A 144,179-nucleotide genomic window follows, 5' to 3' on the forward strand; every position below is an offset into this window, starting at 1 on the left:
AGAAACAGGTGGACTGATAAGGTAAGAAATGAAGACGTTCTCTGGAGAATCGACGAGGAAAGGAACATATGGAAAACTCTGACAAGAAGAAGGGACAGGACGATAGGTCATCTGCTATGACATCACAGAATAAGTGCCTTGGAATGAGATCGAGCTGCAGAAGGTAACAACTTTAGAGGAAGACAGACATTGGAATACATTCAGCAAATAATTGAGGACGTAGGTTGCAAGTGCTACTCTGTGAAGAGGAGGTTGGCACAGGAATTCGTGACGGGTTACATCAAACTAGTGAGAAGACTAATAACATTAAAAAAATTAAAAGTACTTTTCCTGTTGACATAAATACCACAAAACCTCAAGCTTTCGTTCCTTGTAAGCTCTCTGTATCCGATTCAACCTGAAAAAAAAAATCATCCTGTACTTGCATGAAAGAAAAATCTGCTGCATATTTACAGAAAACATTTTTGGTGAAATCATCACCAAATAATATTGTGCATAATTAGAATGTCATTCACATTTGGAGCACTGATTGTACTCCTTCTCTCCGAAACTACGAGTCATGCCTTACGAATACATTGTGTAAAGGCACTAGTAGCAACAAAGGCTAAAATCTGGAGTTCGAGCGTACAGAGCATTCGAAAGCAATGCTACTATAATTTACACTATGAGAACAACGTGTTTTGGTCTTAGCTGTTTATCTTGTCTGTCGTTATTTACAGTCTCTTCTTACGTTCAAAACATACACTCCTGGAAATTGAAATAAGAACACCGTGAATTCATTGTCCCAGGAAGGGGAAACTTTATTGACACATTCCTGGGGTCAGATACATCACATGATCACACTGACAGAACCACAGGCACATTGACACAGGCAACAGAGCACGCACAATGTCGGCACTAGTTCAGTGTATATCCACCTTTCTCAGCAATGCAGGCTGCTATTCTCCCGTGGAGACGATCGTAGAGATGCTGGATGTAGTCCTGTGGAACGGCTTGCCATGCCAATTCCACCTGGCGCCTCAGTTGGACCAGCGTTCGTGCTGGACGTGCAGACCGCGTGAGACGACGCTTCATCCAGTCCCAAACATGCTCAATGGGGGACAGATCCGGAGATCTTGCTGGCCAGGGTAGTTGACTTACACCTTCTAGAGCACGTTGGGTGGCACGGGATACATGCGGACGTGCATTGTCCTGTTGGAACAGCAAGTTCCCTTGCCGGTCTAGGAATGGTAGAACGATGGGTTCGAAGACGGTTTGGATGTACCGTGCACTATTCAGTGTCCCCTTGACGATCACCAGTGGCGTACGGCCAGTGTAGGAGATCGCTCCCCACACCATGATGCTGGGTGTTGGCCCTGTGTGCCTCGGTCGTATGCAGTCCTGATTGCGGCGCTCACCTGCATGGCGCCAAACACGCATACGACCATCATTGACACCAAGGCAGAAGCGACTCTCATCGCTGAAGACGACACGTCTCCATTCGTCCCTCCATTCACGCCTGTCGCGACACCACTGGAGGCGGGCTGCACGATGTTGGGGCGTGAGCGGAAGACGGCCTAACGGTGTGCGGGACCGTAGCCCAGCTTCATGGAGACGGTTGCGAATGGTCCTCGCCGATACCCCAGGAGCAACAGTGTCCCTAATTTGCTGGGAAGCGGCGGTGCGGTCCCCTACGGCACTGCGTAGGATCCTCCAGTCTTGGCGTGCATCCGTGCGTCGCTGCGGTCCGGTCCCAGGTCGACGGGCACGCGCACCTTCCGCTGACCACTGGCGACAACATCGATGTACTGTGGAGACCTCACGCCCCACGTGTTGAGCAATTCGGCGGTACGTCCACCCGGCCTCCCGCATGCCCACTATACGCCCTCGCTCGAAGTCCGTCGACTGCACATACGGTTCACGTCCACGCTGTCGCGGCATGCTATCAGTGTTAAAGACTGCGATGGAGCTCAGTATGCCACGGCAAACTGGCTGACACTGACGGCGGCGGTGCACAAATGTTGCGCAGCTAGCGCCATTCGACGGCCAACACCGCGGTTCCTGGTGTGTCCGCTGTGCCGTGCGTGTGATCATTGCTTGTACAGCCCTCTCGCAGTGTCCGGAGCAAGTATGGTGGGTCTGACACACCGGTGTCAATGTGTTCTTTTTTCCATTTCCAGGAGTGTATACTGACATTCTCAAATGTGTCATTCTCAGAAGCATATTTTCCTAATTTATCTCTTCATTAACGATGTAGTATCATTTTGTTCATTTAAGGAGAGAACCAGAAATCACTGTCAGATGACTGCTGTGAGAATTAAAACATCGAAGCTTGAGATTTTGTTTTACTCTGACATGGGAATTTAACCGAGAACTTTTTATCCAAAAATATCCATCCCTCCTGATGTAGTACCTCCTAGTACTTTTTTTCCCTTCCGCTGTGATTACATTTTCACGCAATTTGGGTGCATAGATATTGAGAAATCAGTGGCCAGAACAACCACCTCTGGCCGTAATTACGGCCTTGATACGCCAGGGAACTGAGTCAAAACAGAGCTTGGATGACGTGTACAGGTACAGCTGCCCATGCAGCTTCAACACGATACCACTGTTCATCAAGAGTAGTGACTGGCGTATTGTGACGAGCCAGTTGCTGGCCACCATTGACGAGACGTTTTCAATTGGTGAGAGATCTGGAGAATGTGCTGGCCAGGGCAGCAGTCGAACATTTTCTGTATCCAGAAAGGCCCGTACAGGACCTGCAACTTGCGGTCGTGCATTATCCTGCTGAAATGTAGGGCATCGCAGGGATCGAATGAAGGGTAGAGCCACGGGTCGTAACACATCTAAAATGTAACGTCCACTGTTCAAAGTGCCGTCAATGCGAACAAGAGGTGACCGAGACGTGTAACCAGTGGCATCCCATACCATCACGCCGGGTGATACGCCAGTATTGAGATGACGAATACACTCTTCCAATGTGTGTTCCCTGCGATGTCACCAAACACAGATGCGACCATCATGATGCTGTAAACTGAACCTGGATTCATCCGAGAAAATGACGTTTTGCCTTTCGTGCACCCAGGTTCGTCTTTGAGTACACCATCGCAGGCGCTCCTGTCTGTGATGAAGCGTCAAGGGTATCCAAACCCATGGCCTCCGAGCTGATGCACCATGCTGCTGCAAACGTCGTCAAACTGTTCGTGCAGACGGTTGTTGTCTTGCAAACGTCCCCATCTATTGATTCAGGAATCGAGACGTGGCTGCACGATCCGTTACAACCATGCGGATAAGATGCCTGTCATCTCGACGAGGCCGTTGGGATCCAGCACGGCGTTACATATTGCCCTCCTGAATCCACCGATTCCACATTCTGCTAAAAATCATTGTATCCCGACCAACGCGAGCAGCAATGTTGCGATACGATAAACCGCAATCGCGATAGGCTACAATCCGACCTTCATTAAAGTCGGATACGTGATGGTACGCACTTCTCCTCCTTACACGAGGCATCACAACAACGTTTCACCAGGCAACGGCTTTCAACAGCTGTTTGTGTATGAGAAATCGGTTCGAAACTGTCCTCATGTCTCCACGTTGTAGGTGTCGCCACCGGCGCGAACCTTGTGTGAACGCTCTGAAAAGCTAATCATTTCCATATCACATTATCTTCTTCCTCTCAGTTAAATTTCGCGTCTGTAGCAAGTCATCATCGTGGTTTAGCAATTTTAATGGCCAGTAGTGTATGTATCGAGTAGATTCCACAGTTCTTTCTTGCGGTCGTGACGTCACTAGTGCGCTTTCCACTACCGACTCCCGCGGTGAAGAACACCTGTATGAACAATGTGAATTTCGATTACTCACTTACTTTGTAGTGCGCGTGTGCCAGTATGCTGTTTCAAAGCAATGTGCAAATGAAAATTTATCACAAACATGCCACAGTTACCGTTCAGTATCAGTTAAAAACGCAGCAATGATATAAGGCTTGAAAAATATCACGATACCAAAGAAATCAGATAAAAGTCAAATGATCAAGCTGTAGCGTAATGGATATTGTCGTGGTATTACGGAGTGAAAGAATGTATGTTCCATTCAGCCACATGGTAATCCTTTTTTTCATTTCGGCATTGTTAACACTGCATGGGAGTTTATTATGAATGGAACACAAATATGTTCTGATTTAACATTTCCGTCTGTTTATAGAACGGAGGATGAAATAAATATCTGGGTGTTTATTTCCGAATATGTGATGATTTCAGAGTGTATGGTTCAAATGGTTCAAATGGCTCTGAGCACTATGGGACTTAACATCTGAGGTTATCAGTCCCCTAGAACTTAGAACTAATTAAACCTAACTAACCTGAGGACATCACACACATCCATGCCCGAGGCAGTATTCGAACATGCGACCATAGCAGCAGCGCGGTTCTTAAATGAAGCGTCTAGAAGCGCTTTTTTTGTTTTAATGTCATTGTGTTCGTTTGTTCGTTGCATCTGCTCGAGGCGGACGTCGCTAGACACTCGTTTCAGTTCGTCGTTGATCCATTAACTCAGTTCTTTCATTTTTTTTTATTTTTTTTTTACAGAGGGCAGCTAACCCTCTGACCGGTTGAGCTACTGAGCCGGCGTCGGCCACAGCGGCCGATAGTGTCTACAAAGGTAGCCACTCAAAGTTAATACCTCTCACAGTCAAGTGTAGCACTCACTGTAACAGTAATATTTTTAATACTTACTCCATCGCTCCAGATCAACTTCAGAACTAAGTACAATCTACTAGACAACAACTCTCAAAGATAACTCTCTGCTTCTCAGAAGAAGTTAATCCCAATTAATTTCAGAACAAGAGGCGTTATATATTCAGCATTGTACACTCCTGGAAATGGAAAAAAGAACACATTGACACCGGTGTGTCAAACCCACCATACTTGCTCCGGACACTGCGAGAGGGCTGTACAAGCAATGATCACACGCACGGCACAGCGGACACACCAGGAACCGCGGTGTTGGCCGTCGAATGGCGCTAGCTGCGCAGCATTTGTGCACCGCCGCCGTCAGTGTCAGCCAGTTTGCCGTGGCATACGGAGCTCCATCGCAGTCTTTAACACTGGTAGCATGCCGCGACAGCGTGGACGTGAACCGTATGTGCAGTTGACGGACTTTGAACGAGGGCGTATAGTGGGCATGCGGGAGGCCGGGTGGACGTACCGCCGAATTGCTCAACACGTGGGGCGTGAGGTCTCCACAGTACATCGATGTTGTCGCCAGTGGTCGACGGAAGGTGCGCGTGCCCGTCGACCTGGGACCGGACCGCAGCGACGCACGGATGCACGCCAAGACCGTAGGATCCTACGCAGTGCCGTAGGGGACCGCACCGCCACTTCCCAGCAAATTAGGGACACTGTTGCTCCTGGGGTATCGGCGAGGACCATTCGCAACCGTCTCCATGAAGCTGGGCTACGGTCCCGCACACCGTTAGGCCGTCTTCCGCTCACGCCCCAACATCGTGCAGCCCGCCTCCAGTGGTGTCGCGACAGGCGTGAATGGAGGGACGAATGGAGACGTGTCGTCTTCAGCGATGAGAGTCGCTTCTGCCTTGGTGTCAATGATGGTCGTATGCGTGTTTGGCGCCGTGCAGGTGAGTGCCACAATCAGGACTGCATACGACCGAGGCACACAGGGCCAACACCCGGCATCATGGTGTGGGGAGCGATCTCCTACACAGGCCGTACACCACTGGTGATCGTCGAGGGGACACCGAGTAGTGCACGGTACATCCAAACCGTCATCGAATCCATCGTTCTACCATTCCTAGACCGGCAAGGGAATTTGCTGTTCCAACAGGACAATGCACGTCCGCATGTATACCGTGCCACCCAACGTGCTCTAGAAGGTGTAAGTCAACTACCCCGGCCAGCAAGCTCTCCGGATCTGTCCCCCATTGAGCATGTTTGGGACTGGATGAAGCGTCGTCTCACGCGGTCTGCACGTCCAGCACGAACGCTGGTCCAACTGAGGCGCCAGGTGGAAATGGCATGGCAAGCCGTTCCACAGGACTACATCCAGCATCTCTACGATCGTCTCCATGGGAGAATAGCAGCCTGCATTGCTGCGAAAGGTGGATATACACTGTACTAGTGCCGACATTGTGCATGCTCTGTTGCCTGTGTCTATGTGCATGTGGTTCTGTCAGTGTGATCATGTGATGTATCTGACCCCAGGAATGTGTCAATAAAGTTTCCCCTTCCTGGGACAATGAATTCACGGTGTTCTTATTTCAATTTCCAGGAGTGTACATAAGAATACTACAAATGATTGAATGTCTCCTATTATCAAGATTGAAAGTTAAATTACAGGAGTTACTAAGTCAGAAAATGCAGTTAAAAATGGGGCAGAGTTCAGTTTTCACACTCTTTGCTGGTCACAATTTTGTGATTGTGTCAAATATCACTTACTTTGCGGTGTCTTCTCAGTGCTGTGTTCGGCGAGTCGACTTCTGCAGATAACGTACCTGCTCATTGTTTGTCGTCAGCTAGTTCAGAAACAAGTGGAACCATTTCATTCAACATCTCAATTGCGTTACAAAAGGACAAAAAATTGAAGTCTTACTCACATAGTAGGAAGACAATACTAATCAACCAGATTTTTGCATAATACAGTGGAACTATGAACCATGACTACTCAGACGGGAGTAGTTAAATGGACCCTCCTATCATTAATGTGTTTTGTAGTTATGACGGTTTTACAGATAGCTGCTGCTGTGGAAACCGCAGTCATCACTATACACGACAATAACATATGTCTGATCATCATTACCATAGATGATACATGTCTTAAATGATAGCATTTTGCCCTGCTGCATTGTGCTTGTTCCACCCTCACAGGTACTTTTTGTCTTTTGACACAGACGGCTTCTTCAGCATTAGTTCAACCAATTTGTCCACTGAGAAGCATCCAGACAGGTTGTTTTTCCTAACATAAATTAATCATATGTACGAGTCATGTTCTTACAAAAAATTAGTATTTTTAATTATTTATCTAATTTCATGATAGTCTTAACTGTCGATGTTCAACAATAGTTTAAATGTTTAATATGAATACTAAAGTATGTAATACTAACTCTGCCACCTAATGGCTTCAAGCACATCACTCTTTCTGTCTGTTAAGTTATAAAAAAGGGATGAAAAAATTAATATGCCATCATAGCAGAACTCTTACAATGTTTTCACTGCTATTTTCAATATCGTAAATGAGTTTCAAACAGTAACAGCGTTCTTAATATACTAACGGGAAAACATCGAAGCACCAAGGAGTTGTGTGACGGAAACAAAAGTTGACGGGCGTGTTTCTACAACTGAAAGATGATGTCTACTCAGATCTCATGCCAGTCGCCCCCTGTGAGGATGCAAATCAGATTTGCTTTAAATACACGCCGTAACGGTCGTGAGAATTAGTTATATAGTTATCCTTGAGATAATCTGAAATTTCACTACTCTACATTAATTATTTTTTTGTGTTCTGATTTTTTCCGCCAGTATACTATTCCTCAGTATTAGTTGCAGGAAATTTCCCTTGCCCTTTATTCTATCCGCCATATGACACAAATCACAGTATTATTTTTATGTTTGAGCTTTTCAAGTGTTTCACTGTCTCACAAAATATGCTATGCCACAGTTATAGTTTTAAGCGACTCTACAGCTGAATAACTACTCAGTTTTTACCTTCACTTTAAATCCTGAGGGAAACTGGACAAGTCTGCGAATAGATATGCACACAAGATAGACTGCAATGGCGGCAACCAGAAGCAGGAAGGCGACGACGTCCAGCAGCAGCCGCTGCCACCAGTGCAGGTCGAGGGCGCTACTGCGCAAGTGCGGGGCCCCCTTGTGACGTATCACGTACTCCAGCCACCACACGGCGCGCTCCACAGAGTCCACCTGGTGCTCACGGAATACCGACGACAAAGTTCTCATGCTCTCCCTGTACCTGAAAAAAAAGATACAGATCAGAATACAGCATTTCAGAATAAAGTGTATGAGTATATTCGTCTCCTGTAACTCTTCCATATTGTTAAAATTCTACATGGATTTAGAAATTATATTCAGCCTCAGAATAATTAACCGAATGTTCCACGAAACAGAAATAAATGGCGTTGTGATTGGCATTGTTTCAGTGATATATTGAATACCAATCATTGCATTTGTTCTCCTTTTACGATTGTACACTACTGGCCATTAAAATTGCTACACCACGAAGATGACGTGCTACAGACGTGATATTTAACCGAATGGAAAAAGATGCTCCGATATGCAAATGATTAGCTTTTCAGAGCATTCACACAAGGTTGGCGCAGACGGCGATATCTTCAACGTGCTGACATGAGGAAAGTTTCCAACCGATTTCTCATACACAAACAGCTGTTGACCGGCGTTGCCTGGTTAAACGTTGTTGTGATGCCTCGTGTGAGGAGGAGAAATGCGTACCATCACGTTTCCGACTTTGATGAAGATCGGATTATAGCCTCTCGCGATTGCGGTTTATCGTATCGCGACATTGGTGCTCGCGCTGGTCGAGATCCAATGACTCTTAACAGAATATGGAATCGGTGGGTTCAGGAGGGTAATACGGAACGCCGTGCTGGATCCCAGCTGTCTCGTATCACTAGCAGTCGAGATGACAGGTATCTTATCCGCATGGCTGTAACGGATCGTGCAGCCACATCTCGATCCCTGAGTCAACACATGGGGACGTTTGCAAGACAACAACCATCTGCACGAACAGTTCGACGACGTTTGCAGCAGCATGGACTACCAGCTCGGAGACCATGGCTGCGGTTACCCTTGACGCTGCATCATAGACAGGAGCGCCTGCGATGGTGTACTCAACGACGAACCTGGGTGCACGAATGGCAAAACGTCATTTTTTGCCGATGAATCCAGGTTCAGTTTACAGCATCATGATGGTCGCATCACGGTTTGGCGACAACGAGGTGAACGGACATTGGAAGCGTGCGCAATGCTGGGGTGTCACCCGGCGTGATGGTATGGGGTGCCATTGTTACACGTCTCGGTCACCTCTTGTTCGCATTGACGGCACATTGAACAGTGGACGTTACATTTCAGATGTGTTACTACCCTTCATTCGATTCCTGCGAAACCCTACATTTCATCAGGACAATGCACGACTGCATGTTGTAGGTCCTGTACGGGCCTTTCTAGATACAGAAAATGTTTGACTGCTGCCCTGGCCAGCACATTCTCCAGATCTCTCACCAATTGAAAACGTCTGGTCAATGGTGGCCAGCAACTGGCTCGTCACAATACGCCGGTCACTACTCTTGATGAACTGCGGTACCGTGTTGAAGCTGTATGGACAGCTGTACCTATACACGCCATCCAAGCTGTGTTTGACTCAATGCCCAGGCGTATCAAGGCCGTAATTACGGCCAGAGGTGGTTGTTCTGGGTACTGATTTCTCAGGATCTATGCACCCAAACTGCGTGAAAGTGTAATCACATGTCAGCTCTAGTATAATATATTTGTCAATGAATACCCGTTTATCGTCTGCATTTCTTCTTGATGCAGCAATTTTAATGACCAGTAGCGTATTTTTTTTTTTTTTTTTTTTTTTACGGAACTTAGTATGACTTCATTTCTGGCCATGCTCTACTTACGAGAAAAATTTCTAGTTACACAGGATATAGTGACTTTGTACAGAAGGATAGTTGTAAGTGGTGACATTCTTATCAAGTATAACTGACGATAACTTCTTGTCAAATCTATCTTTTTCCCAAATGTATAAGGCTGCAACACCCGTTGTTTGTCAGCTACGTCTGTTCTCTTTCATCACTTGACAGAAGTAGAGACTGATGGAAGCATTGCGCGAAATTTTCTATAGTGCCTCCATTAAAATTATTGTTAGTTCTTGTCCAGAAACTTAATCAGGTATCACAGGAGAGTGCGTTGACACAGACAGCTCAACTTCAACCGTAACAATGTGGTTCGATAGGTTCTCTGTCTGCACAATGTGTTGTTATAGTGCTAAGACCATATAGCTAAATGGCTATGTATGTATCCAAACAATGCAAATTTCTCTTTATTTCTAGAGTCTAAGGGCGAAGGACAGTGTGAAATTTACTGCTGTACTGAATGCATGTGATTCGCACGAAATTGCCAACATTTATACCTGTATCTACCAAGAAAGTCATGTTAAGGCTCGAAATTGTGTTCCATTCAGTGGAATAGTTATATCAACCACAGAGTATTCGTTGAGACTCTCAGAAACTAAGTCTGAAGTTCCAGCTTTTATAGCAGCGAGAGGAGTTTCGAAAACACTTTTGCGACAGACAGAATAAAAGAGCACATTTGTGTAAAACGTAATGTACTGTGTGTCTATGAATCCATACATCATAATTATGCTGTTTGGAAGATATAATACAGAATAACATAGAATGCCACATGCAGATTCTTCCGACTACATGGGCTCTCAAGAACCGGCAATGCCAGTTACTGTTGCTTCCTGTAACCGAAAACAACGTTTAGTTCAAGTACGTAGCTAAATTAACTGGCCATGATTGGCAAACGAATCTTCTCTTTCGCCTTATTTAACTTTAAGAACCTCTGGTTACAACTGTAATACATTAACTTTTACTGTGTCTTAGCTACAAAAGAGTCAATCTAAACCTGAGGTACATATTTGTGAATGTTCAGCATTTTCATCATGTGCAAGTGCTGCCAACTGCTGGTCATCACAATGAAAAATCAGCAAGTCAATGACGCAGTGCGCAGCAGCTCGTGGCCACCAGAATACTCGGATGTAGTTGGTACGCTATATTACACTGTATAACTGAATATTGTTATTTTGCATGTTAAGTATTGAGTGATAATTTTACTATTTGTTACAATAGAGAATATTTCGTAATTATTTATTTTAGTCCAAAAGCGAACCAAGTATTTTGAAAATGGGTCCATATTTTGGTATACATTTTGCATCTAAAATCATTAAAAAGTCTCCTAGCAGTGCCACATAAAGAAAAATATTCCTTCCACCATAAAAAATGCAGGTCTCAAAGGCTTAAGGTGACGCTGCTGCCTACTCTGTCTACTGCCATGTCAACTGAATTCATGACCCGATATTGGTTGTTGATAACGTAGATGATCTCCGACAGTTCATCAGCGTGGTAGCAGATTACAACCGTGATCTAGATCTGAATATTAAAATAAATAAGATGCAGTTTATTATTGTCACATAACAGCCCAACTCTTTTACAAATACATACAGTTAAGTAGCTCCTTAATACAGAGAGCGGACAAGTTTAAACACCTTAGTGCTACGTGAAGGCTAGACATCAGATATGGAGATAAAATGTCGCATAGAGATCTCCAGCAACGCTTTCATAGAAATTAAGAAAATTCTTACAAAGTACAGACCAGGACCTTAATGTCAGAGTTAGATTTCTAAAATACTACAGCTGACCTGTATTTCTATACAGTTTTGAAAGTTACATATAATAAGAAAAACTGCATTTCTGGATGTATCTCTCAGAAGACCAAATTCAGTCACGTGCAAATCCTGAGGACGAAATTAATGTTCCACATGTGCCACTGCCAAATAACATAGATAGATGAAGCTTTGACCTGTTACAGTATTGAACTATTACAACATTTTCCATAACGTAAATGAAAGAAATACGCAGTGAGTGTAAAGTAAATGACACGTTTATCCAAAGAAACTAGTTACACGGAAGTGGCCACGATTTATGATGATCCCCTTGTTGTTGTTGTTGTCGCCTTCAGTCCAGAGACTGGTTTGATGCAGCTCTCCATGCTACTCTATCCTGTGCAAGCTTCTTCATCTCTCAGTACCTACTGCAACCTACATCCTTCTATATCTACACTCCTGGAAATGGAAAAAAGAACACATTGACACCGGTGTGTCAGACCCACCATACTTGCTCCGGACACTGCGAGAGGGCTGTACAAGCAATGATCACACGCACGGCACAGCGGACACACCAGGAACCGCGGTGTTGGCCGTCGAATGGCGCTAGCTGCGCAGCATTTGTGCACCGCCGCTGTCAGTGTCAGCCAGTTTGCCGTGGCATACGGAGCTCCATCGCAGTCTTTAACACTGGTAGCATGCCGCGACAGCGTGGACGTGAACCGTATGTGCAGTTGACGGACTTTGAACGAGGGCGTATAGTGGGCATGCGGGAGGCCGGGTGGACGTACCGCCGAATTGCTCAACACGTGGGGCGTGAGGTCTCCACAGTACATCGATGTTGTCGCCAGTGATCGGCGGAAGGTGCACGTGCCCGTCGACCTGGGACCGGACCGCAGCGTCGCACGGATGCACGCCAAGACCGTAGGATCCTACGCAGTGCCGTAGGGGACCGCACCGCCACTTGCCAGCAAATTAGGGACACTGTTGCTCCTGGGGTATCGGCGAGGACCATTAGCAACCGTCTCCATGAAGCTGGGCTACGGTCCCGCACACCGTAGGCCGTCTTCCGCTCACGCCCCAACATCGTGCAGCCCGCCTCCAGTGGTGTCGCGACAGGCGTGAATGGAGGGACGAATGGAGACGTGTCGTCTTCAGCGATGAGAGTCGCTTCTGCCTTGGTGCCAATGATGGTCCTATGCGTGTTTGGCGCCGTGCAGGTGAGCTCCACAATCAGGACTGCATACGACCGAGGCACTCAGGGCCAACACCCGGCATCATGGTGTGGGGAGCGATCTCCTACACTGACCGTACACCACTGGTGATCGTCGAGGGGACACTGAATAGTGCACGGTACATCCAAACCGTCATCGAACCCATCGTTCTACCATTCCTAGACTGGCAAGGGAACTTGCTGTTCCAACACGACAATGCACGTCCTCATGTATCCCGTGCCACCCAACGTGCTCTAGAAGGTGTAAGTCAACTACCCTGGCCAGCAAGATCTCCGGATCTGTCCCCCATTGAGCATGTTTGGGACTGGATGAAGCGTCGTCTCACGCGGTCTGCACGTCCAGCACGAACGCTGGTCCAACTGAGGCGCCAGGTGGAAATGGCATGGCAAGCCGTTCCACAGGACTACATCCAGCATCTCTACGATCGTCTCCATGGGAGAATAGCAGCCTGCATTGCTGCGAAAGGTGGATATACACTGTACTAGTGCCGACATTGTGCATGCCCTGTTGCCTGTGTCTATGTGCCTGTAGTTCTGTCAGTGTGATCATGTGATGTATCTGGGCCCAGGAATGTGTCAATAAAGTTTCCCCTTCCTGGGACAATGAATTCACGGTGTTCTTATTTCAATTTCCAGGAGTGTATTTAGTGCAGGGGCGGGCAAACGTTGCACGCTGCTCATGAGCGCACAGCGCTGCACGTGTGCTGCTCGCATGCAGGCGTCGACCGGGGCTGTGGCGACAGCCGGCAGGTTGCGGCAGTGTAGTGCCGGGCTAAGCTGCGGACGTTGATGCGAAGCGAGCACTATGTAGTGAGCGTTGTATTTCAAGAAACGAAGAAGTGGAGATTTGCTATTTTTTAAATAGTAATGGGAGAGTCATTTTTTCTTTGTGCAAAAACGTGAAAATTCGAAATGTTTAATATGTGGCAGTATTCTCGCTGGTCAACAGAAGTTTAGTATTGAAGGCCATTATAATAAATTTCACAAGGACGAGTACAATTTATTGTCGGATTCTGAGCGGATGGGGAATTGACTGAGCTTAAGAAGAGCGATCTGACGATACCAGATGAATCTGTCGTAGTTGGCCGGCCGGAGTGGCCGAGCTGTTCTAGGGACTGCAGTCTGGAACCGCGCGACCGCTATGGTCGCAGGTTCGAACCCTGCCTCGGGCATGGATGTGTGTGGTGTCCTTAGGTTAGTTAGTTTTAAGTAGTTCTAAGTTCTAGGGGACTGATGACCACAGCAGTTTAAGTCCCATAGTGCTCAGAGCCATTTGAATTTGTCGTAGTTGCTGTTGTCACGAGAGATCTGCGACTTTCTCTCGTCATGTCTCTCATCTAACTGATTTAACATTTTATGGAGCACTGTTTTCAAGTTTTCAGGACGACAACAATAATAGCCCAGCGGTATGTGCAAGTTATAAGACTGCGCTTAATATAGCGAGAGCTGGAAAACCATTTGCTGAATTAATAAGTCTCGGTTAAGAGCAAACATCAGTGATGAAAATTTACGTAACTGTTTGCGTTTGTCTGTATGTAGAAATTTTGTTCCAAATATTAAACGTTTTGTAAACTCCACCTGTGATAATTAAATAAAACGTATCGTATGTAATAGGTACTCTTTCAAGCACTCCTACTAACCTTATTCATTCACTCAATAAAGCAAGCTAGGAAACAAAACGCATTACAGAGGAAGGAGCGGACAGAAGGTATGGTGGGGATGGGAGATAAGCGGGTGGCCAGCTGGCCCCTGAGTGCACGCGAAGCTCCTGTTAACTGCACGCATGCAAGTGCACCGCATATGTGCAGGATTCCTGCCCGCCCCTGGTTTAGTGTATTCATCTCTTGGTCTACCTCTACAATTTTTACCCTCCATGCTGCCCTCCAACACGAAATTGGTGATCCCTTGATGTCTCATAATATGTCCTACCAATCGATCCCATCTTGTGGTCAAGTCGTGCCACAAATTCTCTTCTCTCCAATTCTATTCAATACCTCCTCATTAGTTATGTGATCCACCCAACTAATCTTCAGCATTCTTCTGTAGCACCACATTTCGAAAGCTTCTATTCTCTTCTTGTCTAAAGTACTTATCGTCCACGTTTCACTTCCATAGATGACTAAACTCCATACAAATACTTTCAGAAAAGACTTCCTGACACTTAAATCCATACTCGATGTTAACAAATTTCTCTTCTTCAGAAACGCTTTCCTTGCCATTGCCAGTCTACATTTTACATCCTCTCTACTTCGACCATCATCTGTTGTTTTGCTCCCCAAACAGAAAAACTCATTTACTACTTTAAGCGACTCATTTCCTAATCTAATTCCCTCAGCATCACCCGATTAAATTCGACTACATCCCATTATCCTCGTTTTGCTTTTGTTGATGTTCATCTTCTATCCTCATTTCAAGACACTGTCCATTCTGTTCAGCTGCTCTTCCGGGTCCTTTGCTGTTTCTGACAGAATTACAATGTCATCGGCGATCCTCAAAGTTTTTATTTCTTCTCCATGGATTTTAATTCCTACCCGGCCCTTTACAGCTTGCTCAATATACAGATCGAATAACATCGGGGATAGGCTACAGCCCTGTCTCACTCCCTTCCCAACCACTGCTTCCTGAGGTCTAAAGTAATGTTCCACATGTGCCATTGCCAAATAACATAGATAGATGCCCCCCGACTCTTATAACTGCCATCTGGTTTCTATATAAATTGTAAATAGGCGCCGGCCTGGGTGGCCGAGCGGTTCTAGGCGCTTCAGTCCGGAACCGCGCGACCGCTACGGTCGCAGGTTCGAATCCTGCCTCGGGCATAGATGTGTGTGATGTCCTTAGGTTAGTTAGGTTTAAGTAGTTCTACGTTCTAGGGGACTGATGACCTCAGAAGTTAAGTCTCATAGTGCTCAGAGGCATTTGAACCACTTATTTTTGTAAATAGTCTTTTGCTCCATGTGTTTTACTCCTGCCACCTTCAGAATTTGAGAGAGAGTATTCCAATCAAACTTGTCAAAAGCTTTCTCTAAGTCTACAAATGCTAGAAACGTAGGTTTGCCTTTCCTTAATCTATTTTCTAAGATAAGTCGTAAGGCCAGTACTGCCTTACGTGTTCCAACGTTTCTACGGAATCCAAACTGATCTTCCACGAGGTCGGCTTCTAGCAGTTTTTCCATTCGTCTGTAAAGAATTCGTGTTAGTATTTTGCAGCCGTGGCTTATTAAACTGATAGTTCGGTAATTTTCACATCTGTCAACACCTGCTTTCTTTGGGATTGGAATTATTATATTCTTCTTGATGTCTGAGTGTATTTCTCCTGTCTCATACATGTTGCTCACTAGATGGTATAGTTTTTTTTCGGCCTGGCTCTCCCAATGCTGTCAGTAGTTCTAATGGAATGTTGTCTATCCCCGAGGCCATGTTTCGACTTAGGTCTTTCAGTGCTCTGTCAAACTCTTCAAGCAGTATCATGTCTCCTATTTCATCTTCATCTAAATTCTCTTCCATTTTTATAATATTGTCCTCAAGAACATCGCCTTTGTATAGACCCCCTAAGACCTCTCTGCTTTCCGTTCTTTGATTAGTACTTAACTTTACCAAATACAGAATATTGTTCTTAACAGGGGTGTAATCACTATGGGCAGCAATGCATGCTCTGCAACGTGCTCTCATGCTTGTCACGAGGTTGGAAAGTAGTTCTTGAGGTGGAGCGTTCCATTCCTCTACCAGCAAGGTTGACAACTGCTGGATGGTCGTTGGTGCCTGTAGACCTGCTGATATATGTCTCCCTACCGTATCCCACTGTGCGTGATGTGATTTAATTCAGGGGAATGTCCAGGTCGACCCATGCACCGAGTATCCTCTCATTCCAAGAGGTCCACCACTTGTGCTCTTCGAAGTTATTGCGCCTTGTCATCCATAAAAATAACGTCAGGGTTGAATGCTCCCCTGAAAAGACGCCCATATGGAAGGAGCACAGTGTCACGATAACGTTGATGAGTGAGTGTATTGCGTTCAAAGATATGGAGATCGGTACGCCCGTGCAAGATTTTGCCTGCCACCGCCATAACACCTGGACTACCAAATCTATCATGTTAGACAATGTTCCTATGTGCATCACCTCTCACCATAAGAGGATACAACCCCACTCACAAGTCAGGCTGAATGTTCTCTTGTCTGTGGAGATAAAGTGGCCCCACGTTTCGTTGGTCCAATCCTTGACCAGCGAGTGTATCGTGTTCAAAGATTTGGAGATCGACATGCCCATGCAAGATTTTGTCTCCCACCGCCATAACACCTGGACTACCAAATCTATCATGTTAGACAATGTTCCTGTGTGCATTACCTCTCACCATAAGAGGATATAACCACAACCACAGGTCAGACTGAATCTACTCTTGTCTGAAGAGATAAAGTTGGTCCAGTCCTCGACCAGTGACTGTATCGTGTTCAAAGATTTGGAGATCGGTACGTCCATGCAAGATTTAGCCTCCCACCGCCATAACCCCTGGACTACCATATCTATCATGTTAGGCAATGTTCCTGTTTGCATCACCTCTCACCATAAGAGGATATAACCACAATCACAAGTCAGACTGAATGTGCTCTTGTCTGAGGAGATAAAGTGACCCCACTTTTTGTTGGCCCTGTCCTTGACCAGCGAGTGTTTCGTGTTCAAAGATTTGGAGATTGGTACGCCCATGCAAGATTTTGCCTCCTACTGCCATAACCCCTGGTCTGCCAAATCTATCATGTTAGACAATGTTCATCTGTACATTACTTCTCACCATAAGAGGATACAACCACAATCCCAAGTCAGACTGAATGTGCTCTTGTCTGAGGAGATAAAGTGACCCCACTCTTCGTTTGTCCAGTCCTTGACCAGTGAGCGTATCGTTTTCAAAGAAACTGGGATATTTTGGATATCAGCCTTATGCAAACACAATTAGTTTATTTTCATATTTCCCCACACATGTTTCGACACCAGTGTGTCATATTCTGTGGGTTAAATTTTTATTTTCTGTAAAGTACAACATCGCATTTGTAATAATTTAACAACTGTCGTGTTTTTTTTTTTTTTGTTTTTTTTTGACAGCGTTTCATCTGCAAACTAGCCATCAAGAAAATTATTGCGTATTTGTGAAGAGCTGTTTCCAGGTTAGAGGTCATGTACGTTCCTGTACTTAACATTTTCCTTCCTATTTTGTGTCCCAGGTTGGTGTCTCAATCAGACGAACTGTGTCTGCGTAAGGCTGATTTCCAAAACAACCCAGTTTTTAAATCGAAAACACGGAAGAACGACAAGAGGCACTTCAAACTTAAGTAAAATGAGCATCTCAAAGCCAAGCCAAGCGTGTTCAAAGATTTGGAGATCGGTACGCCCATGCAAGATTTTGCGATCCACCGCCATTACACCTGGACTACCAAATCTATCATGTTAGACAACGTTCCTGTGTGCATCACCTCTCACCATAAAAGGATACAACCACAGTCACAAGTCAGACTGAATCTGTTTTTGTCTCTTCGTTGGTCCAGTCCCTATGCTCTTGGCACTATCGCAAACGGTGCCGTTAATATGCGGGTATTGAATGCCTATTCCTGGTCGGCGAGCAAAGATATCATCTCCATTCAGTCGCCTTGCCACTGTGGAGAGCGAGATTACGTGCCTTGCATTCTTATTAACTGCTGTTGCTGCCATAGCCACTACTTGACGTGGGTACCTTCTTGCCTTCACGACAATGTAGCTGTCAACTGCTGCTGCACTTCACCGTAGTCAGTCGCCTCTCTCCTTCGCCCTGCAGTCCTAATGGTTTGAAATGATCCCCGTGCACGTGAAACAATACTATGATCAGTACAAAATTCGTGATCTGATCTCGTTAACTTCATTCTTCCAGATTCCGGATGATTGTTCACCATGTGTATCACCCACATTGTTTTACCCACTGATGTCGACAGAGCGCCCTAATTGCTAGCTGATAGACGCACACTGTCTTTCCCAATTCCCTCAGCTGCATGTTGGGTGGCTGGCCCTACCTGGCCTTATAGTCAGACCGGCTTCACACCATGTGGCGTCGAACGTCCCGTGCACGACTAGGAGACCGCTGGAAACATGTTGCCAAACGTTCATTCACCCCAGCCAAGCTGTTAGTAGGTATTAGTAAGTTATGTTACTTTGTCTATCATGTCATTAAGTTTTTCAAAGCAGTGTATACAGGGTGGTCCATTGATAGTGACCGGGCCAAATATCTCACGAAATAAGCATCAAACAAAAAAACTACAAAGAGCGAAACTCGTCTAGCATGAAGGGGGAAACCAGATGGCGCTATGGTTGGCCCACTAGATGGTCAAAAGGATATCAACAGCATTTTTTTTAAATAAGAACCCCCATTTTTCATTACATATTCGTGTAATTCGTAAAGAAATATGAATGTTTTAGTTGGATCACTTTTTTTGCTTTGTGATAGATGGCGCTGTAATAGTCACAAACGTATAAGTACGTGTTATCACGTAACAGTCAGCCAGTGCGGACGGTATTTGGTTCGTGATACATTACCCGTGTTAAAATGGACCGTTTACCAATTGCTGAAGAGGTCGATATCGTGTTGATGTTGGCTATTGTGATCAAAATGCCCAACGGGCGTGTGCTATGTATGCCGCTCGGTATCCTGGACGACATCATCCAAGTGTCCGGACCGTTCGCCGGATAGTTACGTTATTTAAGGAAACAGGAAGTGTTCAGCCACATGTGAAACGTCATTCACGACCTGCAACAAATGATGATGCCCAAGTAGGTGTTTTAGCTGTTGTCACGGCTAATCCGCACATCAGTAGCAGACAAATTGCGCGAGAAACGTGAATCTGAAAAACGTCAATGTTGAGAATGCTACATCAACATCGACTGCACCCGTACCATATTTCTACGCACCAGGAATTGCATGGCAACGACTTTGAACGTCGTGTACAGTTCTGGCACTGGGTGCAAGAGAAATTACGGGACGATGACAGATATTTTGCATGCGTTCTATTTAGCGACGAAGCGTCATTCAGCAACAGCGGTAACGTAAACCGGCATAATATGCACTATTGGACAACGGAAAATCCACGATGGCTGCGACAACTGGAACATCAGTGACCTTTGCGGGTTAATATATGGTGTGGCATTATGGGAGGAAGGATAATTGGCCCCCATTTTATCGATGGCAGTCTAAATGGTGCAATGTATGCTGATTTCCTACGTAATGTCATACCGATGTTACTACAAGATGTTTCATTTCATGACAGAATGGCGATGTACCTCCAACATGATGGATGTCGGGCACATAGCTCGCGTACGGTTGAAGCGATATTGAATAGCATGTTTAAATGACAGGTGGATTGGTCGTCGAAGCACCATACCATGGCCGGCACGTTAACCGGATCTGACGTCCTCGGATTTCTTTCTGTGGGGAAAGTTGAAGGATATTTGCTATCGTGATCCACCGACAACGCCTGACAACATTCGTCAGCACATTGTCAATGCATGTGCGGACATTACGGAAGGCGTACTACTCGCTGTTGAGAGGAATGTCATTACACGTATTGCCAAATGCATTGAGGTTGACAGATATCATTTTGAGCATTTATTGCATTAATGTGGTATTTACAGGTAATCACGCTGTAAGAGCATTCGTTCTCAGAAATGATAAGTTCACAAAGGTACATGTATCACATTGGAACAACCGGAATAAAATGTTCAAATGTACCTACATTCTGTATTTTAATTTAAAAAACCTACCTGTTTCCAACAATTGTCTAAAATTGTGAGCCATATGTTTGTGACTATTACAGCGCCATCTATCACAAAGTGAAAAAAGTGATCCAACTAAAACATTCAACTACACGAATATGTAATAAAAGTGGAGGTTCCTATTTTAAAAAATGCAGTTGATATCCGTTTGACATGTGGCAGCGCCATCTAGCGGGCCAACCATAGAGCCGTCTGGTTTCCCCCTTCAAGGTAGATAGGTTTCGTTCTTTGTAGTTTTTTCGTTTGACGCTTATTTCGTGAGATATTTGGCCCGGTCACGATCAATGGACCACCCTCAATACCTCAACAGTTCATAACAGAGGAGGAGATTGAGGGTGAAAGTGAAAAGCGTGAAGAAGAACATCTTCGTTCAATATAAAGCAGTGGACAAGAGTACCAAGGACAGATCACCTACTGTATAGTACAGCTCGTAGAATAAAGACAAAGATACAGCGTGTGTTCGCAAACATCCATTAACGGATAGGCAGAAGAATATACAAACATACATTGCCGCCTACTTCAACGTTTCAACGCTAGCATCTCTGGAACGGTATACAGTGAAAAACGAGTTTCACAAGTATGTATTTCAGGTAGGGGCTCATGAAAGCAAACACTATGAGACGTTCTAAAATGTAACCAAATATTAGTTTCAACACAAACTTGGTTTTTTAAATGTATTATTTACCACGCAAACAGCAGCAGCGTTGTTTGCATCGCAGCACGTCAGTTACCCCCCAAGAAATTACAAAGTGAAATTGACGCTTCAATAAGCGCCGCTATTGTACATCCCGAGATGCAAGCGTGAACTCCACGTAGCTCGCAATCGCGATGTGATTGACGTACTACGATGCGACAAACCCTGTAGTTATTGCTATTTACACTGTTATTAAGTGGACTGGAAACAATACAGGCGTCCAGTCACACACAATGAAAATCAAGGAAAGGATTACTCGATAGTGCTTTATTTATCTTTACTACAGTACTGGAATAGACGTTGCAGTCAAGAAATTCCGAATACCACCGGCCAGGCTTAACATAATTAATGGGTAACCAAGGCTCTAACAGAGGAGTAAAGGCTAGTTGTACGTAGTTGAACATCAATCAGATAAAGGTAGTTGTCACAAATAGAAATGTCACTGAACATTTTTAATGATTACGTTAAAACTGAACTTTTGCACATACTGAAAAGGTTACACAACCTTTCACTAGTACTTACAAAACAAACATACGTCTTCTCAGAAACACACGAAATGTAAGACGATTTGTAGTCACATTCCTCAAAGCAGTAACGCTACAGCGTACTTTCAAAGAGATCACCATTTACATGACTACACCTCTATGCACGCTCAACACTGATCGGCTCACTGTTGTCAGTGTTTCTTGTTGTTATTGCAGCACATGCAGCGGAAATACAGGCTTTAATTTTGTCCACTGTTGCTGACACCTGCCGATACACCACATTTTTTCACGCGCCCCAAACAAAAATATGTGGTGAGTTATGCGAACGCGCTGGAAATCTCTGAACAGGACGGCCTCATCCTATCCATCGGTTTGGCAACTGTTGGTTTAGTGCATTTCGTTTCGCCATGGCACCATGCGTAAGGCATCCATCATGCTGACACCATATTTTTGACGTAAATGAAGAAGTAGATCTTCCATCAGTCCAGGTAAGCTGCATCTCGAGAATCACCCTTACAGTCAACCGTTAAGAATGTCATAAGTGAAATATGGGACAACGATGTGTTGTCCTCAATACCACACTGTGCATTCACATTCCAGTGACGTTGATGTTCTACCCGACGAAGTCAGTGTGGGTTTTCTGGTGACTAGTTGTGCATATTGTATAACTTCACGTTCTCATGGTTTGTAAACATGGCGTCATAGGTAAAAAGTGCCCTATGCATAAAGTTCCAGCTTCGACGCAGAACTCACCTCACCAATTCCAGGCGAATTTGAAAGTCTTTGCTATGAAGCCCTTGATGTAGTGACATGCGAACTGGCGGTATTTATGCCTATGAAGAACGTGCAGGACTCTTGTTCGGCCAGCCGCTGTGGCCTAGCAGTACTAGGCGCTTCAGTGGGGAACCGCGCTGCTGCTACTGTAGCAGGTTCGAATCCTGCCTCGGGCATGGATGTTTGTGATGTCCTTAGTTTAGTTAGGTTTAACTAGCTCTAAGTCTAGGGGACTGATGACCTCCGGTGTTAAGTCCTATGGTGCTTAGAGTCATTTGAACCATTTGAACGCTTGTTCGATGGATTCTCACCAGTCCATCGATTTACAGCGAATTTGCGTGAGGGTTCATTGAAGCGGCTGCCAGGACAGCTGCCTCTTCTGCTTCGTGTGTTACTCCTTTGTTCCGGATCCGCATTTGTGAGGATATGTGTCCTGTAGCGTGAAGGCATTAACACTTTTCGAGAATGATGGACGGGTCGGATCATGTCTATTGCGTAACGTTGGATATACAGTTGTGCTGCTCAATCCATTTTGGTGACATTCTCCATAAAGTAGTAACATGTCAGCTATTTACATGTCGAATGCCTCGAACGGATGGACAAATAAATTAACACCATGCTCACGACACTGATACCAACTACAGTGTACAGTACACTAGTGCAATTTACCTGTACGTACCTCCACACAGATCAGCCTGCTTCGAAGTAAGCTGTTCCTCCACACAGCCCCAACTACGGTCCGTTGCAGTACACAACTGCAGAGGCGAATGGTTTTACTGGGTAGTGTAACTGGTGAATCTACACTAACCGGTAGTTTCTCTGCCTCGTGATGACTGGGTGTTGTGTGATATCCTTAGAGTGTTAGGTTTAAGTAGTTCTAAGTTCTAGGGGACTGATGACCATGGATGTTAAGTCCCATAGTGCTCAGAGCCATTTGAACCATTTGAACTAACCGGTAGTGTTCTGCAGTGTCTACACAGATAAATAAAACATGAAAGAGGGAAACCACTATATACATATCAATGTTTGTGGCTGGAAACCCTGTTATTACGTTCAGTCCTCGTGATAACAGTGAAAGTAAGATTGAGTTACTCAGTCACATAACGATTAACAGCGACGAGGCTTCGCAGTTGCATCTCCGGATGTGCAATAGCAGCGCGTTTATTTTGTAATTTTCGGGATATAATTGACTTATTGACATGCAAACCCCATTATGTAATTTTTCATGTTACTGACTGCTTAACATATAATACAGCGTGTCCATTCAAAAGAAATTTACGCTGATCAGCCAGAAAACGATGACCGCCGACCTACTATCGATACAAAGCCATCTAGGCGACAGCAGCGTCAACTGGCGAGGAGTGACTGCTAGTCAGAGGCACGAAAAGTGCATGTAGTATCAGTCAGCGTGCTGTGCTTTTGTACACACATCAAAAAGTTTGGCATTACCTCGGATCCGAGAGTTCCGGAACCTGGACAGAAAATTGGAATAGAGAACAACATAAACACCATTTCCGCCCATTTTATTGCTCGTGAAAACCACACATTGCCTGTTGTACCACCATACAGCGACACCCTGAGAGGCGGTGGTCCAGACTGCTGTCCACATTAGTACCTCTGACACTCCGTAGCACGTCCTCTTGCATTGATGCACGCCTGTATTCGTCTTGGCACACTATCCACAAGTTCATCAAGGCACCGTTAATCCAGATTGTCCCACTCCTCAACGACGATGCGCCACCAACCACTCCCTTGGAGTGGTTGGTGGGTCACGTCGTCCATAAACAACCCTTTTCAGTCTATCCCTGGCATCTTCGATAGGGCTCATGTCTGGAGAACATGATGGTCACTCTAGTCGAGCGATGTCGTTATCCTGAAGAAAGTCATTCACAAGATGTGCACAATGGGGGCGCGAACTGACGTCCATGAAGACGAATGCCTCGCCAATATGCTGCAGATATGGTTGCACTATCGGTCGGAGGATGGCATTCATGTATTGTACAGCCGTTACGGCGCCTTCCATGACTACCAGCGACGTACGTCGGCAACATGAAATGCCACCCCAAAACAGCAGGGAACTTCCACCTCGCAGCACTCGCCTGACAATGTGTCTAAGGCGTTGAGCCTGGCCGGGTTGCCTTCAAACATGTCTCCGACGATTGTCTGGTTGAAGGCATATGCAACACTCATCGGTGAAGACAACGTGATGCCAATCCTGTTGTTGCTGAGCCCATTGTGTCGTGGTTGCAAAGATGGACCTTGCCATGGACGTCGGAGTAAAGCTGCGCATCATGCAACCTGTTGCACACTGTTTCAGTAGTAACACGATGTCCTGTGGCTGCACGAAAAGCATTATTCAACATGATGGTGTTTCTGTCAGGTTTCCTCCGAGCAATAATCCGTGGGTAGCGGTCATCCACTGCAGTAGTAGCCCTTGGGCGGCCTGAGCGAGGCATGTCATCGACCCTATCTCTCTGTATCTCCTCCATGACCGAACAACATCGCTTTGGTTCACTCCGAGACGCCTGGACAATTCCCTTGTTGAGAGCCCTTCTTGACACAAAGAAACAATTAAACAATGCGGACCCGATCGAACCGCGGTATTGACCGTCCAGGTATCATTGAACTAAAGACAACTCGAGCCGTGTACCTCCTTCCTGGTGGAATGACTGGAACTGGTCGGCTGTCGGTTCTCCTCCGTCTGGTAGGCGCTGCTCATGCATGGTTGTTTACATTTTTGGGTGGGTTTAGTGACACTTCTGAACAGTCAAAGGGACTGTGTCTGTGATACAATATCCACATTTAACGTTGTCTTCGGGAGTTCTGTTAACCGAGGCGATGCAAAACTTTTTTTGATGTGTATCTAATGAGGAAGGTGCACAGTCTATCTAAGTCTGACAGATGATAGATTGTAGAGACCCGGAGGCTAGGCACGAGCATTTCGGAAACTTAATAACTTGTGTGTACGAGGAGTTCTGTAGTGAGTATCTTCAACACGCGGCGAAACCACGATAAAATTACTGCCAGATGTCGTGGGTTGCATGGCTACCCCTAATTACAGATGTCAGATGTCGAAGAGTGGGCAGACTGGTAAACCAGGACAGGCGGCGAACTGTGACGAAGCTAACATCAGACTTTAATGCTTGGCACACTACAAGTCTGTCTGAATACACAGTGCACTCAACTCTCCTAACGACGAGCCTCTTATCGAACGGCCCATACATGTGGGAATGTTAATACCACTACATCGACAAATATAACTCTTCAAATGGCTCCAAGGGCTATTGCACTTAACATCTAAGGTCATCAGTCTCCTAGACTTAGAACTACTTAAACGTAACTAACCTAAGGACATCACACATATCCATGCCCGAGGCAGGATTCGAACCTACGACAGTAGCAGCCTGGTGGTTCCAGACTGAAGCACCTAGAACCGCTCGGCCGCAGCGGCCGGCACAATTATAACTGAAATGAGCAAGTGGCCCAAGGCGCAGGACGTTGGCGCAGTGACAGAGCGTTGCATGGTCTGATGAATCCAGGTACCTTCTTCATTATCCCGACGGGAGGGCGCGATTCCATCGTCTTCCTGTGTAACAGCTCGTTGACACGTGTACTGCGGGACGGTGACAAGTTCGTGGGACTCCATTATGTTCTGGTAAACATTTACTTGGGCATACATGGATCCAGCCGAACTCGTGCAAAGCACCATGACGGTTAAGGTGTGTCGTACACTAGTTGCAGATCACATACACTTCTTCGTGACGATCATATTTTCCTACGGCAGTAGCATTTTTCAGAAAGGTAACGGGCCATGTCACAAGGCCAGGACTGATGGATTGGTTTGAGGAACAAAGTGACGAGTTCCAATTGATATGCTGGCCCCCCAGTTCGGCAGCGCTGAAACCGACCGAACACATTTGATATGAGACTGAGCACGCTGTAATTGCCTGGGTAAGTCCTGTCGGAAGAATTCAGAACAGGGGTCTGCGAGTACTGTCGAACATCCTACTGACCTTTTTTTTATCAGTCTTTGATGCGGCCCGCCACGTATTCCTCCATCGTGCCAGTCTTTTCAACTCAGAGTAGCTCTTGTATCCTGCGTCCTCAGTTATTTACTGGACGTGTTCTTTGTCTTCCTCTACTGCTTTCTCTAGTACCATGGAAGCTACCCCCAGATGTCTTAAAGACATCGTATCACACTGTCCTTCCTTCTTTTCAGTGTTTTCAATATGTTCCTTTCCTCGGTGATTCTGAGGAGAGGGCTCCTCATTTACCACCTTCTCAATCAATCAAATTCTGAACATTTAGCATCACATCGCAAATTCTTGGATTCTCCCCTGTCCCGGTTTTTCCAGGGTCTGTGTGCTCCAAACGTACATTCTCAAAAATTCTTCCTCGAGTTAGGAGCTATGTTTCGTATTAGTAGATTTCTCTTGGCCAGGAACGCCCTTTTTGCCACTGCGTCTGCTTTTGATGTCCTCCTTACTCCGTCTGCATCGGTTATTTTGATGCCTAGGGAGCATAATTCCTTAACTTCGTCTGTTCCTTGATCCCCAACTCTGATGTTAAGTTTTTCGTTGGTCTCAGTTCTGATACTTCTCATTACTTTCGTCTTTCTTCGATTTACTTTCAATCCACATTCTGTACTCATTAGGCTGTTAATTCCATTCACAACATTCTGTAATTTTTCTTCACTTTCACTGAGGATATCACTGTCCTCAGCGAATCTTATCATTGACAGTCTTTCACCTTGTATCTTAATCCCACTCTTTCAATCATTTTTTATTTCTGTCATTGCTTCTTTCTTGTATAGACTGAAGACTAGGAGCGAAGGCTACATCCCCGTGTTACACCCTTTTTATTTCGGCTACTTCGTTAGTCGTATACCAGTCTTCCTTCTGGTTCTCAAATATGCTGTATACCACCCGTCTTTCGCAGTAGTTTACACTTATTTTACTCAGAATTTCGAACACCTTACACCAGTTTATATTGTCGAACACTCTCTCTAGGTCGACAATCCTATGAGCGTATCTCGACTTTTCTTCAGTCTTGCTTCCGTTATCAACTGCAACTTCAGAATTGCCACTGGTGCATTTTTCTTTCCTAAAGCCATAACGATCGCCATCTATCAGATCCTCGGTTTTCTTTTCCCTTTTTGCATATGTTATTTGTGTCAGCAATTTGAATTCTTGAGCTGTTAAGCTGATTATGTTTTAATTCTCGCACTTGTCGCCTATTGCTGTCTCCTAAAATGTGTGGACGATGTGTTTCCGAAAGTCTGACGATACATCACAATTGTCTTACGTTGTACACGCCACCGTGTATAGACGTTTTGTTGCCACTCCTCTTAGTATTTGACGCGATGTTATCTATCCCGCCTAATCTGACCTACAGTCATTCAAAGTTCTTTTGAAGCCTGACTCTAATACTATCCCTTACTCGTCCAGTCCTGTTTCTTCTTCTATCACATTTTGAGACATTTCATCCCGTCATGGAGGTGTGCAATATACTCTTTCCTCCTATCTGCTCTCTCCTTTGCATTTATTAATGAAATTTCCATCCCACTCTTAATGTTTCTACTCTTGCTTCTGATTTCAGCGAAGACTGTTTTGACCTTTCTGTATGCTGACTCAGTTCTTCTGACAGTAATATCTTTTTCGATGTCTTCTCGTTTCTTATGTAGCCATTTCGCCTTAGGTTGCTTGATCTTCCTATTAATTTAAGTTGTAAGTGAATTGTATTTCTGTATTCCTGCGTTTTCCTGAAAGCTTTTGTACTTCCTTCATTCCTCGATCAGCTGAAGTATTTCTACTTTTACGCACTGTTTCTTCGCAATTATCTTCCTTGTGCCTATATTTTTCTTTAACTTCGGCGACTGACCTTTTCAAAGATGTAAATTCCTCTTCAAAGAAATTCCTATTGAGGAATTCATTATCGTAGTATCTATAGCCTCAAAGAACTTCAAGCGTATCTCATCACTCCTTATTACTTCCGTATCCTACTTTTTGCGCGTTTATTCTTCCTGAGTAGTCTCTTAAACGTCATCCCTCTCTTCGTCATTACTAAATTGTGATCTAAGTTTATAACTCCTCATGGATACGCCGTACAATTCATTATCTAATTTCGGAATCGCTGCCTGACAATGACGCAATCTAACTGGAATTTTCCTGTATCTTTCGGCCTTTTCCAAGTGTACCTCCTCTTCTTGTGATTTGTTGAACACGGTATTCGCTATTAATAGATGAAATTTACTGCAGAACTTAATGCCTTTCCCCTCTCTCGTTTCTAATAACAAGTCTACATTCTCCCGTAACCCCTTCTCCTAGTCCTTCCCCCACAACCTCATTCCAATCCACCATGACTGTTACAGTTTTATCTCTCTGTACGTACTGAATTACCCTTTCAATATCCTCACAAATTTTCTGTCTCTCTCCACGTTCTGCTTGCGACGCTGGCATGTATACCATAGCTATTGCTGTCGGAGTTGGTTTGGTGCCGATTCTGATGAAAACAATCCTATCAACTAATTATTCACAATAACTCACTCTCTGCCCTACGCTCCTATTCATAAAGAATACTATTCCTATTACATCATTTTCTGCTGTTGTTAATACTACCGTGTTCTTGTCTGACCAAAAATGCTTTCCTTCCTTCCATTTTACTTCACCGACCTCCCCTATATCTAGACTGAGCCTTAGAGTTTCCCGTTTTAGATTTTCTAGCTCCACCATCAAAATTCTAACGTTCCACGCCCCGACTCGAAGAACGTCACCCTTTCATTGGTTATTCAATCTTTTTCCAGTGGTCACCTCCCCCATGGAAAGTCCCTCCCCGGAGATCAGAAAGGGGGACTAGTACAAAATCTTTTGCCAATGGTTGACACTTTTTCAATTACAACACACATGTCTTATGGATGCACGTTACGTGTCTTTAACGTAGAGGTTTCCAATGCCTCCTGCACCCTCATGCCGTTGATCATTGCTGATTCTTCCATCATCTAGGGCAGCTTCCATGCGTCCCATACGACCTCTCCTTGAGTCTGCAGCAGTTGCCTGGGGCAACACTGTCGACACCCGCATCGAACATCTGCAGCGAATTCAGAATAGGGCTCTGGAACTGGCTCTCCACCTTCGTAGGGATTGTCTACCGTGAGAACTGCATCTACTGACTGATGTATCATGACTGGAAAGCGATGTCGAGAAACTGCAAGGATGCTCTACCAGCATGCAGCTAGCTCTGCAAAAAATGTCAAAAACCTGGGTAGCAAACGCACAAACTGGCTCACTCGACGACGGCTACGTAATCTTCGGACCAACATGGTGCGGTATTTAAAAAAAAGTCGGTATAAAAGGAAAAGTAATAAAACTTCTACTGAGGTAGCAGCACTAAACGCCACTAAAAATACGGTTTAAATGGCTCTGAGCACTATGGGACTTAACATGTGAGATCATCAGTCCCCCAGAACTTAGAACTACTTAAACCTAACTAAAATAAGGACATCACACACATCCATGCCCGACGCAGAATTCGAACCTGCGACCGTAGCGGTCGCGCGGTTCCAGACTGAAGCGCCTAGAACAGCTCGGCCACACCGGACGGCCAAAACTCCACTAAATTAGCCTTAAGTAATGGCAGTCAGTCGTAAAGAACAGAAGTAAAACCATAGAAGAAAACTGAAAATAAAACACAAAGTATTAAAACTTCATCTTAAAGTAAAAGTTATGGATATCCTGTATTGAAGCTCCGGCTGTCAAATGACCATGAAAGACTAGGAGATGCCGAGTAGTCTTGTGAAACAGAGTTATCAGTCACTGACGGATTTTGGAAATGGCCCCTTTGTGGGCCCCCATTTGGGTAGGTGGTCGAATCATGCAGTACTCAGATTTTTGAATCATTCAGATCTTACAGTGCCCAGTGTTGGACTGCGTGGGAACGTGAGGACAGACGTACTAGGCAAGAAGATTCCGGTCTACCCCATTTTACGACAACAAGGGAAACTCACCGAAATACCCATCAAGTACATGGTAGCCCCCTCACATATGGATCTGCCATCCGACAACAAGTAACTGACTGTCTGCAACGTTTGCTGTCATCCCACACCATCGGTTGGAGACTAGCAGCGTCCGTTAAAACCACAAAATAAACGACTACGTTTGGAGTGGTGCTGCGTCCAGGAAGCATGGATTGCTGGTGCATGGTGTAACATTGTATCTAGTGGCTGCGCTACTCCGGATGACCACCGTAGGCGAGTAAGGCGCCAACTTGAGCAGTGGTTACATTCTTCCAATGTTTTGAAGAGCCACAGCAATGTTACTTCTGGCATCAATGTGTATGGAGCCATCGAGTATGACTTCAGGTCATCTCTGGTACTGACTGAGGTAATTGTAACAGTACGTCACGGACATACTACGTCCTCAAGTGCTACCTCTCCTGCTCCAGTATCGTGGTGCCATTTTTCAACAAGACAATGCTCGTTGACACTTGGCATGTGTCTCTATTAAGAAGTTGAGGTACTCCCGTGGCCAGGCAGATTCCCTGATTCCTACACTATAGAATATATTACTGTCATTTTAATGTATTTGTTTAAAGAAAAGGTTTTTTAAAAATACTGTCGATACTATTACAGCAGGAGACTTCTAATTAAACACTGTTAAACAATGAATAATAAAGCCTAATGTGAAAATTTTTTAATAAAATTTTGACAATTGAGTACACACTGCTTATTTAATATGCAGTATAAAACAAAAACGTAGTATGTGTTATTTGGATCATTAGTTCCGCTTTAATCACTTCCTTTGTTTCAAAATAAAGGATATGATGAATCTCTATTACTATGTGTTCCATAGACTTTTGATACTTGCCTGTAGCTCAAACAAATTCTTTTATTAGATACAACACATGCTGAGTGGAACAGTTACTTATATGTGATCAAATGCATTGCCTAATTCAAATATGAATTTGAATGAAGCAACACATTGATGGTCTGCTGAAACGTCTGAGTTCAGCTACGTATGCTATTAGGGTTATTGCAAATTTTGGTGATAAGAATCTCAGTAAATTAGCTTACTATGCCTACTTTCATTCACTGCTTTCGTATGGCATCATATTCTGGGCTAATTCAACGTTGAGTAGAAAAGTATTCATTGCTCAAAAACGTGTAATCAGAATAATTGCTGGAGCCACCCACGGTCATCCTGCAGACATCTATTTAAGGATGTAGGGATCCTCAGAGTAACCTCACAGTATATATATTCAATTATGAAATTTGTTGTTAATAATCCAACCCAGTTCAAAAGTAATAGCAGTGTGCATAGCTATAACACCAGGAGAAAGGATGATCTTCACTATGCAGGGTTAAATCTGACTTTGGCACAGAAAGGAGTAAATTATGCTGCCACAAAAGTCTTTGGTCGCCTACTAAACAGCATCAAAAGTCTGACAGATAGCAAACTAACATTTAAAAATAAATTAAAAGAATTTCTAGATGACAACTCCTTCTACTCATTGGCTGAATTTTTAGATATGAATTAAGGGGAAAAAAGACAACAACAACAACTTAAACGTTAGTGTCATGCAATATTTTGTGTAATGTAATATCTTGTACAGATATCTTTTATTAACCTGACACGTTCCACATCATTACGAAGTGTCGTATTCATGATCTATGGAACCAGTATTAATCTAATCTAATCTAATCTGAACTAGTATCGAGAGGTTTTATAAACATTCGTATCGACTACACCAGCAATAAAAATTTATCTATCCCCGCCCACACAAGTTCAACTTGACGAGTTTAAAATTACATCTCAATGTATTTCTGCTGCCGGCCGCGGTGGTCTAGCGGTTCAGGCGCTCAGTCCGGAACCGCGAGACTGCTGCGGTCGCAGGTTCGAATCCTGCCTCGGGCATGGATGTGTGTGATGTCCTTAGGTTAGTTAGGTTTAAGTAGTTCTAAGTTCTATGGGACTGATGACCACAGAAGTTAAGTCCCATAGTGCTCAGAGCCATTTTTGTATTTCTTCTTGTATTCCGCATAAGCAAGTCATCTTGGTACCCATCAAGGGTCAAACAACTAAACTGGTGTACGTAGTCGTCGGAGGTATTGAACAAATTTGAGTCTTGATGCCGGCCGGAGTGGCCGAGCGGTTCTAGGCGCTACAGTCTGGAGCCGAGCGACCGCTACGGTCGCAGGTTCGAATTCTGCCTCAGGCATGGATGCGTGTGATGTCCTTAGGTTAGTTAGGTTTAATTAGTTCTAAGTTCTAGGCGACTGATGACCTCAGAAGTTAAGTCGCATAGTGCTCAGAGCCATTTTTTGAGTCTTGATGACACCTTTCTCAGCCAAGACTGTCGGTTAAAATGATATGGTCGTAACTTATGTAAAAACGCATAACTTAGCTTACTTGGAGTCGTGAAGGGCGGTCCGTATGTTCCTCAGCAAGTCGTCCTTGGTGATGTCTCTGTACTCTAGCCGGACGCCAGCCCCACTCTGTTGTATCTTAGCGGCGTTGTGCGCCTGGTCGCAGAAGAACGGGATGACGAGCAGCGGCACGGCGTGGTACGTGGCTTCGTTCAGACTCTGCAGGCCACCTTGCGTGATGAAGAGTCGCACGTTTGGATGAGCTGTAACACAAACAACTAAAATGTTGCAGAAGTCTTCAAAATAGTTCTGTTGACGTTTCCTTATCGGATAACGCGATTCCCACCCTCATAGGACGACTTGTTAACTCTATGTATGCTCACTGTAATAATATTAGTCCCCCGCTTAAGAGAGCACACTAATCGATACGACCCTCCACTAATGACGTAAGTCGTGGCAGTGAAGCGACATGTACATACATGCTTCAGCTGGTTGTATGTGACTGATGTTGTCCAGTACTCACATCTTCATCAGATCACACACATCAGAAGAATTTAAAACTGAGGGCGTGTCTATAAGTACAACAATAAAAAAGATATGTCCGCGAGAGCTGGACCCTTCGATGAGACTGACCAGTGGTGTGTTTCACAAATGCGCCGCTGGATCGCAGCTGCCTCTGCTTCTAAGTAGAGATCCTGTATACAGAGAGAGTGGCCATAGGTGAAGTTGCCCGTGATTGGTTGATTAGCTTTGGCAGAAAAATGGCACCAAACGTCTCTCGCGCTTCCTATGTCCGCCGTGCTTTTGAGTTGAATTGAAGTTCAGAGGACTCTTAGAAACGATTAAAAGACATTTGAATTATTGAGAGATTTGTTATGCGTTGTGCATGCATGTTCGATTTAGTTGTATATCGTTTTTAGTACGTAATTAGCGTTTGCGATCTTAAACGAGTTCAATCAATGAAGCGTTTTGTGATGAAGTCGGTAGGCCTACACGTTTGAAGTAAAGACGTTAGTAATTGTACAGTATTGTTTTTGACATCTGTAATTCGTTCTGCAGATGTTCGTAAACTACGCCAGGTTGTGCTGCATTTGGTTGTTCCAATAGAGGCGAAAGTAGATTTCGCACGTTAGCATTTCCACGCAATGAAGAAAGACGAAAGCAGTGGGCAGTCGCAGTCAACAGGGCTGACATAAATCAAACAGGAGCCTTGTGGAAACCAACCAAGTACTCTTGTCTATACGAAGTAAGTCGTTTTTGCTTTTTACTACATATAAAACGACTTGCAGTATACATAGTTAAATTTGAAAACAGACCTGTGAATTGGCTCTGTGAAAATTATTATAACACATTATTCTTATAAACAAAGGCATTTAACGAATGACTACTCCACTACTGGCCATTCAAAAGTCCCGTCCGCAGTTTGGCAGAAAAATGGCCACCGTATCGTCCAGTTGGCCACTCTCTCCCTATACAGGCTCTCTACTTGTAAGGAAGCTCTTTCGTCAAGAAACGTAGTGTAGAAGTGTTGCAGTCATTTTCGTGTTAGTTGTGCAGAAAAATCAGATTCTCTGTTCTGGTAAACCGAAAAGTTTTATCGTGTAGTTGCATAATTGTAATATTACGGCTTAGTTTGTATAATATTGATGCAGTTTTTTTCCTGTGAGGCTGACAGATGTGTAGGTATGAAACTAACCTAAGATGGCCACAGAGTTGGCTGCCTACGGACAAAAATCGGGGTGGTTCTTCTTCCCCAGACAGTTGGGAGCGATGGACCAATGTTATTTGGGAGATATGGACCACTTGTTTTCATGCGAGTGAAGTTGTACACGATTACATTTAGCTCAAGGTATGCACAGTAATCCCACTGAAGATGGCCACGGTCCCAGACTATACTTATTTGTCGGAAGATATGTCTGTGGTAACAAATGCAAGACAGAATGTTGCACACAGGTCAGTCAACTACTTCAAAGCTCATCAAAAGAGCTACTGATTCCAAACACATCAAAATAGCAGAGTTATCTACGCAAGTTAAATTCCTTCACTGACACAGTTTCGGACTACACTTCTACTAAACCTAAAACTTCAAAGATTATCACCTAAAAACTGACTTCTCCTAAGCCAGCACAGACAAAAATTTTGGAAGAAATATCACCTGTTCCTTCCACTGATAAAACCATTAAATTTAAGAAGGAGGCAGCAACTGTATCCAAAGGGTTAAATTCTGTTGAAGATATTGAAACTGTAAAGGAAAAGAGGGATAATAAATGAAAGCAAACAGAAAAAAGGCAACAAATGATTACCAAATGGTGATAGCAGTGAAGAGAAAAACAGACTGAAGATGCTCTATACGATACTGCAAGTAGTTCACCTGCGCAGACATTGTAGAAGATCATGAAAATAACTTTCATGAATCAGATGAGGATGAATGTGTTTGATGTGGTGAACTCTACTAAGAAACTGATAAAAACTGCGATTGGATTCAGTATGCTCCTTGTTCAGGTCAACATTTGGTAATAAGTGTAGCTGCTGTGATGAGAAAGAGACAGGCTAATGCTTGAACAGAACCAACAACTCATTACAAAAGCCAATGTTAATAAAACATATTCAAAATAAGAATTTGAAATTTCTATTGACTCCCTTCTTCATGTAAAGCTTTTTTTACTTGCTCTTCTCTCCAAGACCACTGATCGATCTCACCCATATACTTATGGGTGAGATGGACCACGCATATATGTTTTCATTTTATCATATCTCTCTTTCTAAGGGGCAGTGCATCAGTGATATACTTAAGTTTGTATGGCACCTTACACGAACACACCGCCAGAGGTCAAAAATGTTGAATAACATACAAATTTTATGCTGAAGAAGAACTGTGGTTCACCTCTCCGGGGCTCGCACTAAGAAATTGAAGAGGGCAAAGTACTGCCCTAGGATGGCTTAGCTTCAATGTCAAACAAAAAGAATATGAACCTACGCATCAGCCCAATACTAGAGACATTCAGTAGTACTCACTTTCTCGCGGCTGCCGAATTTCGTGACGATCAAAATCAAGTTCTTCCGTTTTACATGTGATGTTATATTCTGGTAATATCCGACAAAGTTCTTTCAGTGTCTGACGCTAGTTACTTTTAACAACAACAACTTCCCAATATTCAGTACAAGACGTCGATGGCAGCTTCGTTCAACGCTCTGCGGCTCAGCAATAAAATCACTGAACAGTGGTAGAAACCATCAGTTTTCAGCTGTGACTTTATTTCATTTATAGCAGTCTCCGATGGCTGCGTATGTAATGACTAGAAAACGTTGTCAAATTTAATGAAGGAAGCGTTTGTATGGCAGAGTCCTGTTAGCGACAACTGAAACTCTCAAGCAGACGGGGAAAAGTGAAGCTGTAGTATAAAGCATGACTGGATGACGGTGAAAGTCGCTGCTCGCGTTTCCAGATGTGCGTAAGTAATACACACAGTTCAATTGCAGCAAACAACTGATAGGTAATGTGTGTATCATAACTAAAAGCGCAAAATGACCGTGTTGCAAGTATACAACAATAGAAACAAGAAAAGTCTAGTAAATTCCGTCCGGATACACTACTTGAAGAAAGTCATCTTTTTGAAACAATAAAAAAAAAATATTCCGAAGTCACTTCCTTGCACGAATGTACGCTCTTTTCTTAAGGAAATGTTTTATGTCATCTTTGAAAAATGTGATAAAACGCGAATGAACTGCGAATTCAGATCAACGGTATCAGAGAAATCAGCCTATAGTTGAAACGAATTTAAGGAATAATTTCAAATTTTTCGGAACAAAAGGTAATGGATGAGCGAAGCACCTCTAGACAAACTGTACTCTTTCATCACGTCTCCATCGAAGTAAGCCGGCGTATTTTATGTAAGTCTCTCTGTGATAGAATTTGTTTTGATTTATAATTAAATACGTTAAAATGGGAGTATATTTATGTTTCATTTAAAAGACAATGTGCTCCCCGCAATTATTAAGCGGTACATGATTCACGATTTTTGTAATAGTTTTATTTTAAAAACCAGCTGGATCCGTGAGCTCAGCAGATGATGGTAAAGTGACGCAATGTATAAAATGCAATTTGCATTCGGCCACTCATTTCATTCCGTTGTAAGCAAAACTCATCCATGAGACTATTTGCAGATCATTTAGAAGATCGGAAAGCAACGCATAATACTTTTGTCTCCCCTGGTATTGCAGTTGAAATGCTGGAATGTCGTTTTTTCTGTTTTCCGTCATTCCTTAGTTGCTCCAAAATTCATGCAGAATTGTTCCGTCTGCGCAACTAGCTGAAGGCAGTTTGTTTATTGCATACGCGTTTGGCTTATTTAATTTTTGAAGCAGCTTCAATGACTGAAATTTCAAGAGGATGTAGTGTGAAATTCGCGCTACAGAGGTGCTTTATTTATTTATTTAGATCTAGTGTGACAAGCCTGAGCTACGAAACACGAATGACACGCATGATATTGCCGTCAACTTGTGAAGAGCAGCGAAGTGTGCTCGATATTTGTGTGCCAAAGCAAATAAACCGAGTGAAATTCACAAGGACATGCGTGTCGTTTATGGGAACCGCTGTATGGATCGTAGCACTGTCTCCAGAGAGCTTATGAACCATAGAGATCCGCCACGCTCCGGCTGGCCAATAAAAGCTGCAACCACGGAGCAGTTTTGAACGACCGGTGTGTGCAGCTGCGAACCTTATCGTTTCCTATGGTGTAGTGTACACTATAGTTCACGGCATGTAAATTTAGTGCTCGCCCACATTTTGCTGTTCTTGCTCGTGAGAAAATCGCCAAATTTGGGTTCGAAGTGCTCCAGTATCCACCAGACTGTACGGACCTTGCATCGTTGGACTTTCATGTGTTTGGTCCCATGAAGAAATTCCTGGTCGGCCAACGCTTTGCGACGAATGCGAAGTGAAATCAACAGTCCGCAGATGGCTATATCCAAATCGAACGGACTTCTACGAAGAGGCATTCTGAAACTCGTGCCACGATGGGACCAATGTGTTGACAAAGTAGGTGACTACGTAGGAAAATAGGTAAGAGAAGTAAGTTCATTTGTGATTTTCTTGTTACCTATTAAACTTTTTGATAGTAAAATTGTTGTACCTTACTTTCCGATATTCCCTCGTACATATGATCTGACCATCATCTCAGAACTATGAATCTGCTGTTCTCGCTTCTGTAAGATACGGGATCCACAGAACTGATGGTGGTGTTAAATTAGTGCGGCTCGTGATTGGTAAAAACTTCAGGAGCCAATTTCATTTTGAACTCGCTGCATTCTCTTTTATATGCGTATCAGATGCAATAGGAAGACTATGCACCACCATCAACAAATACCGCTGTTCCATTGCTCTATGAGAAATAAACTATACTCATACGCTAATTTGATTTTCACAAGTTCTGTCAGAACCTCCGCCAACAACGCGTCAGTCCCCAACCGAGCCATTTATGAGGTAAATGAGAATGTATGCTAATTAGCTGTCTCTGACTTAAGTATGAAGTTTTGTTCTAGTTAATGCAAATGCATTTATACTTTTCGGTTAATACCACATCTAACTGAGCTCAGGTTTACTCATTTTAGGCCTAATCTCGAAACATCGATAACAGCACTATTGGTCAATGCCTCTAATGTTATGCAGGTTCGAAATGTTCCCAAGGTCAACCAATACAAAAACATGTGGAATTAGTGACAGCATGTAATGTCTTTTGGCGTAATCGTCCCCACGCTGCCAAATTTCAAACGCGATGTTGATATATCGGAAAATTTTTGTTTGAGACATATAATGCAGTGTATGGAAACAGAAATGCTATGTAATGTGCAATAAACAATACAAGTTGCATAGTTATCGCTAGGTACCAGATTATATGCATTTGCATTTTGCATATGCATTGCATTTGCATATTTGGCACTTTTTCACCGACTATTGCATATTTTAACTTAAAACTAGTGACGATGCATATTTTCACTCTATATTTACCATATTTAATAAATTTAGACGGGTGGTCTGTAGCTCGATCTAGTTTTGATGTCTCACAGATTAACCGCGACCTACAACTGCGTGTAATCGCTAGCCGAAGGCCACTCTCTAGCGAAATCATTACGGAAGAGGAACAGGAACAGACAGACAGAGTCATTGCTCCTGCACCTGCGCCCCCAGTTAATGCCCTCCGCTGTCATACTGTACGCGTCGGCTACAATTAAATTAAACTACGCAAGCTTATAGTAGCACGTCCATTGTTTCAGTTTAGCTTTCCATTTACTTGTATATAGCTGAACGTGTTTACGAAGTGTAGTGTGTAACGTGTTGTGCGCAAAGAAAAGGCAAGTCTTCATATGGCAGGATTGCAGAAGAAAGGACCACGAAACCATCTTCTGACAACAGCAACTTGCAGTAGCAGGGCTTTTTCCAAAGGTCATCAAAAAAGTCTGTTTAACATGGATCTATGGGAAGCATTTATTGCAAGCAGTATTCCTCCTCAGAAACTTACAAAACCTGCCCTCAAAGGCTTCCTACGCAACTATTGCTTAAATCAAAACGTACCAGATGAATCAACATTGCGTAAAAATTACGTACCGACAATTCACATTAATATTGCGGAAGAAATACGCAATGAACTCAGAGACAGAATTATCTGGATTTCAGTTAACGAAACTACAGACACTTGTGGCCGTTACATTGCAAATTTAGTTGTTGATTCCTTAAAAGAGGAGCCTTCTTCCTTCTATTCAGCGACCTGCAAAGAACTTGAAAAAAGTAAATCATCCTACAATCGCCAGATTTGTTAATTAGGGTATTAGAAAAATATTTCCAGAATCTTTTGCAGATGAAGGGGTGTTGGTGTTTATTTCAGATACTGCTCCCTATATGATCAAAGCAGGAAAAGCCGTCGGAGTATTTTATCCCAATTTGATTCATGTGACGTGCTTTGCTCATGGAGTGCATCATCTTGCTGAAGAAGTACGTTCCACGTTTGTGAATGTAAGTAAACTGATTTCATCCGCAAAGAAAGTGTTTGTAAAGGCTCCCGCTCGCATCAAGACCCACAAAGAAAGACTGCCAACTGTGTCTTTACCTTCCGTATCAGTGGTAACTCGTTGGGGTACGTGGGTCGAAGCTGGGTTGTTTTACAGTGAACATTTCGAGGCCATTAAAGGGGTAGTAAACGAGTTCGATAGCGCAGAGGCTTTGGAAGTTTGCCAGTGCAAGGAAGCTTTTAATTATTTCGGTATTAAAAAAGACATTGCTGTGATTAGCACTGATTTTTCCTATATACCTGCAAATATTAAAAAGCTTGAAACTCAAGGTTTGTGGTTGAATGGATCTAGTCAGCTAATGAATAAAATTATTCTAGTAAACTCCTCATTGCCGGAGTCATTCCCAACAAAACTTAAAGAAAAGTTTGAAAACATTTTAAACAATAACCCAGGCTTTCAACCCTTGTACCAAATTGATAGTTTTATTAATGGGACAGATTAACTTTTACCAGAAACAATAAGTGCCAATATAGCACCCAAATTCAAATACTGTCCAGTTATCTCAGTTGACGCAGAACGGTTCTTTTCTTCTTATAAAAATGTTTTGAGTGATCGAAGACACAATCTTCCTACCGAACATTTGAAACAGCACTTGGGCGTTTATGTTTACAATAGTAGAAAAATGTAAAATAAAATGATGGTTTGGTCCAATAGTATTAATTAAAAGTTAATGTTGTTAAAAATTCATGATTGTATGTTGTTTTTTTAACTAAAATATTACGGAGTTTTTGAGCCAGCCAGTGTGTGGTGCGATACATCTCGAAGTTGGTCCTGTACATATCGATTCTCTCCCTGCGACTCACTCGCATCGCATGCGCTTGATACCGACAACAATAGCAAAGAAGGAACAATTCTTGAGATTTTTGCAAATTTTTAGAAAATAATCCCAGAAATTCCCTCTTCCTAATCTCTACCAGAAAGTATTTGGAAAGTGATATCAGCATTCTAAATGTACAGATTTTTCGCGTGCCCATCTTAACTGATATTCACAGGTTCGACTTTGAGATATAATGCACGCAGTAACTATTGTGTTTTTTATTTTTTGATATTGCATATTTCGACATTTTTTATACATTTTAAGCATTTTTCATACATATTTCCATGTATATTATAAAATTTTTATGATGCATATAATCCGGTCTCTGATTACTCCGCTTCGGATTCACGGTTAATCACGTGAAACGAGTGACAAATACAGAATGAGATTTTCACTCTGCAGCGGAGTGTGTGCTCATATGAAACTTCCTGGCAGATTAAAACTGTGTGCCCCACCGAGACTCGAACTCGGGACCTTTGCTTTTCGCGGGCAAGTGCTCTACCAACTGAGCTACCCAAGCACGACTCAGGGCCCGTCCTCACAGCTTTACTTCCACCAGTACCTCGCTCCTACCTTCCAAACTTTACAGAAGCTCTCCTGCGAACCTTGCTGGACTAGCACTCCTGAAAGAAAGGATATTGAAGAGACATCGCTTAGCCACAGCCTGGGTGATGTTTCCAGAATGAGATTTTCACTCTGCAGCGGAGTGTGCGATGATATGAAACTTCCTGGCAGGTTAAAACTGTGTGCCGGACAGAGACGAGGTACTGGCGGAAGTAAAGCTATGAGGACGGGCCGTGAGTCGTGCTTGGGTTGCTCAGATGGTAGAGCACTTGCCCGCGAACGGCAAAGGTCCCGCGTTCGAGTCTCGGTTCGGCACACAGTTTTAATCCGCCAGGAAGTTTCGAGTGACAAATACGTTTACTTGTCTCCTATTGGCAAGTCCTTTTCTGACCTCTCATTGGCTAGTTTTTGAGAGGAGAATCTCGAGAAAGGCCTGACGCAGAGGGATGGCGTCAGTCTAAGGAAAAATGTGTATGGGAAAAGACTTGCGTAGATCAAGAGTGTGTTTCATTCTACTTTAGTTGTGTGGAATTATGTTTCAAGTGATTGCAATTGCAACTGGTTCACCACTGCGCGACAATATTAAAGTGTAAAGTATCATGATGTCACTGTGTGAATAATTTAGAGAATTTGTGACCGTGATGTGTATAGCCAGCAATAATGGGGTAATGAGCAATACAGCCAGTGACTAACAACGTAGTGTGTGAATGTATGGGTCTAAATATCGATCTGCCAAACTGTTTAAGCGATCAGTGACTTTGAAGAGTAGCAGTAGTCAACACTGCTATTATCGCTATGAGAACACTCTACGATAGAATTGCGAATCTGCTGGTACATAAGTCAATAAAGGTAATGTGACAGTTGTAATTTCTCATGACGGTATCGATAAATATACTGATGAGAAGTGATACGCAAAAGCAAAAGTTTGGCAATAAAACTAGGTATGTTCAACATTCAGTGGTAATGATGAGTGGAGCTGTTGGAAAGAGGCTACAATACAAATGAGGAAACTTTATCATCTGTGCAGAAAAGACTATTGCATCCGTGAGATTATTATTTAGAGTGTCACCGATTACCATTAGGCTAAGATAGATACGATATGCAGATATAGTTACGTGCCTAGTACGTCCTGCTGTGGCAGCCACTTGCTGACCATGACGTTCTCAGGCCGGCTGGTAAGGGAGTCGTTCTCCCACTTCCAGAGGATCCTCTGGGGCAGCTCCCGGAACGCTTCAATGAATGCCTGTCGCTTCCAGTCTGACATCGCATTGCTGCGGACATTGGTTCCTAGGCTGAAGTAGATGACGCCGTGTTCTGCTCCATCCAGAAACTGCTTGATGTCCTGACGGCAACACACTAGAGATCAGAAGTAAAATCACGTGTGGCTAGGGCCTCCCGTCAGGTAGACCGTTCGCCAGGTGCAAGTCTTTCGAGATGACGCCGCTTCGGCGACTTGCGTGTCAATGGGGATGAAATGATGATGATAAGGACAACACAACACCCAGTCCCTGAGCGGAGAAAATGTCCGACCAAGCCGGGAATCGATCCCGGGCCGTTAGGCAAGACATTCCGTCGCGCTGACCACTCAGCTACCAGGGCGGACAACTCAATAATGACAAACACAGATTAGGCAACTATTGAACAGGCATAAATATGAATCACAGAAAACAGTTTGAGCCTTAATCTTACAAACACAAATATTATGCAATTTTGAAACAATAAAAGTTGACAAAAATAAACATTAAAGATAAATCACCACATGATAAACTTTGTGTAAAATTATTTGCTTAACACCAAAATGGAGTCATATCAATCAAGAACCTCTTGAAGACAACAGTATTAATTCATTTTACATACATTCATCCCTTGTAGACTGGGGGAATGCAACCTACTGTATAACCACCAAAACTTGAAATGGAGCTATCAGAATCACAAGCAATATAAAGGTACAAGATTCATCTCATCCTCTTTCCCCTTCACTAAAGATATTAAACTTTCAAAAGAAACAACAGTCATTCTAACAGAATTCTTAAAAACCTCCAATGCATATCAGCAAAACAGTTCTGTGCACACGCATAGAACAAGAAACTGCAAGACTATTCTTGTCTCCAGTGCCAGAACATCTGTCTTAATCAGAACAGTGTCCTTCACAGTGGAACACAATTATACATTCATATTCATAACTTCAGATTGGTAAAGATAGAAGGCCAGTTTAAAAACGGCGCAAGTCAATTCCAACGGACCAGAGTTTCTGCTCTGTAAATGAATTCCTCACCCAAGGAATTGGAAATTTGTAATGTACAATTATCAGCCATATTATATCAGTCATGTTTGAGATACATTTTATGATTGAAAGACTGTATTGACATAGTCATTTGTATTCATAGGCAAACTTGCCCACAGCAGTCACCTGAGGTAAATTGCGTTAATGTTATAGACTTGTAATTTTTATCTCTGTAGTGAGCTCTGTATACTCCCTTTAAGCTCGCCAGCGGGTCCTATGACATCATGCCCGTACTTACCGTCTCTTTATGCTCCCAGACTCGATTCGCCATTGTCTGCAACATAAAGGTACAAGTGTTGTGTGTGTTGTCGGGTACAAGCAAACTACACCAGCGTAGAAAGGTCGAGTACAGGAGTTCCGAAGTATAACCAAGGATTCATGTTCTTGCCGCTACATACGCAACCATTGCCATACCATTGCACATCAATATACAGGATGAAGAAAAATTCGCGCACTCGGACTTTGCAGCGTTATTCCTCACATACTAGCAATACAAAAACGCCTGTCACAAAATTTCGTCCTGCCCATAATTCCGGCAGTAAATGGACGTTAAAGATTGGCAATCTGGCAACCCTGTATTAACATGTATTGTATCTACCTCTCTCAGCGTACAGGCGTATTGCTGCGCAGTTGGTGCAATGGATACTGTTTCTGCGTTGGCATGCAGGGGGTCCAGTTTTCGACTCTAGGTCGAGGCGTATTTGTTTTTATTTGCCAATTTCATTCTACCGTATAGCACTGTTACATACAATGTTTTTAAGTCATACGTATCCGACATTTACGTAGTACAGTCTATTGTAACGGGGAACTTAACATAAACATGGTCAGACAGATCAGAAACACACAACTGAAACAAATGACCTGTCAATATCAATATCTAGATGCTAAAGACGGTTGCACAGTTAAGTAACTCAGATCTACTAGTCGTTAGTATCACATGGAGTAGGCCTGCTCAGATTAACGCATTAGCAACCAGTGACAATAATGATTTCCGTATTAATGATCGCATGACTTTTACAGAAGAATAGAGATTCCAATTGCACGTCCAAACACTGCACCATACAACTCTGGACTCTTCGCAACATGGCTGGCTCCACAGATGCAAGAGCAGCATGAACACGCCCTATCAGTTCTTCTGCATGTGTCGGCGTAGTAGAGTACACTAGCTCCTTCAAGTGTCCACACAGGAAAAAATCTAGGTGATTTAAGTCAGAAGAACGCGGAGGTCGTACAACTGGACCTCTCTATCCGGGCCGTTTCCCTTTAAATATTCTGTGTAAATACCTTCAACATTAATTCCAGAATGTTGAGGTGCATCATCATGTTTGAAGCATAACCTCTGCCGAAATGAAATGGAACATCTTCCAGGGCATCAGGCAAACGGTTTGAGAGGAATGCATGATACCTTCGTGCAGTCAACCGCCCAGGAAACACGTAGGTCCTAAATGGACCAAGTTTCAAACCCGGAAGTGCGCCTATACGCGATTTTTGTGTGAGTGAATCGGCTAAGTTGACGCATATAAATCGTCCTTACCAAGAACACGACTCTCAAAAGATCCTAACCGGAATTTTTATTATGGGATCTTATCCAGAGACATTGAGAAACTAACAGACGCTGAAAATCAAGACACATATCGGAAATAGCAGACAGGAAAATGGGTACCAGAATGGGGATTGTAATAATCACGAAAGTAATTATTATCGCAATGGTAACAATAATATTGAAAGGGGAAATCAAAACCGGAAACGAAAATTTCGAGACCAAGAGGAGAAATGGTTAGGAGCTTCATATGGCTCTAAGCACTATGGGACGTAACATCTCAGGTCATCAGTCCCTTAGACTTAGAACTACTTAAACTTGACTAACCTAAGGGCATCACACACATCCATGCCCGAGGCAGGATTCGAACCTGCGACCGTAGCAGCAGCGCGGTTCCGGACTGAAGCGCCTAGAACCGCTCGGCCACAACGGCCGACGGGGCAGGAGCCTCACGAAATGCAATGCCAGAATACGAGGTCGGATAAATAGAGATGGCCACATCTCAGGTCCGGATGTGGCGAAAGAAACTGGTGTCGAAAAGGACAAATTATTTTAAAAATTGTGTGAATGTTGAAAATTCGGAAAAGAAGCCACAAATGTCAAAGATAGAGCTTAAAAGGAGGAAGAATAAAATTCCGAATAATTTTAAGCAGCGCAACCGTAAAGGGGGCGCAATAAATGGGGTAAAATGTGCTGAGAGATTCGATAATGATAATATGGGGCTGGAGGTTTTATTTTGTGAAAGGGAAGTGAATGATAGAATGAATGTATGTATAAGGAAAAATTCTGTGATCAGAAGAGGCAAAAGTACACCTTAGTTTGGTGGAGGCGGAATGTATGACGAACTCTGATGAGGCACTAGTCAAAAGCAACAATTGTACTAATGTAGGCGAAAGTACTGTAGATGATTCTGTATCGGAGGAAGTACGTGAAACTCTCTGTGAAGGCGACGAAGCTGTAGTTTCGTCAGCCGGAGGTGAGTTTTGAGGTGTATCGACGGAAGTATGCGAAGGTATTTGTGAAGGTCGCGTAGCGATAGTCACATCAGCTGGTGATAAAGAATCATTATGTATCAACGGAAGTGGGTGATTTATTGTTAAAAGGAGGTAAAGATTCTGATTTAGATGGTGATGTTGCGAAGGTTGATGTTAGTGATTTAGATATCTGGAAGAAGGAGTTTGTACATTTATTTCCATTGACGGAAGAGAACCGATGGCTTTTGATGAAAGCATGAATTACGATTAGGTGTGGAAGGATGACCGTGAAAATGTTTTAGACTGTATGTTAAAGCATAAAGTGGCGGATGCATCTGAGAGGAGACAGAGGTACATCCGAATTTGGCGGAATTCGTGTGTACAGTAAATTCTGATCTGGAGCGATACAGTAGTAGCAGTTTGTATTGTGTATCGGCGGAGGTTGACGGAGTTATCGGTGATGATTTGTATAATTTATCGACGGATGTATTCGACGTTTTAAGGAATGAATCTTATGAGTTAACGGCGGACGTTAATAGAGCTAATTTTAATAAAGGCTGTAGGGATTCGGCAGAAATAAGTGATGTTTTGCATAAAGGAAATGAAGTATTTAGTGTGATTAATTGTGAGGAGGTTGCAGCTACTGATATCGTTACTTCACAGGAAGGGAACACTAAATTTGATGAAACGACTTGTTCTCAGGATGATTTAAATCCTACAGATGATTTAGAGGTAGATTGGGAGAATATAGAAGTGGATAATAAGGAATACATTTCTTTAGGAGGCGATGTTAGTACTGAAAGGTACGGCAATAAAGAAAGTATCTACTTCAGTTAATGATTGGAGATGGTGTGGAGAATAACTGAAGTCATTAATGCCTCATTTCTGGGCATGGAAGAAGTATAAAGTAGAGGTCTTGAAGGGGTAAACAATAGAATTAATGAATTATTTGATAGTGATAATGAAATTAAGAGTTGGTTTCATGTTGTAATGTATAGAATAATTATGGAGGAAAGGATGAGAGCAATGTTTAGAGGGTTGAAATTAAAAACGCGCACCCTTTAAGTAAAATTGTTGATGTCAATTCCGTTGGTGAAAGAGGAAAGAGTGCACGAATTCGAGTAGGTGAAGAAGTGGAAAAAAGGGAGATTCAAAAGATACACAGGCGACGTAAATGTCATAAGACTTGCACCTTGTGAATGAAGAATGTGGTATGAAAAAAAAGTGTATAAATATAGGTATTTTCATCTGTGGTTCTTAAGAATTTTGGTGTCTATCTTTGTTTTGTGTACAGGGTAAATTTGGTGAATTTAAGATGTTGTGAAATATACTGAGGCACAACTTAGAGCGTGAAGGGTCCCCATATTGGCCACACAAATCTTGGTGCGGCAGTACGTAGTTAATCTCATTATTTACCTAAGAGAGGAATGTGAACTGCACTGCACATAAAATTTGAGGGAAATGTCAAGGGGTCTGCAAACGTACTATTTGTAGTACCTTGGATGGGTTTTTTGTTTTGTGTTTAGTATATTTTTAATTATTTTTGGCAGAAATTTAGGTGCTTGGAGGTCATTAGACCTCATTAAAATTTTGCTTGTGGAAGTACAACATGTAGCTACATGTAAAGTATAAGCTAATTTTTAGGTGTATTATTACTTGGGATAACTCTAAAATGTATGTTATTTTGGGAGTCTCTTAAATAAAGTCTATGTATGTAAATTCGGGGATAAATTCGTAATATGTTTAAGAGAACAATTTTAGTGATAAGCATTTTATGATACAAATAGGATACTGATGAATTTATAGTGCAGTTTAGCTGCTGAGAAAAGAGGAGTTAAATGGGCGATTTTTGCACAGAAGTGTATAAGTTCTTTTAAGTCTCTAATTATACGTGGTAACATTGTAAAGAAATGATAAAATATTAGTTTATTTATGGCACCAAACAAATTTTGTGGCATAAAAGACATGTCTTCTAGTGGGGACATGGATAGAGTGATTCAAATGTCGAACTGAATCGATTGTGTTTTGTGAAAACAACAATTTTGACTTTCTGTCCTGTTTGTGGCTATATCGATTCCACTGGGAAGGGCGTTCAGTGCCTGATCTATGAGGATTTGGAAAGTCGTATGATTATTCGCAACTACACAACAGTCGAATTGCGACCACTATTGTCCTTCAGTACTGGCGGGGCAACGCATTGTTACATATTTCTGTGCAGTAAGTGGCCAAGGAGGTCACGAGTTTCTGCAATAGCGGCGGGACTGCTAAAGATCTAAACTTGGACAGCAGAACACCTATAGTGTGCTGTGTTTGTGGTAGTGAAGTGCTATGACGTGCTCAAAGCAAAAAGTGCCACCAAATGAGCGCAACAGCACTAAACACTTTTGAAAAGATCGAGATGACTTGAAAGTTCGTTTAAATTTTAAAAAAAAATGTGTTAAAAGTGGAAAATTCGAGCTGATAGTATGTTATGACGTACCCTACGATGTTCATACTGTTTCACACGCGCCCACAAAGATACTTATAGTGTTATTTTGACACGCAAGCAAGTTATCTTACTTATTATGGGATGTATTTATTTATTGTTCTACGTAGATACGATTTCATGTGCCAAGTTCGTGAGCTAATGTGCCACATTAAGTGGCTATGTTTAACGTTACGCGAGCTAATCAGCCACCAGGAATGGGCACAAGGTGAAGCGAATTTGTCTGGTGCAAATGTAGCTGGTCAGCATGAGCACAAAGGCGGTCAGCGAGCTGGGTAATTCCCTAAGCGCGCAGGAGCCGCACCAAAAAAGGCGGAGTGTGAGACAAACTGAAAGATTGCTCCATTTAGCTCTTTGAAATTCGTTCATAATTCACATCCAAACTTTAAAACAAATCTGAATACATCTGCAGTCTCAGAAAAATGAGGGGCACCGAATGACACAACAATATTTTCAACATTTTTAAGACTACAGAAGTTAACATTTCACAGTGACTGAACATTGTCACAATCAACCTCTCAATTAACAATTTTTAAACGCTTCAGGCGGTTTCAACAAACGATATCTCAGACGACAGTATTGGACTAAATCTATCATGCCTGAGTGCTACCTATATTTATCGATTTTATTTCTTGATTATTATCTTTTCAATATCCAGTTGTTTGTCAGAACATCATATTCTCCACAACAAAGAAGCACATGAATGTAGCATGAATACCTCATTCTTTTGGAGGAACCTGATCGATAAAAGTAAAAAGAGCCCTCTGTCTGTAAGAATTATGCATATATACTAAGGTGTTATTTTTTACCATACATATTAATGGCAAATATACAATTTGATAATGAGACAATTTTAAAGAAACAATATATGAATAATCTTTTTTGAGTGGACCATGAACAGAAATAGTTTACACTAATTTAAATTTTTTTAAAGAAACTTAAAAATATAAGTAAAACATATATATATTCTTTTCCAAAATGTACGTTTCCTCTTCTTTGTTTTGACCCAGTTCACCTCGCAGCCAGTAGGCTGAGGGCAGCAGCAGCTATTTCTTACTGGAGCGTGTTGTTGCAGTCAAGAGTACGCCCAAAACATGTCTTTAAAAATCTCATAATAACTCCTGTGCATAAAATCACTTTGCTCATTAAGTAGTAGGTCTGGGTTTTTCATTTGATGAGCGTGTATTTCAATCTCTTCGAGCACATTGAGATAGAGATTTTTTGGAGCTTTATGTAGCACCTCCATTTGTTCATTTATATTGGTCACTTCATATTTACTATCCTTTACATGCGCTCCAAATGCTGTCCGATTGCAATGTCTGCAATGTTCCCTGTATCGAATTTCAAAATTCCGCCCTGTCTACCCTACATAATAACTGTAACATTCAGCACATTTGTATACTCCGGAATTGTTGTAGTTTTTAGCGCAACAATTGCTGCTGCCGCTGCAGCCATAGACGTCATATTAATTTATAAAATACGCGGAAGTGAAGAATTCTCCCGCGTAAATTATAATAAGCATTTTTCCTTCAGCCGACAAACGCGGTAGCAGAAGGCATAGTTTTAAGATTTTCATTTTCAGTTCAACGGCCTAAATCCAGAGCCACGATTCGGACTACAATGCATTATAAGAAGGTGGTAAGAAATAATTCTCAGGCGAGTGTGTGGGCAAATGCAAATAATAATCAAAGATCTCATGCTTGAGCAGAAAAGTTTAGCAGAGGCAAAAATATAAAAAGAAGTTTATTTCATTTTTCAACTTAAATGTAACGTGTTTCAATATCAATGTGTTTTAAAGTTATTAATGTGACTGATAACAAAACCAAATTATGATTTTTTTTTTTTTTTGAGAAAAGCCCACCACGTTGCTACAGCTAAATAAAAACAAAAATATTTTATTATATTTCCTCTCATTTAACGACGTTGTCTGTGTAACGCGAGTGTTTGTGTGTGTGTGTGTGTGTGTGTGTGTGTGTGTGTGTGTGCTTACATATTTTCGATAACTAATACAGATAGTTAAAACTACTTTTGAACATAGCGCAAAATTCTGTTCATTCAGATAGTTTTGAGCTTGACGCTATTCTACTAACTCAGGTGAATCTTATATATTTGCCACAAATAATACAGATGTGGAAATACTGAACGCCACACCCTTTATACGTTTTTGGTAAATAATTCAAACTGTTGCGATACTGTTCAACATGGTATAAAATTCAGGCCTTTCAGATACTTTTTAATATGGTACAATAATGGTTATTAGAGTTAATGAGTTATTTCTGCGATCTCGCATTTTAATATTTCTAATACAAGGTGGCTAGTTCCACTACCTTGCAAAAAAATGTGTGTGAAATCTTATGGGACTTAACTGCTAAGGTCATCAGTCCCTAAGCTTATACACTATTTAACCTAAATTATCCAAAAGACAAATACACACACACCCATGCCCGAGGGAGGACTCGAACCTCCGCCGGGATCAGCCGCACAGTCCATGACTGCAGCGCCCCAAACCGCTCGGCTAATCCCGCGCGGCCCACTACCTTGCATTTTTTTAATTTCTCGCCACCGCCATCCCGCATTTTTGAATTTCCCACCAGTGCCGTCTTAGATTTTTTAGTTTCCTACCACTGCCACTGTTATCTTGGACTTTTCTTTGGCTGTAGTGCTGACAAGTGGAAATAACTTGAACAGTGGACCACGACCACCACACCCATTCGGCTCATAACGTGTAGTGTATACCGTCGAAGTCAGCACTGTTGTACAGATGTTTTCAATTTAATACAGTTACAGTGATAAATAATGGTGAGAAAGTAAATGAAATGTAACAACCCTACAGTGAGCAAGAAGTACCACCAGTTGTATATTACTAAAATACTCGGACAGAAACCCTGAACAACCACCGAAATCTCGTCATGGCCGCTCTAATTCATCCTGTGTATCTAGTTTTGAAATTTATATCAGTTTCAAACTCACTTTCTTTTAGAATGAGATTTTCACTCTGCAGTGGAGTGTGCACTGATATGAAACTTCCTGGCAGATTAAAACTGTGTGCCGGACCGAGAGTCGAACTCGGTACCTTTGCCTTTCGTGGGCAAGTGCTCTACCAACTGAGCTACTTGGGTAGCTCACCGAGGTCGCGTCTCTGTCCGGCACACAGTTTTAATCTGCCAGGAAGTTTCACTTTCTTTTGTTTCAAGATTTTTTTTAATGTGCTAAATACAGTCAAAACTGTTTCTGAAGTTATCGTGCAATGAAAAATGAAACACGAACAGTAAAAGCTGTTAATGGCAAGTTATTTGAGCCGCAATAGTATAAGAGGATGTTACATGAAGAAACTGATAGAAAGTATGGTTCAAATGGCTCTGAGCACTATGGGACTCAACTTCTGAAGTCATTAGTCCCCTAGAACTTAGAACTAGTTAAACCTAACTATCCTAAGGAAAGCACACACATCCATGCCCGAGGCAGGATTCGAACCTGCGACCGCAGCGGTCTCGCGGTTCCGGACTGCAGCGCCTAGAACCGCACGGCCAGTTCGGCCAGCTGATAGAAAGTATAAGCTAGTAGAAAATAACTAATAACTTACTGCAGAGACTCTTATCTTCTCGCTTTAGTTTTATTAATGATTCTCATATCTACCGTTCAAATAATTCTTAGCGATGTTTGCATATGTGGACCAAACCGTGGAGAAAGAAAACGAATAGTAGTACCTTTGGCAGAGGCTTCTGTTCTGTGGCAACGTGGATTCCGGTGATCTCGATGATGTTGGGCAGGTGCGGGCGAGGGTATTCCAAGACGAAGTGGTTGGTGGTTATGAGGAGACTGACGTTCCTGTCCGCTTCGTACACAGACGGAGGGTCTGGACCAAAATGTTTCCTCATAAGTGCTTCATGAACTGGCATCGCCTGACAGAACCACATGTGCATCAGCCTTAAATAGAAGTACGTGTTGTACAGCCGCTGCCAGAAATTCATACGGTCTGAGTACCCGAGCCACATATCCGGCATGTAGGCAGGGTTCATGGGGCTTCCGAAGTTGTAGTAGACGGACGAGGGAGCCGTCATCGTCAGAAACTTCACGACAGGAGGCGAGCCCATTTTGTGTATGAGTCCATAATAACACATGTATATCAAGCCCTCCAGAATCGCAAGGTCGAACGTTTCGCCAGATCTGTAAGCAGGAAGGTTATTTATTTTATTCATTTAAAAGTGTATGGTAGAACTACAGGAAAAAGTGACAGACGGAAAACAGAAAAATAAAACCGAGCAAAAGTAGAAAAGTATTAACGGATCAGTATAAAATTGTGGAAAGTGAATTTCAAAGTGTCATCGTAGATCTATAACCAAGGAGTTCGACTGTGCAAGAGTTGTAGGAAAGACCTTCATGTTCCAGTCTCCTTCACATCTTATTCGGCGCTCTCCGATAATGTGTTATACTGTTCGTTTCATTGTAGCACAGTCACATTCAGGACTGCGTAAAGGGATGCTCTTCATCCTTAATGAATGGTTTTGACGTGGTTCAGGCGGCTCCATGTTTTCCTCGGCAGCTGCATACCTATATGTGGTAAGGTTCCATCCATGTGAATCCACAGGTCTTGTCCAGCAAACGGTATCAGTAAGGTCTAGAGCACTCTTCTTTATGCCAGGAAACAAACCCTTGGAGAAGGCTGAGTTCCAACACAGGTTTTCTACATTTGAGCCTGCTGTGTGGAAGGTGGGAATTTGTTGTTGTTGTTGTTGTTGTGGTTCAAAAATGGCTCTGAGCACTATGGGACTCAACTGCTGAGGTCATTAGTCCCCTAGAACTTAGAACTAGTTAAACCTAACTAACCTAAGGACATCACAAACATCCATGCCCGAGGCAGGATTCGAACCTGCGACCGTAGCGGTCTTGCGGCTCCAGACTGCAGCGCCTTTAACAGCACAGCCACTTCGGCCGGCTGTTGTTGTTGTGGTCTTCAGTCCAGAGACTGGTTTGATGCAGCACTCCATGCTACTCTATCCTGTGCAAGCTTCTTCATCTCCCAGTACCTGCTTCAGCCTACATCCTTCTGAATCTGCTTAGTGTATTCATCACTTGGTCTCCCTCTACGATTTTTACCATCCACGCTGCCCTCCAGTACTAAATTGGTGATCCCTTGATGCCTCAGAATATGCCCTAACAACCGATACCTTCTTCTAGTCAGGTTGTGCCACAAATTTCTCTTCTCTCCAATTCTGTTCAACACCTCCTCATTAGTTATGTGATCTACCCATCTAATCTTCAGCATTCTTCTGTAGCACCACATTTCGGAAGCTCTTACTCTCTTCTTGTCCAAACTATTTATTGTCCACGTTTCACTTCCACACATGGCTACACTCCATACAAATACTTTCAGAAACGACTTCCTGACACTTAAATCTATACTCGATGTTAACAAATTTCTCTTCTTCAGAAACGCTTTCCTTGCCATTGGTAGTCTACATTTTATGTCCTCTCTACTTCGACCATCATCAGTTACTTTGCTCCCCAAATAGCAAAACTCATTTAGTACTTTAAGCGTCTCATTTCCTAATCTAATTCCCACAGCATCACCCGACTTACTTCGACTACATTCCATTATCCTCGTTTTGCTTTTGTTGATGTTCATCTTCTATCCTCATTTCAAGACACTGTCCATTCTGTTCAGCTGCTCTTCCAGGTCCTTTGCTGTCTCTGACAGAATTACAGTGTCATCGGTGAACCTCAAGGTTTTTATTTCTTCTCCATGGATTTTAATGCCTACTCCGAATTTTTATTTCGTTTCCTTTACTGCTTGCTCAATATACAGATTGAATAACATCGGGATAGGCTGCAACCCGCTCTTACTCCCTTCCCAACCATTGCTTCCATTTCATGCCGCTCGACTCTTATAACTTCCATCTGGTTTTTGCACAAATTGTAAATAGGCTTTCGCTCCCTGTATTTTACCCCTGCCACCTTCAGAATTTGAAAGAGAGTATTCGAGTCAACATTGTCAAAAGCTTTCTCTAAGTCTAAAAATGCCTTTCCTTAATCTATTCTCTAAGATAAGTCGTAGGGTCAGTATTGCCTCATTTGTTCCAACATTTCTACGGAATCCAAACTGATTTTCCCCGAGGTCAGCTTCTATCAGTTTTTCCATTCGTCTGTAAAGAATTTGCATTAGTATTTTGCAGCTGTGACTTATTAAACTGATAGTTCGGTAATTTTCACATCTGTCAACACCTGTTTTCCTTGGGATTGGAATTATTATATTCTTCTAGAAGTCAGGGTATTTCGCGTGTCTCATACATCTTGCTCACCAGATGGTAGAGTTTAGTCAGGGCTGGCTCTCCGAAGACTGTCAGTAGTTCTAATGGAATGTTGTCTACTCCCGGGGCCTTGTCTCGACTGGTGGGAATTTAGCAACGACAAAAAAATAACTAATGTTGAGAAAATACATTTGTCTAGGTAACATAGTTAAGTGACCAACACTGCAAGAGCACAGGTTAATGAAAGCGCGAGATAGCCGTATCAGGAGTGAAAAGCTGGTACATTAATAACCGGCGTAGCCGCCAGTATGTCAAATACCAACATACAGTCGTCCATTCATTGCGTTGTATAGGTGACGGACGTCAGTTTGTGGGATGGAGTTGGTTGCTTGTTGCCCTTGGACGGTCAATACACGGATGGTAAATGTTCTTTGCGTCGACCGATGATGTTCCATACATGTTCGATTGGAGCCTGAGCAGGCCAAGGCATCGAAATTTTGTAGTGCATACTGGGTTACAAGAACCCTATGTGGGGCGAACCTTGGAATGCCCTGGAATGTTGTTCATTAATGGCAGTACAATAGATCGTAAGACTGACTCACAATTTCGCAGTCAGGATGCGGGATAAACACGAGAGTGCTCCTGCTATTATACGAAATGGCACTCTAGGCCATAACTTCAGTTGTAGGTCCAGTGTGTCTAGCACACACATCAGGTGGTTGCAAAGCCTACACAAACTGCGGCTGAAATAGATATTCCCGGACAGAGGAAATTACAGAAACTGCAGGAAGTTAAGAGTTTTTTAATAGCTCTGAAGGTAGACAACACGAACGCCGACCACTAGTTGACTTGGAAATTGATGCAGACAATACACTTCCATAGTCGGTTCTGTAACCAAGTTCTCGTAAAAATTTTATTAATAGCTTCAGGTCATCAAGTAAATGTGGCATACAACCGTTCATATTGTGTGCATCTAGTGCCTACAGAAGAACTTTCTGACACATCAAGAGAATAAAGAAATGAAAAACACTGATGACGCCTGGTATTAATAGGTGAAACAAATTTGGTTAACAACAAAACAAACACTCACTTGACGGTACTGCTCTAATCTATAAGACAAACACTGAATAAAATTCAGTTGCAAGAGACTAGGTTTCGTAATTATTTCCTACAAAATAAATAACTAATCTGGAAGAGACAATAATACGAAAACGTTAAATTCAAAGTAGGTTCCAACAATTATAATTATGATCATGATTACATGAAGATAACAGAGCTGTCCATTATAATTATCCGGGCTGTTATGCCGTGGTCGGTTAATGAATTCGGTGTCAATTCCCAAGGTTTCGTCCCCGTCTGCGGAGGACATCTTCAAGGGGGTCTGTAGCTCGATGGAAGGTCCAACACACCCACTGGCTCGCTTCTGACTGAGCGAGCCAGCGCGTGTGTTGGACCTTCCATTGAGCTAGAGAACCCTTGAAGATGTCCTCCGTACACGGGGACGAAACCTTGGGAATTGACACAGAATTCATCAACCGACCACGGCACAACAGCCCGGATAATTATAATGGACATGATAACAGAGCTACCTACATGTCTAAGAGTACTTAACTTAAAGAGCAGTTATCAAAGCAAGTCAGTGCTATTGTATTAGTTTCTGTTCAAGGTTCAAACGTCACCATTTATCTGACAGTGGATTGCAAACAAAGCTTTCAGAGTAACACTGAAATATAGTAAATTAAACAAAGCAGTAATTAAAGATAAAATAATTCGTCTACCTGATGAACCTCTGTACCGAAGTCTCATTTAACTGCATCGCAGCCGAGTTAGCGGAAATGTCCAGCATCATTGTCATCGACCGTGTCGGTGTTTCTTCGTATACCTTCACAAAATCATAGTGGCCTCTTATGTATCTGTAAGCTATTGACAAGTCAATCTCGGTATAGTTCTCATGAGACATCTGAAACACAAATTAAACAATCTCAGTTCCTTTCACCTTAATGTACTCAAATGTATCTTTATGACATACGTTTGTAAGGATAAATAAAAGTCGGTGTCTTAATAATAAAAACTATGTTCTCCCAAAAAGATGATTCAGACAAGCATTTCTTCTGGCACTTGGTGCAGTTGATTCCAAGATACAATGAATGGTTTTGGTGGACTAATATCTCTGACGACTGGGCTCTATATGTTAGTAAGTACACAAAACAGTTATCGTGTGACCAGCGTTCTGACAAACCGCATGAATTGATAGAGATCTTCATAGCTACGACTCACATAGAATTTCTGTGGAGTTTATCTCATGTCACGATGATTTTAGGCAATATCTCCAACATTTCACAGGTACTTATTTGTATATGAGTTGATAGTACTGTATTGTACATGTGTTGTTGTACTCAAGAAAGCATAAAATAATCAGACACACAAAGAAAACTTGAGAGATGAGATGTTCAGTTTGCGATTAAAAGTTCAGTGATCGACATAGGTGTATTTATACTGTATAATGATTAAATTTTTTACCAATCCATAACGTATGGGAGATTCTAGTTTCGAGCATGCATAGTTCAATGAACTGGATTGTGGATATTGGGGAAGCCTTCCTGCAAATAACTAGTAACTTCTAGTATTTCAGTGCCACTCAATGTTAATCAAAAATTAATTATGTGATTCCTCTCCCCCCCCCCCTCATTAATCAAAATGGTTCAAATGGCTCTAAGCACTATGGAACTTAACACCTGAGGTCATCAGTCTCCTAGACTTAGAACTACTTGGGTTTGATGGAGGGATGGAATTAACAAAATTACGTTTGTGAGCCGAAATGGGAGTGTTCCTATTGTGCAGTCCTAAAGCACTGACTGCAACCGAGCAGCACAGCGCCGCGAACGACATCAAGAAGGCGCTGACCAGAACACAAATGGAAAGAGCAGGCAGCATCACACCTCCTGCCAGACAGATTTCAGCGCCCCCTGTCGACTCTGATTTGACCAGTCGCCCATCGCTGGTCGGACCCCAGTTCGGTCTCAGACTTCGAGAGCACAGTGCAGGGTAATAGGAAGACGATACTTAGCTTGTGTTCTGAGAGTAGTAATGGAGACTAAGGAACCCTGCTGTTCTGTTCACTTTTACTTGACATATATACTGTTCGGGTCAATATGACCCGACATATCAAAATGCTTTAGAAACATAAATTTTGGTACAGTTTTAGCTATCGACATTGTTGTTCTATTCCAGTACCTTGTTAGTAATAATAATAATAATAATAATAATAATAATAATGGTAATAATAATAATAATAACAATGCATACAACTTTATTGAGGGATATTTTTCATTTAAATATGCACATAAATTTGAAACAACAGACAGTTTCCATTACAGGCATTCAACTTAGAAAGCACTACAGTTTTTCCATACTTCTATTCTTATTGTTGACAGTTTAGACGTAAGTATTGACATTTTCTAACAACAGACAGTTGTCATTACAGATATTCATCTTAGAGCACACTACAGTACAGAACACACTACAGTTTTTTTATTACATTCCAACATAGAAAGCACTACAACTTTAGAATCCTCTCTTCTTACTGATTGTAGTTTAGGCACAAGTATTCACATAAATTTGAAACAACAGAATTTTCAATACAATCATCTTATAAAATACTACAGTTCTTTTCTTACTGCTTGCACTGTGGACACAAGTAGGTTACATGTTTCTTGCAAATATGTTTACTACATTTTCCACACACCATGTTTGTTTTATTGTCATTACTTGATGGACAGAACTTACAGCGTGCACGTTTTGTAGATTTTCTTGTTGTTACCGATTCTGACACACCACCCACATCATTCGGGTTTTGGATGCTTGTGACCATTCTCAAAGAATCTTCTGTTCTTGGGAAATGCGTTCTTGATGCAATATGTTCTTTTATCAGTGACTTTCCAAGTTCCTCCAAGAATATTCTCCTTCTAGTCAATTTGCTTGCATTCCAATTAGGGTCAACCGAAATCCACAAAACGTATGCATTATAAGCAGAAACATCAAGAATATTGTAGAAAACTATCATTGGCCACCTATTACTTTTTCGTTTGCATGTATATGTACCTAATAACTGATCAAGCGTGTCTACAGCACCTTTGGTTGAATTATAGTCCAAAATCATTTTTGGCTTCTTATCAGCCCTGTCACTGATTTCCGCATCATGGTGGAGAGTGCTCATAAGTACAACATTCTTGTGTCTCTTAGGAATATAATTAACCACAGTAGTGTCATTTGTGAAGTAAAATGAAGAGCTGTGTACCTCCTTGTTGGTCATTTTGTGTGGAAGCTCCGGCTTATTTTTCCGTATAGTTCCCAACATAGTCAATTTCCTTTTCAGAAGCAGCTGCCCCAAATTGTACGACGTAAAAAAGTTGTCACACGTGATATTCTGACCACGTAACTCAGAAGTGAGATCAGATACCACCCTCATTCCCTGATTTCTTTCTGGTGCCGCTCCACTCACCTTTCCTGTATAAATTTGGGCTTTCAGTACGTATGAAGTTTTGCTGTCACACATGGTCCATATTTTGATCCCATATTTTGCCGGTTTACTTGGGATATACTGCTTGAATGGACAGCGACCTCTAAATGCTACTAACTGCTCGTCAACAGTAACATTTTCTCCTGGATTATACAGTTTAGGAAGGACCTCTACCCACTTCTCCCAAATACTACGAATTGCGGCAAGTTTGTCAGTACGTCGTCTTTCCTCTCTAGTAGATTTCTTGTCAAATCGCAGGACACGTGATATCTTACAGAATGTTTCATGAGACATGGTTGCTCGAAATATGTTTCGCCCAGTATCTTTATCCCACAAACTTTTTGTAGACTCCCCATGAGATCGATATACACCCGCTAGGAGTAAGAGTCCTAAGTATGCATGGAAAACAGAACCATCAATATCTGTCCACTGTTCACCATAAACTCGCTGCCCTTCAATATTTGTCATCTCTATTATTTCATTTTGAAGCGCTGTGTGAAATACTGCTTCAAATGAACATTTTACATCAGATATTCTGCTGACTGCATACCTGGTAACTCCTGGGGTACTCTTGATGATGTTCGAAGCTGGTAGGCGACCATGTTGTGCTGGTGGATGCAACTGCCATTCTATATTCCCATTTTTAGAAAGAAAAGTCTCTACACTATTTTGTATGGGCTGTGGACTGTCGTAACTGTCATCGGAACACTCGCTTTCAGATGCATTGCTGATGTGATCTTCAAACTCAGAAAGTGATCCTTCATCTGGTGAGGCATTTACTATTTCTTCCAACTCACGATCATTCAATGGTCTCATCGCCATGGTGTCACAAGTCAAACTGGGCAGAAACAAAGCATTCCAATTATTGAGAACTGCCAATTATTATTTCCTGGGGAAAGCAACAAACAAGCCCATTGTTGTGAACGCATGGAGCTTTAGGTGATTGTTGAGAGTAAGTTGGAATGATGCAGTCACTATTCCCACACAACACAACAAAAATAATTTTCGCCATTTCCAGATTTTAGAAATAAATACGAGTTACACTAAACATATTTGTGTCGGGTCATTATGACCCGAACATTACATATGCAACTATTACAGTTGAAGCCCAAACTTCTTAAACTTTTTTAAAACCTTTTAAAACACATGCTGCTCATCCATTTTCAGACAAAGTCACAAAGTTTCATAAATATATATTGGTATTTACATAATGTAAAATAACGTTCATATTCGTTTCGGGTCATATAGACCCGAACAGAACAGCAGGGCTAAGGAACAAGGGTCACTCCAAAAGAAATGCACACTATTTTTTTAAATCCGTCTTTTATTCTACATGTTTGAAAGTTTTCCAGTGTGTAGATATATCCTTTAGAAACAATATTTTCATTTCTCCACATAATTTCCATCCCTCTCAACTGCCTTATGCCATCTTGGAACCAGCGCCTGTATACCCGCACGGTAAAATTCTGGACCAACCTGTTGAAGCCACTGTTTGGCAGCGTGCACAAGGGAGTCATCATCTTCAAACCTTGCTCCACGAAGAGAGTCTTTCAGTTTCCCAAAGAGATGGTAGTCAGATGGAGCCAGGTCAGGACTGTAAGTCGGGTGTTTCAGTGTTGTCCATCCGAGTTTTGTGATCGTTTCCATGTTTTTTTGACTGACATGTGGCCGTGCATTGCCGTGCAACAGCAAAACATTCTGCTTTTGCCGATGTAGTCGAACACGACTCAGTCGAGCTTGAAGTTTCTTTAGTGTCGTAACATATCCATCAGAATTTATGGTGATTCCACTTGGCAGGATGTCCACAAGCAAGAGTCCTTCGGAATCGAAAAACACTGTAGCCATAACTTTTCAAGCAGAAGGTGTGGTTTTGAATTATTTTTTTCTTGGGTGAATTTGCATGATGCCACTCCATTGATTGCCTCTTCGTCTCCGGTGAAAAATCATGGAGCCATGTTTCATCACCTGTCACAATTCTTCCAAGAAATTCATCTCCACCACTCTCGTACTGTTCCAAAAGTTCGCTGCATACCGTTCTTCTATTTACTTTGTGAGCCACTGTCAACATCCTGGGAAACTACCTGGCACAAACCTTTTTTAACGCCAACACTTTCAGTATTCTGCAGACACTTCCTTCCCCTATCCCAGCGTGGCGTGACAATTCGTTCACTGTGATGCGTCTGTCAGCAGACACCAATTCGTTAACTCTCTGCACATTGTCCGGATTAAGTGCAGCACGAGGCCTGCCGCTGCGAGGACAATCCTCAATATTGCCGTGACCGCTTTCATCACGTAACCCACTTGCCCACCGACTAAATGTACTGCGATCGACAGAAGCATCGCCATACACCTTTATCAACCTCTTGTGCGTGTTTCCCACTGTCTCGTTTTCACAGCACAAGAATTCTGTGACAGCACGTTGCTTCTGACGAACGTCAAGTGTAGCAGTCATCTTGAAGACATGCTGTGACGGCGCCACTCACGGGAACAGGTTGAACTAAGTTTGAAAACAAGCGGGAAGGATGTATCTACACATTGTAAAACTTTCACACAAGCAGAATGAAAACTGTATTGTTACAAAAATAGTGTGCATTTCTTTTGGAGTGACCCTCGTACTTGTATACTGAACGCACAGGAAGAAGTTAAGTTTCTTTCCTTTTTAGAAATGAAGTGTTCAAATAATCTTAAATTGTTTTGTACAGATGATTTTGGATCCTGCCGCTGGCCATCGCAACTTCTCTCCTTCCTTGTTTGTGTCCGTGCTGACTCCCACAGTAGGCAACACAACACCTGGCGATGAGGATTCCAGAACCAACGCTGCCTTCGCTCCACGCCGCTGCGTCACAGCGCGTCACTAAGATTTCTCTCTTTTCCTTCAGAGATGCATTGCTATTAATTGTGTTCTTTCTTTCGCCTTGTTTCTACTTATAATTTGTTGTGGCTCTCAAATGGTTCAAATGGCTCTGAGCACTATGGGACTTAACTTCTAAGGTCATCAGTCCCCTAGAACTTAGAACTACTTAAACCTAACTAACCCAAGGACATCACACACATCCATGCCCGAAGCAGGATTCGATTCGAACCTGCGACCGTAACGGTCACGCGGTTCCAGACTGTAGTGCCCAGAACCGCTCGGTCACCACGGCCGGCTGCGGCGCTCACATTAAAGTGGCGTCTAAACCGCCTCCTCCACCACTTGCGCTACGCCTCTGGCTGCTGCTGTTTTTGATCTAACACAGTTTATTCATTTTAAGAACCAATACGTGTCGCAGTTAATGACGGCAGTGAAGCGCTTATTAATGCAGAAGAGGCCCATCCACGGTACTTCCTCCACACATTCCATCATTCTGAGCTTTCGAAGCACAAACAAGAGTAAAGGAACGAGTACTACGCAAAGTTCAACGCTTGCCACACATCAAGTGCAAGGTACTGCGGAACTTTGTTGTCTCTTATCGAGGCCAGTGCAGGAGACAATCGCCTCGCTCAGAATTTATCTGCACTAGTATGCCGGAGTTGTTAGTTTTTGAAGATTTAGTTTCCGCCCTAAGTATTGTGAGGATCAGTTACAGGTCGTTGCAACTTGTTACAAGTATTTTCGACTGAGGAGAAAGCCAGAACTGACATGCCGTCAGTGAGTCACTCATTTGTTACATAGTTTAATTCTTAATTTCTTTGCGTGTTTTTGGTACTTGCATTGTTTAATTCATAAATTTCGGGCGTATTATAGTATTTGAGAGTGTAGCATCGCGTTTTAGTACCTGAATAGTGTAAATTCGCGTAGTCTCCTTCCGCCGCCGAGCAGTGTCAGCAGTGCGCAAGTAGCAGCATTACTGCATTTACTAGGCAATCTTGTATTTTAATAACCGTTTAAATTTTGTCGATTTGTTTGCGCTCACTGTAGATTAGTTCAGACGTTCTTTGCAAAACAGTTTTTAGCATGGATAGGGACTGCAACTGCTGTGTTCGGATGCAGGCTGAGTTGGCATCCCTTCGCTCCCAGCTTCAGGCAGTGTTGGCTTCGGTCACACAGCTTGAGGCTGTTGCCAATGGGCATCACTGTGGGGGTCCGGATGGGGGTTTGTCGGGGACGGCCAGCTCGTCCCACGCATCCCCTGATCGGACTACGACTGTGGTTGCCCGGGATACTGCCCGCATTGAGGCTGATCCCTCACCTGTGGTAGAGTGGGAGGTCGTCTCAAGGTGTGGCAGGGGGCGACAGACATTCCGGAGGGCTGAACGGAAAGCCTCTCCAGTTTGTCTGACGAACCGGTTTCAGGCTCTGTCTCAGGCTGATACTGATCTTCGGCCTGACGTGGCTGCTTGTCCTGTTCCAGAGGTTGCCCCTCAGTCTGCAAGATCCGGGCAGTCGCAGAGGGTGGGCTTACTGATAGTTGGGAGCTCCAACGTCAGGCGCGTAATGGGGCCCCTTAGGGAAATGGCAGCAAGAGAGGGGAAGAAAACCAATGTGCACTCCGTGTGCATACCGGGGGGAGTCATTCCAGATGTGGAAAGGGTCCTTCCGGATGCCATGAAGGGTACAGGGTGCACCCATCTGCAGATGGTCGCTCATGTCGGCACCAATGATGTGTGTCGCTATGGATCGGAGGAAATCCTCTCTGGCTTCCGGCGGCTATCTGATTTGGTGAAGACTGCCAGTCTCGCTAGCGGGATGAAAGCAGAGCTCACCATCTGCAGCATCGTCGACAGGACTGACTGCGGACCTTTGGTACAGAGCCGAGTGGAGGGTCTGAATCAGAGGCTGAGACGGTTCTGCGACCGTGTGGGCTGCAGATTCCTCGACTTGCGCCATAGGGTGGTGGGGTTTCGGGTTCCGCTGGATAGGTCAGGAGTCCACTACACGCAACAAGCGGCGACACGGGTAGCAGGGGTTGTGTGGCGTGGGCTGGGCGGTTTTTTAGGTTAGATGGCCTTGGGCAAGTACAGAAAGGGCAACAGCCTCAACGGGTGCGGGGCAAAGTCAGGACATGCGGGGACCAAGCAGCAGTCGGTATTGTAATTGTCAACTGTCGAAGCTGCGTTGGTAAAGTACCAGAACTTCAAGCGCTGATAGAAAGCACCGAAGCTGAAATCGTTATAGGTACAGAAAGCTGGCTTAAGCCAGAGATAAATTCCACCGAAATTTTTACAAAGGTACAGACGGTGTTTAGAAAGGATAAATTGCATGCAACCGGTGGTGGAGTGTTCGTCGCTGTTAGTAGTAGTTTATCCTGTAGTGAAGTAGAAGTGGATAGTTCCTGTGAATTATTATGGGTGGAGGTTACACTCAACAACCGAACTAGGTTAATAATTGGCTCCTTTTACCGACCTCCCGACTCAGCAGCATTAGTGGCAGAACAACTGAGAGAAAATTTGGAATACATTTCACATAAATTTTCTCAGCATGTTATAGTCTTAGGTGGAGATTTCAATTTACCAGATATAGATTGGGACACTCAGATGTTTAGGACGGGTGGTAGGGACAGAGCGTCGAGTGACATTATACTGAGTGCACTATCCGAATATTACTTCGAGCAATTAAACAGAGAACCGACTCGTGGAGATAACATCTAGGACTTACTGATAACAAACAGACCCGAACTTTTCGACTCCGTACGTACAGAACAGGGAATCAGTGATCATAAGGCCGTTGCAGCATCCCTGAATATGGAAGTTAATAGGAATATAAAAAAAGGGAGGAAGGTTTATCTGTTTAGCAAGAGTAATAGAAGGCAGATTTCAGACTACCTAACAGATCAAAACGAAAATTTCTGTTCCGACACTGACAATGTTGAGTGTTTATGGAAAAAGTTCAAGGCAATCGTAAAATGCGTTTTAGGCAGGTACGTGCCGAGTAAAACTGTGAGGGACGGGAAAAACCCACTGTGGTACAACAACAAAGTTAGGAAACTACTGCGAAAGCAAAGAGAGCTCCACTCCAAGTTTAAACGCAGCCAAAACCTCTCAGACAAACAGAAGCTAAACGATGTCAAAGTTAGCGTAAGGAGGGCTATGCGTGAAGCGTTCAGTGAATTCGAAAGTAAAATTCTATGTACCGACTTGACAGAAAATCCTAGGAAGTTCTGGTCTTACGTTAAATCAGTAAGTGGTTCGAAACAGCATATCCAGACACTACGGGATGATGATAGCATTGAAACAGAGGATGACACGCGTAAAGCTGAAATACTAAACACCTTTTTCCAAAGCTGTTTCACAGAGGAAGACCCCACTGCAGTTCCTTCTCTAAATCCTCGCACAAACGAAAAAATGGCTGACATCGAAATAAGTGTCCAAGGAATAGAAAAGCAACTGGAATCACTCAATAGAGGAAAGTCCACTGGACCTGACGGGATACCAATTCGATTCTACACAAAGTACGCGAAAGAACTTGCCCCCCTTCTAACAGCCGTGTACCGCAAGTCTCTAGAGGAACAGAGGGTTCCAAATGATTGGAAAAGAGCACAGATAGTCCCAGTCTTCAAGAAGGGTAGTCGAGCAGATGCGCAAAACTGTAGGCCTATATCTCTGACGTCGATCTGTTGTAGAATTTTAGAACATGTTTTTTGCTCGAGTATCATGTCGTTTTTGGAAACCCAGAATCTACTATGTAGGAATCAACATGGATTCCGGAAACAGCGATCGTGTGAGACCCAACTCGCTTTATTTGTTCATGAGACCAAGAAAATATTAGATACAGGCACCCAGGTAGATGCTATTTTTCTTGACTTCCGGAAGGCGTTCGATACAGTTCCGCACTGTCGCCTGATAAACAAAGTAAGAGTCTACGGAATATCAGACCAGCTGTGTGGCTGGATTGAAGAGTTTTTAGCAAACAGAACACAGCATGTTGTTATCAATGGAGAGACGTCTACAGACGTTAAGGTAACCTCTGGCGTGCCACAGGGGAGTGTTATGGGACCATTGCTTTTCACAATATATATAAATGACCTAGTAGATAGTGTCGGAAGTCCCATGCGGCTTTTCGCGGATGATGCTGTAGTATACAGAGAAGTTGCAGCATTAGAAAATTGTAGCGAAATGCAGGAAGATCTGCAGCAGATAGGCACTTGGTGCAGGGAGTGGCAACTGACCCTTAACATAGACAAATGTAATGTATTACGAATACATAGAAAGAAGGATCCTTTATTGTATGATTATATGATAGCGGAACAAACACTGGTAACAGTTACTTCTGTAAAATATCTGGGAGTATGCGTGCGGAACGATTTGAAGTGGAATGATCATATAAAATTAATTGTTGGTAAGGCGGGTACCAGGTTGAGATTCATTGGGAGAGTGCTTAGAAAATGTAGTGCATCAACAAAGGAGGTGGCTTACAAAACACTCCTTCGACCTATACTTGAGTATTGCTCATCAGTGTGGGATCCGTACCAGATCGGTCTGACGGAGGAGATAGAATGATTCCAAAGAAGAGCGGCGCGTTTCGTCACAGGGTTATTTGGTAACCGTGATAGCGTTACGGAGATGTTTAATAAACTCAAGTGGCAGACTCTGCAAGAGAGGCGCTCTGCATCGCGGTGTAGCTTGCTGTCCAGGTTTCGAGAGGGTGCGTTTCTGGATGAGGTATCGAATATATTGCTTCCCCCTACTTATACCTCCCGAGGAGATCACGAATGTAAAATTAGAGAGATTAGAGCGCGCACGGAGGCTTTCAGACAGTCGTTCTTCCCGCGAACCATACGCGACTGGAACAGGAAAGGGAGGTAATGACAGTGGCACGTAAAGTGCCCTCCGCCACACACCGTTGGGTGGCTTGCGGAGGATAAATGTAGATGTAGATGTAGAACGTAACGGTTTGACACGACAGTGTCGTTTACAATGTAGCTGTGGACAATACTGTAGTGCTACAATGATTCATGACGCAATTACGTACAGTTTATCACATAGTAGGATACGTGAACAATTTCTTAAGCACGCCGATCCTACTTTGACACAAGTGTTGCAACTATTTACCATCAGGATTCACGTGATATGGCCGCTGAAAACCTTTAGGCAGCTCCCATCTCCAGAGTAACGCAAAGCAACAAACAGGTACGGCTTTGTGACTGACCACAGGGTACAAATAGGCCACCATACTTTGGCCAAAGTAAACATGTGTCACCCTGTGTGTCCGCTGTGAAATTGTGTCCCCTCTGCTTTTCCATGCATAAAAGAAAAATTGCCCTCCCTGGAATGTGAATTGCTTCGGTTGTGGAAAGCCAGGTTATGTACAGTCTGTGTGCTTGCAACAGAAAAACACCGAGCACCTTGTGATTCAGTGAATATACACTCCTGGAAATGGAAAAAAGAACACATTGACACCGGTGTGTCAGACCCACCATACTTGCTCCGGACACTGCGAGAGGGCTGTACAAGCAATGATCACACGCACGGCACAGCGGACACACCAGGAACCGCGGTGTTGGCCGTCGAATGGCGCTAGCTGCTCAGCATTTGTGCACCGCCGCCGTCAGTGTCAGCCAGTTTGCCGTGGCATACGGAGCTCCATCGCAGTCTTTAACACTGGTAGCATGCCGCGACAGCGTGGACGTGAACCGTATGTGCAGTTGACGGACTTTGAGCGAGGGCGTATAGTGGGCATGCGGGAGGCTGGGTGGACGTACCGCCGAATTGCTCAACACGTGGGGCGTGAGGTCTCCACAGTACATCGATGTTGTCGCCAGTGGTCGGCGGAAGGTGCACGTGCCCGTCGACCTGGGACCGGACCGCAGCGACGCACGGATGCACGCCAAGACCGTAGGATCCTACGCAGTGCCGTAGGGGACCGCACCGCCACTTCCCAGCAAATTAGGGACACTGTTGCTCCTGGGGTATCGGCGAGGACCATTCGCAACCGTCTCCATGAAGCTGGGCTACGGTCCCGCACACCGTTAGGCCGTCTTCCGCTCACGCCCCAACATCGTGCAGCCCGCCTCCAGTGGTGTCGCGACAGGCGTGAATGGAGGGACGAATGGAGACGTGTCGTCTTCAGCGATGAGTCGCTTCTGCCTTGGTGCCAATGATGGTCGTATGCGTGTTTGGCGCCGTGCAGGTGAGCGCCACAATCAGGACTGCATACGACCGAGGCACACAGGGCCAACACCCGGCATCATGGTGTGGGGAGCGATCTCGTACACTGGCCGTACACCACTGGTGATCGTCGAGGGGACACTGAATAGTGCACGGTACATCCAAACCGTCATCGAACCCATCGTTCTACCATTCCTAGACCGGCAAGGGAACTTGCTGTTCCAACAGGACAATGCACGTCCGCATGTATCCCGTGCCACCCAACGTGCTCTAGAAGGTGTAAGTCAACTACCCTGGCCAGCAAGATCTCCGGATCTGTTCCCCATTGAGCATGTTTGGGACTGGATGAAGCGTCGTCTCACGCGGTCTGCACGTCCAGCACGAACGCTGGTCCAACTGAGGCGCCAGGTGGAAATGGCATGGCAAGCCGTTCCACAGAACTACATCCAGCATCTCTACGATCGTCTCCATGGGAGAATAGCAGCCTGCATTGCTGCGAAAGGTGGATATACACTGTACTAGTGCCGACATTGTGCATGCTCTGTTGCCTGTGTCTATGTGCCTGTGGTTCTGTCAGTGTGATCATGTGATGTATCTGACCCCAGGAATGTGTCAATAAAGTTTCCCCTTCCTGGGACAATGAATTCACGGTGTTCTTATTTCAATTTCCAGGAGTGTAGTTTTTTTTTCTAAACTGGCTATCCGTACTAGTGATAACCACATTAAGGAAGTGCCTTCGCCCCGCCCAACTTCTGTGCAACGACAGTCAAACAAACTGTTTGTGACCTTAGCCACTGCCAGACGCTATGTGCTTAATCGTGCAACTTATGAACAGGTGGGCTCGGCATAGTTGACAAAATCTTGTATGCAATTACTGCGTATAGTGGTCAGAACATTCCAGTGTTAGGCATACGTAGTTTGCCTGCCACAATCTAGTCTCACACCAGGTCAGTGACAGTTACCATTTTGCGTTTGCGAGACTGTGAAAATATTTTTCGGTTAGATTGTTTTGATTTGTTTGGTCTTCGTACTCAGGACACTGCAGTTTCTGTTTCTGCTTTCAATCGAAAAGACAGTGTTACCCATTTGATTGGTGAGTTTAATGATTTATTTTCTGAAGGGCTTGACACAGCAAATACATACATCAAAAAAGTCTTGCATCACCTAGATTCCAGGAGTTCCGGATCCTGTACGGAAAATTGGAACAGAGATCAACATAAACATCATTTCCGCCCTTTTTATTGCTCATGAAAACCACACATTGCATGTTGTACCACCACACAGCGAAACCTTCGGAGGTGGTGGTCCAGATTGCTGTGCACACCGGTACCGCTAATACCCAGCAACACGTCCTCTTGCATTGATGCATACCTGTATTCGTTGTGGGTTACTATCCACAAGTTCATCACGGCACTGTTGGTCCAGATTGTCCCACTCCTCAATGGCTATTCGGCGTAGATTCCTCAGAGTGGTTGGTGGGTCACGTCGTCCATAAAAAGCCCTTTTCAAACTATCCCAGGCGTATTCGATAGGGTTCATATCAGGATAACATACTGGCCAGTCTATCGAATGATGTCATTATCCTGAAGGAAGTCATTCACAAGATGTGCACGATGTGGGTGCGAATTGTCATCCAATATGCTGCCGATATGGTTGCACTATCGGTCGGAGGATGGTATTCACGTATCGTACAGCCGTTACGGGGCTGATCAGCGGCGTACGTCGGCCCCACACAATGCCACCCCAAAACAGCACTTGCTGCACTCGCTGGACAGTGTGTCTATGGCGTTCAGCCTCCAATCACATCTCCGACGATTGTCTTGTAGAAGGCATATGCGGCACTAATGGGTGAAGAGAACGTGATCCCGATCCTGAGTGGTCCAATTGGCATGTTGTTGGGCCCATCTGTACCGCTCTGCATGATGTCGTGGTTGCAAAGATGGACCTTGCCATGGACGTCAGGAGTGAAGTTGCGCATCATTCAGTCTATTGCGCACAGTTTGAGTCGTAACACGACGTCCTGTGGCTTCACTAAAGGCATTATTCAACATTTTGGCGTTGCCGTCAGGGTCCCTCCGAGCCATAATCCGTAGGCAGCGGTCATCCAGTATAGTAGAAACCCTTGGGCGGCCTGAGCGAGGCATGTCATCAACAGTTCCTGTCTCTCTGTATCTCCTCCATGTCCGAAAAACATCGCTTTGGTTCACTCCGAGACGCCTGGACACTTCCCTTGTTGAGAGCCCTTCGTGACACAAAGTAACAATGTGGACGCTATCGAACCGCGGTATTGACCGTCTAGGTATCGTTGAACTAAAGACAACACGAGCCGTGTACCTCCTTCCTGGCAGATTGACTGGAACTGATCGGCTGTCGGACCTCCTCCGTCTAATAGGCGCTGCTCGTGCATGGTTGTTTACATCTTTGGGCGGGTTTAGTGACATCTCTGAATGACGTTGCTGCATGTTTACAGATTAGTCGTGGGTCAGCACACCAAATTGTGCATGATGTGCTCCAGTTTCACAAAGTGTCTGCAACATGGGTGCCACGGAAGCTGACTCCTGTGAACGACATGTTGATGCTTGTGAAGAACTTCTTCGGCGCTTTGAACGAGGTGTTGTCTTCCTTGCAAGAATCGTTACTGGGGACGAAACTTGGGTTCATTTCCACTAACGGGAAACGAAGAGAGCGAGCAAGGAATGGCGCTATTCCTAATCAGCAAAACCAAAGACGTTTCGAACAGAACCATCAGCAGGGAAGGTTATGCTGACTTTCTTTTGGAACGAAAAAGGCGTCATTTTGGAGCATTACATGCCTAGAGGGACCACTGTCACCAGTGCACCATAGATCTCCTAAAAAATAATCTGCAGCCTGCAATCAAATCAAAGTGGCATGGATTGCTGTCAGCAGGTGTCCGTTTACAACAGGACAATGCAAGGCGTCACACTGCCCGTACAACAGTTGCAACAATCACAGACCTGCATTTTGAGTGTCTTTTTCAACAACCATACTCACCAGACCTTGCCCCAAGTGATTTCCATGTGTTTGGACCACTCAAAGAAGCTCCGTTCTGATGAAGAGGTACGTCAAGTGGTGCATGAGTGATTGCATGGATTACCAAAAGAACTTTTTTCTAAAGGAATTTATGCACTTTGTAAGCACTGGAGGACTTGTATTGAGAGAGGGAGAGATTATGTTGATAGGTGATACAGCTTTGTACCACTTCTGCAGAATAAAGAATAAGTAATAATTTAAAGAAAATATTTAAGGTTTTCATTTGACTCACACTCGTACGTGGCCGGCGCCACTGCATTCTGCTACAGTTGCTGCACGTACCGCAACACATAGCGCCTCCTGTGCTCCGCAAGTATCGCTTTGCGCGTAATGTTTCTATTCTTTTCAGACTTCTTGGTTGCACAAAGCGCTAGGAGACAGAAGAAATTCTTCGAAGTTTGGCCGCTAGCATGTATTTAATTCAAGTGCCTGCTGGGTTGCTGCGCTGGCATCAGAACCAGATTCGTGCTTGTCGATTGCCAGATTCTTCCACAGATTTTCTATCCCCAGATACATATACTGCCGGGATCGTGCCGCCGGCGTAGCCACTCTCGGGTGCCTATTCGGTACCGCCGGCGGAACCGATAGATCCATCGCCTTCGCTGCTGCAGCAGCTAAACATCCTGGCGCTTTTCCCGATGCTCGTCCCTGCGTCCACCATGGACCAGTTTCCGCCGCTTTCGTCATTGCCGTTGTCATCATCGCCCTCTCAGTTTTTCATCGGACGGGCACAGGAAGAAGGTGGGTGCCCTCTCTGGGGTTTTCCGACCGACGTTCCTCTCGGAGTGGAGGACGGATATCAGGCTGCTCCTCATGTCACCCAGCTTCCTGCCTTCACCTCCGATCTCGTAAGATGGCTACCTACACGACGAAAGGGGCGGGGGGGGGGGGGGGGGCTCGGAGGAGGATTGTGCAGTCCTAAAGCATCGAATGCTCACCGACCAGCGCAGTGCCATGAAACTGTATAAATAAGGCGCTGCCCGCGTGGCAATGGAAGGATCAGGGAGCATCACACCTCCAGCAAGACAGAGTTCAGCGCCCCTTGTCAACGCCAATTTAATCAGCTGCCCATCGCTGGTCGGCCCTCAGTTGGGTCGCAGATTTCGAGAGCATCAGTACTAATACACTACTGCCCATTAAAATTGCTACACCACGAAGATGACCTGCTACAGACGCGAAATTTAACCGATAGGAAGAAGATGTTGTGATATGCAAATGATCAGCTTTTCAGAGCATTCACACAAGGTTGGCGTCGGTGGCGACACCTACAACGTGCTGACATGAGGTAAGTTTCCAACCGATTTCTCATACACAAACAGCAGTTGACCGGCGTTGCCTGTGAAACATTGTTGTGATGCCTCGTGTAAGGAGGACAAATGCGGAGCATCATGTTTCCGACTTTGATAAAGGTCGGATTGTACCCTATCGCGATAGCGGTTTATCGTATCGCGACAATGCTACTCGCGTTGGTCGAGATCCAATGACTGTTAGCAGACTATGGAATCGGTGGGTTCAGGAGGGTATACGGAACGCTGTGCTGAATCCCAGCCGCCTCGTATCACTAGCAGTCGAGATGACAGGCATCTTATCCGCATGGTTGTAACGGATCGTGCAGCCACGTCTCGATCCCTGAGTCAACAGATGGGGACGTTTGCAGGACAACAACCATCTGCACGGACGTTTGCAGCAGCATGGACTATCAGCTCGGAGACCATGGCTGCGGTTAACCTTGACGCTGCATGACAGACAGGAGCGCCTGCGATTGTGTACTCAACGACGAACCTGGGTGCACGAATGGCAAAATGTCATTTTTTCGTATGAATCCAGGTTCTGTTTGCAGCATCATGATGGTCGCATCCGTGTTTGGCGACATCGCGGAGAACGCACATTAGAAGCGTGTATTCGTCACTGTCATACTGGCGTATCACCCGGCGTGATGGTATTGGGTGCCATTCGTTACACGTCTCGTTCACCTCTTGTTCGCATTGATGGCACTTTGAACAGTGGACGTTACATTCTAGATGTGTTACGACCCGTGGCTCTACCCTTAATTCGATCCCTGCGAAACCCCACATTTCAGCAGGATAATGCACGAGCCCATGTTGCAGGTCCTGTACGGGCCTTTCTGGCTACAGAAAATGTTCGACTGCTGCCCTGGCCATCACATTCTCCAGATCTCTCACCAATTGAAAATGCCTGGTCAATGGTGGCCGAGCAACTGGCTCGTCACCACACGCCAGTCACTACTCTTAATGAACTGTGGAATTGTGTTGAAGCTGCATGGGCAGCTGTACCTGTACACGCCATACAAGCTCTTTTTGACTCAATGCCCAGGCGTATCAAGGCCGTTATTACGGCCAGACGTGGTTGTTCTGCGTACTGATTTCTCAGGATCTATGCACCCAAATTGCGTGAAAATGTAATTACATGTCACTTCTAGTATAATACATTTGTCCAATGAATACCGTGTGTGATGTCTTAGTTAGTTAGGTTTAAGTCGTTGTAAGTTCTATGGGACTGATGTCCTCAGATGTTGAGTCCCTTAGTGCTCAGAGCCATTTGAACCATTTGAGAAACCTCATCATAACACATTTGTCCCTTAATGTCGTTAGAGAGAAAGACTAGAAAGGTAGATCCTGGAAGGAGCTCAGTCTGGTGAATATGGAGCTTGAGAACGTGCTTCCTAATCTAATTCAGCAATGGAATCTATTCTTATTCTGGCCCTATGCAGATGGGCTTTACCGTGGAGTATCAACATAGGTTTACCAGGTAGTTTGTTTTCAATAAAAACTGCGAATCGTATTAGCTATTTTTTACGTGCAACAGCTGCTACCATCTTAATTTTTTGTTACAATTCATGATGAAAGGTACCAGTACGGTTCCACCAAACGTACAACACTATTTTTTTAGAGTGTGGTTCAAATGGCTCTGAGCACTATGGGACTTAACTTCTGACGTCATCAGTCCCCTAGAACTTAGCACTGCTTAAACCTAACTAACCTAAGGACATCACACACATCCATGCCCGAGGCAGGATTCGAACCTGCGAGCGTAGCGGTCGCGCGGTTCCAGATTTTTAGAGTGTGCACCATCCATTGCCCGATGTGTTGCTTTTATCGGTTGGCTGAGGAGTTCTTACCCCTTCTTTAACATTCGTCACACACATACCATTTCTAGTCACCTGTAAGAATGTTCTTGTCCCTGTGAAAAGCGAAATTGTCAGGAGTCAGTAAAAACGAAAATTTCGTTATTCGCTTATTTTTGTCGTTAACATATATGGTACACAAATACTAGGGCCCTGCAGGTGCTTAGCCTATCTATGTGGACGCACACAGTTGCGGTGTACGAAAGAAAGGACGATTACCCTATGCAGACGGAGGAGGAAGTTGTGGAAGATGACAGACGCCATCTCGTCTGATAACACAGGCGCGTGAACGCTTCTGGACACACGCTGGTAAGTCGTGCGCTTGCACATGCCACGCGCTTGCACTCGCGTGCATAGCGACTGTGAATGTGTAATGTTCGCATTTGCAATGTGCTGAGCTTATCACTTCGGAGTAAGTTTACACTGGCACATCGCATTTCTCTGCTCGCCGGGTGTTTTGTTGCATATATCCTTCACACTCGCTGCACACCAGACCATGTCGGTAAAAAGGGGAAAAATTCACTTATACTTTTTTCACGTAAACATTCTTGGCGTTATATAAGACTATGCCGCGTCGTTTCATGAACTTATTATTTCCTTAAAAGCTTTACTTTCCTTGTGAAAAAGGAAAAAGCCTACTTTTCATTCTGCGTGAATTTCTGGTTCTGTAAGGTTTCTCAATAGAGTCTGAAAAAAGAATGCAATTAAAAAAATCTAATTTTTGTACATATGACAGTGTAATTACTTAGCTTCTTAATAAACCCTTCAACTTTACACACATCGTAAGTCATTGTAAAATGATGATATTTGTCAAATTCAATTTTCTAATGAAAAAGTTTTAGGACGGGTAACTTACTGTCATACACGATTGAGAACATAAATTATTGCGAGTGAAATATAGCTAAAAGTACAAAATAGTTTTTGAAATGTTATTGACACTGATAGCTGTCTAATTGACAAGTAAGTGCGAGTTATTGCGTGGCATCCCTAAAAAGTTCATGTGGATATAGCCTAGCATCAGACACTGCAGGATTTAAAAAAAGAAGAAAAAATACTGGCGACCAACGCAGATGTAATGTCGATCCCCTGTGTTGTTTTACTCATGTAAATATATATCAATCATGTAAATATATATCAATTTTACCTCGACAACTTCCGTTTACTCTTGACCATCATTTGCTATTGCACTACAATGGCCCACACTTTACATTGCAGAAGGCAAATAATTACTTGTTATCCACATCCTACGATTAACAGAACGTATTTTGTATTTAGAGCCAGAAGAATACAATAATCTAAAATGGGACTCTGCTGAGGACGAACTGTAATAAAAACTTTCAGGGCTGTACTGAATTGCTCTCTAGTTGGAGACGAGAAACGATTAATGCTAAAAAAATGTAATTACTTTTATACATATTCGTATGTCTAACTTTGAATGATACGTTTTTGTAGTTTTTTTGGAAATTTCTGGTAGGTTCCTATCGGACCAAACTGCTAATGTCATCGGTCTCTAGGCTTGCACACTACTTAATCTAACTTAAACTAACGACAACGCACACACCCATGCCCGAGGGGGGATTCGAACCTCCTACGAGAGGAGGGAGGGGGGGAAGGGGGAGCGGCGCCAACCGTGGCAAAATCTCTCAGACAGCGCGGCCACCACGCGCGACGTTTTTGTAGTTCTGGGAAAGTGTAGTAGCACAAGTTGTAATTAATTTCAGGCTTTAGATCAACTCTATCTAAATTTTCAAATAACTGTGCATAGTTTTTACAGCAGTCAGATTCGGCGCTTCTGGAGTGACCTTGAAGCGGCCAGTCACAGGTCAAGTTTCAGGACACACGGCGTGAAATACAAACCAGCCTGATATCATCGTCTGGCGAGGACCGTAGCGAGCGGCGATGGCGCAGTTACGTTTGCTCGATTCAGTCACGAGATGAGGAAACAGCAGCAGAACCTTGCAGCCCAATCCAAAAAGAGGAAGAATAAGTTCCATTTTTTAAGTGGTCGTCCCATGTCCCTCTTTCCTCTGAGTTCGGATTGTACAGCCATATTTAGAACCCCCCATCTTTCACTCGTTCTAGATGTTCCTTCCTGTTTTGTTTACATTCTTCTATTTGGTCATTTTCTGTAAAAATATTCAATTCTTGTCTTATGTTTTCATTAGGAATCACATCCAACTTAGCGCAACCATACAGTGGAAGTAGTGTGGCCAACATGTTACAGAATTCCATTTTTGTGATTCTTCACGTATTTCTTTAAACTTCTGCCTTTATTGCCACATCCACTGTGATATCTCTGTAATTTAATATGTGCATGTTTACATTTTTTTTTTAAATGATGTAGCTCTCTAGGTAACTGAAGAGTTGAACTTGCTCCAGAATACCATCAATTACAATTCTGTTTCGTATCTCCCACGGAATACCATTACCTTAGTTTTATGTAGTGGTATCTTAAAATTATAGTTATTTTCACTTATGATTAGACGAAAGAGTGATTTTTGTAGTTCATCTTCATAATTAGCCATTAATGCAATGCTATCAGCATTGAGAATATATTAATATATTTATTCTTGTTTATATGAAGCTCTTTCTTTCCGTTTACGTATGGCGTCGTCTTCACTGATATTAAAAAGAGTAGCCAGTAAAGCACACCCTTGTCCCTCCCTTGGTTTATTATAATCTTTTCCCCTGTATAATATGTTCGAAATTGTATTTCAGAAAACTAGCAGTTTACGAACACAGCTGAAGTAAAAAGAAGTAATCCACCATTATGTTCTCCCCATTATTTTTTGAAATTTCACGGACGACGTTAAAAGTATTGCAAGCTGTACTGAGAGACGGGGAGGAAGGAAATGAAGGGATCTGCCGTGCCTCTCACAGCAGCAGCCGCTTAAAAAATATGAAATCACTTCAGGGGTATGTCGTGTAGGTGATGCCGTTTAGCTGCCGAACAAAAGCGGCAAGTTGCTTGCACCCAACTTGAAACTTCAAGTGGAGCACACAAACAGTCTAATGGGGCAGTGCCTACAGGACTGACGTAACGTAACCGTGTCTCTGGCATTCCACATTGCACATCGTTGCCAGATGAATGTGGTGTGTTGCACTTAGACAAAATGCACGTCTGTGTGTAACATGGCAATTTGCGGGACTTTCTCCTGTTGTTTTGCGTTTGTCTCTGCATCCAGGACAGACCACTTGTCAAGCATCAGTTGTGTTGAGCGTTTCTGCAAACGCTTTTAGTTCTACTGTTATTTCTTGTGGATAATCGATCACGTACCCACAAGCTAGGTTTTGTAATTCTCTGTCAACACATATTAAAGGAGTCAAAGGTAGGTGCAGTTCATAATACCCGTACATAAAATTGGGTTGGTGTCTGTCTGGAAGTCTGTCGCTGAGTGTCTGAGACCCGCTGTACGAGAAAAGAACAATGTCGTATTTTCTCAAACAAATTAGCTGCGGCTTTCTTAAAATTTTAAATATACGCAAATGATAACGAGGAATGGGAATATACTTATAGAAATTGTGCGCATTGTGTTTGCAAGCTGTTGTCTCAGTATAATTTACACATTTAGTGCATAGTATAATCCGTATGTTGCATGTTGCACTTTTTTGATGGTTGCATTTACACAAGTAACGTGCAGAAGGTCATGTACTGCTTTAAAGAGTTTAGGAATTAGGCTTTGTGCATTGTTAGGACAAGAAGCATTCGTAATCTTGAACACTGAAACAGATATTATAAATGACACTCATGTCGTGTTTCATGATAAAGTTATAAATCAGTTTGCTGTGTCATCCAAAAATTTGACGAAGTTGTTGATGGGTTAGTGAAGTTTCAGCTAAGTTCACCAGATGCAATAACATCATAGAAACGAGTCCTATATATTTTATAATTTGGTTATTAAATAGCATTAAAATTTTAATTTATCTATTGCCTGTGTTAAAATAGGAATATTAGAATAAGTAAAAAAAAATTTGGCTTAGCGTTTAACGGAGATTGTGAGAACTCATTGGGTTACAAGCAAATGAGAGTTATTCCTCGTTCTACAAATATTTCAATTAAAACAGAAACTAAATAGCATCGTGATTATCCAGATGACCTAGTTTGTTGCTTTGGCAAGCACGCCGTCAAATTCAAGGAAAAATTCATTTTCACCAAAATATAGTCCCACATGTTTATTAGACAATTTTCTCGCAATTTAATAAAACCAGTTATTGACATTTGGCTGTACTAGTATATTCAGTTGATCTGTAGTGTAAACTGTTCAGCACATGCTTCCTATTTCAATTGTCTAAGGAAACTTCAAAAGATTAGAAATTTAGGACATTTGTTGTCCTCAATTAGTTCTAAAGGAATGATGGGTTATGCATGAAAATTGAGGCCTGTCCCCAGAAAACAAGGATGTCTGGTCACCTTAGTTTAATGATAAAAGCGTAATAGGTGACTTGCATTTTTGTGCAATTGGATGTTGGCGCTGGTGATACGGCCCATACCGGCGAAACCGATGGTAACAAAAACAGGGGACATCATTTTTCAGTTATCGCCTAGGGCTGAAAATTTGGAAACCACCTAGCAACAGCCCTTTTTATGACAACAGTGCTGAACAGAGAAACGGGAATGCAGAACATAAAGAGTGAGAAATGATTGCAAGTGAAATGTCAGAGACAAGTTGGAGTGATCTAAATTGATTTAAAGAATTCTTGAACTAGAAAGAGGATTTAGGACCAAACAGAAATACAGAACGTGGAATCATATGAACCAAAACCCAGAGAATCGGTACTAACATACCGAAAGAACATTCTATGAACTTCCTTCTCATAGCTATATACAATTAAAGATGAGCATTTCATCAGTTAACGGTCTATGAGGCTCTGACCTCATTGTTTGTTTTGTGAGAAAAAAAAATTTAACGTAGCAAAATGACAATGAAATTTGCAGTCTCCTTTCGGCAAAGGCTTAGGATCGGGAAGCGGCTTCTCGCCTTTAGACAACACTTTACCGAAAGAACTTTATCAGTACGGAGAATATGACGCACTGTTGTCCAGAAGTGTGCTGTATTTAATTCAAAATTTTTTTTTTGGAAAGACATGATTCCATTATGATTAAAGCATGGCATATTATTTTTGAGGACTTCATAATGGGGAAATGTCTTTCCAAAACAAGTTGAGTTTTTAAATAAAATAAAGGACACATCTGGAGAACGAGTGCGTCATATTTTCGGAACCGATATCATAATGCAGATCTACTACGGCTTCACAGCAGATTTCTTTTTATACTGTACCTTCACTGTTGCAGCCATGCTCCCCATCATCAATAAAATTATGTACCTGACAACGTATTTTAGACATCTGTTGATTAATGTTAATGAATATGACTAAGGCCACGAAAGCTTCATCGCCCAAAGAAGATGTGGTGCCATGTTACAGCTATTCTCTCTAAATTTTGCGTTGAGTCACACGCGTGACGCGCCAGTGCCATGTATCTGACTCACCGTGTGCCTCATCACTCGTTTATCACGCCACGTGTGTTAGCCACGTGGCAGGGCCACGGGTGAGTGAGCGCCGCGTGCTTCCGAATGCGCGTGCGTAGCGAGTGAGGGTACCGAGTGCTGTGCACACGGTTTCACCACACAGGGCCCCTTTGGTTGTCATCTGCAGCGCCCTTACAATACAGCGGTATGTCGACGATATTCTCTGCCCTTCACGGGAACCCACGCTGGCCTTACAATTCAGCAAGATAATGCCTGCACAAACTCGGCGAGAGCTTCTGCTGCTTGCCTTCCTGCCTGCCAAACCCTGGCTTGGCCAGAAAGGTCGCCGGATCTCTCCCCAATTGTTAACGTTTGGAGCATTATGGATACGGCCCTTAAACAGTCTGTGGATTTTGACGATATAACCAGCTGGACAGAATTTGGCTTGGTACCCCTCATCAGGTCATCCAACAATTTTATCCGTCAGCGCTAAGCCGAATAACTGCTTGGATAAGTGTCAGAAGTGGACCAACGAGTTATTGACTTGTTCACTTTATGAAACTTTTTCTATTGAACAAATCATCCACTTCTCTGAAACTAAAGTCATTTGTTTGTTTGTACATATACATTACATCTAATGATTTTTGTCCCGTTTGCATAATTCTTTCATGGTGCGTCTTTTTCTTCTTACAGTGTATAGTTACTTGTTTATAATATGCTTTTGGCTGACCTTCATGGAGTCTGTCGTCATGAGGGTGACTCGGTGCCCCCTCTGCAGCAGAGCCTTTGTCAGGATATGGAACGGCAGCTGGTGGCTGATGGACGGGGTTGGTGCGATCACCAAGATCTTAGCTGCTGATGACGTGCCCACCACCGCCAGCAGCGAAAACGCAAGCACTTGCAGCATGGTTCCTCCTGCAATGAACACGGTCGTCTGGTAGCAGCAAGTGAATTACCCTTTCAACGTGAGCACCATGCTTAGAGCACACTAGGTGTTACAATTCATTTAAAAGAACAGGCAAAAGCGAGGACCTTCTGAATCTGAACAAACACAACCTTACTGAGAAGATGGGTTAATAGAAAAAAAAAATAGGCTAACAATAGGTGGCACATGGTCTTATAAACACTTTACCTTCCCTCCATCTGTGAATGGAACGGAGAGCTATCAAACTGTTTGGTACGATAAGTACTGCCTATGACATACGAGGTGCGATAGTACAGTAATGAGACATGTGAACAAAAAAGTTGCTTACCGTTTTAGTCATGTTTAGTGTCGTCTCCTTCAAAGTAGTTCCCTTCTGATTGCACACACTTTTTTCAGCGCTTCTGCCATTGATGGTAACATTTCTGGAACTCATCTTCTTTAATATCCTCCATGAGCCGCGTCACAGCTTTTTGGACACCTTGTGTTGTTCGAAAATGGAGTCCCTTGACCCCGCCGTTTTGACTCTTGGGAATAGAAGAAAGTCGCACGGAGCGATATCTGCTGAATAGGGTGGCTGTGGTAGTACTGAAATTTGTCTTGAGGTTAAAAATTGCTGTACTGACAGAGCAGTATAGGTTGGCGCATTATCATGATGCAGAATCAAATTATCAGCAATGTTGGCACGGCACGAAGAACTCTTTTACGAAGTCTTTCTAAAATTTCTTTGTAGTAATATTGGTTAACTGTTTGTCCAGGAGGCACCCTCTTTTTATAAACAATTCCCTTGGAATCACAGAAGCAGACAAGCATGCATTTCACTTTTGACTTTGACATGCGAACTATTCTTGGTCTGGGTGATCCCTTTGAGCAGCATTGCAAACTTTGGCGTTTTGTCTCTGGATCGTACTGCAAAAACCAACTTTCATCACCAGTGATAAAACGGCTCAACAATTCTGGATTGATTTCCGTTTGCTCTTACAGATCAGTTGTCACATTTTTCAGTGTTTCTCGCTGTTGCGGTGTGAGGTTTTTGGGGACCATTTTTGTACAAATGTTTGTCATACAAAGATCTTCAGTTATTATTAGACGAACCATTTCTCGATTGATGTTCAGTTCTTCTGCAATCATTTTCACAGATATTCTTCGATCAGATCGTACGAGTTTATGCACCCTGACCAAGTTGACATCCGTCCATGAGGTTGATGGTCGTCCGCTGCGGTTTTCATCTTCAACATTCATTCCGCCTTCACTAAACATTTTATGCCAACGAAAAACTTGAGCTCTTGACATAACCTCCTCTCCAAAAGCCTTCTGAAGCCTACTATAAGTTGCCGTCGCGTTTTCACCCAATTTAACGTAAAAAGAAATGGCATACCGTTGCGCAATAATACGCGGTTCCATTTCCGTGACGAGAGACACAAACACATGTTAACTTATTACAGTACAACTCACGACTGAGCAATTACATCGATGTGCCGCTTGGACTAGAAGTAGTTTATAGACCAAGGTCAAAGATATTGTGCCTACGCAAGCCTGCAGGGTTGCCACATCTTGCAAAGAAAATCAGTCGAATTACTTTGTTGTCGCACCTCGTACGTCATAGTGTCACAGAGCACAGATATAGATGTACACGTATACTGAGGCCTTAAAATCAAGGAGGAAAAGCTCAGTTTTGCAATAATTAATGTTAAATCTTTTTTAAGAGGCTTCGGGTCTACATCTACATGCACACTCAGCAAAACACTGTGAAGCAGAGATCAGAAACGCAGCGAGTACGAGTGTAACGCTGAGGCTGCATTTTCATATATCTAGACGCCACTGTTACCACTCGTGTTGGGCTTCCATTGTTCCGACTACAGTTCCGAGAGTATGGCGAGTCAGAACTGAGGCGCTGCTGTCGGTTCATACTAGTAGACTCGTTCTCTCTTACTGGAACACGCAGGAAAGTGAGGCTAGTCGTGGCTTATTGTCAGTACGGAAAATGAGTGCATAACGCTGCAGCTGTAAAGTGGTACTGACAAGGGGAAATGATCGATTGTCGGGATCAGATGACCTTTAACGAAGCTATGTTTTGTGAGGCTGTGAAGGGTGCAAGACGAAAATTAATTGATGGCAAGCACACAAATGCAAATGTGTTCCATTAGAGGAGGAGTGATATCCAAGTTCAGACTGAAAACATACTCATTTTCGTCCGATGCAAACGAAATTGTTGTAGTCTTGTTTATTCTATTTCCACCATGAGAAAACTTGCTATAGTGGAAATCAGTACAAAAGCATGATTCCATGACAGTAATACTACAATGTTTGAAACATGTATGTATCGAATTTTCTATGAAAGTAGTAGGTACACATAAGACATAAACAATAATGACGGAATTACAATGTTTCTTTTATAACACAAAGTAACAAAATAAGGCACTCGTATTTCTTGGAGGAAATTGGTATAAAAAACTCACTATTCCATTGTTTTATTGGATTGTTAGTACTTTCCTAATTTCCTAAAAAAATATCTTCGGCACTGATTTTATCAGGGTTTGTAGTTCTTGGTGAAATTGTCACCCTCACATCTCGTAAAGCTCTTTTCAGTTCACATATGTCATCAGATGGTCTTTAATTGCGAGTAACAAGCAATGCAAGGTTTCCACAAACATTTTCCTCACGGTTCAAATCCTGGCTACTTGCAGGCCGGGGCAAGACATTTATATTTTATCTTCAAACCACTTTCTGGTTCTATCAGAACCAAACACAGATTCATTTCTTGTTGAAACGTGAGACTTACGTCCTCTATGTCCTCATAAACTATAGTCAGTTCTGTTTCTAGCATCTCAGTGTGCACACACTCTAGTGTTCAGTTAAGCATTGTTGTGATTTATCTTTAGCGCAGAAGGTTGCCCAAATCATTTTGCGGACCTTGATTAGCGCAAAGGTAACCTTTCTATGGCAGCAAAGGAGGAGGTATACTTGGAAAAGGCCGGGTGATACGGGAAGATTTCAGTTAGATGACATCATGGTCGGATTCCGAAATCAGGTACTGGATTGTAAGGCGTATCCAGGAGCAGATATAAACTCAAATCACAATGTAGTGGTGATGAAGAGGTGGCTGAAGTTTGAAATATTAGTCATGAAGAATCAGTACGCAAAGAAAGTACTAAGGAAAGATGAGAAACGCTTGAAGTTCTCTAAGGCCATTGATACAGCAATAAGTTATAGATCAGTAGGCAGTGTACTATGGACATTTCTAAAAAGGCCATCAAAGAAGTAGGAAAGAGAAACACAGGTACAAAGAAGGTAGCTGCGAAGAAACCATGGGTAACAGTTGATCCATGAAAGGAGGAAGTACAAAACCGTTCAGGGAAACTGAGGAATACAGAAATACAAGTCGCTGTGGAATGAAATAAATAGGAAGTGGTAGGAAGTTAAAACGAAATGACCGTATGAAAAATGTGAAGAAATCGAAAAAGATATAATTATTGGAAGGACAGACTCAACATACAGGAAAGTCAAAACAACTTTCGGTGACATTAAAAAGCAAGTGTGATAATATTAAGAATGCACTGGGAATTGCACTGTTACACGCAAAGCAGAGAGCGGATAGGCGGAAAGAATATTACATTGAACGCCTCTATGAAGGAGAAGATTTGTCTGATGTGATAAAATAAGAAACAGGAGTCTATTTAGAAGAGATAGGGGATGCAGTATTAGAATCAGAATTTAAAAGACGTTAGAGGACTTAACATCAAATAAGGCAGAAGAGATAGAAAACATTCCATAAGAATTTCTCAAATCATTGGGGGAAGCGGCAACAGAACGAGACTTCAAATGTACGGGTCTAGCAACGTACCATCTGACTTTTGGAAAAATATTGTCCACATAGTTCAAAAAACTGCAAGAGCTGACGAGTGCGAGAATTATCGCACAATCAGCTTAACAGCTCATGCATCCAAGTTGCTGACAAGAATAATATACAGAAGAATTGAAAGACTTTAGGGGATGTGCTAAATGACGATGAGATTGGCTTTAGAAAACGTAAAGGCATGAAAGAGACATTTCTGATGTTGCGGTTGATAATGGAAGCAATACTAAAGAAAAATTAAGACACGCTCATAGGATCTGTCGACCTGAAAAAGCGTTCGACAATGTAAAATGGTGCAAGATGTTCAAAATTCTGATGAGAAGAGGGGTACGCTATAGGGAAAGACGGGTAATACACAATATGTACAATCGCCAAGAGGGAATAATAAGAGCAGACGACCAAGAACGAAGCGCTCGGATTAAGAAGGATGTAAGACAAGGATGTAGTCTTTCGCCCATACTGTTCAATCTGTACATCGAAGAAGCAATGATGGAAATGAAACAAAGGTTCAGGAGTGGAATTAAAATTCAGGATGAAAGTATATCAATGATACGATTCGCTGATAACATTGCTATCCTAACTGAAAGCAAAGAAGAGTTAGATGATCTGCTGAGTGGAATGAACAACCTGACGAGTATAGAATATGGACTCAGAATAAATCAAAGAAAGACGAAAGTAATGAGAAGGAGTAGAAATGAGAACAGCGAGAAACTTAACATCAGGATTGATGGTCACGAAGCAGAGATGAAGTTAACGAATTCTGCTACCTGGGCAGTAAAATAATCAATGACGGACGGAGCAAGGATGATATCAAAAGCAGGCTAGCAATGGCGAAAAGGGCATTCCTGGCCAAGAGAAGTCTACTAGTATCAAACATAGGCCTTAATTTATGGACGAAATTTCTGAGAATGTACGTTTGGAGCACAGAATTGTACGGCAGTGAAACAAGGACAGTGGGAAAACAGGAAGAGCAGAGAGTCGAAGAATTTGAGATGTGATGTTACAGAAGATGTTGAAAATTGGGTGGGATGATAAGGTAAGGAAACAGGAGGTTCTGCGCAGAATCGTAGAGGAAAGGAATATGTGGAAAACACTGATAAGGAGAAGGGACAGGATGATAGGACATCTGTTAAGACATCGATGGATGACTTCCATGGTATTAGATGGAGCTGTAGAGGGCAAAAATTGTAGAGGAAGACAAAGATGGAAATACATCCAGCAAATAATTGAGGATGTAGGTTGCAAGTGCTACTCTCATATGAAAGGGTTGGCACAGGAGAGGAATTAGTGGCGGGCCCCATCAAACCAGTCAGAAGACTGACGACAAAAACAAAAGACAAAACAAAATCTACCGTATATCTCTCTGAAAGAGAGACAGACATACAATCGTTATGTAATACATGGACGTCTTGCAGTTTATCTATAAACGGAAGCGCAACTTCAAACAGCTAAGATCGCTGCTGTACAGCATTTATTGTGATGACTGGTTTCAGCAAACTACAGTACCATCATCAGACCTGTAAAGCATACATCAACATCTTCAAGTACAATGGGATCATATGGAAATGGGGGTATAAAAATTTAACATAAATATGGATTGCACCATGCAGTATAACATTCCTTCTGCAGTACAATTCTCTGAATCTTGACCAAATGCATCTTACATCGTATAACAATATTTCATGAACACGAGAACAATATTATATCTGCAAGTCAAGCATAAAATAACTGTTACAAAAACCAACGTATTTATTATACTGATCATACAATCTTATATTAGCACATTAGCAGAATGATGACAGATTTTCAACTAAACATAATACATTTTACTACCCGCCACCGTGTGGCATTGTGGGTAGTAGTTATATATATACATAAAAAAACGTTATATCGTATAAAGTATAAAGACAAACCAATGATCCAGGAACGTTATAGTGCAGACATACAATATATAATTAATCCAAATAAGACTACATTGCACTTATTTTATTGCAATAATCATATATTAATATTCTATCAAATTTAAAGCACCTTCAAAACATAACGGGAAGCACTGTACCTCCAATGTATCGTTTAATACGCATGTAGTGGAGCCAGTCATTTTTATATAATATTAGTTTATAATTATTAGAGCAAAATAAGTGTAATGTTCTCCGATTTGGATTATTTATTTATTGTACGTCTGCACTCCAACATTCGTGGATCATTGGTTTGTCTTTACACGACACGACGTATTTTTGTTTTTAACTGCTACCGAAGTGCCAAATGGTTGCTGGGTTGCTGGTGGAACGTCTGTGAGGTTTACTTGAGAATTTCAGTCTTCATTCTGCTAATGTACCAACATAAGCTTTTATAAATAAATGTAATATCTATATTGTTTTATGTAATATTTATTTTATGTTTGACTTGCTGGTATACTATTGATCTCATCTTAATGAAATATCGTTCTATGACATGATACGATATAAGATGCATTTCTCCTTGATTCAGTGAAATGTACTGCAGAAGGTATGTTACATTGCATGGTATAGTCCACGTTTGTGTTAAATTATATTACATCCCTTCGCATCTGTGTGCAGTGTATTTGAAGATGTTGATCTATGCTTCACAGATCCATTGTTACCAACGTTGTTTTCTGAAACCGGTGAGCACAATAAATGCTGTACAATAACGATCTTGTCTGTTTGAAGCATTACTTCTCTTTGCGCATTATTATAGATCGCCCCCTAACTTGACAATGTCAAGCACGTATAATTTATGTATAGTTAACTGGTGTTTCTTATCACAGACACATACGTTATTCCTTCGATGACGTTGATTGATAGTGGCTCTGTATTATATAATCATTCCTCAAAAGCAAACAACGTAGGCGAAGCATATATATCAACAACGATAACATGTTTGAAGGAAGTGTGACAAGTAAAAAAAGGAAGATAACATTATAGTGCTGCGATTAGGTGTGTCAATTGCAACGAGGTCAAACGTGTGCAAAGCGATAACTTGCAGACGATACATGTCTCACGTATAAACCTATGAAAGTGAACGTGACTTAGTGGTTTGATGTTCAAATCTTAATTTTAATTGAAAACTTGTAGCGGGTGCTACTACCTATGACAGTCGTGTAACACAGGCGTTCTACCCCTTACACACCGCCTTTCCCGGCAGTATGCCCTGTCCTGCTGTTTCGATTAACGACGTCCAAGCATCACCGGCTACGCGCCTGTACGCAAGGCGAGGGCAGTCGTTGCTCAGATTCGTGTGGAACGGTCTGTGCTGTCAAGTTGCACCAAAAATATGTGAATAGTCTGCAAAAGGCGATAAAATATGAATCTGAGACTTTTCCGTCGAATAGTGCGGCAATAGTGAATGATCAATAGGTTTATTCGGGTAGCGTACACCTAATTACACACGAAATCAGTGAACAGATCAGTTCGGTCATGTTCAATCTATAGCATCCGTGGCGGGTTACATTTTTATTTTAACGATTATTGAGAGTACCGCGAACTGTTATAGCGCGACACAGCTTAACTTGGAAAAGCAATATAGCAATGGCCAATTTAGTGTCAAGGTGGAATTAAATTCAGTATGGTAACATGATTGTGGCTGCATCTAACCGTTGTTAGAAAGTGTGTTGCTAACGAACGCAATAAACTAAGTAAATGGTATGAGCTGTTACTTTTTCCAAGGCAAAGTTTTTCTCTTAAAATTGAAGAACTTCTATGTTCGCAAAGGAAAGAGACACGTCTTCGTTCCGGGAAACAGGATCAGGTTTCATAAGGAGCGTGTTCTCTCTCTTCATCATGCCTTATCCATGTCCGACCACAGCAAAGAAAACTGTTTTTAGAAAGAATCAACAAGTTATAGTGGGGGAGAGGTTGCACACTTCGAGCATACTGTAGTAGCAATATAAAGTAATTTAATGTCATCACGTTTCGGAACGGATCTCTGCTCTTAAAGTGTTAAATACTCCTTTCATCGACGATACTTTTCCAGCAACGTCATCTACTGGTCTAAAGAGTAGATTATTTGACAAAACGACACGTGAGTGTGCGGAAATTTATTCGAAGCCAATTCACGAGGATGTTGTATGTATCGTTAGTGCTGCTGTTCTACGATAGTCAGTATAATTAGTAACTTAGAGAGTAGCATTGGTTCATATCTGATGCTTCTATCGGATTAAAAGCTCTCAACAACAAAAAATCTGGTGCAGAGATTTACATCTAGCTCCTACTGCAGAGCCGGCCGCGGTGGCCGAGCGGTTCTAGGCGCTTCAGTCCAGAACCTCGCGACTGCTACGGTCGCAGGTTCGAATCCTGCCTCGGGCTTGCATGTGTGTGATGTCCTTCGGTTAGTTAGGTTTAAATAGTTCTAAGTTCTAGGGGACTGACCTCAGGTGTTAAGTCCCACAGTGCTCAGAGCCATGTCGTACTGCAGAAAAACGCAGTGGACCAGTTACGGCCAATCATGTCGTACAGATACTTGGGAAAAAAATGTGTAAATATATGACACTCTTATACCCCCACGGAGCATATACCTTGCCGTGGTGGGTTGGTATGTATACAGATAACCGTATTGAAGGCACAGCCACATCGCAGGGGTAACTGTGGTAAGGCCAGACTAACATAAGGGTTCTCAAGAGGGGCTGAAGCGTTTTCCTTGGGGAAACAATCTGGATTATTGTTTGATGTGGCGCTGTAACATTTGTCAACATGGCAATGGCATATGGCACTGCGAACGACTGAAAGCAGCGAGAACCGCAGCCGTTACAATTCTCCCTCGGCAGTATGATTGTATCCTCGAGGCTGAAACGCTCCGGAGGTAAAACAGTCCCCCATTCGAATCTGCGGGCGATGACTACGTTGGGAGATGTTGTCATCAGGAAAACGAAATTGCCGCTCTGCTGGTCGAAGAGACGAAGGTTAGACCCATTAAACATGCAGGTACGAGTTTAAAAGGAAAAAAGATAGCTTCAAAATGATATAGTGGGAATTAGTATAGGATGGTGACAGGAAGAACAGCACTTCTGGTTACGTTAGCAAAGGATTATCGGCAAGATCAAATGAATTAATGAAAAAGAAATTAGGAATGAATGTGAACTACCGTGAACAGCATAGCGAAAGAAGTATAGTAGCAGAGACTGACACGAAGCCAACATTCACCGTAGTAGTATAAGTTTATAAGACTACTCGCTCCGAAGATAATGATGAGATTGATACAATGCATGATGGGATGACGGAAATTATACAGATACATGCCAGAAACTTAAATTTAATTGTGATGGCGGACTGAACCTCGATAATACGGAATGTACGTACTAGAAACAAAAATATTAGAACGAGGACAGAGGGAGAGAAATGAAAGGGAAGCCACCTAGTAGAATTTGTACAGAGCACAATTTAATCATTTCCAATACTTAGTTCAAAAATTATAAAAGCAGGGTTGTATATGTGGAAGATGCCTTGGGTCGCCGGGAAGTTTCATACGGACTACATGATGGAAAGACACAATTTTCGGAATTTGAAACTGCAGAACATTTGCAGGGGCAGATGAGCACGCTGACCACAATTTATTTATTATGAACTGTACTTTAAAACAGAAGAATCTGCGGAAAGGTAGAACGTTAAGGATATGTAACCTGCATAATCTGGAAGGATCAAAAGTTTCAAAGGAACCGTTAGGCAACAGTTGACTGAGTCAGTGATAAGAAACATAATAGAGACGAATCGGCAACTTCTAGAGATGCAGTAGTGGAGGCAGCAGAGGATCAAATAGGCAAGAGACAAGGCCCAGCAGAATCCCTGGATAACACACGATATATTGAATTTAAATGGCCGAGCGTGATGTTGCAGTGGTTAGCACACTGAATCCGCGTTCGGCAGCGTGACGGTTGAAATCATCGTACGCCCATTCAAATTTGGGTTTCCATAATTTCATTCAATCGTTCCAAGCAAATGACGGGACCATTCCTTTGCAAGGGCACGACCGATTTCCTTCCCTGTTACACAGTGCAACTTCGTGTATTGCCGCGAGATGAAAGTATGTCTTCGTTACTAAATCACATACGCTGACTGAAAACTAAATCAGAAATGTTCCATCAAGAACAGATTTTTCAGGAAAAGATACACCACATATACCATTTTCGAGAAACTTGGTAACAACTCAGTAGCAATACTGGAGAAATCTGTAGTTATTTAATTTACAGATAATGTAACAAAAGTTACTGTTTGTATTACTAAATTTAAAATAAAATGAAAATAGGATGAGAAAGCTGAATAAAGCTTGAAATGTACTTACAAGTCGCAAAATTTTCCTGGAAACTTACCATCTGTGAGCGGACGTTGAACTTATTGTAAGAGAGTCAGCAGTAATTCGTCAAAACGTTTGGCGACCAAGCTCCATTATTTCGTTTTCCGTTTCCCCTGTTGGTGACTTACATCTTCAAGATTAGGTGACAAGAAATCCAAATGGGAATGAAGTTACCGTAATTCCAGAGAAATGTTGCGCCCCATAGCATTGTAATAGCGCAGCATGTGTTCCGTCAGGTCCCCGTAACTCTTAGACATTACTTTTCCCAAGAAATTGTTGCACACATCTTTGAAGAAAGCCAAGCTGATTTCTCAGTAGCTGTCAACAACTGTTCAATTATAGTGTCTTTCATTAAGTCACGGATCTGAGACCGAATGAAAATGCCTTCTTTAATTTTTGCAGTTGCTAATCGCACAAAATTTAGATAGTAAAAATTGAAAACCCTGATCATCTTTGTCCATTGCTTTCCGCAAAATTCTTCATAAAGCCCAATTTCAGATCGATGGGTGGTAACAGCCTATTGTCTTTGTCAACAAGGGGTTCATGCGAAACTTTTTTTTTTCACCAGTATTGCAAATTTCTCTCAAAGGCTACTCTTTCACTGCATAATGGTCTTTTCTTGCCCTAATATTTCAGTGACACAAGAAGCTGCAATATTTTATGGAACCAGTCCGCATACCCAGAAGAAATCCCAGAACTTTGAGATCACCACAGATTTTCCATTTATGTTTTGCATAGCAAGTAGCAAGGAGTAACCTCATTTTCACGTAAATTTCCTTTATGTAAATGGAGCCACTGGTATGTAAGGTTTCTCGTTTGCGTTCTGTAACTAAAAAGGTCTGATGTTACTCTTTGAGGAATCTATAAAGGCTACATTCTCCCAGATTTTGAATCATCGCAAATTTTGTAAGCAGCACATTTATATCATTACAGTATTCCATACTCTCTGTCATTGCGGAAAAAGTGGAAAGAAAAAGCTGTCGTTTACGGAGGGCCATTGAAGTGTTTGGTTGTAACAGGTTCTTTTCTTAAAGACGAGACCGAAGTAATTCCTACTTTCCACTTTGAATGATTTAGATCTCTTACAAGATCAATCTATTCTGCCTCCGACATAAGCCGTTGTTGTAGCCCTGCTGGAGATGGCGTGCACTCAAGATCTTATTGATCTATTGTCCTGTCACTACCATCGTCTGTTTCATCTTCCTGAATCTATTCCATTGGTGGTTTTGGAACTGGGGGAGAATCAGAATAAAAAAAAAAGAACTGCAGGAGCTGGATAAGAAACTGTCTGTTTTGATGTACTAGCAATCCTTTTTATTTTCGTTAAAGTGAAGTAATAATCTGTAGCGTGGTCTCTAGGTTCCCTCCACAACTGTGGTACGGCAAATGGCATAGATGGATGGGTTCCACGCAAAGAGCCTCGTAAATAGGGGGCGTGACGCGAGCATCAGTTCAGCGGTGCCCAACACTTACCCTCATATACCTTGGATTCAGAATGCAACTCGTATGATTTTTGACGATCGGTGAAACGGGATGTCTTTGAGACTTAGTCATAAACTTGCCACACACATAATAGAAAAGATATGGTGAATTAACAACACTTCCTAGACATCACTGAACGTAAGAAACACTCGAACACACACAACGTGTTAGCAACTATACACACGTCAATAACCCATAATGTGTTATCTCAAAATGAGACAGTCGATGGTCAATAGTCGGTTGACCTAAATAAATGAAACTTTCCTTTAGCTACTCCAAGTGGCTATCTCTCCCCCCTCCCCCTCCCATCCCCCACGTCAAGACAGATTAGGTGATACTGAACAATGGCTTTCACCACTGTCGTCAGAGTACTGAAATACGTAACAAACAAATATTTTTTCTTCTGGGGTAAATTCCATTGTCGGACTGTGTTACTGAAATATTCCGAGCGTGTGTTGTGCCTCTTATGACTTAGCTTTCGGCGGGACGTTGAATCCTAATCTTCACTCGTTCCTTGAATGTAACTGACGGCGAAGTAAAAAATATAAAAATTCAGAAAACGAAGCAGTCAAATAGCAATGCAGACGTCTAAAAAATGAAACTGATACCAAGCCTTAACTGGCAAAACAGGAATGGCTAGACAACAAAATTAGAACCACCAGCTGTTACTCACTGCTGCGCCCACATATCATAATCAAATGCACCCTCGTTTAAGTCTCCCACGTTCTTCACGTAAAGGTGCGACATCCCCCTGTTGGTCACACAGTATTTAATGTTCCTAATCGTTGCGAGTATTTAAGGGTATCGGCAGATATAAAAGACGCCTGATTCTCAGCGCCAAAAATGCGTCTGGCTTGTGACAGGTAGCAGTATAAAACTGTGTATTAAACACGTTTAGTTTTCTATAAGTTTTGTATTCATTATGTTGAACCGTATTATATAGAACACATGAAACAATAAAAGCGTATTCACAATCATGATAAAGTTTCAGAAGTCAAAGAATAAGTAGCTTTTTCAAAGGTAATTATTGTTCCATATTTCTCTTGATATTGTTCAAATCAGTATATATATTCTACTACGCACTTTTTTAAAGTAGCTTATATTCTTTCTCAGTGTGCAAAATATCCCCTCCCCCCCCCCCCCCCAAATTTCATCAAAATCGATGAAGCGTGTTAGTCGTGAAAGCGTAACAAACGGATATACTTTCTCATTCATAATATTAGTACGGATGCATGAATATGGCAAAAAGAAACGCAACTTGTAGGAAAATTAAAGAAGTATTTGAAGAAAACTGAAGCATTCTATGAATATTAAGAGTTTTGACGGCTTGAAGAATTTGACAGAGGTCTGAAAGTCTTAAACCGATACGAGTCACCTGGAATAGACGATATTCCCAGTGAATTATTGAATCTTTGGGAGAGCTAACAACGGCAAATTTATTCCAGCTTCTATTCAAAATATAGGGGAAAGTGGCCCAAAATGACATACAAAAAAGTTAACTGTCTTTCACGGCGCATATCTGCCAATTAAAATTATATAAATGCAATTTTAAATTTCAGTGGATTTATACAGTAGCATATGCATAAAGAATTCAGTATAAAATAATTGGTTTTGCTATGAACTCACAATCTCAGAAACGTTGTCAACGTGTCATTTTGGACTACCCGGTGGGGCAAAATGACACACCTTTTCTCTTAGCAGGATAATTCCTTTATTTTTACTAATAAATTGCTAACATAAGCATAAATTATAGCATAAACATATAGTATAGTTCAATTAAGTCTTAGAACTGTAATCCTACCAAATTAAGGATGTGCATTAAAAAAATATACCAAAATGTATTGCAAATTATTTCCAGGAACTTAGAAACTTACAAATCTCATTTAAAATTTGAACAGTATTCAATTGATGGATGACATTTTCAGTTCAATTAGTTAGAAAAAAATATGTTACTAGCACAACTCACACACAAACTTTTTTGTACCCTTGGAAAGTCCAGCACAATCAGCATTGCTCCATTTTGAGCAGCTCATACACTTCAGCCACACTTCCCTTTCTTTTGATCGGCTGCATAAATCACAGTAGTAAATACAAACTGCGTCCTTTTCTTCATTAGTACTGCAGTTTATTATATGAGCTACTTCTTCATCTGGCGGAGCGGGGGCGGGAGGAGGGGGGCGGGGGCGAACCATGCCCAAACGTCGCTTCACAGTAACCCGGTTTGATTTCCTCAGCTCCTTTTCCCTTTTCTGGAGCTCCTTTTCCTTCAGAACTTGCAGATTTGGTGTTGCAGTGAGCTCCTGGAAGCCTTCACCAACTCTGCGTTTCTTAGGCATACCGAAACTGGAAGGAGTTGGAGAAATCTCCTGAAGGATTGTCTCTGCAGTCTCTGTGTCATTTTGCCCTCATCAACACAAGCGTAATCTTTGGCCATAACTTCGGAAAATAACGAACACACCATCAAAATATTGCCACAGATTTAAAGACTTACCTTTATAGGATGTCCTCATGATAGAAAATTTTCCACGCAAATGATCAACACTGTACAAATGTGAAAGTTTGCTAATAGAAGTATTGGTTTCGTTGACTTCAAATGTGGCTTCCCACGTTTCACGTCACCAAATGGAAGCAGGCAAAGATTAATGTCTTGTGGCCAAAATGTAGCCATAACAAGCTATCAAGCAAACCAAAGATTATCATCCTGTCAGCTGCCAAATTAAAAAAAAAGCGACTATGTCGTTTTGTCCTACTATGTCATTTTGGGCCACTTTCCCCTACCATGCAGATGGAATAACCTCGGACTTCAATAAGAAGGTAATAGTTCCTGTTTCAAACAAGACCGGTGATAATATTACGGGACTATTAGTTTCATAAGGCATGCTTCAAAATGTACGAATTATTTACAGAAAAATGGAAAAGCGGTAGATTCCTATCTTAGGAAAGATCAGTTTGGGTTCCGGAGAAATGTAGAAACACTTGAAGTCGTACTGACTCAACAACGTATCTAACGAGACAGGCAGAAGGAATAGAAACCTACGTTTATAGCACTTATGTATTAACAGAAAGCTTTTGACAATGTTGACTGGATCACACTTTGTGAAATTCTGAAGGTAGCAGGGAGAATTAGTCATCTACAACATGTACAGAAACGAGACTGCAGTTCCAAGGGCCGATATCGTGAAAGGGAAGTAGTGGTTGAGAATGGAGTTAGTGATGTAGCCCCTCCCCGATGTTACTCAAGCTGTGTATTTAGCATGCAGAAAGGAAACCAAGCTGAAATTTGGAAAGGGAGTTAAAGTTGAGTGAGAAGATAAACTTTAGGGATTGCCGATTATGTTGTAATTCTGTCAGAAACGGCAAAGAAGTTGGAAGAACTGTTGAACGGATGAATAGTTTCTTGAAAAGAGATTATAAGATAAGAATATCAATAAAAGTATAACAAGGATATTAGAATGGAGTCGAGTTGCTGAGGGTATCAGATCAGGGAATGACGCACCAGAAGGAGTAGATGAATTTTGTGATTTGGAAAGCAAATTAAATGCTGATAGTCGAAGAATAGAGAATATAAAATGCAGAAATGCAGACTGGCAATAGTAAGAGAAGCTTTCCTGAGAAAGAACAATTTCTAATATCGAATTTAAGTTTGGGGGTTGGGGAAGTGTTTGTCCGGAGCATAGTCTCATATGGAAGTGAAACGTGGACGATAAACAATTAAGACAAGAACAGGAGTTTTAGCAATATGGTGCTGTAGAAGAATGCTGAAGATTGTATGGGTAGATCGCATGTCTACTGAGGAGGTACTGAATCGAAGAAGAGTGAAAAAGCATTTATGGCACAATTCGACTAAAAGAAGACATCCGATGATCTGACACATTCTCAGACATCAAATAATTCTCTATTTGCTTTAGGAGGGAAATGTAGTGGATAAAAATTGTTAAGGGAGAGAAAGGAATACCGTAAGCAGGTTCAAATGGTTATAGGCTACAGTGGTTAACCAGAGATGAAGAGGTTTTCGTAGGACAGACTAATGTGGGAAGCTGCATCAAACCAGTGTTCGGACTAGAGACGACAGCAACAAAACAAGTTAAATGTCCCCAGAATACTGTGTCTGAAGTAGACATGATAAAGTAATTGTCATAGATGCGAATAATTAAAAGAAGCTATCCTTTTTCATTGGAAATATATATTTTATTGAAGTAAAACTTTCAAACTCTTGCGTGACCGAGAAGGTATGTATATAACATTTTCAGTGCAGTTATATATTTCGACATTATTCTTTGTCTTAAGGAGAGTGAATTAGGTCCCTACATGATTTCTATGATCGATACATAAAACTACACTACTGGCCATTAAAATTGCTACACCAAGAAAAAATGCTGATGATAAACGGGTATTCATTGGACAAATAAATTATACTACAACTGACATGTGATTACATTTTCACACAATTTCGGTGCATAGATCCTGAGAAATCAGTACCCAGAACAACCATCTCTGGCCGTATTAACGGCCTTGATACGCCTGGGGATTGAGTCAAACAGAGCTTGGATGGCGTGTACGGCTACAGCTGCCCATTCAGCTTCAACACGATACCACAGTTCATCAAGAGTAGTGACTGGCGTATTGTGACGAGCCAGTTGCTCGGTCACCATTGATCAGACATTTTCAGTTGTTGCGAGATCTGGAGAATGTGCTGGCCTGAGCAGCAGTCGAACATTTTCTGTATCCAGAAAGGCCCGTACAGAATCTGCAACATGCGGTCGTGCATTATCCTGCTGAAATATAGTGTTTCGCAGGGATTGAATGAAGGGTAGAGCCACGGATCGTAAAACATCTGAAATGTAACGTCCATTGTTCAAAGTGCCGTCAATGCGAACAATAGGTGACAGAGACGTGTAACCAATGGCACCCCATGCCATTACGCCGAGTGATACGCCTATATGGCGATGACGAATACACGCTGCCAATGTGCGTTGACCGCGATGACGCCAAATACGGATGTGACCTTCATGATGCTGTAAACAGAACCTGGATTCATCCAAAAAAAATGACGTTTTGCCATTCATGGACCCAGGTTCGTCGTTGAGTACACCATCGCAGGCGCTCCCGTCTGTGATGCAGCGTCAAGGGTAACCGCAGCCATGGTCTCCGAGCTGATAGTCCATGCTGCTGCAAACGTCGTCGAACTGTTCGTGTAGATGGTTGTTGTCTTGAAAACGTCCCCATCCGTTAACTCAGAGATCGAGACGTGGCTGCACGATCCGTTACAGCCATGCGAGTAAGATGCCTGTCGTCTCGACTGTTAGTGATACGAGGCCGTTAGGATCCAGCACGGCGTTCCGTATTATCCTCCTGAACCCACCGATTCCATATTCTTCAAACAGTCATTGGATCTGGACCAACGCGAGCAGCAATGTCGCGATACGGTAAACCGCAATCGCGATAAGCTACAATCCGACCTTTATCACAGTGATGGTACGCACTTCTCCTCGTTACACGAGGCGTCACAACAACGTTTCACCAGGCAACTCCGGTCAACTGCTGTTTGTGTATTAGAAATCGGTTGGAAACTTTCCTCAAGTGAGCACGTTCTTGTTGTCGCCACGGGTGCCAACCTTGTGTGAATGCTCTGAAAAGCTAATCATTTGCATGTCACAGCATCTTCTTCATGTCAGTTAAATTTCGCGTCTGTAGCACGTCATCTTCGTGGTGTAGCAATTTCAATGGGGAATAGTATATATGTGCGACATAAATACTGCATTTGTGCGTCACAGATACAGCTGAGTATTAGTGCACTGAATTGTGGGTTTGAAGCCCTAAAAACCATATTTATACAGTTTTTTAGTGTTGCAGTATATAGAGTTGGAAGCTGTGTAGTAAATGCTACCGCGGTTCCTTTTTTATTCCCCCGGAGGTATCATTTCCAGATTTCAATTAAATATCCATTGGTACCCGACAAGACAATATAGTTAGATGAATTAAATATTATCGTTGTGGCAGTGCAGAGCCTAGATATACAGTTTTATTTTGTTTGGAGGTGACATTTTCAACTTTACCAGCAAATAAACAACAGAAAAATTAATTAATGATCTTTTCGCGTTGCACATTAATGCTAAAGGATTGATTTAAAAGCAGTAAAATGCTTTACTGACAAAGAAGGAAGAAATGAGTCCTCTTTTTTAGTATAGCTGGCCGAAGCCACACATGAGATACAATAAGAACGAAGATGTATACAGACGTACGTTATAGTGCTCGACTATGATTTATAAGATGCTCTGGCCTGAGGCAAGAATTTAAAACATCAGCGTCTGGCCTGATAACATAACAAAAGTACTTAAAATAAAAACCAGATCGCTATCGTGAAAGGAAAAGAACCAGCTAATAATCACAAAGCCGCAAATAAATGGAAAAATAAATTCATTAGTATTAGGATTATTATTTCTGTGTTCTCTTTTCCATAATGACTGTCGATCAGTATTATGTATGGTTGGCATTCTTAGTTCAAATGCTACTCTGTAATTGGCTGGCCAGACCAAGAATAGCCAGCGTGTTACACTACGCTTTGCAAACGTAACTCGCACGCTACTACGAAATGAACCAGACAACTTCATTTGCCAATGAAATTGTTCTCAGTGGCAAAAGTTTTTTATACTGCTTACATACGGTTATTAACAGTGCCGAATAGTTCGCAGGCGATGAGACGACGAAATTTGTCTACATTATCCTCCATGTTGACTCAATGAAACACCATGCAGTTTCTTCTTTTTGGGGCTAGTTAAAGATTGTCTGTATAAGCCTTCACTAACAGCTGACGAACATAAATGCAGAATGTGTGACGTTTCTAACTCGAGACACTGTGATGATGATTTGGATAGGGCTCCATCAACAGAACGTGTGCCACACGTGGAATAATGCTCACATTGGACGGTTGTAGCACAGATACGCTACTTTTTATTTCGTGTATCATTCATCATTGTAAGTCAGAGAACCACATACACTAATTAACACGAAAAGTGCTACACCATGAACATTTTAACGTTAAACTACCAAACTTAACAACAGTCGTTGTTAAATCGTATGTATATTGCTTTGATCACGGCAGGGACAGTTTGTGCACACGGGCTATCGCCTCTATTTGCCACACTTACTGCAGGGATGGTTTGAAAATGGTCACACGTGTCCGAAGCTAGTCACCTTTAAGAAATAAAATAGATACTTCTCAATGCAGTTTATGACAAAGCTGCAACCATTTATTGCAAGAAAAATAGTAGTATTCCATTTTATTCCATCTCCACCATGAGAAAACACGTGCTGCTTCGGACGAAAATGGGCACAGAATAACGTCACTATTATATTCCCGCGAACACAAAGCGCGCTTTTTGTGTATTCTTTTCAAAATGACAACTTCCATTTATAGGCTGACAGCCAGTTTTGTAGCTTATCATTTGCCTCAGTAACTGTTGCGAAAATTGTTTAAATTTATTTTACTAATTAATCACTAATTACAGACTGCATTTCATTCTAATGTCTTCTTCTCTGGCACTGCCATTACAGACTCGGCAACACCCCGGAAGTGTGTATGTGTCATATTAATACTTAGAAGTTCTCTGAATATATGATATATATTAAAATAAATTTACACCATCCATCAAAAAAGTTATACATATATATATATATATATACAAGGGATAGAACTTCAATAGTGGCACCTAATCATTTACAGGTCGTACAAAATAGATACGTGTTTCAAAGTTTTACTGACCTTCAAAGTAGTCACCAACGTTGTGTATATCCCGTTGCCAGCGATGTGGAAGTCGTAGGATGTTCTTAACAGTGCCAGTTGTGTTAACAGTTCGAGAGGTGCTGTCTATTGCCCGACGAATTTGTGGCAGCTCTGAAACGAATGCCGTGAAGTGTTTCCTTCTGTTTAGAAATCGAATGGAGCTTACGAGGGCTTAAGTCAGGGGAGTGCAGTAGGTGGTATAGCACTTAGCAGCCCCGTCAGTCAAACAAATCAGTAACAGCTTGCACTGTACATATTTCAGCATTCTCCTGCGAAATGATGGTCATATCTTGCACAAGGTGTCATAACTTCCGTCTCTATGCTGTTCATTTTTGGAGCACAACCTACGACCAGCTTAGAGACAGAAGTGATGACACTTTCTGCAGGACCTGACCATCATTTCGCAGGACAATGCTCAAGCACGTACAGTTCAACCTGTTACTGATTTGTTAGACTGATGGGGCTGCTAAGTGCTATACCACCTACTGCACTCGCCTGACTTAAACCCTCGTAAGTTCAACTCGATTTCTAAACTGAAGGAAACACTTCACGGCATTCGCTTCACAACTGCTACAAATTCGTCGGGCAATAGACCGCGCGTCTCGAACTGTTAACACAAGTGGCACGGCTAAGACTATCCTACGTTTTCCAGATCGATGGCAACGGGTTATACACAATGCTGGTGACTACTTTGAAGGTCAGTAAAACATTGAAACACTTATCTATTTTGCACGAGCTGTAAATAAGTAGTTGCCACTATTAAAGTGCCAACCAATACATACACACACACACACACATTTATATATATATATATATATATATATATATATATATATATATATATGTATATATATATATATATATATATATATATATATATATATATATATGTGTGTGTGTGTGTGTGTGTGTGTGTGTGCGCACGCGTCTGTAAATATGTAAATAGAACAATATTCATTGCTAACCGATCAGTCATTATGTCCAATGGTTGCTTATGTCATTTAGGCACGTCAGACGTTTAGTGACATAGCAGCTTGCACTTCAGAATGTCTATAAATCTGAAGCCATGGTTGAGTGAAATAAATGAAAAATAATTTACACTGTAACGGCGGAAATTTCTTCAAAAAGTTTGTGCCTGTAGCGGTAATGCCACGAGTCCGCGGTTATACCCGTGAACTCGAGTACTCGCTCCCCTTTCTGAGCGAGTCCCGTCCACTTGTGTAACCAACAATGGACTAACAACGAATACAAGAACTTTAGCATTCGGGAGGACGACGGTTCAATCCCGCCTCCGGCCATCCTGATTTAGGTTTTCCGTGATTTCCCTAAATCGCTTCAGGCAAATGCCGGGATGGTTCCTTTGAAAGGGCACGGCCGATTTCCTTCCCCATCCTTCCCTCACCCAGGCTTGAGCTGCGTCTCTAATGACCTCGTTGTCGACGGGACGTTAAACACTAATCTCCTCCTCGTCCTCCAAGAACTTCAAAGTGCCTGTATGAGTCACATCACACACTGATGTTGATGACGGACGTCACCGGCCGTTGTGGCTCAGCGGTTCTTGGCGCTTCAGTCCAGAACCGCGGTGCTGCTACGGTAGCACGTTCGAATCCTGTCTCGGACATGGATGTGTGTGATGTCCTTAGGTTAGTTAGGTTTAAGTAGTTCTAGGAGACTGATGACCTCAGATGTTAAGTCGCATAGTGCTCAGAGACTGGTGATTCCTGAATGGGATCTGTTACTACCTGAAAATCTCCACAAAGTTTTATAAATATCAGCATTCTGCTTCATGGATTAATGCTTTCGAATTCCACCAGGGTAAACAGAAAACGATATTATTTCTTAATCACTCATACAAATACGTTTTGTAAACAAGGAGCAGAACATTGAAATCGGTATGCATAAATACAAGGGCCTTTCGATAAGTAACGCAATACATTCTTTTTCAGCCAATTTCAGTTGAAAGAAAGAGGTTTTTGTTGCGGGACATTGTGTAATGTTCCCATTTCGGATCCTATAGTTTCATCAAGTTCCCATGGCTGGTGACACTACACGTACCCTTCAAAATGGCATCTGTAACTGGGGCGTGTTGAGAGCTGTCATCGAGTTTATTTTGGCGGAAAACCGGAGCGTTGCAGATATTCACAGGCTCTTGCTGAATTCCTACGGATCCCTGTCATTGGGCAAAAGTACCGTGAGTCGTTGGGCGAGTATCGCGCGCTGGCAGGCCGCATAGGGCGGTCACTCCTACAGTGCCGAAACGTGCGGACACTCTCATTCGATGTGATCGAAGGATCACAGTCAAGCTCCTCGCTGCTCAACTAGACGTCTCTGTTCGCAGAACTTACACAATCATCCACCAGTTAGGGAACTCTAACGTGTGAGCCCTTAACTTTCTGACCGTCTAGCGGAAGACCATTAAAAGCAACGAAGGACCATCAACGTGGAATTTCATTCTCGTTACGTGGCTGTTAGTGAGACTTTATTGTCGAACTTCCCCAAAGGCGAACTGCTATGGGTTCATCACTTCGAACCTGAAACAATACGGCAGTCCTTGAAGTGGCGCCATACCACCTCCCGTCCGATGAAAAAGTTCAATCTCGAACTCTCTTCAGGTGAATTCATGGCGACGGTCTTCTCGGACTCTGAAGAGGTTACTCTGCTTGAGGTCATTCCCCTACGTCGTTCCATTGAACTCCCTGTTGTGTGCTCGTCGATTAAAGCGGAGGATAGCTTCTCGATGGATGCGTTGACTGTCTGTCGTTTAGGTTGTCGTCGCATCGACAATGGTAGGAGTAACTAGCAGGACTAACTGTGGCTCTCGTAAGACAGCCAAATAGTTGCGAATTGCTTCTAGTGGACTGGCCACAGAGAGCTTGAAAATCTGAAGGTGGCAAAAAACGGGAAGCAACTGGCAGGAGTAACTATGAATCTCTTAGGGTAGCAAATGCTTCGTCACCAAACGAAACCCATCGGCAAACTCGAGGAGCAGCTGGCAGGAAAAACTGTGACTCTCTACAGGCAGCCAAATAGTTGCGTTTTGCTGCTGGCGGACTGGCCACAGTAAGCATGGAAATGTGAAGGTGACTAAAAACGGGGAGCAACTGGCAGGAGTCACTATGACTCTCTTAAGGTAACAAATGTTTCGTCACCAGCCGAAACACACCAGCAAACTCGAGGAGCATACTAGCAGGAAAAACTGTGACTCTCTAAAGGCAGCCAAATAGTTGCGTTTTGCTGCTGGCGGACTGGCCACAGTAAGCATGGAAATGTGAAGGTGACTAAAAACGGGGAGCAACTGGCAGGAGTCACTATGACTCTCTTAATGTAACAAATGCCTCGTCTCCAGTCGAAACACATCACCAAACTCGATGACCAACTGGCAGGAAAAATTGTGACTCCCTCAAGGCAACCAAATAGTTGCGTTTTGCTGCTGACGGACTGGCCACAGTAAGCACGGAAATGTGAAGGTGGCTAGTAACGGGAGCAACAGGCAGGGGTCACAATGACTCTCATAAGGTAACAAATGCCTCGTCACCAGACGAAACACAACCGCATAGTCGATGAGCAACTGGAAGGAATAACTGTGACTCTCTCAAGGCAACCAAATAGTTGCGTTTTGCTGCTGGCGGACTGGCCACAGTGAGCTTGGGAGTGTGAAGGTGGCTAAAATCGGGGAGCAAATGGTAGGAGTCACTATGAATCTCTTAAGGTAACAAATGCCTCGTCCCCAGTCGAAACACATCAGCAAACTCGACGAGCAACTGGCAGGAAAAACTGTGACTCTCTCAAGGCTGTCAAATAGTTGCGTTTTGCTGCTGGCGGACTGGCCACAGTAAGCATGGAAATGGGAAGGTGGCTAGAAACAGGGAGCAACTGGAAGGAATCATTATGACTCTCTTTCGGTAACAAATGCCTCGTCACCAGTCGAAACACATCCGCATAGTTAATGAGCAACTGTAAGGACTAACTCTGACTCTCTCAAGGCAGCCAAATAGTTGCGTTTTGCTGCTGCCGGACTGGCCACAGTAAGCATGGAAATGTGAAGGTGACTAAAAACGGGGAGCAACTGGCAGGAGTCACTATGACTCTCTTAAGGTAACAAATGCCTCGTCACCAGCCGACACACACCAGCAAACTCGAGGAGCATACTAGCAGGAAAAACTGTGACTCTCTAAAGGCAGCCAAATAGTTGCGTTTTGCTGCTGGTGGACTGGCCACAGTAAGCATGGAAATGTGAAGGTGACTAAAAACGGGGAGCAACTGGCTGGAGTCACTATGACTCTCTTAAGGTAACAAATGCCTCGTCTCCAGTCGAAACACATCACCAAACTCGATGACCAACTGCCAGGAAAAACTGTGACTCTCTCAAGGCAACCAAATAGTTGCTTTTTGCTGCTGACGGACTGGCCACAGTAAGCACCGAAATGTGAAGGTGGCTAGTAACGGGAGCAACAGGCAGAGGTCACAATGACTCTCTTAAGGTAACAAAAGCCTCGTCACCAGACGAAACACAACCGCATAGTCGATGAGCAACTGGAAGGAATAACTGTGACTCTCTCAAGGCAACCAAATAGTTGCGTTTTGCTGCTGGCGGACTGGCCACAGTGAGCATGAGAGTCTGAAGGTGGCTAAAAACGGGGAGCAAATGGCAGGAGTCACTATGACTCTCATAAGGTAACAGATGCCTCGTCACCAGCCGAAACACACCAGCAAACTCGAGGAGCATAGTAGCAGGAAAAACTGTGACTCTCTAAAGGCAACCAAATAGTTGCGTTTTGCTGCTGACGGACTGGCCACAGTAAGCACTGAAATGTGAAGGTGGCTAGAAACGGGAGCAACAGGAAGGGGTCAGAATGACTCTCTTAAGGTAACAAATGCCTCGTCACCACACGAAACACAACCGCATAGTCGATGAGAAACTGGAAGGAATAACTGTGACTCTCTCAAGGCTACCAAATAGTTGCGTTTTGCGGCTGGCGGACTGGCCACAGTGTGCATGGGAGTGTGAAGGTGGCTAAAAACGGTGAACAACTGGCAGGAGTCACTATGACTCTCTTAAGGTAACAAAGGCCTCGTCACCAGCCGAAACACACCAGCAAAACTCGAGGAGCATACTAGCAGGAAAAACTGTGACTCTCTAAAGGCAACCAAATAGTCGCGTTTTGCTGCTGACGGACTGGCCACAGTAAGCACGGAAATGTGAAGGTGGCTAGTAACGGGAGCAACAGGCAGGGGTCACAATGACTCTCTGAAGGTAACAAATGATTCGTCACCAGACGAAACACAACCGCATAGTCGATGAGCAACTGGAAGGAATAACTGTGACTCTCTCAAGGCAACCAAATAGTTGCGTTTTGCGGCTGGCGGACTGGCCACAGTGAGCATGGGAGTGTGAAGGTGGCTAAAAACGGGGAGCAAATGGCAGGAGTCACTACGACTCTCTTAAGGTAACAAAGGACTCGTAACCAGCCGAAACTCACCAGCAAACTCGAGGAGCATACTAGCAGGAAAAACTGTGACTCTCTAAAGGCAACCAAATAGTCGCGTTTTGCTGCTGACGGACTGGCCACAGTAAGCACGAAAATGTGAAGGTGGCTAGTAACGGGAGCAACAGGCAGGGGTCACAAGAACTCTCTTAAGGTAACAAATGCCTCGTCACCAGACGAAACACAACCGCATAGTCGATGAGCAACTGGAAGGAATAACTGTGACTCTGTCTAGGCAACCAAATAGTTGCGTTTTGCTGCTGGCTGACTGGCCACAGTGAGCATGGAAATGGAAAGGTGGCTAGAAACAGGGAGCAACTGGAACGAATCATTATGACTCTCTTACGGTAACAAATGCCTCGTCTCCAGTCGAAACACATCACCAAACTCTATGACCAACTGGCAGGAAAAATTGTGACTCTCTCTAGGCAACCAAATAGTTGCGTTTTGCTGCTGACGGACTGGCCACAGTAAGCATGGAAATGTGAAGGTGACTAAAAACGGGGAGCAACTGGCAGGAGTCACTATGACTCTCTTAAGGTAACAAATGCCTCGTCTCCAGTCGAAACACACCAGCAAACTCGAGAAGCATACTAGCAGGAAAAACTGTGACCCTCTAAAGGCAGCCACATAGTTGCGTTTTGCTGCTGACGGACTGGCCACAGTAAGCATGGAAATGGGAAGGTGGCTAGAAACAGGGAGCAACTGGAAGGAATCATTATGACTCTCTTATGGTAACAAATGACTCGTCTCCAGTCGAAACACATCACCAAACTCGATGACCAACTGGCGGGAAAAATTGTGACTCTCTCAAGGCAAGCAAATAGTTGCGTTTTGCTGTTGACGGACTGGTCACAGTAAGCACGGAAATGTGAAGGTGACTAAAAACGGGGAGCAACTGGCAGGAGTCACTATGAATCTCTTAAGGTAACAAATGCCTCGTCAGCAGCCGAAACACACCAGCAAACTCGAGGAGCATACTAGCAGGAAAAACTGTGACTCTCTAAAGGCAGCCAAATAGTTGCGTTTTGCTGCTGGCGGACTGGCCACAGTAAGCATGGAAATGTGAAGGTGACTAAAAACGGGGAGCAACTGGCAGGAGTCACTATGACTCTCTTAAGGTAACAAATGCCAAGTCTCCAGTCGAAACACATCACCAAACTCGATGACCAACTGGCAGGAAAAATTGTGACTCTCTCAAGGCAACCAAACAGTTGCGTTTTGCTGCTGACGGACAGGCCACAGTGAGCACGGAAATGTGAAGGTGGCTAGTAACGTGAGCAACTGGCAGGGGTCACAATGACTCTCTTAAGGTAACAAACGCCTCGTCACCAGCCGAAACACACCAGCAAACTCGAGGAGCATACTAGCAGGAAAAACTGTGACTCTCTAAAGGCAGCCAAATAGTTGCGTTTTGCTGCTGGCGGACTGGCCACAGTAAGCACGGAAATGTGAAGGTGGCTAGTAACGGGAGCAACTGGCAGGAGTCACTATGACTCTCTTAAGGTAACAAATGCCAAGTCTCCAGTCGAAACACATCACCAAACTCGATGACCAACTGGCAGGAAAAATTGTGACTGTCTCAAGGCAACCAAATGCTTGCGTTTTGCTGCTGACGGACTGGCCACAGTAAGCACGGATATGTGAAGGTGGCTAAAACGGTGAGCAACTGGCAGGAGTCTCTATGACCCTCTTAAGGTAACAAATCCCTCGTCACCAGCCGAAACACACCAGCAAACTCGAGGAGCATACTAGCAGGAAAAACTGTGACTCTCTAAAGGCAGCCAAATAGTTGCGTTTTGCTGCTGGCGGATTGGCCACAGTAAGCATGGAAATGTGAAGGTGACTAAAAACGGGGAGCAACTGGCAGGAGTCACTATGACTCTCTTAAGGTATCAAATGCCTCGTCTCCAGTAGAAACACATCACCAAACTCGATGACCAACTGTCAGGAAAAATTGTGACTCTCTCAAGCCAACCAAATAGTTGCGTTTTGCTGCTGACGGACTGGCCACAGTAAGCACGGAAATGTGAAGGTGGCTAGTAACGGGAGCAACTGGCAGGAGTCACTATGACTCTCTTAAGGTAACAAATGCCTCGTCACCAGCCGAAACACACCAGCAAACTCGAGGAGCATACTAGCAGGAAAAACTGTCACTCTCTAAAGGCAGCCAAGTAGTTGCGTTTTGCTGCTGGCGGACTGGCCACAGTAAGCACGGAAATGTGAAGGTGGCTAATAACGGGAGCAACTGGCAGGAGTCACTATGACTCTCTTAAGGTGACAAATGCCTCGTCTCCAGTCGAACACATCACCAAACTCGATGACCAACTGGCAGGAAAAGTTGTGACTCTCTCAAGGCAACCAAATACTTGCGTTTTGGTGCTGACGGACTGGCCACAGTAAGCACGGAAATGTGAAGATGGCTAAAAACGGGGAGCAACTGGCAGGAGTCACTATGACTCTCTTAAGGTAACAAATGCCTCGTCACCAGCCGAAACACACCAGCAAACTCGAGGAGCATACTAGCAGGAAAAACTGTGACTCTCTAAAGGTAGCCAAATAGTTGCGTTTTGCTGCTGGCGGACTGGCCACAGTAAGCATGGAAATGTGAAGGTGACTAAAAACGGGGAGCAACTGGCAGGAGGCACTATGACTCTCTTAAGGTAACAAATGCCTCGTCTCCAGTCGAAACACATGACCAAACTCGATGACCAACTGGCAGGAAAAATTGTGACTCTCTCAAGGCAACGAAATAGTTGCGTTTTGCTGCTGACGGACTGGCCACAGTAAGCACGGAAATGTGAAGGTGGCTAGTAACGGGAGCAACTGGCAGGAGTCACTACGACTCTCTTAAGGCAACAAATACCTCGTCACCAGCCGAAACACACCAGCAAACTCGAGGAGCATACTAGCAGGAAAAACTGTGACTCTCTAAAGGCAAACAAATAGTTGCGTTTTGCTGCTGACGGACTGGCCACAGTAAGCACTGAAATGTGAAGGTGGCTAGTAACGGGAGCAACAGGCAGGGGTCACAATGACTGTCTTAAGGTAACAAATGCCTCGTCACCAGACGAAACACACCAGCAAACTCGAGGAGCATACTAGCAGGAAAAACTGTGACTCTCTAAAGGCAGCCAAATAGTTGCGTTTGGCTGCTGGCGGACTGGCCACAGTAAGCATGGAAATGTGAAGGTGACTAAAAACGGGGAGCAACTGGCAGGAGTCACTATGACTCTCTTAAGGTAACAAATGCCTCGTCACCAGTCGAAACACACCAGTGAACTCGAGGAGCATACTAGCAGGAAAAACTGTGACTCTCTAAAGGCAGCCAAATAGATGCGTTTTGCTGCTGGCGGACTGGCCACAGTAAGCATGGAAATGAGAAGGTGACTAAAAACGGGGAGCAACTGGCAGGAGTCACTATGACTCTCTTAAGGTGACAAATGCCTCTTCTGAAGTCTAAACACATCACCAAACTCGATGACCAGCTGGCAGGAAAAATTGTGACTCTCTCAAGGCAAACAAATAGTTGCGTTTTGCTGCTGACGGACTGGCCACACTAAGCACGGAAATGTGAAGGTGGCTATAACGGGGAGCAACTGGCACGAGTCACTACGACTCTCTTAAGGTAACAAATGCCTCGTCACCAGCCGAAACACACAAGCAAACTCGAGGAGCATACTAGCAGGAAAAACTGTGACTCTCTAAAGGTAGCCAAATAGTTGCGTTTTGCTGCTGGCGGACTCGCCACAGTAAGCACGGAAATGTGAAGGTGGCTAGTAACGGGAGCAACAGGCAGGAGTCACTATGACTCTCTTAAGGTAACAAATGCCTCGTCTCCAGTCGAAACACATCACCAAACTCGATGACCAACTGGCAGGAAAAATTGTGACTCTCTCAAGGCAACCAAATAGTTGCGTTTTGCTGCTGACGGACTGGCCACAGTAAGCACGGAAATGTGAAGGTGGCTAGTAACGGGAGCAACAGGCAGGAGTCACTATGACTCTCTTAAGGTAACAAATGCCTCGTCTCCAGTCGAAACACATCACCAAACTCGATGACCAACTGGCAGGAAAAATTGTGACTCTCTCAAGGCAACCAAATAGTTGCGTTTTGCTGCTGGCGGACTGGCCACAGTGAGCATGGGAGTGTGAAGGTGGCTAAAAACGGGGAGCAAATGGCAGGAGTCACTATGACTCTCTTAAGGAATCAAATGCCTCGTCACCAGCCGAAACTCACCAGCAAACTCGAGGAGCATACTAGCAGGAAAAACTGTGACTCTCTAAAGGCAACCTAATAGTTGCGTTTTGCTGCTGACGGTCTGGCCACAGTAAGCACGGAAATGTGAAGGTGGCTAGTAACGGGAGCAACAGGCAGGGGTCACAATGACTCTCTTAAGGTAAGAAATGCCTCGTCACCAGACGAAACACAACCGCATAGTCGATGAGCAACTGGAAGGAATAACTGTGACTCTCTCAAGGCAACCAAATAGTTGCGTTTTGCTAATGACGGACTGGCCACAGTGAGCATGGGAGTGTGAAGGTGGCTAAAAACGGGGAGCAAATGGCAGGAGTCACCATGACTCTCTTAAGGTAACAAATGCCTCGTCACCAGCCGAAACACACCAGCAAACTCGAGGAGCATACTAGCAGGAAAAACTGTGACTCTCTAAAGGCAGCCAAACAGTTGCGTTTTGCTTTTGGCGGACTGCCCACAGTAAGCATGGAAATGTGAAGGTGACTAAAAACCGGGAGCAACTGGCAGGAGTCACTATGACTCTCTTAAAGTAACCAATGCCTCGTCACCAGCCGAAACACACCAGCAAACTCGAGGAGCATACTAGCAGGAAAAACTGTGACTCTCTAAAGGCAGCCAAATAGTTGCGTTTTTCTGCTGGCGGACTAGCCACAGTAAGCATGGAAATGTGAAGGTGACTAAAAACGGGGAGTAACTGGCAGGAGTCACTATGACTCTCTTAAGGTAACAAATGCCTCGTCACCAGTCGAAATACACCAGCAAACTCGAGGAGCATACTAGCAGGAAAAACTGTGACTCTCTCAGGGCAGCCAAATAGTTGCGTCTTGGTGCTGGCGGACTGGCCACAGTAAGCACTGAAATGTGAAGGTGGCTAGTAACGGGAGCAACTGGCACGGGTCACAATGACTCTCTTAAGGTAAGAAATGCCTCGTCACCAGACGAAACACAACCACATCGTCGATGAGCAACTGGAAGGAATAACTGTGACTCTCTAAAGGCAACCAAAAAGTTGCGTTTTGCTGCTGACGGACTGGCCACAGTAAGCACGGAAATGTGAAGGTGGCTAGTAACGGGAGCAACAGGCAGGGGTCACAATGACTCTCTTAAGGTAACAAATGCCTCGTCACCAGACGAAACACAACCGCATAGTCGATGAGCAACTGGAAGGCATAACTGTGACTCTCTCAAGGCAACCAAATAGTTGCGTTTTGCTGATGGCGGAGTGGCCACAGTGAGCATGGGAGTGTTAAGGTGAATAAAAACGGGGAGCACATGGCAGGTGTCACTATGACTCTCTTAAGGAATCAAATGCGTCGTCACCAGCCGAAACTCACCAGCAAACTCGAGGAGCATACTAGCAGGAAAAACTGTGACTCTCTAAAGGCAACCAAATAGTTGCGATTTACTGCTGACGGTCTGGCCACAGTAAGCACGGAAATGTGAAGGTGGCTAGTAACGGGAGCAACAGGCAGGGGTCACAATGACTCTCTTAAGGTAGGAAATGCCTCGTCACCAGACGAAACACAACCGCATAGTCGATGAGCAACTGGAAGGAATAACTGTGACTCTCTCAAGGCAACCAAATAGCTGCGTTTTGCTGCTGACGGACTGGCCACAGTGAGCATGGGAGTGTGAAGGTGGCTAAAAACGGGGAGCAAATGGCAGGAGTCACCATGACTCTCTTAAGGTAACAAATGCCTCGTCACCAGCCGAAACACACCAGCAAACTCGAGGAGCATACTAGCAGGAAAAACTGTGACTCTCTAAAGGCAGCCAAACAGTTGCGTTTTGCTTTTGGCGGACTGGCCACAGTAAGCATGCAAATGTGAAGGTGACTAAAAACCGGGAGCAACTGGCAGGAGTCACTATGACTCTCTTAAAGTAACAAATGCCTCGTCACCAGCCGAAACACACCAGCAAACTCGAGGAGCATACTAGCAGGAAAAACTGTGACTCTCTAAAGGCAGCCAAATAGTTGCGTTTTGCTGCTGGCGGACTGGCCACAGTAAGCATGGAAATGTGAAGGTGACTAAAAACGGGGAGTAACTGGCATGAGTCACTATGACTCTCTTAAGGTAACAAATGCCTCGTCACCAGCCGAAACACACCAGCAAACTCGAGGAGCATACTAGCAGGAAAAACTGTGACTCTCTACAGGCAGCCAAATAGTTGCGTCTTGCTGCTGGCGGACTGGCCACAGTAAGCACGGAAATGTGAAAATGGCTAGTAACGGGAGCAACTGGCAGGAGTCACTGTGACTCTATAAGGTAACAAATGCATCGTCTCCTGCGAAACACATCACCAAACTCGATGACCAACTGGCAGGAAAAATTGTGACTCTCTCAAGGCAACCAAATAGTTGCGTTTTGCTGCTGACTGACTGGCCACAGTAAGCACTGAAATGTGAAGGTGGCTAGTAACGGGAGCAACAGGCAGGGGTCACAATGACTCTCTTAAGGTAACAAATGCCTCTTCACCAGACGAAACACAACCGCATAGTCGATGAGCAACTGGAAGGAATAACTGTGACTCTCTCAAGGAACCAAATAGTTGCGTTTTGCTGCTGGCGGACTGCCCACAGTGAGCATGGGGGTGTGAAGGTGGCTAAAAACGGGGAGCAAATGGCAGGAGTCACTATGACTCTCTTAAGGATACAAATGCCTCGTCACCAACCGAAACACACCAGCAAACTCCAGGAGCATACTAGCAGGAAAAACAGTGACTCTCTAAAGGCAACCAAATAGTTGCGTTTGCTTCTGACGGTCTGGCCACAGTAAGAACGGAAATGTGAAGGTGGCTAGTAACGGGAGCAACAGGCAGGGGTCACAATGACTCTCTTAAGGTAACAAATGCTTCGTCACCAGACGAAACACGCCAGCAAACTCGAGGGGCATACTAGCAGGAAAAACTGTGACTCTCTAAAGGCAGCCAAATAGTTGCGTTTTGCTGCTAGCGGAGTGGCCACATTAAGCATGGAAATGTGAAGGTGACTAAAAACGGGGAGCAACTGGCAGGAGTCACTATGACTCTCTTAAGATAACAAATTCCTCGTCACAAGCCGAAACACACCAGTAAACTCGAGGAACATACTAGCAGGAAAAACTGTGACTCTCTAAAGGCGGCCAAATAGTTGCGTTTTGCTGCTGGCGGACTGGCCACAGTAAGCATGGAAATGTGAAGGTGACTATAAATGGGGAGCAACTCTCAGGAGTCACTATGACTCTCTTAAGGTAACAAATGCCTCGTCTCCAGTCGAAACACATCACCAAACTCGATGACCAACTGGCAGGAAAAATTGTGACTCTCTCAAGGCAACCAAATAGTTGCGTTTTGCTGCTGGCGGACTGGCCACAGTCAGCACGGAAATGTGAAGGTGGCTAGTAACGGGAGCAACAGGCAGGGGTCACAATGACTTTCTTAAGGTAACAAATGCCTCGTCACCAGACGAAACACACCAGCAATCTCGAGGAGCATACTAGCAGGAAAAACTGTGACTCTCTAAAGGCAACCAAATAGTTGCGTTTTGCTGCTGACGGACTGGCCACAGTAAGCACGGAAATGTGAAGGTGGCTAGTAACGGGAGCAACAGGCAAGGGTCACTATGACTCTCTTAAGGTAATAAATGCTTCGTCACCAGACGAAACACAACCGCATAGTCGATGAGCAACTGGAAGGTATAACTGTGACTCTCTCAAGGCTACCAAATAGTTGCGTTTTGCTGCTGGCGGACTGGCCACAGTGAGCTTGGGAGTGTGAAAGTGGCTAAAAACGGGGAGCAAATGGCAGGAGTCACTATGACTCTCTTAAGGTAACAAATGCCACGTCACCAGCCGAAACACACCAGCAAACTCGAGGAGCATACTAGCAGGAAAAACTGTGACTCTCTAAAGGCAACCAAATAGTTGCGTTTCGCTGCTGACGGACTGGCCACAGTAAGCACTGAAATGTGAAGGTGGCTAGTAACGGGAGCAACAGGCATGGGTCACAATGACTCTCTTAAGGTAACAAATGCCTCGTCACCAGACGAAACACAACCGCATAGTCGATGAGCAACTGGAAGGAATAACTGTGACTCTCTCAAGGAACCTAATAGTTGCGTTTTGCTGCTGGCGGACTGCCCACAGTGAGCATGGGGGTGTGAAGGTGGCTAAAAACGGGGAGCAAATGGCAGGAGTCACTATGACTCTCTTAAGGTAACAAATGCCTCATCACCAGAAGAAACACACCAGCAAACTCGAGGAGCATACTAGCAGGAAAAACTGTGACTCTCTAAAGGCAGCCAAATAGTTGCGTTTTGCTGCTGGCGGAGTGGCCACAGTAAGCATGGAAATCTGAAGGTGACTAAAAACGGGGAATCAACTGGCAGGAGTCACTATGACTCTCTTAAGGATACAAATGCCTCGTCTCCAGTCGAAACACACCAGCAAACTCGAGGAGCATACTAGCAGGAAAAACTGTGACTCTCTAAAGGCAACCAAATAGTTGCGTTTTGCTGCTGACGGACTGGCCACAGTAAGCACGGAAATGTGAAGGTGGCTAGTAACCGGAGCAACAGGCAGGGGTCACAATGAGTCTCTTAAGGTAACAAATGCCTCGTCACCAGACGAAACACAACCTCATAGTCGATGAGCAACTGGAAGGAATAACTGTGACTCTTTCAAGGCAACCAAATAGTTGCGTTTTGCTGCTGGCGGACTGGCCACAGTGAGCATGGGAGTGTGAAGGTGGCTAAAAACGGGGAGCAAATGGCCGGAGTCACTATGACTCTCTTAAGGTAACAAATGCCTGGTGCCCAGTCGAAACACATCAGCAAACTCGATGAGCAACTGGCAGGAATAACTGTGACTCTCTCAAGGCTGCCTAATAGTTGCGTTGTTATGCTGGCGAAGTGGCCGCAATAAGCATGGAAATGTGATGGTGACTGAAAACGGGGAGCAACTGGCAGGAGTTACTATGACTCTCTTAAGGTTACACAAGCCTTGTCACCAGCCGAATCACATCAGCAATCACGCGGAGCAAAGTGGCAGGAAAAACTGTTGCTCTCTCGAGGCTGTAAAATAGTTGCGTTTTTCAGCTGGCGGACTGACCGCAGTAAGCATGGAAATGTGTAGGTGGCTAAAAACGGGGAGCAACAGACAGGAGTCACTAAGACTCTCTTAAGGTGACAAATGCCTCATCACCAGTCGAAACACATCAGCAAATTGGAGGAGCAAACTGGCAGGAATAACTGTGACTCTCACACGGCAGCCAAATTGTTGAGTGTTGCTGCTGGCGGACTGGCCACAGTAAGCATTGAAATGTGAAAGTGGCTAACAACAGTGAGCAACTGGCAGGAGTCACTACGACTCTCTTAAGGTAACAAATGCCACGTCACCAGGCGAAGCACATCAGCAAACTCGAGGAGCAAACTGGCAGGAGAAACTGTGACTCTCTCAAGGCAGCCATATAGTTGAGTATTGCTGCTGGAGGACTGGCCACAGTAAGCATGGAAATGTGACGGTGTCTAAATATTAGGAGCATCTGGCAGGAGTTTTTATGACTATCTTAAGAAATGCATCATCACCAGGCGTAACACATCAGCAACTTCGAGGAGCAACTGGCAGGAAAAACTGTTACTCTCTCATGGCTGCCAAACAGTTTAGTTTTTCCGCTGGCGGTTGACCACAGTAAGCATGGAAATGAAAAGGTGGCTAAAAATGGGTGGCAACTGGCAGCAATCACTATGACTCTCTTAAGGTAACGAATGCCTCGTCACCAGCCGAAACACACCATCAAACTCGAGGAGCATACTAGCAGGAAAAACTGTGACTCTCTAAAGGCAGCCAAATAGTTGCGTTTTGCTGCTGGCGGACTGGCCACAGTAAGCATGGAAATGTGAAGGTGACTAAAAACGGGGAGCAACTGGCAGGAGTCTCTATGACTCTCTTACGGTAACAAACGCCTCGTCACCAGCAGAAACACACCAGCAAACTCGAGGAGCATACTAGCAGGAAAAACTGTGACTCTCTAAAGACAGCCAAATAGTTGCGTTTTGCTGCTGGCGGGCTGGCCACAGTACGCATGGAAATATGAAGGTGACTAAAAACGGGGTGCAACTGGCAGGAGTCACTATGACTCTCTTAAGGTAACAAATACCTCGTCACAAGCCGAAACACACCAGCAAACTCGAGGAGCATACTAGCAGGAAAAACTGTGACTCTCTAAAGGCAGCCAAATAGTTGCGTTTTGCTGCTGGCGGACTGGCCACAGTAAGCATGGAAATGTGAAGGTGACTAAAAACGGGGAGCAACTGGCAGGAATCACTATGACTCTCTTAATGTAACAAATGCCTCGTCACCAGCCAAAACACACCAGCAAACTCGAGGAGCATACTAGCAGGAAAAACTGTGACTCTCTAAAGACAGCCAAATAGTTGCGTTTTGCTGCTGACGGACTCGCCACAGTAAGGACGGAAATGCTAAGGTGGCTAGTAACGGGAGCAACAGGCAGCAGTCACTATGACTCTCTTAAGGTAACAAATGGCTCGTCTCCAGTCGAAACACATCAGCAAACTGGCAGGAAAAACTGTTATTCTCTCAAGGCAGCAAAATAGTTGCGTTTTGCTGCTAGCGGACTGGCCACAGTAAGCATGGAAATGTGAAGCAAGTTAAAAGCTATGGGCAACTGGCAGGAGTCGAAATGACTCTTTTAACAAATGCCTCGTCACCAGGCGAAACAAATCAGCAAACTCGATGAGCAACTGGCAGGAGTAACTGTGACTCTCTCAAGGCAGCCAAATAGTTGCGTTTTGCTGCTGCCGAATGGCCACAGTAAGCATGGAAATCTGAAGGTGACTAAAACCGGGGAGCAACTGGCAGGAGTCACTATGACTCTCTTAAGGTTGCAAATGGCCCGTCACCAGTCGAAACACAACAGCAAACGTGAGGAGCAAACTAGCACGAAAAACTGTGACTCTCGCAACGCTGCCAAATAGTTGCGTTTCTCTGCTGGCGGTGCGACCACAGTAGGCACGGAAATGTGAAGGTGGCTAAAAACGGAATACAACTGCCAGGAGTCACTTTGACTCTCTTAGTCATAAATGCCTCGTTAGTAGTCGAAACACAACAGCAAATGCGAGGAGCAAGCTAGCAGGAGAAACTGTGACTCACCCAAGGCAGCCAAATAGTTGCGTTTTGCTGCTGGCGGACTGGCCACAGTAAGGATGGAAATGAGAAGGTGGCTAAAAACGGGGGGCAACTGGCAGGAAACACTACGACTCTCTTAAGGTAACAAATGCCTCGTCACCAAATGAAACACGTCAGCAAAATCGATAAGCAACTGGCTGGAATAACTCTGACTGTCTCAAGGCAACCAAATAGTTGCGTTTTGCTGCTGGCGGACTGGCTACAGGAATCAAGGAAATGTGAAGGTGACTAAAAACGGGAAGCAATTGTCAGGAGTCACTATGACTCTCTTAAGGTAACAAGGTAACAAATGCCTCGTCACCAGTCGAAAAACATCAGCAAACTCGTGGACCAGAATGGCAGGAAAAACAGTGAGTCTCTCAAGGCAGCCAAATAGTTGCGATCTGCTGCTAGCGGACTGGCCACACTAAGTATGGAAATTCTAAGGAGCCTAACAACGGGGAGCAACTGGCAGAAGTTACTATGACTCTCTTAAAGTAACAAGTGCCTCGGCAACAGTCAAACACATCAACAAACGCGGGGAGCAAACTGGGAGGAATAACTGTGACTCCATCAAGGGTGCCAAATAGTTGCTTTTTTCTGCTGGCGGACTGACCACAGTAAGCAGGGAAGTTTGAAGGTGGATAAAAACGGGGAGCAACTGGCAGGAGCTACTATGACTCTCTTATGGTAACAAATGCCTCGTCACCAGTCGAAAAACATCAGCAAACTCGAGGAGTAAAATGGCAGGAAAAACTGTGAGTCTCTCAAGGCAGCAAAATAGTTGCGATTTGCTGCTGGCGGACTGGCCACACCTAGTATGGAAATGTGAAGGTGGCTAACAATGGAGAGCAACTGGCAGAAGGCACTATGGCTCTCAAAAGGTAAAAAATGCCTCGTAACCAGTCGAAACACAGCAGCAAACGCGAGGAGCAAACTGGCAGGAAAAACTGTGACTGTCTCAAGGCTGCCAAATAGTGGCGTTTTGCTGCTGGCGGACTGACCACAGTAAGCACGGAAATGTGAAGGTGGCTAAAAACGGAAAGCAATTGCCAGGAGTCACTATGACTCTCTTAAGGTTACAAATGCCTCGTCAGCAGTCGAAACGCATCAGCAAACTCGAGGAACAGACTGGGAGGAAAAACTGTGACTCTCTTAAGGCAGCCAAGTAGTTGCGGATTGATGCTGGCTGACTGGCCACAGTAAGCATGGAAATGTGAAGGTCGCCAAAACCGGGGAGCAACTGACAGGAGTCACTATGACTCTCTTAAGGTAACAAATGCCTCGTCGCCAGTCGAAACACATCAGGAAACGCGGGGAGCAAATTGGCAGGAGTAATTGTGACTCTCTCAAGGCAGCCAAATAGTTGCGTTTTGCTGCTGGCGGACTGGCCACAGTAAGCATGGAAATGTGAAAGTGGCTAACAACGGGGACCAATTGGCAGGAGCCACTATGACTCTCATAAGGTAACAAATGCCTCGTCACCAGTTGAAACACATCAGCAAACTCGATGACCAACTGGCAGGAGAAACTGTGACTCTCTCAAGGCAGCCAAATACACTCCTGGAAATTGAAATAAGAACACCGTGAATTCATTGTCCCAAGAAGGGGAAACTTTATTGACACATTCCTGGGGTCAGATACATCACATGATCACACTGACAGAACTACAGGCACATAGACACAGGGAACAGGGCATGCACAATGTCGGCACTAGTACAGTGTATATCCACCTTTCGCAGCAATGCAGGCTGCTATTCTCCCATGGAGACGGTCGTAGAGATGCTGGATGTAGTCCTGTGGAACGGCTTGCAATGCCATTTCCACCTGGCGCCTCAGTTGGATCAGCGTTCGTGCTTGACTTGCAGACCGTGTGAGACGACGCTTCATCCAGTCCCAAACATGCTCAATGGGGGACAGATCCGGAGATCTTGCTGGCCAGGGTAGTTGACTTACACCTTCTAGAGCACGTTGGGTGGCACGGGATACATGCGGACGTGCATTGTCCTGTTGGAACAGCAAGTTCCCTTGCCGGTCTAGGAATGGTAGAACGATGGGTTCGATGACGGTTTGGATGTACCGTGCACTATTCAGTGTCCCCTCGACGATCACCAGTGGTGTACGGCCAGTGTATGAGATCGCTCCCCACACCATGATGCCGGGTGTTGGCCCTGTGTGCCTCGGTCGTATGCAGTCCTGATTGTGGCGCTCACCTGCACGGCGCCAAACACGCATACGACCATCATTGGCACCAAGGCAGAAGCGACTCTCATCGCTGAAGACGACACGTCTCCATTCGTCCCTCCATTCACGCCTGTCGCGACACCAGTGGAGGCGGGCTGCACGATGTTGGGGCGTGAGTGGAAGACGGCCTAACGGTGTGCGGGACCGTAGCCCAGCTTCATGGAGACGGTTGCGAATGGTCCTCGCCGATATCCCAGGAGCAACAGTGTCCCTAATTTGCTGGGAAGTGGCGGTGCGGTCCCCTACGGCACTGCGTAGGATCCTACGGTCTTGGCGTACATCCGTGCGTCGCTGCGGTCCGGTCCCAGGTCGACGGACACGTGCACCTTCCGCCGACCACTGGCGACAACATCGATGTACTGTGGAGACCTCACGCCCCACGTGTTGAGCAATTCGGCGGTACGTCCACCCGGCCTCCCGCATGCCCACTATACGCCCTCACTCAAAGTCCGCCAACTGCACATACGGTTCACGTCCACGCTGTCGCGGCATGCTACCAGTGTTAAAGACTGCGATGGAGCTCCGTATGCCACGGCAAACTGGCTGACACTGACGGCGGCGGTGCACAAATGCTGCGCAGCTAGCGCCATTCGACAGCCAACACCGCGGTTCCTGGTGTGTCCGCTGTGCCGTGCGTGTGATCATTGCTTGTACAGCCCTCTCGCAGTGTCCAGAGCAGGTATGGTGGGTCTGACACACCGGTGTGAATGTGTTCTTTTTTCCATTTCCGGGAGTGTAGTTGCGTTTTGCTGCTGGCGGACTGGCTACAGGAATCAAGGAAATGTGAAGGTGACTAAAAACGGGAAGCAATTGTCAGGAGTCACTATGACTCTCTTAAGGTAACAAGGTAACAAATGCCTCGTCACCAGTCGAAAAACATCAGCAAACTCGTGGACCAGAATGGCAGGAAAAACAGTGAGTCTCTCAAGGCAGCCAAATAGTTGCGATCTGCTGCTAGCGGACTGGCCACACTAAGTATGGAAATTCTAAGGAGCCTAACAACGGGGAGCAACTGGCAGAAGTTACTATGACTCTCTTAAAGTAACAAGTGCCTCGGCACCAGTCAAACACATCAACAAACGCGGGGAGCAAACTGGCAGGAATAACTGTGACTCCATCAAGGGTGCCAAATAGTTGCTTTTTTCTGCTGGCGGACTGACCACAGTAAGCAGGGAAGTTTGAAGGTGGCTAGAAACGGGGAGCAACTGGCAGGAGCTACTATGACTCTCTTATGGTAACAAATGCCTCGTCACCAGTCGAAAAACATCAGCAAACTCGAGGAGTAAAATGGCAGGAAAAACTGTGAGTCTCTCAAGGCAGCAAAATAGTTGCGATTTGCTGCTGGCGGACTGGCCACACCTAGTATGCAAATGTGAAGGTGGCTAACAATGGAGAGCAACTGGCAGAAGGCACTATGGCTCTCAAAAGCTAAAAAATGCCTCGTAACCAGTCGAAACACAGCAGCAAACGCGAGGAGCAAACTGGCAGGAAAAACTGTGACTGTCTCAAGGCTGCCAAATAGTGACGTTTTGCTGCTGGCGGACTGACCACAGTAAGCACGGAAATGTGAAGGTGGCTAAAAACGGAAAGCAATTGCCAGGAGTCACTATGACTCTCTTAAGGTTACAAATGCCTCGTCAGCAGTCGAAACGCATCAGCAAACTCGAGGAACAGACTGGGAGGAAAAACTGTGACTCTCTTAAGGCAGCCAAGTAGTTGCGGATTGATGCTGGCTGACTGGCCACAGTAAGCATGGAAATGTGAAGGTCGCCAAAACCGGGGAGCAACTGACAGGAGTCACTATGACTCTCTTAAGGTAACAAACGCCTCGTCGCCAGTCGAAAAACATCAGCAAACTCGTGGACCAGAATGGCAGGAAAAACAGTGAGTCTCTCAAGGCAGCCAAATAGTTGCGATCTGCTGCTAGCGGACTGGCCACACTAAGTATGGAAATTCTAAGGAGCCTAACAACGGGGAGCAACTGGCAGAAGTTACTATGACTCTCTTAAAGTAACAAGTGCCTCGGCACCAGTCAAACACATCAACAAACGCGGGGAGCAAACTGGGAGGAATAACTGTGACTCCATCAAGGGTGCCAAATAGTTGCTTTTTTCTGCTGGCGGACTGACCACAGTAAGCAGGGAAGTTTGAAGGTGGCTAAAAACGGGGAGCAACTGGCAGGAGCTACTATGACTCTCTTATGGTAACAAATGCCTCGTCACCAGTCGAAAAACATCAGCAAACTCGAGGAGTAAAATGGCAGGAAAAACTGTGAGTCTCTCAAGGCAGCAAAATAGTTGCGATTTGCTGCTGGCGGACTGGCCACACCTAGTATGGAAATGTGAAGGTGGCTAACAATGGAGAGCAACTGGCAGAAGGCACTATGGCTCTCAAAAGGTAAAAAATGCCTCGTAACCAGTCGAAACACAGCAGCAAACGCGAGGAGCAAACTGGCAGGAAAAACTGTGACTGTCTCAAGGCTGCCAAATAGTGACGTTTTGCTGCTGGCGGACTGACCACAGTAAGCACGGAAATGTGAAGGTGGCTAAAAACGGAAAGCAATTGCCAGGAGTCACTATGACTCTCTTAAGGTTACAAATGCCTCGTCAGCAGTCGAAACGCATCAGCAAACTCGAGGAACAGACTGGGAGGAAAAACTGTGACTCTCTTAAGGCAGCCAAGTAGTTGCGGATTGATGCTGGCTGACTGGCCACAGTAAGCATGGAAATGTGAAGGTCGCCAAAACCGGGGAGCAACTGACAGGAGTCACTATGACTCTCTTAAGGTAACAAACGCCTCGTCGCCAGTCGAAAAACATCACCAAACTCGTGGACCAGAATGGCAGGAAAAACAGTGAGTCTCTCAAGGCAGCCAAATAGTTGCGATCTGCTGCTAGCGGACTGGCCACACTAAGTATGGAAATTCTAAGGAGCCTAACAACGGGGAGCAACTGGCAGAAGTTACTATGACTCTCTTAAAGTAACAAGTGCCTCGGCACCAGTCAAACACATCAACAAACGCGGGGAGCAAACTGGGAGGAATAACTGTGACTCCATCAAGGGTGCCAAATAGTTGCTTTTTTCTGCTGGCGGACTGACCACAGTAAGCAGGGAAGTTTGAAGGTGGCTAAAAACGGGGAGCAACTGGCAGGAGCTACTATGACTCTCTTATGGTAACAAATGCCTCGTCACCAGTCGAAAAACATCAGCAAACTCGAGGAGTAAAATGGCAGGAAAAACTGTGAGTCTCTCAAGGCAGCAAAATAGTTGCGATTTGCTGCTGGCGGACTGGCCACACCTAGTATGGAAATGTGAAGGTGGCTAACAATGGAGAGCAACTGGCAGAAGGCACTATGGCTCTCAAAAGGTAAAAAATGCCTCGTAACCAGTCGAAACACAGCAGCAAACGCGAGGAGCAAACTGGCAGGAAAAACTGTGACTGTCTCAAGGCTGCCAAATAGTGACGTTTTGCTGCTGGCGGACTGACCACAGTAAGCACGGAAATGTGAAGGTGGCTAAAAACGGAAAGCAATTGCCAGGAGTCACTATGACTCTCTTAAGGTTACAAATGCCTCGTCAGCAGTCGAAACGCATCAGCAAACTCGAGGAACAGACTGGGAGGAAAAACTGTGACTCTCTTAAGGCAGCCAAGTAGTTGCGGATTGATGCTGGCTGACTGGCCACAGTAAGCATGGAAATGTGAAGGTCGCCAAAACCGGGGAGCAACTGACAGGAGTCACAATGACTCTCTTAAGGTAACAAACGCCTCGTCGCCAGTCGAAACACATCAGGAAACGCGGGGAGCAAATTGGCAGGAGTAATTGTGACTCTCTCAAGGCAGCCAAATAGTTGCGTTTTGCTACTGGCGGACTGGCCACAGTAAGCATGGAAATGTGAAAGTGGCTAACAACGGGGACCAATTGGCAGGAGCCACTATGACTCTCATAAGGTAACAAATGCCTCGTCACCAGTTGAAACACATCAGCAAACTCGATGACCAACTGGCAGGAGAAACTGTGACTCTCTCAAGGCAGCCAAATACACTCCTGGAAATTGAAATAAGAACACCGTGAATTCATTGTCCCAAGAAGGGGAAACTTTATTGACACATTCCTGGGGTCAGATACATCACATGATCACACTAACAGAACTACAGGCACATAGACACAGGCAACAGGGCATGCACAATGTCGGCACTAGTACAGTGTATATCCACCTTTCGCAGCAATGCAGGCTGCTATTCTCCCATGGAGACGGTCGTAGAGATGCTGGATGTAGTCCTGTGGAACGGCTTGCCATGCCATTTCCACCTGGCGCCTCAGTTGGATCAGCGTTCGTGCTTGACTTGCAGACCGTGTGAGACGACGCTTCATCCAGTCCCAAACATGCTCAATGGGGGACAGATCCGGAGATCTTGCTGGCCAGGGTAGTTGACTTACACCTTCTAGAGCACGTTGGGTGGCACGGGATACATGCGGACGTGCATTGTCCTGTTGGAACAGCAAGTTCCCTTGCCGGTCTAGGAATGGTAGAACGATGGGTTCGATGACGGTTTGGATGTACCGTGCACTATTCAGTGTCCCCTCGACGATCACCAGTGGTGTACGGCCAGTGTACGAGATCGCTCCCCACACCATGATGCCGGGTGTTGGCCCTGTGTGCCTCGGTCGTATGCAGTCCTGATTGTGGCGCTCACCTGCACGGCGCCAAACACGCATACGACCATCATTGGCACCAAGGCAGAAGCGACTCTCATCGCTGAAGACGACACGTCTCCATTCGTCCCTCCATTCACGCCTGTCGCGACACCAGTGGAGGCGGGCTGCACGATGTTGGGGCGTGAGTGGAAGACGGCCTAACGGTGTGCGGGACCGTAGCCCAGCTTCATGGAGACGGTTGCGAATGGTCCTCGCCGATATCCCAGGAGCAACAGTGTCCCTAATTTGCTGGGAAGTGGCGGTGCGGTCCCCTACGGCACTGCGTAGGATCCTACGGTCTTGGCGTACATCCGTGCGTCGCTGCGGTCCGGTCCCAGGTCGACGGGCACGTGCACCTTCCGCCGACCACTGGCGACAACATCGATGTACTGTGGAGACCTCACGCCCCACGTGTTGAGCAATTCGGCGGTACGTCCACCCGGCCTCCCGCATGCCCACTATACGCCCTCACTCAAAGTCCGCCAACTGCACATACGGTTCACGTCCACGCTGTCGCGGCATGCTACCAGTGTTAAAGACTGCGATGGAGCTCCGTATGCCACGGCAAACTGGCTGACACTGACGGCGGCGGTGCACAAATGCTGCGCAGCTAGCGCCATTCGACAGCCAACACCGCGGTTCCTGGTGTGTCCGCTGTGCCGTGCGTGTGATCATTGCTTGTACAGCCCTCTCGCAGTGTCCAGAGCAGGTATGGTGGGTCTGACACACCGGTGTGAATGTGTTCTTTTTTCCATTTCCGGGAGTGTAGTTGCGTTTTGCTGCTGGCGGACTGGCTACAGGAATCAAGGAAATGTGAAGGTGACTAAAAACGGGAAGCAATTGTCAGGAGTCACTATGACTCTCTTAAGGTAACAAGGTAACAAATGCCTCGTCACCAGTCGAAAAACATCAGCAAACTCGTGGACCAGAATGGCAGGAAAAACAGTGAGTCTCTCAAGGCAGCCAAATAGTTGCGATCTGCTGCTAGCGGACTGGCCACACTAAGTATGGAAATTCTAAGGAGCCTAACAACAGGGAGCAACTGGCAGAAGTTACTATGACTCTCTTAAAGTAACAAGTGCCTCGGCACCAGTCAAACACATCAACAAACGCGGGGAGCAAACTGGCAGGAATAACTGTGACTCCATCAAGGGTGCCAAATAGTTGCTTTTTTCTGCTGGCGGACTGACCACAGTAAGCAGGGAAGTTTGAAGGTGGCTAAAAACGGGGAGCAACTGGCAGGAGCTACTATGACTCTCTTATGGTAACAAATGCCTCGTCACCAGTCGAAAAACATCAGCAAACTCGAGGAGTAAAATGGCAGGAAAAACTGTGAGTCTCTCAAGGCAGCAAAATAGTTGCGATTTGCTGCTGGCGGACTGGCCACACCTAGTATGGAAATGTGAAGGTGGCTAACAATGGAGAGCAACTGGCAGAAGGCACTATGGCTCTCAAAAGGTAAAAAATGCCTCGTAACCAGTCGAAACACAGCAGCAAACGCGAGGAGCAAACTGGCAGGAAAAACTGTGACTGTCTCAAGGCTGCCAAATAGTGGCGTTTTGCTGCTGGCGGACTGACCACAGTAAGCACGGAAATGTGAAGGTGGCTAAAAACGGAAAGCAATTGCCAGGAGTCACTATGACTCTCTTAAGGTTACAAATGCCTCGTCAGCAGTCGAAACGCATCAGCAAACTCGAGGAACAGACTGGGAGGAAAAACTGTGACTCTCTTAAGGCAGCCAAGTAGTTGCGGATTGATGCTGGCTGACTGGCCACAGTAAGCATGGAAATGTGGAGGTCGCCAAAACCGGGGACCAACTGACAGGAGTCACTATGACTCTCTTAAGGTAACAAATGTCTCGTCGCCAGTCGAAACACATCAGGAAACACGGGGAGCAAATTGGCAGGAGTAATTGTGACTCTCTCAAGGCAGCCAAATAGTTGCGTTTTACTGCATGCAGACTGGCCACAGTAAGCATGGAAATGTGAAGGTGGCTAAAAACGGGGTGCAACTGGCAGGAGTCACGATGACTCTCTTAAGGTAACAAATGTTTCGTCACCAGTCGAAGCACATCAGCAAACTCGAGGAGCAACTGGTAGGAAAATCTGTGACTCTCTCAAGGCAGCCAAATAGTTCCGTTTTGCTGCTAGCTGACTGGCTACAGTAAGCGTGAAAATGTAAAGATGGTAAAATTGGGAGCAACTGACAGGAGTGCTCTGCTCAGGAAACTGAAGAAACTACTTCAGCGTGTTCGTCTCCACAAATATGCAAACGAATTTCTGCCTCTCCATGACATTGCAAGGCTTCACACCCGTCTGCGCACTGGAAAGGATCTCACGGAACTTCGTTGAACTGTATTTCCTTATCAGCTTTACAGCCCAGATCTCGCACCTTCTGATTTCAATCTGTTTGGCCCACTGAAGGATGCACTTACGGGAAGCAGTTCATGCAGAGATTAGTGGTGCAGTAAGACATTGGCTCCGACGTCGACCAGTAGATTGGTACCATGTGGGCATACAGGTGACGTAAGGCCGCCGCACTGCGCGGAAATTATGTTGAAAAATGGAGTTTTATAACCAAAAGTGTGGCTAATAATGTGATGTACGTGAATCCTTAAAATAACCAACGTGCTTTCAGAAAGAAGTGTTGCGTTACTTATTGAACAGCCCTTGTGCGTTAGAGATTTTTCCGTGGCTGAAATTATGTGATTCTACTTGTGATATTAGATACCTATTCGGAATTTAAGCCCCCTCTAATGACAATGAGAATAACACAAATAGAGTGTTCTAAATCTGCACTAATGAACCGAAAGGACAATACAAGTTTTATCTGAGACATATGCATTCAGTCTTACAAGAGCGGCCTTCATGTGATACAGGAGAAAATGGCTGAGAATTACACTGCGTCCTATTGCTAGGACGGCGGTGGCCATAGATGCAGCAGCACACGGAAGAATAAAACGTATCCTTACCTCATAAGCTCGCTTCTTCGACTGGGTCCAGGGTACCAGCTTAGGGGCAAGTAGATTGACGGCCACACAAAGTTTTCCTTTTTTATAGATTCCGTAGTCTCCCTGGACGTCAGAAGTAAACGATAACTTCAGAGCTAACGAACGCGTTATCGTAGGTTAGCTGAATGGGAAAAAGAACTGCACAACTTAGCTTCAGTAATTAAAAAGTGCTATCCGGTGGCAGTTATAGTCGCACGGTCAACCTAGACGATAACAGAATCGCATGAGTTTGCAAGCTAAAGTGTGTCACGCTGTTTCCTAAGGTATCACGCATCATGCATCACGCAAAAAAAAAACTGTAGTTCTTCGCTGTGGTGGATGTGTGCATGTCAAAAGGGACTTACCATCCTAATCAGAATAACATAGGCACTGCAATATCGTATTTAGCTGCCGATACTGGGAAGCGACTTTCAAGTACAGCGTCTGACCTGTACGGGAATATAAATTATAGATGTACGAGTAGAGGCCGTAGACGCAACGTTGACGAGATTTGGAAGTTTTGGTTTCGCCGTGAGTCGTGCACAGATAGCAAAATGGTAAGGCGACCGCTCGCGTTAAGAGGGAAATTCGGGTTCGAGTATCGTTCCGGCACAAATTCTCTTGTCGTCATTCTATTCTACAGTTGATGTTTGTCATTATTCACAGTTGCTAATTCATTTCCCGTATGTGACTAATGGTTGAAAGACTAGCCTCATAACTAATAGCTCCTTGCCCCACGCTGTTAGCGAACCAACATGCTTTGCCTCTCCTACACGAGCATTGGTCCGCACTCACTGAGGCGATAGAAAGAGCTGTGCAGCATTGATGTTAGACACGTGATCCCTCCTCTTAGGTATGTTTACACCTGTGCGTCTCACACCTAGTCTCTGTGCGCTGGTGTTTGCGTTCAAATGGTTGAAATGGCTCTGAGCACTATGGGACTTAACTTCTGAGGTCATCAGTCCCCCAGAACTTAGAACTACTTAAACCTAACTAACCTAAGGACAACACACATATCCGTACCAGAGGCAGGATTCGAACCTGCGAGCGTAGCGGTCGCGTTGTTCCAGACTGTAGCGCCTAGAACCGTTCGGCCACCCCGGCCGGCTGTGTTTGCGTCATGCAACAAGAGGCACATGTATTTAGTCTCACGCGTCTTTTCCTATGTCGACGTATGCGTCTGTTCCTTCACACCTAGACAGATCTACGCATGCTGTTCTAGTGATCATCGCAGGCAGAATATTAGCAGACAAATAAAATCCTATAAAGAAGGGTAAGTGAGCCGTGGCTGGCTCATGCTATGCGTTGGTTAAACCTTGGTTGGTATTCTGTGTCTAGTCTCACGCGGTTATTGCAGTTATGCTGTTATCCTCTCTTTCCGCGGGTGGCAGCATCAGTGAGTATCGATATCCGCACCTTGGACTATCTTTGGCCTGGCGCTTATAGTTTCCAGCTGGACTGTGTGCGGGCAGTTGGTCGGTTGGCGTGGAGCAGCGAGGAAATCTCCGCGGCGCGTAGTTTGGCCGGGCCCGCTGGTTGCCTCTATGTGGTGTCGGAGTGTGTGGTGCTCTTCCCATTACTACGAGGTTCGTGGCTCACCGATCCTGGACATGAAAGTTCAGTTTTGACTTAATCCACCAGTAACTCACGACTGTTCACATTGTGTCGTTTGGAGTCCGTTATCGGCTGTTGGGATATTCCTGTGAGCAACAACGTGTGTTTTCAAGTTGGAAAATTTTAGCCACCCTCTGGTGGAGTTTAACTGTACTTGGTTATTTGAATTGAAGTGCACCAGCGGAGTCTTCTGCCTTGTGGCCGTTAACGTTCCGGTTACCTGCCCTGGCCGATGACGTAATTTCACGCAGTGTATTTTCTCATCGTGTTGTCGCTGTCCAGCATGGTGTGTAGTTTGACTGCTCAATGTATAATTGGTTGTGGGCGCCAATACCTTCTACGTTTTTCCATTGAACTCCCTGTTGTGTGCTGGTTGGGTGAAGCGGAGGTGGGTCCGTTATCTGTCTGTCGGTTGGGTTGTCGTCGGATCGACAGTGGTTGGGCCGGCTGCCTGTCTCACCTAGGTGAGCGTTAGTGTCTGAATTCCAGGCCGACCATAAGAACTTCTGAGCGCCCTTCTGTGTACTGCTTTTTCTTGTTTGTTCTTGTTGTTTGTAATCGTATGGCCTCTACCAGATTTTGAATTAAAGTTGTTCTGCTCTTAAGGTGTCAGATGGTTTGCGCCTTCAGCCTTAATTTAAGAGCTGTTTTATGTAAAGCCTTTGGCATTTTTAAAACTAATGTTATTGAGTCTTAAGTGTTGGGCCTTCAGCCGATTTAGAATTTAAGTTGTTTTGCTCTTAAAGTGTCAGATTCTTTGGGCCTTAAGCCTAATTAAAGAACTGTTTTGAGATAAGGCTTTGCCTTTGAAATTTCTGATTTTGGTTGAGCTTTAAATTATTGGCTTTCATCCGTTTTCGAATTAAAGTGCTCTTGCACTCAATGCATGAGATTGTACGGCGCATTCAGCCGCTAATTAAGTTCCAAAACTAAAGCTGTGGTTTTTTTTCCTTTTTTTTTATTCTTGGGTCTTGTAATGTTTGATCAGGTGAAATGTTGTATGTTCGAGTGTAACTGACAGCAGTGATGGGATGGCGAGGCGTGGCGACTCGAGCGCACCGAGAATTTCTCGAGCCTCTAGTTCTCAAGCGATTCTCGAGAAGCTCAGGAGAAACGGCTCGGCGGCGTGTGCCGCTGCGCGCCAGTTGGCTGTGACAACATACGCCGCGCCGCTGTTGTTTTATGAATTGAATGCCACCGCTAGACAAACACGATCACTGTGCTCGTAACTAGTATGTCTCAGGTTTCATTCGAGTAAAGTTGTTATTCAAAACAATACGGATACTCGAAGACGAATACTTTACGGAGGATGGAGATAACGTTGCTTGCAACATTTATCGTAAAAATCTCCGTAATGTATCAAAAAATACAACGGGCATGATTAGGCATCTTAAACTGCACGATTTATCGAGCAAGAAAACAGCGACATCCGTGGATACAGATGCTCATTCTTCCAATAGTGCGAGGCAGACAAAATATCCAGGTACGTATGGTACAAAAGGTGAATTCCGTGCAGAAGTTCGGACAGTGTCCGAAGCGGTCAACCGCGCTTAAAAAACATTGATTTTTTAATCGTACTCCGATAACATACAACATACCCCAAAGCAAACCTATACTATCCTAGCTTTTACACTATACGGTATGTAATTTTATTGGACTAGTTGTCGAGCATAACGTATCCCCTCGCAGGAGCACTGATCTAAATCTTACATTTCTCTTCATAGAGGGAAGTAAACGGCAACAACAGCTGGATGAAACACTAGTGGCCATGGTAACAGACGATTTTCAACCGCTTTCAATCGTCGAGGACACTGGTTTTCGACGTTTTGTTTCACTGTTGGACCCACAATACTCGATACGAAATCGAAAAAAGTTGCGCCTCATGATTGAGGACGATTACCATAAACAGAAAGAGGCTGTGAACTTGGCCGTGGAAGACTCTACTTGTGTTTCTTTAACGACCGATATTTGGACCTCACTCAATAGTGAGGCATATATTGCTGTAACTGGTCTTTTCATTAACACTAACTCGTGCCTGAAATCTTTAGCTCTCGGGACATTCCGTTTCCCAGAAAAGCATACAGCGCTAAATATTAGTGAGGCATTAGATAACGTGATTTCAAAATGGAACATTGAAAACAAAGTTGTAAGCATCACAACGGACAACGCCAGTAACATGACGGCCGCCGTACAACTTATTCACAGTGGCAACATAGATATGCAACATGTGCCTTGTTCAGCACACACCATCAATTTAGTTGTGAAAAGTTCTTTGAACAGCAACAGTGAACTCTGCATAATGCGGGAAAAGGCCAGAAAAATTGTTAGCTAATTTAAAACAAGTTGCAATGCTAATGAAAAACCCCATGAGATCCAGGATCTAATGAAAAACCTGTTCATAAATTGATTCAGGAAACCGAAACCCGATGGAACAGTACGTTTTAAATCCTACAACGTCTAATGGAGCAAAAGGAATGCATTGCAGCCTGTTTATCATCTTTGTATTCAGGTGAAGAGAACCTCACAGCTGACGACTGGCGAATTCGAGCGAATGTTTATGTGTACTGGAGCCATTTGAAGTGGTAACAAGTGAAATCTCAACTGAAAACTATACCTGTCTTTCGAAAGCTATTCCAATAATCAGACAGCTAATCTTAACCGTATGCAATGGGAAGTGGCCACCACGACAGTACAAGAGCTACAGCAACATCTGCACAACTCATTAATAGACCGGCTAGGATTAATAGAAACAAAGTACATGCCGTTGCCACAGTTCTCGACCCAAGATTCAGAATGTTACCATTTACGAATCCCCTTCATTCAAAACATGCCGTCGCAAGCCTAATTGCAGAGTGCACAAACGTGGTAGAGACCGCACGATCTACTCATTCGGCTGCTAACGACACTAGCCACGAGTACCATTTCGTACAAAACGCCAGTAGTTCCTTATGGGCGTGTTTCGATGAAGAGGTTTCCAATAAAAATCTAATAAAAAGCGGTTTTGATAGCACAGACCCGGATGTACAACGATATTTGGAAGAACCGCACCTACAACGCACAGATAATCCTTTACACTACTGGAAAAAAATGAAAACAGTTACCCAGGTCTAGCTGTCATGGCAAAAAAAATCTTGCAATACCTGCAACTTCTGTTCCCAGTGAAAGAATATTATCGAAAACAGGACTACTTATAAACAAACAAAGAAGCAGACTAAAAGGCCAATTGGTTAATAAAATCATATTCTAAACAAAAATAGACGGCAGTGTAGCAATGGGATGTAAAAATGCCTTCTGCTGAACAATTTTTGTTTCCTTTCTTTCTTCAGTAAGTAAACGCATGTACGCAGTTTCTGTATATAAAAAAAGGATATAGCACTTCTCTTTTACGTTTAAGCATGCATGCATACATGCAGAATGTACAAGGTAATTTATTTTGTAACAATAAAGCTTCTGTTTTATGCGAAATCTTTGCTTTGTTTTAAACAACAATTCTATGATTTTTGTCTTATGAGACATATACTAAACTTCAGTACACATTAATAACGGTAGTACAGTTGATATCAATCATAGAATTTCAAAGTTTTCCGAGTACGTACGAACGACGAGTACGACCGCTGCGGCTCAGTGCTTCGTGTACTGAAGGTTTGCGCAATTTCTCAGAGAGCGCAGCACTGTCAACTTCTCGAGCGTACCCAAGAAATTCTCGAGAAATTGCCTTCGCGTCGCGCGTTTCTCGAGCGCGATCATAGCCCATCCCTGACTGACAGCCGCTTATTTTGGCCCCTTTCCACAACATAAACTACCTGTCCTGTCCTGTGGGTTTGTCAGGGCGTCTCATTGGTAGCAGAGCGTGATTACACTTGTGCTTGCCATTCTAGTTGCTGTCAGATTCACTCTTGTTTCGTTTGTGTTCTGTGGCACCATATTGTTTTGGCTGTTACTTGTTTCAGTTGCTTATCGTCATAGCAGTCGTACAGTGTATGGGGTTCGGCCTGCTGACAAAGGACCACCTTGTTTACGAGTTGGCAATAAGGCGCCAACCGATTGAGGGCAGTGTTCCGGAACTGGAAGCCCATTTGCGCGCAGCCGTTCTTCAGCCGGTTGACTTCACGTCGGCGGTGGTGGGTGAGCCAGGAGCGGCAACTGAATTTTTGTTTGAGGCTATTAAAGGCCTTGATGACACTATTTCTTCTGAAGGGAACCCAACAGTCAGCTGGATAAGGTGCGGGCACAGTTAATGCATTTACTTAAACGGATAGTGGAGTTAAGTACGTTAGATTTGGAAGATCATCACAAAACGTTAACCATTGAGGTGGGAACTTTGGTGAGCGCATTACAGTTTAAGCTTACGTGTTTAGAGTTGGATGGGAGGAAGGTTGAAGATAGGGGCTTGAGCTGTCAGGGAGAGAGGAGAGCCAGCACGGGGGTGGTACTGTTACATCCTCTGTTTCCCTTCTCTCCCTAGAGTCTTTTTGCACTCCCCTCCTCAGCATTTCCCCACTCCCTCTAGTGTCTGCCCGGCCCCCCCCCCCCCCACTATGAGTCCACTCCCTCCATCGGCTCCTCCCCTCCCCCCACTTCGTTTCTCCTCTCCTTCCCCATTTTTTCCCCTCATCTGCCCTTGGATGTTGTTACATCTTTGTGCCAACTTTTTAGTGCAGTGTTTTAAGTGAGTGTTCAGTGTTGTGGGTCTTTTCCGAAGTGTTGCAAACAGAAATCATACTGTCGCTGGGTGTGATCTTTATCTCTCTTCTGAACAGAAATCTGACTGTCGCCGTGTTTTTTAATTGTCTGTTAACTATTTTACCTGTCTGCTTCCTGTGTATTTTATTAGCATCGCCTCGTTTGTTTTATATTTTACCTTCGACAATTTTCCGCCATTTTACAATTTAAGTCACCATTTTTATCGCCTGCTTTTATTGTTTATTGTCTTCTTCTGGTTTACAAAATCTGTAACCTAAAGTGCGGTGTACTAAGCTGCTGCCAGCCCACCTTCTTTGGGGAGGGAATCTAAATCCAATAAAGGAAAAAAGTTACTAATTTGTTAAACTCAACACTCTCTTCTCTTAGCTATTTTTGCAATGACCATTAGGTACTGGTTATAATTTTCGGTTCAGTTAATCGGTTGCAGAGTAACGTGATTTCCGTTAGGCGAGACCACGCGGTCTATAAATTCAGATATTAACCCAAACCTTAAGTTACAGCTTGCCTTCAAATTTTTATTTGTGGTGAACATTTTAAATTATCAAAAAAAAAAATAAACTATATCCAGCGTGAATTTGGCAAGATGAGTCAATTTGTTTCCAAGCGCTTCACGCTAAGGATATGCAGCCACCAAATCCTACTCGATGCCAGCCACGAGGTGCATACAATTCTCCTTACTAAAAATGCTGTCGACATTTTGCTTGCTGTTTGGATTTAGTGCAAGTGAATGTTTCTGTTTCAAAACTGAGCAGCAATCACGTGCTCCCCAGATCTCCCCACCCCACAGGACTCTGTAGATTAAGGCCAACGTGGCTTGTAATTCTCGAGTGAGAAAGACATGAATGTTTTATCCATCTGTCAAATACAAAAAGATTACTGTTAACATGCGAAGCGTAAGTCAAAAAACAAGATTGTCATTTGAAGCTAACTTCCGTTATCGTTATTTTATTTCTCGACGTGTCAGAAAAGTGTCATACTAGTAGCATTTGATGGATCCGCTCCTCAAATCTAAAGTTCTTGCCACAAGATTAATTCACAACACGTAGTTTTCTCAGACTGCCCCAAAGAATATCATTGCGTTATCCGTTGCGACCTTACTAAATTCTACCAGTAAAGGGATTGTTCTGACAACTTAAATTGGCCTAAACCTTAATCAAATAACGGGCAAAATAATCAGAAGGTTAAGTCGCCAAAGAAAAATAAGAATGTGCACAAGACATTCTATCACAGCAGGCTGGAAAAAAAAGAAATAATAAAAAAAGTTACTGCTTGCGAAGGCCGGCCGGAGTGGCCGTGCGGTTCTGGGCGCTACAGTCTGGAGCCGAGCGACCGCTACGGTCGCAGGTTCGAATCCTGCCTCGGGCATGGATGTGTGTGATGTCCTTAGGTTGGTTAGGTTTAATTAGTTCTAAGTTCTAGGCGACTGATGACCTCAGAATTTAAGTCGCATAGTGCTCAGAGCCATTTGAACCATTTGAACTGCTAGCGAAAGTAAGCAACCCTTCATAGCCTGCCACGAGCAAAAGGAGGTAACACGCAAAAAATTTAGTTACAGTATTTATTGCAAACCTGATTTTCAAAAATGTTCAAATGTGTGTGAATTACTAATGGACCAAACTGCTGAGGTCATCGGTCCCTAGATTCACACACTACTTTAACTTACGCTAAGGACACCACACACACCCAAGCCCGAGGGAGGACTCGAACCTCCGGCGGGAGGGGACTGTGACATGTCGTCCTAGACCGAGCGACAAACCTGTTTTTTCGTCCTCGTAGTGCCGCTACTACTGCCACTCTTACGTGACTGGCCCGAAATTTGAATAGACTTCATCTTGTAGATAGAGAAACACGCCGACCAACTTTCGCACGTCTCCTTCTTGGTGTTCCGATTCCTTTTTTTTTTTGTCGTTGTAGTTGCAACTGACGTAGTAAACGCATTGCAACGTTTCTAGGTTCATCACAAGGTTTCTGAACTCACCGAACGAAGTTTTTAATCGTCATTTTTTCACCAATAAAATTTCAGGAAATACTGCCTCTGTATAATTTGCTCTTTACGCTATACAAATATGCCCAAAGTGGCACTGCAGTGACAAAAAGGACTGAAAATCGTGTTATCATACCTGAAGAAAACTTTTAATGACTGCCAAAATTTACGTAAAATTGGAAAAATCGCAAATTCAGTAAAATATTTCTAAAAACATCTCTTTTAAGATGCAAAAAATAGGCTACGCATTTTCAATGATTTGCGATTCTGTGTTAATCTCATATTATGTGTACTTATTTGTTGTTTATATATGTCAAAGTACGTAAATGTGTCGATGTAAATAAAAAGTCAGAAGTGACTTTGGCCTATAGAATTCGTTTTGTACAAGCAACACACCCTGCACTGGCAGTGAAAAGAAGAGAACCAGCTGAAAAATGCTCGTCTGAGCATAACCAGGGCAAATATGTTCCTCTTTAAAAGACTCTGATAGAAAATTGTGGAACCAGCTGCTTCAATCTTCACCCCGCATTCCTCACCAAAATTTTTTTCTTGCTGTCATATTAGCACTTTTTTGTGCTGAAATTAGAGAAGTGGAGAGCGAAGCTCGAGAAAGGAAACAGTGACAGTGGAAGAGAGAAAGTGACAGTGAGATAGAAAGAGATGGATGGAGACAACAGCAGTGGGATTAGTGAGAGACAATGGCAATAAGAGAAACAGATGGATTGAGACAGAATCAGTGGGAGCAAAAGAGAGGAGACAGTGGAAGTGAAAAATACAGATGAGTAGAGGCCATACACAGGCTTGGGGCATCCGGACCCTCTCATACCAGCGAACTTTAAGACGTAGGTACAGGTGAGGATGCAATTGGAACGAAACTTTAAACTCGTGGATATAGGAGAAAAACCATTTGGATTCTCCAGAATTTTAGGAGCTGCCGAGGTATGGTGGTGAAAGTGGAAAAGGACAAGAGTAGACGGTGTAAGTGAGACAAGAGACAGAGGCAAGGGGGTACGTCTTAAATCAGTAGGAGAGAAGGGAGACAGTGGGGGAAGGACATCAGTGAGAGTGAGGTGCTGGGTACGAAGGCTTAACTACAGAGAGACTGGATAAAAGATTTAGGATGTTCTCTGTTAAAAAAGCACGAAAATTTCGCATTGCAAAGTTTTTAGTGGGTAAGGTGGAATGAGGATTGAAGCTGTACTTTCACCAATTTTCTCTGAGTCTTTCAAAGAGGAACATACTCGCCTTGTTTGTTCTCCAACAGAAACACTTTTCCACTGATAGAAGATGAAGAAACTGACACCATCTTTGACTCTGCAGCCTCTACCATCCTGCAGTTATTGTAACGAGGCTACTCTGACCGTCTCAGAAAACAGTGTATCAAGTACGCAACTATTTTATTCAAGAAAATATATCGAACTGCCAATAAATTATATCACATTATATGCAATCTGAACTGCGGTTCTGCAGGGACACATAATTATTAAACTACACTTACAAATATATTCTTTAGCTTGAGTCTGAGGGTATTTCATGCCAATATTAGGGTATTTTTGTCCACTTACATTCGATATTGAGGTAGGGAAGAATAATATCAATCTATTTTCCTCTGTGCACATCCTAATGTCTCCCATTTTCATGATCCCTGTGTGGGGTGGCAGGTAAATAATCTTACTGGTCTTCATTTTTTATTTTGTCCGTTAATGTGGAAACACTCTTAAATTGTATGTGAAAGCTTTACACCTACCTCTGCCGTTTACAAGAGCCTGAAAACTACACTCCTGGAAATGGAAAAAAGAACACATTGACACCGGTGTGTCAGACCCACCATACTTGCTCCGGACACTGCGAGAGGGCTGTACAAGCAATGATCACACGCACGGCACAGCGGACACACCAGGAACCGCGGTGTTGGCCGTCGAATGGCGCTAGCTGCGCAGCATTTGTGCACCGCCACCGTCAGTGTCAGCCAGTTTGCCGTGGCATACGGAGCTCCATCGCAGTCTTTAACACTGGTAGCATGCCGCGACAGCGTGGACGTGAACCGTATGTGCAGTTGACGGACTTTGAGCGAGGGCGTATAGTGGGCATGCGGGAGGCCGGGTGGACGTACCGCCGAATTGCTCAACACGTGGGGCGTGAGGTCTCCACAGTACATCGATGTTGTCGCCAGTGGTCGGCGGAAGGTGCACGTGCCCGTCGACCTGGGGCCGGACCGCAGCGACGAACGGATGCACGCCAAGACCGTAGGATCCTACGCAGTGCCGTAGGGGAATGGAGGGACGAATGGAGACGTGTCGTCTTCAGCGATGAGAGTCGCTTCTGCCTCGGTGCCAATGATGGTCGTATGCGTGTTTGGCGCCGTGCAGGTGAGCGCCACAATCAGGACTGCATACGACCGAGGCACACAGGGACAACACCTGGCATCATGGTGTAGGGAGCGATCTCCTACACTGGCCGTACACCACTGGTGATCGTCGAGGGGACACTGAATAGTGCACGGTACATCCAAACCGTCATCGAACCCATCGTTCTACCATTCCTAGACCGGCAAGGGAACTTGCTGTTCCAACAGGACAATGCACGTCCGCATGTATCCCGTGCCACCCAACGTGCTCTAGAAGGTGTAAGTCAACTACCCTGGCCAGCAAGATCTCCGGATCTGTCCCCCATTGAGCATGTTTGGGACTGGATGAAGCGTCGTCTCACGCGGTCTGCACGTCCAGCACGAACGCTGGTCCAACTGAGGCGCCAGGTGGAAATGGCATGGCAATCCGTTCCACAGGACTACATCCAGCATCTCTACGATCGTCTCCATGGGAGAATAGCAGCCTGCATTGCTGCGAAAGGTGGATATACACTGTACTAGTGCCGACATTGTGCATGCTCTGTTGCCTGTGTCTATGTGCCTGTGGTTCTGTCAGTGTGATCATGTGATGTGTCTGACCCCAGGAATGTGTGAATAAAGTTTCCCCTTCCTGGGACAATGAATTCACGGTGTTCTTATTTCAGTTTCCAGGAGTGTATTTTTGCGACCAGCCAGAAAGCAATGGAGAACATACTGACCATAATTTCTAGTATGCAATCCCACATTACTGATTATGCTCACTGATAGAAAATGGGCTTACTTGCGATTTACTCAGCGGGATCGGAAACAATGACCTTGAATAAAAGTACTGAATTTTAACTGAGATACCTTCAGTAAAAGTTCATATGCACAAAATATAATAACATCCCTAATAATGTCCCTATCGGAAACAGCATTATTAACAGTTCAGAGGCGACCGCTAAGAAAGTTCCAGGTAAAATGCTCCGTCGTCTTCTAATCATCAAAAGATAATTGTTCGCCTTAAAAGTGGAAGATAATCTTGCCACTTGCCACGCGGGTTTGTCAGCGTTACAGGCGGCACACTAACCATCACCTCACTGAAATCTAAGCGGCTCAGGACGGTGTACAGTCCTCGCCATTTCACTTCCTACTTTTACCGAAAATGCTTGCGGTAGTTTGCAGGCTGTGACGTCATCCGAGGTACAGCACATGCAAGCTTAGGCATTTCACTGACGCGGACAGATTGATGTCTTGGAGCGAAGGTCTCTTCAGCTGCCTCTCTGGCTGTATACACATACGGGCACACCGGACCGCCAAACGGAACATCTGCTATCAACCGTCACATGCACAGGCAGCAGCATCTAAATGGTCCCTTTCTTGGACACATTAATTAATATCACTGTCGTTTAACAATTTACAATGTTTTTTAATTTTTATGTAGTAAGAGTCAAGTCGGCTTTAGTTACTGAAAAACATTTAGCTCGAAAGCATTTAAACTTGGCTGGTTAGAGATTTTAGTACAAAACCGACAGTAGAAAATGACCTCAGAACTGCCTCTTTGTGATTGTTATTTATTATATTGAAACTTGGTACGGCTGTCATCGATGTAATGGAGTGTTGTGATTAGAACTTTTTATAACAAATATAAATGATACTCAGCCTATTATAAATAAGAACGTTTTCGTTCCACATTTGCTTTCTAGTAAATAACTTGAAAACTAATAGAGGTAGCATATTTGTGTCATAGATATAAGGTTTTTAGACCACACTGAGGTTACATATGATTTTACATGTCTGAGTCTAATATTTTGCGTCTTCAATTATTCGTAAAAAATACGGATTTTGACCAAAATATTCCTCTGACCAAATTGAGACCCGTAACTTTTAATTGTGACATACATTTGCATATTCTGCATAGTTTTTAGCTTTCAAGCTTCATTATTTAGCGTCACTTATTTCTTTCTTAAAACTATATTCAGCAAAACATATTGATTCGATCATTCTGAGACTTCACAATGTTAACTTTAATACAGTGAAGCATACACTGACAAAGCTTGGAAAAGTTATTTCAATTTTTAATTTCACTCATATATTATGGTGTATGTTAAATACAGGCGCGTTCTGCCGGGGCGCTGGTGGTAGTGAACTGGTGTAAGCCCCGGCACACTCGCTCGCCTTTGAACCTCTTCCAATGATACAGCCCTTGTTTCGCCTCACCTACACAATTGAGACGGTGGTGGAAGCGTAACTGTTGTACAGTCTTCATCGAATACAAGTTCCCGTTGTTTCCGTTTAAATTAGGAAAATGGACGGGAAATTTGTAAGATTACTAAACTTATATGCCTCGATGATTGTTTTTAGTTCTATTCGAGTAGATCAACTGATATGTCCTTAAATAATTTCAAATGATCAACTCGATTCCATCAAAGTTAATTTTCAATTAAAATACATTTAATGTCACATGATCAACTGGCGAATAGAGAGATTCATTATTCTTACGTAACAGATCAGCCATCTACAAAGACTTCAAGGAGCCTAATTTAAATGTGTGTTAATTTTTGTCTGAAAACAGGGTCTGCAGGAGCCATATTTAGTGAATGCTTGCTCTGGATTGACTGTGAAATTGTTCACAGCACTTACATAAAGGCACTCATAGGAACCGTTTTACAAAACATTAAAACATAGAACTGCTGCTGAAACATATCGGTTTATATGTGGGCAGAATGTATGCTGCAGCTTTTTCATTCTAATGATTTAACACAAGGGCCGCCAGATGCCAGAGCATCAGTGATACAAACAAAATAAAGTAATGTATTCTAGGGCCTTTAGCCTGATCGGTTGCAATCTGTTGTTTAAACGATTTGCACCATGGAATTGGCATAAAAAGTAATTTCCTAGACATATAAGTATGGTTGTTGGCCTTGGTTGATGTATATTCAAGTGACATGGGACTAACTGGTGAAATGATATGAAGGGAATTCGATTGCTACTCATTTATTTTAAGATTAACACACACACCTAGATTTAGGACAAAATGAGGAGATGAAACAGGACAGAAAAATAAAATTACATACGGAATATTTCAGCTAGGCACCCTCTCTTTGCCATACGCATGACTTCAGTCACATATAACCCCCTGAGAATTTCATTCCAAATATATTTGAAAAATCCACTACTACACCACTGAGGAAATTAACAATTCAACAGTGTAACATATTTTGATCCGAGTTAACAAAACCAAGCGACGAACCCAGAGCATTTTGGGTCAGATTCAGATGTAGAATAAGTCTCACCCAGAGCGAAAAAATCTAAAAAAATCGCAAGTGCACCAATCAACAAATTTATTTCACTCCATTTATGTCAGTCCTCTCAACACACCATACACATAACTTACAAGGGGAGGCCGCCAATTGTAAAATTCAGATTAGATTCATACTGCGCATAATAAAAGCTCATGGCCAGAGGTGTAATGTGGCAAAGCACCAAGATGCACTTCTCAGCCGTTGTCGAGAAAATCGACAGTTAAAAGAAACCGTTGCGGTGAAATACTCTCTACGATTAATAATTTCCTACAGCGTCGTGGCGCAGAGGTAAGCGCTTGGGTTTGTAATCCGAAGGTCGCCGAATCGAATCCCGCACCATGCAACTTTTTTCATTATTAGTTTTTTTAATTCAAATATAGATATATACAACTATTGATGAATTGCTTATGCATGTTGGAGAAGGCGGATCGCTCACCAATTGTACCGCCTCCATTTTCCGTTTGTTTAACAGGGTGTACCAAAACTCTCACGTCCGCACTGATTTTCAACGATGTTATAAGTTGCGCTAGGGACCGCATCTACCTTCTTTCGAAGTTAGTATGCAACTACGCTGTTATGCGGCGGCTCGTTTCGGCCCATTCAACATCTGTCCATCAAGTGTAACGAGCGAGTAACGGAGTTTATATTTCATACCTGCCACAGCAAATTTGTGTTCGTGGGTCTCTATTCTAATTCGAACGTTTTACTTACGCTATACGTTTTCGTTTCGGAATATCGTTTCTACGTCTTCCGTTAACTATACGTGGTAAACATTATGAAGACAATTAATAACATATGTGAAATACAACTTTATTTGCGGAAAACATGATGTTCGAAGTCGCCAGTTTTTCCACGACAAACAACTTTCAACAACTTATATGCATAATTGTTGCAACTGATTGCCGGGAATTATATATATATATATATATATATATTACATTTTAATTACAAAAAAAATACTAAAAAAAAAAGGTTGCATGGCGCGAGATTCGATCCGGCGACCTTCGGATTACAAACCCGAGCGCTTACCGCTGCGCCACGACGCTGTAGAAAACTATTAATCGTAGAGAGTATTTCACTGCAACGGTTTCTTTTAACTCGGTCTTCTCGACAACGGCTGAGAAGTGCATCTTGGTGCTTTGCCACATTACACCTCTGGCCATGAGCTTTTATTATTCGCAGTATGAATCGAATCTGAATTTCACAATTGGCGGCCTCCCCTTGTTAGTCATCAAAACACTATGCAGAAGTTAACTCCTGTGTCTATTCCTCTTAGGATTACATAAATTTAAGCTCACACAAATAAAATCACCACCGGGAGCCTTAAGTAACCAACATAGCAGACCGTTCCAGTCACAATCACTTAATGGAGATCCAAAATCACCAAAAACTGCACAATGCGCTGTTTAAGCCGGTCGGCGTGCATCTCTTATTCGCGTCGGATTCCGGTTACTAAATCACCAAAAATAATTCTGCCAAAAGCTCGTGTCGGTCAACCAGGACACGTGCTTATTTGTTGACTTTTCACAAGAAAGAACATTTTCCGCACGAGTTCCCTCCTGTCGTCTTATGAGCCTCAGGAATTTCGACGCCACATAATAGCGCAGACTGAGAACCCTTGTCTCGGCACTAGCCTATCAGACGTGAATAAATGCTCACATCTTCCGCTACCATTCAGACTATTTTCTAAAGCAAGCTAACTAAACCACAAAAGTTGTCTCGGGTCATGTAAAGACCTTTGGAGTCGCTGAGTCAGCAGAGAGCGTAACTTTCTACTTAATCAGCACTCTGTCAAATCTTGGCCGGCACCAGCATACGAGGGTTGTTTTTTAAGTAAGGGCCGTTCGCGCGTATAGTCCCGTAGTTCACGCAGACGCCGCAACAAGCCACCGCGCCACTTGTCGGCATCCTTCCCGTTCACACTGATGCAAGTTGCAGCTCTGTAGCTGACGTGTACACATCGCTGTGCTACCTTATAATGTTTACGATTATTGAATCGCCCGCCGCGTGAGAGATACGGTCAGTGATACGTTTTTTGACCGCGAGAAGCCTATCAGCTGCAGAAATTCATCGTCAGGTGCATTAGCACAGAATATCTGGCTGCTTTTCATCCCTTCTCGGTGTACCTTATTGCATAATCAGGGCGAATATTCACTTCACTGTATTTTCTGCATGTTAAGTGAGATATCACTGTACACTTCGTTACTTTACACACTTGATGTTTCACTACAATTCTGGTGGTGGATATCCCTCTTCTCTTACTTCGGTCCTCAATAAGCGTAACACATTTTCGCTATTACAGTATTTGGATTTAGCAATCGACAAAAACAATTCTGAAATCTTGTGCTCACTAATTAAAATGTAACTGTCATTTTCACTACTTACAACACCACATTCTTGTTCATTTTCGGTAAGATGTTGATTTGCGTTTTGAAGCACTGCCTGGCGAACTGCTATGCCTAATATCACTTCGCTACGGCGTAACAGTTTCTTCATTTTTGAAATTGCTGACAACACGCTTGTGTCAAATACCGTAAAATGTAAGACTGCAGTGAAAATTCGTCGTATTTGGCATTTTAAGATGTAAACAGCAGTCACAACCACAAGTTCAGAACACGAAATGCACAAGTAACCTTAAGTGATCTACCTTTATAGATAGAAAGATCGACTGCAATAAATCCCTGCTCATAGTGCAGTCGATATGTTCTTAAAGGATATTACGCCAGTGAGCTGCTACGGAAAGAGCGATCCAAAATTAAATAACTAGACCCTGTGGGCAAGATTTTGTTTGACAGTATTGTGACAGCTAGAAATTCGAGCGCCGTGTCTGTTTTAGGAAGGTATTTAAGCACGAAAACGGTGAGGTACTGTACATAGAACATATATTTTTGGTATTAGGAAGAACCACAGAACTTTGTTAAATAAAAAAAATTCATTTTTGGACTCTCAGGATATCCAGATCCCTTCAACCGTCTTTAAATCGCAGCAGGTGGATACTTCGGTCAAATTGTAAGTAGTGAGACACACGGCACCATCTTCCCATGTTTTTTTATTAATCTACCTCTCAATCGTCAGCCGTCGGATTGCATTTTCATATTAGCTGGCTTTTAAATAGAGGTAGGAGGGCGGA

At 43.9% G+C, this 144,179-nt stretch overlaps 1 protein-coding gene across 1 annotated transcript; it reads right to left on the bottom strand.

The window, feature by feature from the left end:
• Positions 1 to 7,682: 7,682 nt before the first annotated feature.
• Positions 7,683 to 94,834, bottom strand: LOC124776004 (UDP-glucosyltransferase 2-like). The gene is made up of 7 exons (XM_047250846.1): positions 94,595 to 94,834; positions 80,637 to 80,866; positions 59,792 to 60,079; positions 52,182 to 52,641; positions 42,311 to 42,533; positions 32,789 to 33,008; positions 7,683 to 7,962 (listed from the first exon to the last, which is right to left on the bottom strand). The coding sequence occupies exons 1-7, from the start codon at positions 94,832 to 94,834 to the stop codon at positions 7,683 to 7,685; spliced, it is 1,941 nt and encodes a 646-aa protein (XP_047106802.1).
• Positions 94,835 to 144,179: the final 49,345 nt, after the last annotated feature.

The sequence above is a fragment of the Schistocerca piceifrons genome, chromosome 2 (genome assembly GCF_021461385.2).
Source record: "Schistocerca piceifrons isolate TAMUIC-IGC-003096 chromosome 2, iqSchPice1.1, whole genome shotgun sequence".
NCBI classification, from domain to species: Eukaryota; Metazoa; Arthropoda; class Insecta; order Orthoptera; family Acrididae; genus Schistocerca; species Schistocerca piceifrons.

Coding starts and splice junctions, on each gene's coding strand:
- LOC124776004 (XM_047250846.1), bottom strand. CDS start 94,834: ATGCCTAAGAAACGCAGAGTTGGTGAAGGCTTCCAGGAGCTCACTGCA. Junction 80,867..94,594: donor CTAATGAAGAAAAGGACGCA/GTTTGTATTTAC, acceptor TGCTGCTACCAG/ACGACCGTGTTCATTGCAGG. Junction 42,534..52,181: donor AACAGAAGCCTCTGCCAAAG/GTACTACTATTC, acceptor TGTTGCCGTCAG/GACATCAAGCAGTTTCTGGA.